The sequence below is a fragment of the Martes martes genome (assembly GCF_963455335.1).
Source record: "Martes martes genome assembly, chromosome: 14".
NCBI lineage: Eukaryota > Metazoa > Chordata > Mammalia > Carnivora > Mustelidae > Martes > Martes martes.
In genome coordinates, this window is record NC_137902.1 from 34270109 (window position 1) to 34414287 (window position 144179).

The 144179-nt window shown below is 40.6% G+C and overlaps 1 protein-coding gene and 1 pseudogene across 4 annotated transcripts; one reads left to right on the forward strand and one right to left on the reverse strand.

Annotated features, from left to right (window-relative positions):
* The first annotated feature begins 11964 nt into the window (after positions 1-11964).
* IDE (insulin degrading enzyme) lies at positions 11965-121133 on the forward strand. Of its 3 annotated transcripts, XM_080823311.1 has the most exons (26): positions 11965-12152; positions 42791-42975; positions 43976-44183; positions 49304-49473; positions 67776-67898; positions 72069-72181; positions 72896-73058; positions 73705-73797; positions 74204-74295; positions 76182-76262; positions 78056-78159; positions 86224-86326; positions 88701-88823; positions 96306-96388; positions 99606-99746; positions 100253-100397; positions 102274-102384; positions 103724-103844; positions 106642-106733; positions 108363-108474; positions 111497-111664; positions 113068-113340; positions 114367-114428; positions 117229-117301; positions 117979-118046; positions 118808-121133. In XM_080823311.1, exons 1-26 carry the CDS (start codon positions 12055-12057, stop codon positions 118901-118903), a joined length of 3201 nt encoding a protein of 1066 aa, XP_080679437.1. In that variant the 5' UTR covers positions 11965-12054; the 3' UTR covers positions 118904-121133. The 3 variants fall into 3 exon arrangements, with proteins under 3 accessions (XP_080679437.1, XP_080679438.1, XP_080679439.1); XM_080823312.1 differs by lacking the exon at positions 100253-100397 and having other exon boundaries at positions 99606-99750; XM_080823313.1 differs by lacking the exon at positions 99606-99746.
* On the reverse strand, positions 22241-22397 carry LOC308355229 (large ribosomal subunit protein eL39-like; annotated as a pseudogene). The gene has a single exon. The product of its transcript is annotated as a large ribosomal subunit protein eL39-like (transcript).
* Positions 121134-144179: the final 23046 nt, after the last annotated feature.

Sequence of the window (144179 nt, forward strand, 5' to 3'; positions counted from 1 at the left end):
TGTTATCTTTTGATTATTCAACTTTAGACTTTATTTACTGACTTCCTGTTATGGAAGGTAAGGATTTAGTTATCAAATGTTATGATCCCCTCTGCTTTCCCTCCCCCATACATCCAATATTTACAATGCTTGTTAAATCAAAAATCTATATTTAGGTTATTATGCATGTTCATAGTTGAGCATTTCAGACTAGTAGGATTATGTTTTCTTTATTTTTGTCTATCCTAAAGTTAATAACTGCCTAATTTTGTTTGCTTACTTTTCTTTGTACATTTCCAGATTCTTCTTACAGCTCTCAATAGACTCTCACTAAAATTATCTGCCAATTCAACACATCCGAAATTTATTAGTTTCTTTTAAGATTTTACTTATTCCTTTGTCAGAGATAGATAGAGAAAGAGCATGAGCAGGGGGAGGGACAAAGGGAGAAGCAGACTTCCCGCCAAACAGGGAGCCTGACATGGGACTCGATCCCAGGACCCCAAGATCGTGACCTGAGCTGAAGGCAGACACTCAACCAATTGAGCCACCCAGCCCCATCAGGAGCCCTCAAGTTGTTTCTAATTGGATTGCTTACTCTCTAGAGTTGCAGTCCAGTTGCCATCCCTGGGTTTCCTTCTTTTTTTAATCACAAGAATTCCTTTTGCCTTTTTCCTGGGTTGGATATGTTTTCTGGATTTCATTTGTGTATTTTTTCTTAGTTTATTCCATTATTTAGGTGGAGCACATCCTGAAAAAGAGTGCCTAGGAGATAAATTGCTTGAGAACTTGCTTGTTTTTATTCTACCCTGATATTTGATTGCTAGGCAGATTATATGGAGAATTCTAGAATCTAAGTATTTTTACTTCACATTTTTTTCAGAGGGTGTGTGTATTGGTTTCCTATGGCTGCTATAATAAATCACCACAAACTTGGTGGTTTCAAACAACAAATTTATTTTTTCTTTCAGTTTATTCTTTCATAGTTCTAGAGGCCAGAAGTCTAAAATCGACTGCAAAACAGTCTGGCAGCTCCTAGACTTACCACATGACCCAGCAATTCCACTCCTAGATATACACACAGTAGAGATGAAAAAAATGTCACATAAAAGTCAGTATACAAATGTTCAATCACAGTATTATTCATAATAGGCAAAAAATAGATAAAACCCAAATATCAACTCTTTCACAGTTCTGGAGGCCAGAAGCCTGAAATCATATTCACAGGGTCAAAATCAAGATATCAGCAGGGCTGGGCTCCTCTGGAAGTTCTAGGGGAGAATCTGTTCCTCATGCCTTCCAGCTTCTGGTGACTGCTAGCATTCCTTGGCTTATGGCACATCACTGCAATCTCTGCCTCAATGCCTTTTAGTTCTGTGTCAAATCTCCCTCTGACTCTCTCTTATAAGGATACATGTGATTACATTTAGGGTTTACCTGTGTAATCAGGGATAATCTCCCCATATCAAGATTCTTTTTTTTTTAACGTTTTATATATTTATTTGAGAGAGAGACAGTGAGAGAGAGCATGAACGAGGAGAAGGTCAGAGGGAGAAGCAGACTCCCTGTGGAGCTGGGACCCCGATGTGGGACTCGATCCCAGGATTCCAGGATCATGACCTGAGCTGAAGGCAGTCACTTAACCAACTGAGTCACCCAGGTGCCCTCAAGATTCTTAATCATATCTTCAATGTCCTTTTCTGCTGTATAAAGTAACATTCACAAGGATTAGGAAGTTGATGTCTTTTTGGGGAGCCATTCAACCTACCATAGGAAAGAGGTCATAAAAATATTTGGTCATTTGCTGTGCTGTTAAATGCCTTAGTCTGTGCTGATTAAGGATCCTGGGTTTATATTCTAGTGGATTAAAAAAAGGGCTTTCATTAGTAATGAAAAAAGCTAAAGCAAAAACCCCAAGTAAGTCTAAATGTAGTTATATTCTGTTCTCTTATCAAAAGTGAAAATTTTTCTTTCCATATTGCTGTCATTCTGGATGTCTAGCTGTCGGTGGTTTTATTATAGATTCTGTTCTTACCCATCAGAAATATAATCTTCCGATGTTTGTATAATTGTCAGGGTTATAGAATTTTTAAAAAAGATTTTATTTGTTTATTTGACAGAGAGCTCCTGCGCACAAATGGGGAGTGGCAGGCAGAGGGAGAGGGAAAAGCAGGCTCCCCACTGAACAGGGAGCCCAGAGTGGATACCAATCCCAGGACCCTGGGATCATGACCTGAGCTGAAGCCAGATGCTTAACCAACTGAGACACCCAGGCACCCCAGGGTTATATAATTGATTTAGATACTTATGGGAAGTCATAAAACAAGGCTAGTGTCAGAGATAGTGATGCTCCATTAATTGCACTCATTAATCACTTCAGAAATAACTGAATTTTGAACTTTGAAAAGCTCTTTACTGATTAAAATAATCATAAAATAATTGTCCCCCAATTAATATTTATTCTATGACCTATAATTTATAATCAGTAATTGTTCCAAAAATACTTTTAAAATCTCAATGTGGAGATACTGCCTCACATTCACTAGTATATTAAAAGCAAAAACAAAAAACAACAGATAATAACAAGTGTTGTGAGGATGTAGAGAAATTGAAATCCTCCCACGTTGCTGGTAGGAATGCAAAATGGCATAGCCACTTTGCAAAACAGCCTGGCTGTTCCTAGACTTACCATATGACCTAGCAATTCCACTCCTAGGTAGTCACTCAGTAGAAATTAAAACAAATAACCATATAAAAATTTCTATGCAGGGGCACCTGGGTGGCTCTGTCAGTTAAGCATCCAGCTCTTGATTTTGGTTCATGTCATGTGCTCAGAGTTGTGAGATTGAGACCCGTGTGGCTCTGTGCTGGGCTCTGGGCTAGGTGTGGAGCCTGCTTAAAAGTCTCTCTCTCTTTCCTTCTGCCCCCCACCCCTTGCTCGTGGGTGCTCTCTCTCCCTCTCTCTCAAAAATCTTAAAATTGCAAATTTTGTAGTATATGAATTATATCTCAATAAGAAAAATTCAATATGATTTTTGTTATTTTTTTAGATTTTTAAAAAAGTCTTATCTATTTGAGAGAGAGAGAAAGAGAATACAAGCCTGAGTGGGGAAGGGCAGAGGGAGAGGGAGAAGCAGACTCTCCACTGAGCACAAAGCCTAACATGGGTCTCCACCCAAGATCATGACCTGAGGTGAAGTCAGATGCCTAACCAACTGGAGCCACCCAGGCACCCTAATTTTAAGATTTTATTTTTAAGTAATCTCTACATCCAGCAAGGGTTTGAACTCACAACCCTGAGATCAAGTGTCACATGCTCCATCTACTGAGCCAGCCCCAAGTGCTGCCACACTGGACACTTTAAATATAATTTGGTCAAATAACCTCAGCAAAGCTGGGGAGAGGGTTGGCAAACAGGCTAAAGACCTTAATGGAGACCTGAGCAAAGAAGATATACAGATGCCAAATAAGCATATGAAAATATGCTCCATGTCGTATTATCAAGGAAATGCACATTGAAACAATAACGAGATACCCTACATATATACTTATTAGCATGGCCAAAATCCCAAACACTGACAACACCAAATGCTGGTAAGAATATGGAGCAGAAGGAACTTTCATTCATTGTGGGTGGGAATACAAAATTGTATGACCACTGATCATTTCCTACAAAACTAAGCATATTCTTATCATACAGTCCAGCAGTCATGCTCCCTAGCATTTACCCAAAGGAGTTTTATGTTTACATAAACCCCTGCACACAGATGTTTAGCAGCTTTATTCATAATTGCCAAAATAATGGAAGCTACCAATATGTCCTTCAGTAGGTGAAGAGATAAACAATCTGTGGTACCTCCAGACAATAGAGTATTTATCAACAACAACAACAACAAAATCAATGAAAAATTAAGCCGTAAAAAGACATGGAAGAAACTGAAATGTGTATTATTCAATGAGTGAAGCCAGTTTGAAAGGGCTATATATTCTATGATTCCAACTACTTGACATTCTGGAAAAGGCAATATTATGGATACAGCGAAAAGATCAGTGGTTCCCAGGAGTTGGGGAGGAAGGAGGAATGAATAGGCAGAGCACAGAGGGATTTTTTTTTTTTTTTTTGATAGAGAAAGAGAGTGAGAGCAACTGGGGGGAGAAGGCAGAGGGAGAAGAAAGAGAATCTTAAGCAGGCTCCACACCTAGCACAGAGCCCAATGTGGGGCTAGATCTCACAACTCTGAGCCCAAATCAGGAGTTGGCCACTTAACTGACTGAGCCACCCAAGAACCCCTAGCATAGAGGATTTTTAGGGCAGTGAAAATGCTACGTACTGTACTATAATGGTGAATGTATGTCATTATACATTTGCCCAAACCCATAGACTGTACAATACTGGAGCCCTGTACAATCCTGGATCAGGCCTCTGATCAGCAGGAAGTCTGCTTGAGAGTCTCTTTCTCCCTCTCCTTCTGACCCTCCCCCCAACTCTCTCGCTCTCAAATAAATAAATAAATCTTAAAAAAAAGAAAAAAGAAAAAGAGAACGTACAATACCAAGAGTGAGCCCTAATGTCAACTAAGGACTTTGGGTAATAATGATGTGTCAATGTAGGTTCATCCATTGTAATAAATTGATGGTGGATGAATATTGATAATGGGGAGGCTATGCATGTGTGGGACCAGAAATATATGGGATATCTATATTCCTTCCCTCATCTTTTTGGTTAATCTGAAACTGCTCAAAAACAAACAAACAAACAAACAAACAAATAAATAAACCAGTGGTGCTTGGCTGGCTCAGCCTGTGGAGTATGTGACTCTTGGTTTTGGGGTTATGAGTCTGAGCTCCATGTTAGGTGGGGAGATTACTTAAAAATAAAATCTTGGGCGCCTGGGTGGCTCAGTGGGTTAAGCCTCTGCCTTTGGCTTGGGTCATGATCTCAGGGTCCTGGGATGGAGCCTCACATCCCTCTCTCTCCGCCTGCCTCTCTGCCTACTTGTGATTTCTCTCTCTGTCAAATAAAATCTTAAAAAAATAATAAAATAAAAATAAAATCTTTATAATTTTTTAAAAATAAAAATAAAGGCTTTGATCCCTTGGGGAAAAAAGATTCTAATCATTTCACAGAGCTTTATTCTTACCTTGACAACAAAGAAAAGCATTTTTAGTAGGCATCCTACTATCTTAGTACAGAACTGCATTTTATTGAAATATAAATTTGCGTTTTGTTCTCCCTGTATTTCCTTCTAAGTAAGTAGGTAGGCCTTTCTGAATAATTGAAGGATGACAAATGTTTGCTACTGTCTTGGACTTTCTATTTGCAACTTTTTGGAAATTACTAGTAATCTGGAGAAATGAGTGTTTTACATAACCCACCAATTCATTAGCATTTTTATCATCAAAGATACTAGTTTATACCTGTGATTATTACTGCAACTTTATGTTTTTAAAATTTACCCTATTAATTATTATAGTAGATATGATTTTACAAACATGGGTGGTTTGTATAAGAAATATCATATATTAAATATGACCCTGAAAAAAAAATATGACCCCGAGTTCTTCCACCTGGAAAAATCATTCTTGATTACCATTGCAAATCCCTCCCACATTCACACTCTGGGATATGAAGAGGTCCAGGGGTCTCACACAGGGAAAAATATGTGTGGAGAACCTTCCAGGCTTTAATTTATACAGGTTACTTCTGAGATGCTGATTTATACAACTGCAAGTAGTTCCTGAAGACTGGGAGCTCTGTGGCCTTTGTGCCACCATCAGTGCAAGGGCATTTTTGCCCCAGAATTTTGAAGACAGAGTTTTCTAGTTTCTGCTACTGCTAAGAAGTCCAAAGCCATTCCAATTCCTGATCATTTGTGTGTGGCCTCTTTTTTTTTTTTTTTTTTTTTTTTTTTCCCCCTCTCTCTCTGTGGAACTTTAAACAGTCTGCTCTTTCCCTTCAGTGTGTTGAAATTCTGTAATGACATGTCTTGGTGTGTGTCTTTTTTCACCTATTGGGCTGAGCATTTGGTGAATCTTTCAGACTGGTGACTCATTTCCTTCAGTTGTGGGAAATGTTTTTAAATTATTCATTGAGGGCACCTGAATGGCTCAGCGGGTTAAGGGTCTGATTTTGGCTCATATCATGATCGCCAGATCTGTGAATCAAACCCAAGTTGGGCTTCCCCCTCAGTAGGGAGTCTGCTTGTCCCTCCACTTCTCTCCCAGCTCATGCTCTCTGTCAAATAAATAAATAAAATCTTTAAAAAAATAAATAAATTATTTGTCAAACATTTCTACTTGTTTTCTCTGTTTTTCCTTTCTGGAACTCCTAGGTGTGGATAGTAGACTTCCACCACGTAGTGATTACCAATATTAATATTTTGATGTATTTCTTTCCAATTATCTATATGTATATTTTTCATAATTGAGATCATAATTAAATATGTAGTTTTGCACCCTGAATTTTTATTTATCATAAGCATTCTTCCAGGCCCTTGAAAGTTCTTCATAAATGTTTTTAGTTGTATGAGCTTTTTAAGGCTCTTGAGCAACATGTATGCAAATCTTTAGTAAACAGTCGAGGAGCACTTAACTTTAGCTATCTTTTTCCATAGTTGCCAGAGTCACGTTAGGTTCTATGGTTATGAATGCCAAAGAGAACAAACAGTGTGTCTGCATGTCCTTATAAACTGAGGAAAAGGGGCGCCTGGGTGGCTCAGTGGTTTAAAGCCTCTGCCTTCGGCTCAGGTCATGATCTCAGGGTCCTGGGATCGAGCCCCGCATCGGGCTCCCTGCTTGGTGGGGAGCCTGCTTCCTCCTCTCTCCCTCTCTGCCTGCCTCTCTGCCTACTTGTGATCTCTGTCAAATAAATAAATAAAATCTTTAAAAAAAAATAAAAAAAAAATAAACTGAGGAAAAAAACACAGTTTATGAACTGTTTATAAGCCTATTAAAAAAAATCCAAAATGCTTACATGTAGAGTTCCCCAAATCCAAATCTGGGTTGCTGTAGTGTCCTAATAGTAGAATCTCTGTAGCAAAGTTTAGCTGTGAGAGAACAGGAAAGAAGAGGTTTCTAGTTCTCTGGCCTTCTGGCAGATGCCAGATTATGCCAGACTCTTTCTTCTCCCAAACCATTGCAACTGATATTTCCCCACTGTCTGGAATCTTTCCCTTACCTGTTCCTGTAACTGGCTCCCTCTTACCTTTCAAGTTACAACTTAAAGTTTACTTCCTCAGAGGAAACGTCCCCTTCCCCAAACACTCTATCTGAAGTAGCCCCAGAACTCTTTCACGAAATGCAATTTCTTTTTCCACATAGGAAAAGATGTTGAAATTGTATTCTTCAGTTTTTTCTTTCTTTGTCATACCTCAGAACCCTTTCCTAGAGACCAAAGACGTCCAAGCGAATTAGGATTCTTACATCAGGAAAGCAAAGAGAAAAGGCGATATTCAGTGTTTGCAACTTTCAAACTAGGCTTTTAAGGGAAAGTCCTGAGAAGAGTCCTAAGTAAGACAATGACATAAGAAGAAGCAGATGACTGCCCCTCCACAACTTTCAAACTCGAGAAACTCCTGGCTGGAACATTAGATGGGATAAAAGGGATTTAGGAAAAAGATGATGGAGAATAGGAACTGGAGAGAGAGAGAGAAGAAATCCTAGGAGAGGTTCTGGTGGTGGTGGTGGGGCACGGGGGTTAACCCATAAGAAGGGCCACAGAAGCTGGCTCTCCATTGACAACTGCCTATGAAGTCCATTGAACCCTATGCTCTAGGTTTTTGCTGATCTCCCACCTAAACAGCTTCCTTAATACAGCTGGTGAGAACTTGCCACCTCCCCCTACCCATGGACAGTAGTGACAATAGAGGGAAAGTCCCAGAAGTGTTACTTGGGTGAAGTTAGACAGCATAAAAACCTCCTGGTTACCTTTATTATTATTTTAAAGATTTATTTATTTAATTATTTGAGAGAGAGAAAGAGGGAACGCACGAATGGGAGGGGTAGAGGGAGAGGGAGAATCTAAAGCAGACTCCAAGCTGAGCGGGGAGTCCATCACAGTCTTAATCCCAGGACCCTTGTATCATGACCTGAGCCAAAACCAAGAGTCAGATGCTTTAATCTATTGTGCCACCTAGATGCCCCACCCTAATATTATTTTAATTATATTATGTAATTATCTTATATAATTATTAGTTTACTTGTTTCTTTCTCTTGCCATAAAGTAAAACCCACAAAAATAGAAATGTGGTTGCTCTTTCTTCTGGTGTATCCTCAACATATAAAACAAGGGGTGGGCCCATATTTGTTGAGTGGATAAATCAAGAATAGTTGTAACTGTGGAAAATAAAAATTATAGATTTTTGCATTAATATTTCAAGTACTGTCCATAAAGTGACTCAAACTTACCTTCAAGGACTAGCAAGTAAGTCATTTAGAAAAAGTCTTAAAGAACAAAATTATAATTAATAAATCACTTATATAAACATCTTTAAAAATTCATGTTGCTTTTAGGTATTTTATTACCATAGTACTGTATTTAAAACTACCATACATTATAAAACTTTTAAGTAGATTCCATGCCGAGTGCTGGGCTTGAACTCATGACCCAGAGATTAAGAGCCACATGCTCTACTGACTGAGTCAGCCAGCCACCCCATAAAACTTTTTGTCATGGAAAACTTCAAACAGACACAAAGGCAAAGAAAATAGTATAATGCCCCCCACCCCAACATTCATTATCCAGCTTCAGTAATCATCAGTTCATGGCCAGTAATATTGTTTTATCTATATATTCCCCTCCTCCCTCATCCTCCACTGAATTATCTGAATTGAATCCCAGGCATTGCATTATTTATTATTATTTATTATAGTACTCATCTCAAAGAACTCTAAAATGAAAAATCCACAGCCATTAACACACCATCAGAAGTAACATGATTATTTAATATCATCAAATATCTACTCACTATTCTTACTTTTCTAAATCTCTCATAAATGTTCCTTTTTCATAACAGGTCTGCTCAAATTAGGATTCAAGTAAAAACCAAACATATAATTGAGTTAATGTATTTTTTTTTTATTTTTTAAATTTTGAGTAGCCTCCCCACCCAATGTGGGGCTTGAACTCACAACCTCTGAGATCCAGAGTCACATGCTCTACCAACTAAGCCAGCCAGATGTCCCCCTGTTTTGCATTTTTAAATATTATCTTTTGAAGGTGTTACTGAAATGCTCCAAACAGAAAAGCAAATAAATTATGTGTGCAGCTCAATTTATTTTCAAAAATGGAATACAACCACTTAAAACATAACGCCCCAAATCCCCTTTGTTCTCCTTAACCACTAATCTGACTCTACTGCAGATTAGTTTGGCCTGATTTTCAACTTTATATAAATGGACTTATAGAGTAAATACTCTTTTGGGTCTGGCTTCTTTCACCATGTTTGTGAAAGATGTCCATATTTTTAGGTGTAGTTTCCCCCCAACCTCTGTTCATTTTCATTGCTGTATAGTATTCCATTGTGTGAATATCCCCCGATTTATTTTCCCTGTGCATTTTACTGTTGATGTGCTTTAGATTGTTTCCAGTTTGGAAACAATTATTGATTGTGCTGCTGTGAACATTCTAGTACATGTATTTTTGTGGATGCATGTTTACATTTCTGTTAGCTATATACCTAGAAGTTGAATTGCTAGGTCATAGCTTATGCATATATGCAGCTTTAATAGATCTTACCAAATAGTTTTTCATGGCCCATTTGTCTGCCCTGATGCCATTATCATATGACCTCAAATACTATAGCTTAATAGTAACTCCTAATAGTTGGTACTATAAGTGTTCCAGATTCTTCTTCCAGACAGGCTTGGGTCTTCCTAACCTTTTGCATTTTCATATGAAAGTTTATGAACAACTTGTAATAACTTGTCTATTCTAAGTCTCCTTTAAGGCATAGATTTCTCCTTCTTTTCTTATTTTGCAGTTCAGGTCACTTTTCCTGTAGGGTTCCAAACATTCTAAATTTTGCTGATTTTATCATTATGGTGTGATTTAACATGCTTATACCCTGTATTTCCTATGAATGGTAGTTACATCTACAGGCTTAATCACATTCAGCAAACACGCAGTTGACAACTGTTAACACTGTGCTTGCTGCCAGGTGAGATACAAAAATGTCCAAGATATCATTCATAATCTACTGCTTCTTACAAGCATGGAAGGTTAAAAATCAAATAAATGTCTTTGGAGAGAGGCAAACTACTCTGGCAGCTCAGATCAGAAACCAGTTACTTCCAATAAGTTATGCGAGGAAAGAAGTGAGGGAAAGTTTTGTAAAGGCACCACTATTTCAACTGGGCTTGAAAGTTGCTAGAGATCTGACAAGTTACTATTGCTATAAGCATTAATTTGCTGTGACAGCTGTGTGAATTGCTTAGTAGAGGGTGGGGATAGAAGCTGGAAATGTGGGATACTGAGTTGAGTGGTGGCCCCCAAAGTACTGTCCATGTCCTAATCCCGGGAACCTGTGTTACATTGTTTGGAAAAAGTATCTTTGCAGATGCAGTTAAGAATGAGATGAGATAATCCTGGATTATGTGATTGTACCCTAAATCCAATGACAAATGTCCTTGCAAAAGACAGAAGAAAAGACACACAGAGGAGAAAGCAATGTGAAGATGGAGGCAGAGATTGGAGTGATGTGGCCATAAGCCAAGGAAACTGGCATCCAAAAGAAGCTGGAAGTAGCAAAGAACGGATTTTCCCCTAAGATCCTCCGTAGGGAGTGCCGCCCTGACAATACCTTGATTTTGGACATCTGGCCTCCAGACTGTGAGAGAATACATTTCTCTTGTTTAAGATACTAAATTTGTGATAATTTGTTATGGCAGCTACAGGACACTAGAGGTGGATTGAGGCTAGAATGCAATATTGCGTAACTTTACCCTACATTGCACTTGGAGTGGTTCCTCATTTTCAGCACCTCAGTTTCCACCCATGCAACGTTTGCCTTTAGCTGAAACTGTATTAAAAAAAAAAAATCCCTGTAGCTCTTTAATGAAGCATCCATTTAATTAAGGGAACCTCCTCCTGAATTCCTATTTGAAGCAATAAGGGGATTCAAAGCATTGGTTATGACTGCAGTCTTAGGTCCGCCACAACGGAAACCTAAAGGTACTCAAGTTAGGGAGTCGCTATCCCTAATTGCACTTTGCCCTAAAAACCCTCGTAAAATGCAAATGTAATCGAAAGTCAGATCCCTAACAACTATTAGGTTGTTTTTGGATGCACACCACCATAAAGCCATCAGGGAAAAGATTCTTGTGTTATAAATAATGATTAAAGTACACTGACAAAAGTAGAAGTACTATATATGTGTGGTGTTTTAATACGGCAGTAGTACGGAGTAGGAGTTTTTACTCTGGATTTGAAAGTCCACCGAAGCCTTTCTTCGCCGTGGCCAGTCCCGTCTCCCCCTGGCTCTGTGAGGGGCTGCTAAATTCCCCCAAGGTCTTCACCTCCCTCTGGTGTCCCCCCCCCCGCCCCATCTACGCCCCCCTCCCCGGGTCCCACGTCCCCATCGCGCTCTAGAGGGAGCCCGCGGGCCGCGCGCCCGCAGCGGACTCGTTCGCTGTGAGGCCGCCTAGTCCTCGGATTTCGTTCCAACACCTGCACCGCCCAGGGCGACAGCCAATGGGGGCGCCTCCGCAAACATGGCCCCTTGCGCTCTCACAGTATTCGTGAGACTCTGCCCGCCCCCAGCCCCCCCAAAATGCGCTTAGCCAGGTACACCTCGCCGCCCTCCCATGTGCGCCCCGCGTGACCCGGCCGGTAACCCCCAGCCTGGGAAAGCCGGGTTGCTGGGCTCCCGCCGCTCCCCCGCCAGACTCCGTCCAGCTCGCTGGCTGGGGCCCGGGACGCCTGCCGCCCCCACCCTGTCGGGTTCCCGGCAAAACCCGGATCGCCGGCTGCTCCCGGGAGGCGGCGCGGCACGGCGGACTGAGCATGCGCAGTGGGCAGGGCCGGCTCCCGGCGCAAGAAGGAAGCGTCCGCGGTGCTCCCGGCGGCTGCGCTGGGGTATGCGGTACGGGCTAGCGTGGCTGCTGCACTCGGCGCGGCCCAGCACCTTCCGCTCTGTCGTCGGCGCCCGCCTGCTGTCCCCGGAGCGCCTCTGTGGGTAAGCGGAATGGAGCACCCGGGCCCTCGGGGCCCGCGGGTCACGGTGGTTTGGAGCTCTGGTTGCAAAGTGGTGATTCAGCACTTAAAGCCGCCGCCGCCGCCCCTCACGCCGCCAGTCCCGCCGGCCTGGGGCCGGGACGCCCGCGCAGAGGCCGCCCTGGGGCCCGGAAGGGCGGCCGGCCGGGCGGGAGCGCAGGGGGCCTTGCCAGGAGAGGAGAGCGCCCCTCGGGCCGGTGAGGGCGGACGGGGACTGTGACCCAGGGTCACGGGGTGTGTGTCACAAGTGCGGGGGGCGCGGGCGCGGATGGACTGACTCCGGCCGGCTCCCGGGAGCCTTGCCGTGCCACTCTCCTGGGAGTCCGCCGGTGGGGGGCCGGGAACCCGAGTTCGACCACCCCTGGCCATGGGGTAAAGGAATCCGAGTCTAGGGAGACCGCTTCTCACCCTCCACTTAGCCCTGCTTTTTTCCATGGGGACGGAGTTTCCACTACTATATGGAAATGCCTGCGTTGGGAACCGTAAAAGTTTGCCTGCCTGCGCCTTAGTGAGTAGACTAGTGTTGGGTTTCCTGTCCCGGGGAATTCGGGAGCCGAAGAATACCTTGGGATCCATCAAAGCAGCTCCCTTGTTTTACACCTGAGACAACCGAGGCCCATAGAGATTGTGTGATTTACCAATTGCAGAGCTTGTGGCAAAAACCAGGATGGGGACGCGGGTTTTTTTTTTTTTTTTTTTTGCCATCCGGTGGCGTGCTCTCTCTACTCGCTGCTCAGTGTATACTAGAAATACAGAGGCTTGTAGCGAACGCTGAATGTCCTTTACTGTGAATAGAGAGGACTTGGCAGAGATGGGCAGTATGCTTTTGCCCTACTTAGATGTGTCATTTGAACCCCTCCTCTGATTTTAATAATATCTAGAAGGCGCAGGGCACCGTGATGGACCCTCTATGTAAGTATGTGGTCTGCCTTCCAAGAACTTTGACTTCATTTGAGCGGATTAGGATGCCAAGAGAGTATAGCCAGCTAAAAAGGATGTGTTTGACTAGGGTCGGAAGATGGGTAGTATGGGCAGTGCGTGCTTTGGGAGCACAATTTAGGGCAGAGATAGATAGAGGAGGGGGTCTGGGCTGGGCTGGGCTGGGCTGGCCTTTAAAGGAAAAGCAGAAAATGGGTGAGAGGATGAACAGTGGTGGGTGTAATCCAGCCCAGGCACGCAGGGTTTTCAGGTCGGGGACAGGCAGTGACCAGATTAGTCTAGTTGGAGCCTTAGAGAATTTGTGGGGGAATTAGGAGGAAACAAATCGTGTACTATAAAAGTAGGATAATGCTAGCCTGGGCTTTGAATGCTAGTTGGGTTTTTCCAGTGCATATTATTGGGAGCTGTTAAGAGTTTTTGAGGTGGGGAGTGATCTAATGAAACTGGTAACTTAGGAAATGAGTTTGATGGCTGTGCACAGGTTTTAAGGGAGTGGAGAGACCTGAAGCAGAGAAATTGGTTGGGACTTAGTCTTTCCTGACTGAACTAGGATGGTAGTAATAATGGTGCTAAAAAGGCCAAATGCAAATGAAAAAAATTAGTTTCCCTTTTTCCCACTCTATGCAAAATCCACTACAACATGGATAAAGATCCCTGAGTTTAGATAAAGAAGTGGGAGTGGTGAGCATGGGCAGGGTCTCCTTCAGGTCAGAATTTTTTTTTGTACTGGGGGGTCCTTGGTGGTTCTGGGTTAAAGCCTCTGCCTTCGGCTCAAGTCATGATTCCAGGGTCGTGGGATGGAGTCCCACATCCGGCTCTCTGCTCAGTAGGGAGCCTGCCTCCCCCTGTCTTTCTGCTTGCCTCTCTGCCTACTTGTGATCTCTGTCTGTCAAATAAATAAAATCTTTAAAAAAAAGGTTTTTTTGATACTTAATTTGTTGCTAATAGGCTGTGCTTAGCTTCATATTGTCTCCAGTGTGCAGAATTTGGAATTTTATTTTTATTTATTTTTTATTAAAGATTTTATTTTTAAGTAATCGCTGCACCTGTTGTGGGGCTCAGACTCACAGCCTTGATATCAAGAGTCGAATGCTCTACTAACTGAGCTAGTCAGGTGTCCCAGAATTTGGGATTTTTCTTTTTAAGATTTTGTTGATTTGACAGAGGGAGAGAGAGCACAAGTAGGTAGAGCACCAGGCAGAGGGAGAGGGAGAAGTTGGCTCTCTACTGAGCAGGGAGCTGGATGTGGGGCTTGATCCATCATGACCTGAGCCGAAGGCAGCTGCTTAATCAGCTGAGCCACCCAGGCATCTCAGAATTTGGGATTTTACAGAAAGTACCAGTTTTATACAACAGAGAGGTTTGTATGTTCTACCTACAATCCAGGTTTCTCTGCTTTTGTCCCACTGCTCTTTACTTTCACTGATAAAGTTCAGGGCATGGGTTGTTGAACTGTTAGCGCTTCAAGATACTGTTGTTCTCAAAGAAGGAAATTCAGAAGATTCAAAGAGAATGAATGAGATTAACCAACTAGAAAGCTTTACATTAAAAATTAGTGGTTGAGGCTATTAGGGAAAATACAGTTCCTATCAAAGGGATCAGGGTATAGTTATAGGAAGGCAGGCTACCATCTGAAGCTACCCCATAGTCAAATCTTAAGGAAGGTAATACTACTGTACAAAGTATGTGTGTGTGTGTGTATACATACATACATGTATATATATTTTAAGATTTTATTTATTAGAGAGCGAGAGTGAGCGGGGGAAGCTGCAGGCAGCCTGATGTGGGACTCAGTTCCAGGACTCTGGGATCATGACCTGAGCCAAAGGCAGATGCTTAACTGACTGAGCCACCCAGGCATCCCAAAGTAGGGAGACGTAGTAACAGAGGTGGTTACAGGGCTGTTTACTGGTAGAGTTGAGATTTAACCCATGTCTGTCTGGAGCCAGAGCCTGAGCTCTTAACTGTAATACTACTTTGGCCAGTGTTGAGGCATTCACTCCTGTTCTAACTTTTTGAGAAAGAGATGTTCTTAAAGCATTTTCATAAGATTTATTCTTTTAAAAATCAGCTTCATTGTCCTCTGTTTAGCTATATTGGATAAGTTGGGGCTGTGTGTAATTATCTGAACTGTTGGGGGAACCTAGAAGTAATAGCCCAGTTCCTGGCAACTACTTGGAACACCTGTGCATCGGTCTTCTCACTTTGCAGGCAGCTCTCTTTTGCATTTCTCTGTTCTCTGGGTATAGGTAACAGTGGTATGGCAAATGGAGTAACTATTAAGACCCAGGTTTTTAAATTACTTTTTTTAATGGTACAAGCACTATTTATGTATGTATATATGTTTATATGTAAGCAAGCTCTACACCCACTGTAGGGCTTGAACTACTGACCCTGAGATCAAGAGTCACATGCTCTACTGAGCCAGCCAGGTGCCTCCAGGCTTTTAAGTTACTTTTAACCAGAAAAATATCTTTTAATGATCTAAAAGGAAAGAATGCCCTTGAGTATCTTTAATTAGCATTAGCCCAAACCATACAAAGTAAAAAATTACATTCTGCCTTGCTGCCTCTAAGGTTAGGGTTGGGGATAATCTTACCAGGGAGTAGTGTGGGGAGCAGAATTTCAATGTATGTTTTCATAAGAATTGATTTCCTTTCTGTTTTTCCATTGGTATTTTAGATCTCCTAAAGAGGTACCCAGATAATCAGCCTGCCTTTCAGCCAGGGTGACAGGGGCAGATCCTCTAGGTATGCTGGGTGGAGGCTTGGGTAGGGCATTCCTACTTTGTTTTTCTTGAGTCAACCCTCACTCTTCTCTGTTCCTTTAGCCATCATTTGAGTATCTATTTTGTAGTGATCATTCACTACAGTGTGCTCAGCACTGTGGGTGGATGCAAAGACTCAATGATAAATTCTCTTCTCAAGGAGCTTTCAGTTAAAGAGTGATTCCACTCTTTTACTCAGGATCTTTTACTAAACAGCCTCACTTTTGCGTTGTTGCCTCTTTCAATTTATTTTGAAAAGCAGCTCAGTATTTTATTACAGTACTCTTTCTTTTAAAAGTGGGACTTAGAGGGGTGCCTGGGTGGCTCAGTCGGTTAAGCGTCTGCCTTCGGCTCAGGTCATGATCCCAGGGTCCTGGGATCGAGCCCCGCATCGGGCTCCCTGCTCAGCCGGGTGTCTGCTTCTCCCTCTCCCACTATCCCTGCTAGTGTTCCCTCTCTATCTCTCTCTCTCTGACAAATAAACAAAAATCTAAAAAAAAAAAAAAAAAAAGTGGGACTTAGAAATTCTTGTTGCATTAAAAGCTATAAAAGCTTTTATTTCCTGCAAAGAACTATGTAGTTTCTCTTTGCCTATTAAAAATGTGTAACTGTTTTAAAAAAAAAAGGTGGGACCCACAAGCTCTTCCCTGAGGGGAAGGTATCACACTCTGCCTGGCATATTTATTACATAAATTAATGAATGGTCTTTTTTCAAAACCGGTTTTCTCTGTGATTTCCCTAGTTTTGCAAATATTGCTGTTAATCATTTTCTCAGTTTAGCTTCAAAATTGGAGTAATCTTTGCATCTCTTTCTCTCGCTGTCTATTCTGAAGACCAAACTCTTGAGTCTTTCATCCTGAAGTTTTTTGGAGTAAACTTAATCTTCCATTATCCTTCTAGTTTAGGCTATGATTATCTTCCCTGACCTCTCACATCTATAAGTTCTGTATGTACATATATTTTAACTCTAGTATAATTAACATATAGTGTTATATTAGTTTCAAGTGTACATTATAGTGATTTAATAATTCTATACATTACTCAGTGCTCATAGTGATAAATGTACTTTTAAGCCCCTTCACCTATTTCACCCATTCTCCTCCCTCCTCCCCTCTGGCAACCACCAGTTCTTTACATTTAAGAGTCCGTTTCTTTGGTTGTCTCTTTTTTTCCTTCATTTGTTTTCTTAAATTCCACGAATGAGTGAAATTATATGGTATTTGCCTTTTGCTGGTTTATTTCACTTAGCATTATACTCTCTAGATACATCTATTATTGCTTATGGCAAAATTTCATTCTTTTTTATGGCTGAATAATATTCCATTATATGTATGTACATGTATGTATCTTCTTTATCCATTCATCTGTGGATGGACACTTGAGTTGCTTCCTTATCTTGGCTATTGGAAACAATGCTGCAATAAACATAATGGTACATATATCACTGTAACTGATTTTTCTAGGCTCCTGTCTAGTTGATCTAGTTGATCCTAGTTGGTCCTTATCATCTGATTAATTCTAATATATCACTTTCCCCATGCCATTGTCTTGGTTTCTGCACTATTTAAAGATCAGATCCAAACTTCTTGACCCAGCATTTAAGCATCTCATAAGCTGGCCCTAGCCTAACTTTTCAATCTAACTTTTCTCAGTCAGGTCCATCAATTTCCGGTCTCTTGTACATGAGCTGTTCATTCCCAATTCTCAAATGCCCTCTGTCTTTTCTTTTAAATGACTAAATCTGTCATTCTTTTTTAGACCTTATTTAGGTCATACAGTTGTATTTTCTTTTTCTAAACTTAAAGATTTGAGATTTTGAGACATCCATTTGATATTTAACCGGATACTACGTCATATATATATATATTTTTAAAGGTTTTATTTATTTGACAGAGAGAGAGCAGAAGCAGGGGGAGTGGGAGAGGGAGGAGCAGAAGCAGGCTCCCAGGGAGCCGAGTGCAGGACTTGATCCCAGGACCCTGGGATCATGACCTGAGCTGATGGCAGACACTCAACCAACTGAGCCGCCCAGATGGCCCCTCATATTTTTTTTTACTCTTAATATCATACATGGCAGAGTATATAGGATAAAGAAGAATAGCAAACACCTAGTTTAAGAAATAAACTTTTTATTAATTTCTTTTTAAAAATTTTTTTCATTTTTAAGTAGGGGGCTTGAACTCACAACCCTAAGATCAAGACCTGAATTGAGGTCAAAATTCAGACACTTAACCAACTGAGGCCACCCGGGTGCCCAGGAAATAGAACATTTCCAGTAACTTTGAAGCTCTCTCTGTGTTCACCTCCCCAATTGCAACCTTCTCCCTCTTCCGGAGAGGTGGTGTTATCCTGTATTTGGATAATAATTCCCTTGATGTTCTTTATACTTTATCAATCTCAGTATATTTTTTTCTTTCATGAAGGTGAAAGTGTTTTTTAAATTTTTAATTTAAATTCAATTAAGTTAGCATATACTGTATTATTAGTATAAGGGGTAGGATTTAGTGATTCATCAGTTGCATATAACACCCAGTGCTCATTACCTCAGGTGCCCTCCTTATTGCTCATCACCCAGTTACCCCATCCTCCTACCCACCTCCCCTCTAGTAAACCTCAGTTTGTTTCCTAGAGTTAAGTGTCTCTTATGGTTTGCTTCCCTCTGTTTCCATCTTATTTTATTTTTCCTTCCATTTCCTTATGTTCATCTGTTTTATTTCTTAAATTGCACATACGAGTAAAATCCTATGATATTTGTCTTTCTCTTATTGACTTATTTTGCTTAGCGTAATACCCACTAGTTCTATCCATGTCTTTGCGTGGCAAGATTTCATTCTTTTTGATAGCTGAGTAATTTTCCATTGTATAAATATGCCACATCTTCTATATCCATTCTTCTGTCGATGGACATCTGGGCTCTCTCCATATTTTGGCTATTGTGGACATTGCTATAAACATTGGGGGTGCATATGCCCCTTGGAATCAGTATGTTTGTATCCTTTGGGTGGATATCTAGTAGTGCAATTGTTGGATTGTAGGGTAGTTCTTTTTTTTTTTTTTTAAAGATTTTAATTATTTATTTGACAGAGATCACAAGTATGCAGAGAGGCAGGCAGATAGAGAGGGAGAAGCAGGCTCCCCACCCAGCAGAGAGTCCGATGTGGGACTTGATCCCAGGACCCTGAGATCATGACCTGAGCCGAAGGCAGAGGCTTAACCCACTAAGCCACCCAGGCATCCCTCTTTTTTAACTTTGAGGAACCGCCATACTGTTTTCCACAAGGGCTGCACCAGTTTGCATTCCCACCAATAGTGTTGAGAGGGTTCCCCTCTCTCTGCATCCTCACCAACACCTGTCATTTCCTGCCTTATTAATTTTAGCCTTTCTGACAGGTGTGAGGTGGTACCTCATTGTGGTTTTGAGTTGTATTTCCCTGATGGCGAGTGATGTTGAGCATATTTCCATCTGTCTGTTGGCCATTTGTATGTTGTCTTTGGAGAAATGTCTGCTTATGTCTTCTTCCCATTTCTTGACTGGATTTTTGCTTTTTGAGTGTTAAGTTTGATAAGTTCTTTATAGATTCCGGATGCTAGCCCTTTATCTGATAAGTCATTTGCAAATACCTTCTCCCATTCCATAGGTTGCCTTTTAGTTTTGTTGACTGTTTCCTTTGCTGTGCTGAAGCTTTTTATCCTGATGAGGTCCCAATAGTTCATTTTTATTTTTGTTTCCCTTGCCTTTGGAGATGTGTCTAGAAAGAAGGTGCTGCAGCCAAGGTCAGAGAGGTTGCTGCCTGTGTTCTCCTCCAGGATTTTGATGGTTTCCTGTCTCATGTTTAGGTCTTTCATCCATTTTGAATTTATTTTTGTGTATGATTTAAGAAAGTGGTCCAGCTTCATTCTTTTGCGTGTTGCTGTTCAGTTTTCCCAGCACCATTTGTTGAAGAAACTGTCTTTTCTCCATTGGATATTCTTTCCTGCTTTGTCAAAGATCAGTTGACCATAGAGTTGACGTCCATTTCTGGATTTTCTGTTCTGTTCCATTGACCTATGTGTCTGTTTTGTGCCAATACCCTACTGTCTTGTTGATTCCAGCTTTGTAATACAGCTTGAAGCCTGGAATTGTGATGCCTCCAGCTTTGGGTTTTTTTGGTCAACATTACTTAGGCTATTTGGTATCTTTTGTGGTTCCATACAAATTTTAGGATTATTTGTTCCAGTTCTGTGAAAAATGCTGATAGTATTTTGATAGGGATTGCATTGAATATGTATTGCATATTGCATTGAATATGTAGATTGCTTTGGGTAGCATAGACATTTTAGCAATATTTCTTCTTCTTCCAATCCATGAGTATGGAATGTTTTTCTATTTCTTTGTGTCTTCCTCCATTTCTTTCATAGGTGTTCTATAGTTTTCAGGGTATAGATCCTTTACCTCTCTGCTTAGATTTATTCCTAGGTATCTTATAGTTTTTGGTGTAATTGTAAATGGGATTGATTCCTTGATTTCTCTTCTGCTTCAGTGTTAGTGTATAGAAATGCATGAAATAGTGAAAGTTTGACTTCTTTGCCAATTTGGATGCCTTTTATTTCTTTTTGTTGTCTGGTTGTGGAGGCTAGGACTTCCAGTACCATGATGAACAACAGTAGTGAGAGTGGGCATCCTTGTCGTGTTCCTGACTTTTGGGGAAAGCTTTGTTTCTCCTCATTGAGGATGAGACTCGCTGTGGGTCTTTCGTATATGGCTTTTATGATATTGAGGCCCGTTTCCTCTATCCCTGCATGGCAAAGAGTTATTATCAAGAAAGGATGCTGTAGGTGGCGCCTGGGTGGCTCAGTGGGTTTAGCCTCTGCCTTCCGCTCAGGTCATGATCTCAGGGTCCTGGGATCGAGCCCTGCGTCGGGCTTTTTGTGCTCAGCGGGGAGTTTGCTTTCTCCTTTCTCTCTGCCTACTTGTGATCTCCCTCCCTCTGTCAAATAAATAAATAAAATACTAAAAAAAAAAAGGATGCTGTATTTTGTCATATGCTTTTTTCTGCATCTTTGAGAGGATCATATAGTTCTTGTCCTTTCTTTTATTAATGTGGTGTATCACACTGATTGATTTGCAGATATTGAACCACCCCTGCAGCCCAGGAATAAATCCCGCTTGCTTGTGGTGAATAATCCTTTAATGTACTGTTGGATCCATTAGCTGATATCTTGGTGAGAATTTTTGCGTCCATATTCAATAGGGATATTGGTCTGTAATTCTCCTTTTTAATGGGGTCTTTGGTTTGGGATCAAGGTAATGCTGGCTTCATAGAATGAGCTTGGAAATTTTCCTTCCATTGATATTTTTGGGAACAGTTTCAGAAGAGTAGTTGTTAATTCTTCTTTAAATGTGTAGTAGAATTCCCCTGGGAAACCATCTGACTCTGGACTTTTGTTTGTTGGGAGATTTTTGATTACTGTTTCAATTTCTTTGCTGGTTATGGGTCTGTTCAGGTTTTCTATTTTTTCCTGTTTCAGTTTTGATCATTGATATGTTCCTAGGAATTTATGCATTTCTTCCAGATTACCTAATTTGTTGGCATATGCTTGCTCATAATAATCTCATATAATTTTATTTCTTCGGTGTTAGTTGTGATGTCTCCTTTTTCATTCATGATTTTATTTGTTTGGGTCCTTTCTCTTTTCTTTTTCTAAGTCTGGCTAGGGATTTATCAATTTTTTTTTTTAAAGATTTTATTTATTTATTTGACAGTCAGATCACAAGCAGGCAGAGAGAGAAGGGAGGAAGCAGGCTCCCTGCCGAGCAGAGAGCCCGATGTGGGGCTCGATCCTAGGACGCCAGGATCATGACCCAAGCTGAAGGCAGCGGCTTTAACCCACTGAGCCACCCAGGCGCCCCGGGATTTATCAATCTTATTAATACTTTCAAAGAACCGGTTCCTAGTTCTGTTGATCTGTTTTATTGCATTTATGATTTCTGTGTTGTTGATTTCTGCTCTTATCTTTATTATTCTCTTTTGCTGCTGGATTTAGGTTTTATTTGCTGTTCTTTTTCCAGCTCCTCTAGGTCTTTAGGTGTAAGATTAGCTTGTCTGTTTGAGACTTTTCTTGTTTCTTGAGGAAGTGATTAAGTCCCCCCCCACCCCTCTCCCAGCTGAAAGTTCTTATGTTTATTACTTAACCAACCTCCTGGTATAGAGGTGTAGTGACAGAAAAATCATTTCCCTGATAAAACATGTCTGTTGGCCAGGTAGGAAGGATGTTTACAGGAGTAATAGGATAGGAACACACGACCTTCATGCCCCTTAAATATGTGTGCCAATTACATGTGTTGTCTCATGATGTGTGTTACCTTATGGATCCAACTTGGTTCTTCTCCACCACCTCCTCTTGGCAGTGTACCTGATTTTATTACCAGTTTTTATCTGAATCCGCTGGGGAAATGGGATGATTCTGCTTTTGTTTCTTGGCCAGAAATCGCTTGATTCTGAAAGTCTTGTGAGAGGACATGGTGAAGAACGGTCAGCCACACACACCAGGATGGTGGCAAAAATAGAAGTGAATATATTCTTTTTTTTTTTTTTTTTAGAAGTGAATATATTCTTAAACAGTGTACTTTTTAGTTTTTTCTGCTTTTGATCTTCATGGAAATTTTCTTCTCTGAGTTACTTTTTTTTTTTTTTTTCCACTTAGCCGTGTTTTGGGACTCACATAGATATATGCGTTCACTGCTGAATGGCAGTCTTATGTGAATATGCCAGTAATTATTTTTCTGTTCTGTTGATGGAGATTTGGATTGTTTCACTTTTTTTTTTTCCTCCTATCACAAATAATCCATGGTGTTGGCATGCCCCAGTACCCACTCTTAGGACATCTTCTCTGCCTACACTCAATTAGGGTTCTCATTCAATCACATTGCTTTAAATATTATTTATATATGCTTTGTCCATTCTGTAGCCTTGAGGCACAGGTGCTTATTTAAATGTAAATTAATGAAAATTAAAAATTCAGTTTTTCAGTCACCCTAGCTGCATTTCAAGTCACATGTAGCTCATGGCTATCATATGAGGCAGAGCAATTACAGAGCAATTATCATCACTAACGTTTTGTGAAACCCACCTGATCCGTATTCCAGTAGTTCCCAAATGTACCTCTCTCCCCTGAATTTCAGATTTAGGTAATAAACTTCCTACTTACCATTTCCTTTGGATGACCAATATATATCTTAAACTTACCATGTTCAAAACCTGCTCCTCCCACCATCTTCTCCCCCATCTCAGTGATTAACATCTCTATTCTTACACTTGTTTAGGTTAAAAACTTGGAGTCATCCTTAACTCCTTTTTTGTTTTCATATCCCTCATCAGTCAGCATATGCATTCAGATTTGGACCACTTCTGCCTGCCACCACCCTGGTTCTTTTTTTTTTTTTTTTTTTTAAAGATTTTATTTATTTACTTGACAGACAGATTACAAGTAGGCAGAGAGGCAGGTAGAGAGAGAAGGGAGGAAGCAGGCTCCCTGCTGAGCAGAGAGCCCGATGCGGGACTCGATCCCAGGACGCTGGGATCATGACCTGAGCCGAAGGCAGCGGCTTTAACCCACTGAGCCACCCAGGCGCCCCACCACCCTGGTTCTGATCACACTCTTTTACCAAAATACTGTAATAGCCTCTTAATCAGTTTCCTTGCTCTGCACTTGCCTCTGTCTGTGTACCTTTCTTTTGTCACCATAGGTAGCATGATCTTTTTGAAATCCAAATCCTATATGTTTGCTAGTGAATGCTTAAAACCTTGTGGTTGATCCCCATTTTGCTCATATTTAAAGACAAAATCCTTATAATAGCCAGGAAGGCCCCGTGGGACCTGGCCTCACATCACCTCTCTGATCTTGATTCCAAAATAATCACTCTCACCCCATTCTAGTCACACTGGTCTATTTACTTGACTCAGTCTTAGATTATTTACACTGGTTTCCCTCTGCTCAGAATGCTCTTCTACCATTGATTGATAGGGAGGGCTTCACAGAGAGCATAGGGTTTGAGTAAATGTCTTTGAAGGAAATAAAAAATTTGGATGAGCAGAGAAGGGGAAGAGAGGATATTTTAGAAGGAATATAATCAAGGGACAGTAGATCTTATCCTATAGGAAGTAGAGAATCTCTGATGCCTTTTGAGCAGTACAGTCACATATGAAAACTGTGTTTTTTTTATGATAAATCTAGCTGTTTTTTGGAGGCACAGTTAAAATGCAGGCAGAGACAAAGAATAAAGAAGAAGTGTATATAACAAGAAGAGTGTCTGCAGAGGGTGTGTGTGAAAGAAGATTTCAGCAGCTTTGATTGAGTATGGGGGGAGATGGAAGAATCCAAGAGGCCTAAGGTGTTGGTCCTGAGTGACTTTCAGATGAGTGCCAAGATGAGACGTGACTAGGAGGGCCACCAGGGTAGGGAAGGCTCTTGTGGGGAGATTCACCTCCAGGCAGAGGGAAGAAGTCCAGTTACGTGAGATGTTGGCCCTGGCTGGTGGGGGGCTGGTGTTCTAAAGTCATACCAAGAACAGGTTGGTCAGGTGCAGTGGTGGGGCAGTCTTGTAGACACTCTTAACCATCTTGTAGTTAGCTGTTAACTATCAGGAAGGTAGGTGACCCAGGGTCCCTCAGGGCAGTGGACAAGACTGAGCAGTCCTTAAATACTCAGAACCAAAATGGTGATTCAGCTTGCAGATTGTAGTTAAGGAAAGAATTTAGTTTAAAGTTCAGAACCTGGTTGATGAGTCTTGAACAGGAGTGTCTAAAATTTCCACTGTTTAAGGATAGGAAATGGGTCCAGAGCCTAGAACAAGACTAAGCTGCAGTGAAGGCTAAGTGGACTCAGCTGTGAGGCTCTTGGTGTTGCTGTTAATGTGAACCATAAAAGATGTAGTAGCTCACATTTATTGAATGCCTGTTGTGTGTTTTGCCTTATATTTGGAGCTTCCCCTATGTTTTTACCTCTGAGAGAGGTATTGTGGTTCTTTTCTTTTTTTCAGATAAGGAGAATGAGTCTCAAAAAGGTCAGCTTGCTCAGGGATGCACTAGTGAGTGGCTTAGCCAGAAGTGAATCCAAATGGGCTCACTCAAGAACTTTATATTTTTTACCTCCTTAGAGATAGTTTGGCATCTGTAGCGGAGATGGGGAAGTCAGAACAAGAAGGCTTTGGAAGGGATATACATGGTATGTGGTGAGTTGGTGATAGTGAATCTGGAGCTATTGCTGAGTAGTTAATGGAAGGTTTGAAGCATTTGAAATACGGCTGGACCTTGATAAAAAGGTCTGAGCTGATTTCCTACATCAGATAGTTGTGTGTAGAGATGATCGTCGAAGACACTGAGATGGATGGGTATCTGGGAAATACCTATGTAGAGATACAGAGGGCCCAAGTTACACCCTGAGGAATACTGACATTTAGGGATGAGGAAACAGAGTCGGAGAGGTTGGGGGTTAGAGAGGCAGAAGATAATATCAAAAGCAGAATGATTAGAAGTGTCCATCCATAGAGGGTTTTTTTTTTTTTTAAGATTTTATTTATTTATGGGGTGCCTGGGTGGCTCAGTCAGTTGAGTGTCTGCCTTTGGCTCAGGTCATGATCCCAGGGTCCTCCTTGCTCAGTGGGGAGCTTCCTTGTCTCTCTGCCTGCTGCTCCCCCTGCTTGTATTCCCTCTCTCTCATAAATAAAATCTTAAAAAAAAAAGATTTGAGAGAGAAATAGAAGCAGGAGCAGGACGGTGGTGGGATGGGGAGGAGGAGGAGGAGAAGGAGAAGCAGACTCCCCACTGGGTGAGGAGCCTGACTTGGGGCTTGATCCCAGAACCTGGAGATCATGACCTGAACCTGGGGATCATGAGCTGAAGGCAGATGCCCAACTACTGAGACACCTAGGTGTCCCCAGCCAGAGAGGTTTTAAGCAGACTGGGGCCTTGGAAAAGACCAGAGACCATTTCATTGGTAACCTGCAAATAAAGGGGAAGGAATAGAAGCCAAGTTTCATGGGGCCCTAGAGAGTGACTTTGAAAAAAATGTTGGTATTGAGTTGGAGAAAATAGGTAGTACCTGGAAAGAGCAGGGTTGAGCAGAAGTATGGAAGCCACCTTAGTACTGGTGGCTAAGAGGAAGAAGCTAGTGGAGGAGAATAACTCTGAAGGGAAGGCCTGGAGAAAGTGGATGTGAAGATATAGATGAAGAGGGTAACGTTGAAAGAATAAAGATTTATTTAAGATAGGTATTGATTTAAAAGGGCAGTTGCTTATAAAGATTTTAAAAAAGGTAAATGATCCTAAAAACTCTGGGCCTCAGTTTCCTCATTTGAAGAAGGGATCCTTCTAGCTCTAAGTTCTCACATTTTTCTCTATGCTGTTAATACCAGCAGCTGGAAAAAAAAAAAAAGTTTGGATTTTTAAGAAATGCTCCCAGGGTCTAGTATGGAGAATGGGTTCCAGTTCATTTAACATGGTGATTCTTTGCCCAACTCCACAGGCTATTTTAGGATCTCTAGAGTTCTATTTGTAGCCAGAACCTCTGAAGAAGGAAGGGTCTCCTATCATGGTATTGCTGGCACCTAGCACAGTGTCTGGCACATAGTAAGAGTTTACTGTTTGTTGGACGAATTTGTCCAGAGACATGGACTCCTGGAAGTAGTGAGAGCCCTAGTCATAAACTCGATTTAGTTTTTGTTCACAGTTTGTCAGTGTAGCTAGTAAGTAGTATTGTGTGTCTGTTCCTATTATAAGGCTATTAGAGGTAAGAGTGTGTTTTAAAGATTTCTTGTGTTTCTGAGTTATTCATAAGAGCTAAGGCGGTTTGAAAAGGGATCAGACATAAGGGAAAGGACAGTGTGGTGGAAAAGAGCTCTACATTACAAAGGCTTACTTCCACTGGATTCTAGTCTTGTCTTTGTTTTCACAGAAAATTGTTTTTATTTAACATTTTGGAAATCCCACTGTGATTAGTTTTATTACTATTCACTTAGCATTAGTTTTCATTTTATTTGTGTTTAATTAGGAATGGATTTTTTTTTTAAGCTTTTATTTATTTGACAGAGAGAGAGCAGCAGAGGGAGAAGTACATTCCCCACTGGGCAGAGATCCCAATGTGGGACTCGATCCCAGGACCCTGGGATCATGACCTGAGCCAAAGGCAGACTCCTAACTGACTGAGCCACCCAGGCATCCCAAGATCTACTTTTACATGAATTATAAATCAAAAGTAAAAATTACTGTTCAACTAGTATGTGTCAGCATTAATTTAAGTGCTGTGGATATAAGAATAAACAAGAGACAAAAATCCCCATCCTTCTATTGGGGAAGACAGATGATCAGATAAGTAAAGCAAATGTTTATTTGTTTTAAAGTAACATGGAATTGAGTGCATTTAAAATCCTGATAGTTAATTTTATAGAATTGAAGAGCTTTAGATTTAGTAAACTCTGGAGTAAAGCAGTAGCTTACTCCTAGCATTATAAAGAAATAAAGCATTTCACATAAGTGAAACCTTGTCCTGTAAGAGTCATTTGCTGTATATTCTACATTTTTTAAATGAGGTAAAGTTTTTAAATTTATTATGGATATTTTTATAGACTTTGAAACAGAGTGTAATAGTATGCTAGAGTATAATGTTATAATTTAACATTTTATTATTCACATCTATTTTTTAGGTATAGTTCACCCACAATGTTACATTAGTTTCAGTTGTACAACACAGTGATTGGACAAGTCTATACCTTATACTCTGCTAACCACAGTGTAGCTACTGTCTGTCACTGTACAACACAGTGCTATACCATTGACTATATTCCCTGTGCCGTACCTTTCATCTCCGTGACTTGTTCATTCCATAGCTGGAAGTCTGTTTCCCCCACTCTCCTTCACCTATTTTGCGCATCACCTGACATGCCTCCCCTCTGGCAATCATCAGTTCTCTGTATTTATGGGTCTGTTTCTGCTGGCTGTTTGTTTTTAGATACCACATATAAATGAAATTATATGATATTTGTTTTTCTCAGACTTATTTTCACTTAGCATAATACCTTCAGGGTCTATCCGTGTTGTTGCAAATGGCAAAATCTCATTCTTTTTTATGGTTGAGTAATATTCCATTAAATTCCACATATATATACACACATCATCTCTTTATCCATTCATCTATCGGTGGACATTTTGATTGTTTCCATAACTTGGCTATTGTAAATAATGCTGCAGTGAACATGGGAGTGTTTATATCTTCTTTGGTGTGGGGTGTGTATGTGTGTATATCTTTTTATTATTCTCTTTGGGTAACTAACCAGTACTGGAATTACTGAATCATATGGTATTTCTATTTTTTTTTTAAGATTTTATTTATTTATTTGACAGAGAGAGATCACAAGTCGGCAGAGAGAGAGCAAGGGCAGCAGGCTCCCTGCTGAGCAGAGAGCCCAATGCGGGGCTTGATCCCAGGAACCTGAGATCATGACCTGAGCCAAAGGCAGAGACTTAACCCACTGAGCCACCCAGGCGCCCCAGTATTTCTATTTTTAATTTTTTGAGGAAACTTACGTACTGTTTTCCACAGTGGCTACACCAATTTACATTCCTAACAACAGTGCATGAGGGTTCCTTTTTCTGTACATCCTCACCAACACTTAATTCATTTTTTTGAACACTTAATTCTTTTTGATTTTAGACATTCTGACAGATGTGAGGTGCTGTCCCATTGTGGGTTTTTTATTTTATTTTATTTATTTTTATTTTTATTTTTTAAAAGATTTTTATTTATTTATTTGACAGAAAGACAGATCACAAGTAGGCAGAGAGGCAGGCAGAGAGAGAGAGGGAAGCAGGCTCCCCGCTGAGCAGAGAGCCCAATGCAGGACTCAGTCCTGCAGGACCTGAGCTGAAGGTAGAGGCTTTAACCCATTGAGACACCCAGGCGCCCACATTGTGGGTTTTTTAAAATTTAATTTAACTTAAGATTTTATTTATTTAGGGGCACCTGGGTGGCTCAGTGTGTTAAGCTTCTACCTTCGGCTCAGGTCATGATCCTGGGGTCCTGGGATCGAGCCCCGCATTGGGCTCTCTGCTTGGCGAGGAGCCTGCTTCCCTTCCTCTCTCTCTGCCTGCCTCTCTGCCTACTTGGGAACCTCTGTCCGTCAAATAAATAAATAAAAATCTTAAAAAAAAAGATTTTATTTATTTATTTGACAGAGAGAGACAGCGAGAGAAGGAACACAAGGAGGGGGAGTGGGAGAGGGAGAAGCAGACTTACCACTGAGTAGGCAGCCAGATGCAGGGCTTGATCCCAGGACCCTGGGATCATGACCTGAGCTGAAGGCAGATGCTTAACGACTGAGCCACCCAGGCCCCCCTCCCCTTTCTTTTTTTATTTTAGAGAGAAGGAGAGACAGCAGGGAAAGGGGCAGAGGAAGAGAGAATCTCCTGCAGACTCCCTCCTGAGCACATAGTCAATGTGGGGGTTGATCATGACATGAGCTGAAATCAAAAGCCAGATGCTTAACTGACTGTGCCCCCCAGGCACCCCTCATTGTGGATTTTTTAAAGATTATATATTTATTTGAGAGAGAGAGAACATGCACAAGAGGGAAAAGCAGACTCTCCGTTGAGCAGGGAGCCTGATGCAGGGCTCGATCCCAGTACTCTGGGATCATGACCTGAGCCAAAGGCAGATACTTACCAACTGAGCCACTGAGGCACCCCCTAATTGTGGTTTTTGATTTTCATTTCTTTGCTGGTTAGTAATGTTGAGACTCTTTTCATCTGTTATGTCTCCTTTGGAAAAATGTCTGTTTAGTTCTCTGCTCATCTTTAAATTTTGTATTTGGTTTTTTGGTGTTGAGTTGTATAACTTCATATTTTGTATATATATATATATTTTTAAGTTTTTGTTTATTTGTGAGAGAGAGAGCACAAGCAAGGGGAGTGGCAGCCAGGAGAAGTAGGCTCCCCACTGAGCAAGGAGCCCGATGTGGGACTCCATTCCAGGACCCTGGGATAATGACCTGAACCAAAGGCAAGGGCTTAACCGACTGAGCTACCCAGGCATCCCTATATTTTGTATATTAACTCTTTATTGGACATATCATCTGTGAATATCTTCTCTACAGTAGGTTGCCTTATATTTTATTTATAGCTTCCTTTGCTCTGCAAAGGTTTTTATTTCGGGGTAGTTCTGATAGTTTATTTTTGCTTTTATTGCCTTTGCTTGAGGAGACATAGCTAGAAAAACATTGCTAAGGCCAATGTTCATGAGATTATTCCCTATATTTTCTTCTAGGAGTTTCATGGTTTCAGGTCACACATATAGGTTTTTAACTCATTTTGAGTTTATTTTTGTGTGTGGTGTAAGACAGTGGTCCACTTTCATTCCTTTGCATGTAGCTGTCCAGTTTTCCCAACACCATTTGAAGAGACTGTCTTTTTCCTGTTGTATATTCTTGCCTCCTTTGTCGTAGATTAATTGACCATTGTAAGTAAGCATAGGTTTACTTCCAGGCTCTCTCTTCTGTCCCATTGATCTGTGTGTCTTTTATTGTGCCAGTACTATACTGTTTTGATTGCTACAACTTTGTAGTATATCTTGAGTTCTGGAATTGTGATACCACCAGCTTTTTCTTTCTCAAGATTGCTTTGGCTGTTTTGGGTCTTTTGTGGTTCCATACGAATTTTAATATTATTTGTTCTGGTTCTGTGAAAAATACTATTGGTATTTTCATGGGTTTACATTGAATTTGTGGACTGTTTCTCTTTCTGTCATTTTATTATTAGTGTTGCTGTGTCTAGGACTTCCAGTGCTAATTGAATAAAAGAGGCAAGAGTGGACGTTCTAGTCTTATTCCTGATCTTAGAGGAAAAGCTCAGTTTTTCACCATTGTAAATGATGTTAGCTGAGGGTTTTTCATATATGGCCTTTATTATGTTGAGGTATCTTCCTACTAAGTCCACTTTGTTAAGAGTTTTTATTATAAACATGCTGAATTTTTGTCAAGTGCTTTTTCTGCATCCATTGATTGAGATGATCATATGGTTTTTATTCTTTGTTTTGTTGGTGTGGTATATATCATGTTGAGTGATTTGCAAATATTGAACCACCTTAAAATTTGTAAAGACCCTGAATAGCCAAAGCAACCCTGAAAAAGAAAAGCAAATCTAAAAGCATCATGATTCCGGACTTCTATTACAAAGCTGTAATTACCAAGACAATATGGTGCTGGCACAAAAACACATAGGTCAGTGAACAGAATAGAAAATCCAGAAATGGGCTGTCAACTCTGTGGTCAACTAATTTTCCACAAAACAGGAATGAATATCCAGAGTTGGACGCTTAACCAACTGAGCCATCCAGGTACCCTGGGAGAGTATCAGTGAGCTAGACTTCTGGTTCTCTCTCTATTTTTTTAAAAGATTTTAATTATTTATTTGACAGAGAGAGACACAGCAAGAGAGGGAACACAAGAGGGAGAAGCAGGCTTCCCACCAAGCAGGGAGCCTGATGTGGGGCTTGATCCCAGGACCTTGGGATCATAACCTGAACCTAAGGCAGACACTTAAGGACTGAGCCACCCAGGCACCCCTAGATTTCTGGTTCTGAGTTTGTACTCCAGACTGCCATCTGGTGACAGAATGTCTTATTTGCTCTGTAATTCTGTTCTGGGGGTGGGGGGCAGTGTAGTATAGTGGAATAGTCATTCTGTCTAGCGGTCATAAGATCTGAGGTAAAGCCCTCTTTGGCACAGATTGGTTTTGTTAGCTTGAATGGGTTACTTTGCATGGGACTCTTTACTGGACATCAAACTAAGTAGCTTCAAAATCCCCATTAGTGCTAATAAATTTTGATTTCTGAGCAACATTGTCTTCTACTGGTGTGTGGTTCCTTTTCTTTCCTTATGCTAAAATGTCAATACCTTCTCAACTTTGTGTAGTTTTTTAAAAGATTTTACTTATTTATTTGAGAGGATGAGAGCACCTGTGAGCATGAGCAATGGGGAGGGGAGCATAGGGAGAGGGAGAGAGAATCTTCAAGCAGACTCCCCACTGAGCACAGAGCCTGAGGCAGGCTCGATTCCAGGACTCTGAGAGCATGACCTGAGACAAAATCAAGAGTTGGACCCCTAAGTGCTGAGCCCCCCAGGAGCCCCAGCTTTCTTTGTTTTGATGAGGCTATCTCCTGGTTTTATTTTAAGTGGATTGAATTGGTTGCAGTGGTTCTCATCCATTATTTTTGGATGGTAAATTCAGAACTATAAACTAGTGTCTTCCACCCTTGGCCCTGTTGACATTTGGGGCTGGATAATTCTTTGTTGTGGAGACTGTGCTGTGCACTGCAGCATCTCTGGCCTCTGCTCACTGGTGACCAGTTTCACCCTTCAGTTGTGATAATTCATTTGTGACACATTGCCACATGTCCCACAAAATTGTCACCTGTTGAGAACCACAGCCATAAACAGTGGATTGCCTATAGCAATTATAAAGGGATAATTATTTACCTGTTTTTCTGATAGTCTTATAAAGTACCATGCTATTACCAGCCTGTCCAGTGAATGTTTTGACCTCTAGAGATGACACCATACCACTGGAATTTGCATGAGTGTATAATAAGAACGCTGGTAATAACATGGTGGTTACTGAGGTGGGTCTGTTTGCATATCACCCCTGTGGGACCATAATAATGATGATTATACCATTTGTGAATGCCTCATATGTACCAGACACTGTGCCTTGATGAAGTTTGTTTCATTTTGTTTTATACCTATTTTACAGGAGAAATGCTATGAAAGCTGCTCGAGTCTGATGGAATTTTAGTTATCTCTGTCAAGTTTAACAGACTCATATGAACACTTCACATTACTTTTTTTTTTTAAAGATTATTTGAGAGAGAGGGAGGGAGGGCACAGGGAGAGGGATAGAGAGAGAGGGAGAGAGAGAATCTCAAGCAGACTCTCTGCTGGGTACAGAGTCCAATGTGGGGCTTGATTTCATGACCCTGAGATCATGACCCAAGCCAAAACCAAGAGTCGTACACCCAACTGGGCACTCCACATCACATAACATTTTTTTTTTTTTTTAAGATTTATTTATTCATTTGAGAGAGAGAGATTGAGTGGGGGGAGGGGCAGAGGGAGAGTATCCAAGTAGGCTCCCCTTTGAGCAGGGAGCCTTACTTGGGGCTTGATCTCATGACCTGTGAGATCATGACCTGAGCTGAAACCAAGAGTCCAACATTTAACCCACTGAGCCACCCATCTGCCCAAGAAATTTTAACTTTATATAGTATTCTTTTTGTTTTGTTTTAAAATAAAGAACATGTCTAATTCTCCTGAGTTAGAAGTTGTTTGATTGTAAATGTTGAAAATTGTTGAGGGGAACATTTATTTAAAGTTTGATCATTTTTAAAATTTGGATTATATTCATTGCTTGTCACTCTTGGTTGCTGGGAGTATCAAGTTTTATTTTTAAATCTTAACTGAGATCTTAAATAAGTAATTACTCCAAAGCTAGTTTTCATATCATACTTAGTGACTAAAGACTTGAGTTAAAATATTTAACATTATACTTTATTATTGATTTAGTTAAATTGACTCATGCTGTACTTATACAGGCCTCCTATTTCTTCTGGCCAAGATGACATCAACACAAATAGTTGTCTCAAGACACACCTGAGAAGGGTTAGATAATTATCATATTAATTGGACTATTGTTTCTTAGTGAGCCTTCTTAGCTTAGCACTTGTTTGATCTGGAGAGCTACTTCTCAGTTTCCATGTGGCACCATTTCCAAGATGACTTTTTGTGCATGATGATATTAGCCTTGAGTAATTCGTGTATCTGCTTCCTCCTTTATTTTATTATGTTTGATGTTTTTATTATTTTATTTTTATTTTTGTTTATTTTTTATTTACTTGACAGAGAGAGACACAGCAAGAGAGGGAATACAAACAGGGGGAGTGGGAAAGGGAGACGCAGGCTTCCTGTGGAGCAGGGAGCCCAATGTGGGGCTTGATCCTAGTACCCTGGGATCATGACCTGAGCTGAAGGCAGACGCTTAATGACTGAGCCACCCAGGTGCCCCATGTTTGGTATTTTTAAAAGCTCTATTGTAGGGGTGCCTGGGTGGCACAGTGGGTTAAGCCTCTGCCTTCAGCTCGGGTCGTGATCTCAGGGTCCTGGGATTGAGCCCCGCATCGGGCTCTCTGCTCGGCGGGAGCCTGCTCACCCACCGCCCCCCACCCCACCTGACTCTCTGCCTACATGTGATCTCTCTCTCCCTCTGTCAAATAAATAAATAAAACCTTTTAAAAAAATTTAAAAGCTCTATTTTAAAAAACTGAAAGATTTTTCTTTATTTGACAGATCGCAAGTAGGCAGAGAGGCAGGCAGAGAGAGAAGGGGAAGCAGGCTTCCCGCTGAGCAGAGAACCCGATGCGGGGCTGGATCCCAGGACCCCGGGATCATGACCTGAGCCGAAGGCAGAGGCTTTAACCCACTGAGCCACCCAGGCACCCCGATTTTAAAAAACCTTTAATTGAAATATAAGTGTTCAGGTTGATGAATTTTCACAAACTGAACATACCTGTATAACCTGACATGTGAGCAGTGTCCCAGAAGCTTCCCTCATGCTTACTTCTAATCACTGCTCCCTGACCCCAAGGGAAACCACTATCTTGACAAAAGGCTTAGCTTGATATTACTTGTTCTTGCACTTTATATAAGTGGGAGGATACAGCGTTTGCATAAAGCTTCTTTCACTCAACCTTATGTTAATGAGATTCATCCTTATTGAGCCTTGTTCTAGGCTTTTCATTTTGTATATTTCATGTTGTATATTACTTCATTGTGTGAATATATCACAGCATGTCTTTTCACTATTAATGGACATTTGATCATTTCTAGTTTTGGCTATTGTACATCGTATTGCTGTAACATATAAATGCACTTATTTCAGGTATATATCTCATTTGTGAATTTTTATGTCATATTGTCAGTTTTAGTATAGACTGCCATCTTTTAAAGATTTTATTTATTTGTTGAAGAGAGAGAGCACCCATGTGGGAGGAGGGGTAAAGGGGAAAGGAGGGGGAAATCCAAGTGGACTTGTGCTAAATGTGGAATCTGATGCCAGGCTCGATCTTACGAGCCTGAGATCAGACCTGAGCCAAACCCAAGAGTTGGATGCTTAACTGATGGCACCACTCAGGTGCCCCTAGACTGCCAGTTTTAAGAAAATGGATGTACCAATTTCCATTCTCACCAGCAGTATATGAGAATTTGGGTTACCCTATAAGTTCTGTAGCACTTGGTATTTTCCATCTTTTTCATTTTAGCCATTCTGGTGGATATGTAGTGATAGCTCAGAAAATCTGTGACAAAAATCAGCTGTGGATTTGGGGCATCTTGAGCCTTTAATCTGTCACACTTAACTCATGCACCCACCAAAGCCTTGATTATCTTCCCTGAGTAGAGTTCTTCTTCTTAGGCCAAGTGTGATCTTCAGTCTGCATTCAAAATTAGCAAATGCACCCAGAGAAGAAGGCTGGAGATGGTCGTCAAGCCCACCCCAGAGGACTTGACTATCTCTGGATTTGCGTTCATCCAATCCTCCTTTCTTCTATAACTCTCTAGTATCTTTGAAAATGTGATTTTCTAATTCATCATGGCCTTTTCTGTTTATTGAAGCTGAATGTGGTTGCCATGACCTATTATTAACCATCCAGAAATGGAGGTTGTCAGAGATTCTTGGGGTTTTCTGTGTACATGTTAGGGAGGAAAAATTTTCTTCTATCCTTCAGAGGTTCTTCTAGCTGGTCTAAGAATTGACATGAGACAGAGTAACAGAAAATAAAATTTAATTTTGTATATATAGGAACCATACACAGATGAGAGAGAGGTTCAAAGACAGAAAGGTGAAATTGCCATCCGGAGCTAGGGAGTGGCATGAGGCCTGGGGCCTCAAAGAGGAGGAGGGCAGTTCACAGGGCGGTAAGAACAACAGATGTTTGATAACTAAGTGTTTGGCCCCCATACATATGAGTCACTCAGATAAAATTTATCTCTGGTAATAACTCTACTTCTGGGGAAGACCCCCAATTTAGATTCTTCTAGGTAGTTACAGGAGGGACCATAATTTCTCTAGAGCCTGCAGGGTCTTTTTTTTTTTTTTTTTAAGATTTTATTTATTTATTTGACAGACAGAGATCACAAGTGGGCAGAGAGGCAGGCAGAGACAGAGAGAGGGAGAAGTAGGCTCCCCGCTGAGCAGAGAGCCTGATGTGGGGCTCCACCCCAGGATCTTGGGATCATGACCTGAGCTGAAGGCAGAGGCTTTAACCCACTGAGCCACCCAGGCACCCTGAGCCTGCAGGGTCTTAATTGCCTTCAGCTCAAAATAGTCCACATGCCAAAGTGACACAATTTGGGGACACTTGCCCAGAACCCCTTCATACACAGTCATGTCTCACGTCACCTATGAATAATGTTAGTTGCTTTTCCCCTTTCTTTCTCATGTTTTTGTGTTTTCTTTTTCTTGCATTATTGGACTGGTCAGAATCATCAGCTCATTGTTGAATAGAAGAGAGGATAGTGATATCCAGTTTGTGGGGAAGGGGGTTGTGGGTGTCTGCATTATTTTACCATTGCGTATGATGATTGCTGTAGTTTTTGTGGATATTTTTTCAGATGAAGGAATTTTTTCTATTTCTAGTTTGCAGACTTAAAAAAAATTGTTGAGTTTAGTTACTTTTATTGCATGTATTAAGATGATTGTTATTTTTCTCCTTTTTATTTGTTCATGTGGCTTACTCGATGCTTCTGAAAAATAAATTAACCATAGCCCTACCGTATCTACTGTAGTCATTATTATTGTATTCCCTTTCATGCATGAAACGATTGTATACTCTTCTCTCTCTTTGAACTGGCCATACATTTAATACTGCCATATGTTTTCCTTTTTATTTTTTTATTATCAAAGTATCATGAGATAGTATGGTTCTCCTCCCAGGAGTCTGGCAGATTAGAAGCATTCTTCCAGGCTCCTTCCACTACCTATTTCTATTTTCTATGGGGAGAAAGGAGTAAAAGAACTGGAGCATTTATTTTGACCTATTTTAATTTTTGTTTCCTTGTTTTTGTTATTTGGGATTGTAAAGCAGGGGAATTGGGTCAAGGAAGGGCTGTGGGAGCTGAGGAAGAAAGCCATATATGATTTTCTTAAGTACCACCTTCTGCTCCTCCCCTTCCCACGCTTCCTCTTTCTCTATAGTTCCAGCTCTGCCACGAATCAATTGTGTAAATGCCGTTGGGCAAGTCACTTAATCACTGAGCTTTTGTTTCCTCTTCTGGGGTTGAGGAGAATGACCATCAACAGCTGCTGTGACCTGTCACTTAGGGAGAATGGGAAAATTAAATGAGCAGTTTATAAAGCATAGGACACTTTAAAAATGAGAGTAATTGTTAGTCTTGGTTTTGTACTGTGACATCTTAAATTTTCTAGTAGCCTGAAGGCTACCTATAGGAGAAGGAAGATGGTGTGAAACACCTTCAGTCCCCAAACTACAACTGTAAGAAAACTGTAGTTAAGTAACTGTGTGGCAAGAGGTTAAAATGAAGGTTTTTCTCATTTGCTTCAACCTCCATAAGGCCCCTATAAAGTGTTCCATGTTAAGCTTGTCACTTTTGAAATGAATAGCCAGTGATATGTAGTCACCAAAACTAAAAATTTGCAAAAGCACTTATCTCTAAAATGCTGCTATAGGATTCCTTTATTTATTTTTCAAAATTTTATTTATTTCAGAGAGAGAGAGAGAGAGAGCGCGAGCGAGCATGCACACCACCACAGGGGGAGAGGCAGAGGGAGAGAGAATCTCGAGCAGACAGGGCCCTGAGTGGGGAGCTGCTGCCACAGGGCTCCATCTCACAACTTTGAGATCATGACCTGAGCTGAAATCAAGAGTCAGATGCTTAACCAACTGAGCCACCCAGGTGCCGCTGTTGGAGCCCTTTAACTTGCAACCACCCTTATTCATTTAAAGTTCATTTTTTCATGGTAAACTTCTTTCCATAGGCTGCAAAGTTAGAACAGCTGACATTCTGCTTGGAACAAAGAAAGGCAAACATCTCATCACAGGAAAATAAGATTTAATTGACAAGATTTTAGTTTATACCCACCTTTATGAGCTAGCTGGTGTATAAAGTGAGGTATACTGGTCGGTATAACTGAAGAGCCATGGGTATTTGCTTCCCTGAGAGACGTTGTGATTTCTTAGGTCAAATAACATGAATAGTATTTGAGAATATGTGATCTTATACTGAAGCATCCTAGAGCTCATACCACCACTACCTTGATATTCTCTCTTACCTCTCTCTTCCTCAGGGAAGAACGGACGTTTATTGTGTGGTTCTGATTTCAGGCATTTTTCTCTCTGGGTGCCTCCCCCACATTTAGGAGCGCAGTAGGCAAGCTCAGCTTCTGCCCATGGTTTTAGGAGTGGGTGGATGGATTCCACTGAAGGGAGGTTTTGATTTATAAATTTGCTATTAGCATGGTCATTCACCTGTTCATGTTTATAGGTCATGCATTTAGAAATTAGAAATAGATGAGGTCTACCTTTAAATATGTCTGGGGCTATGGGGGTGGGTAAGGAGCAAACGCAAAGTAAAATTTCTCAATCTCCTGTTACATAGGCTGGGAGATACCTTTTAAGGAGATAGGAGAGGGGCACCTGGGTGGCTCAGTGGGTTAAGCCTCTGCCTTGGGCTCAGGTCATGATCTCAGGGTCCTGGGATGAGCCCTGCATTGGGCTCTCTGCTCGATGGGGAGCCTGCTTTCCCCTTTCTCTCTGTCTGCCTCTCTGCCTACTTGTGATCTCTCTCTCTCTGTCAAATAAATAAATAAAATCTTAAAAAAAAAGGGGGGAAAAAGACTGCAGAAGGTCATTTGAATAAAATATTTGCATAAAAAATTTCCTCTTGGTATGGGAATTTGGAAATGACCTGTGTGGGAATTTGATTTTGCACACCTGCAGTTTAGGTCTTTACTTGTCTAGATAAAAATTAATGATCTTTCAGAGAGTGTTCTGGTTTTAGTTCTATTAACTCCAAGCTCTTGTTTTTCTCCTTTATGCCTCCTTTTTTTTTCTCACCACCAGTCCTTTGCTTAGGTATGTCCTTCCTTTTATTTGGCATGCTTCCACTTACTTCCTCTTTCCCCTCTCTCCCCTCTTAAGAGTTTTGCCCCCATGTCATTATTCCCCCTCCCCCATTTCATTATTCTCATAGTGCCCCGGGAACAACTTTGTCACCACACTTAAAAGATAATGACCTGTTTTCCCTTCACTAGTCCTGGTTCCTTCAGAGCAAGGGCTCTGGGGCACGCATCTTTATAGCTAACATATGTGATGTAGTGTCTGCACCTTAATAGGCCTCTTTAAATGTTCCTTTGGCTCTGGGGGAACTGGGGTGGACACAGGACTGGAAATTAAGAGTTGAGTTCTAATTGTAACCTTTTGCTGTATGATCCTGGACAAGCAATTTAAATTCCCTGACCTTCAGTTTCCATATAAGTAAGATGAGACTAGCCCACTTAGGGATCTTGTTCAAATGCAGATTCTGCCTCAGTGGGACTCTCAGTGGTTTCTGATATTTTGCATTATTAACCAGCTCTCTGGAAGGACCAGTGCTGCCAGTCCCTGTACTGCAAAAGACTAGATAATCTGTAATGACTCTTCCAGCTTTTACCTAATGTGATTTTAGGCGTTGTTTTAAATTCTGAACAGAACTACAAAATACGCTGTAATTACTCGATCTCTCTCCAGTTTATCAGAATGCTGAACACTGACAATGTTGTGCTTTACGAAGTTTCCGATGTATGATAAGGTTGCTAAAATGGAAAGTAGTTTTATTGCTCCTAAGATTTTGACTTAGGTTAAAAATATCAAGTAAGTGTCTGGGAAAGCATTTGAGTTAGCATCAGCCTGTCATCTGAAAGTCAGAATTACTCCTGAAGGCTTTATGCTAATGAGAGAGCTGGGATATGATCTCATGAGTATAAATACAGAGACAGACAAGCTGTTGATGAATTCATCATCAGAGGAGTTCCCGATCATTTCCTTCAGTTCTCCAGAAGGTGAGAATCGAATTGTTGTTGGATGTGCTGATATAGCTAGGCTGCAGGGATCCAGACTATGCCTACTGAATATAGATTGCTGGGGATGGATCTTGTTTGAAGATGTTGCTACTGTGTCTTTTGGCTTTTACTTCCTCAAGAAGTCATGATATTTGATTTGGTAGCATTGCCAGCATAGAAATTTATAGTTGATCTCTTGTACAAATGTCTAAAAGTAGTTGGACTAATTTTTATATTTGACTTAGAGAATAAATCCATCTCCTTGTGCTCAGCCACACCAAGGATATCAATCAGGCATGCCTTCACTATCTCAATGAGTTCTGTACATGCCTGTGATGAACTGTGATGGCACATATTTTTTTTTCCTTTGAAAAAATGGAAATCTTGGGTAAGGGGAATGTAGCCTGTAGTGGAGGGTGGTTATCTTCTGATGAATTTTTCACCTCCCACAGAATAATACCATTCATCCTAGGAAAGTAAGCTGTATTTCATTTCCCCACCACAGCTGGGGGTTGGACAGACTTTTTAGAGCTCCATTATCATTGTCATTACATTTTAGTCATTTGTAGCCCTTGGTTCTCCTAGGCCAGACTAAAAAGCAATGACATATTGAAATGAAAGCATTGACATATTGAAATCAAAAATAGTCTTTGGTTTTTGCTCCCACTTGGTGAAACCCATTACAAGAATCCCCCCCGCCCACCCAGTAGAGCCTTATAGGAAGGAGCATAGGCTCTTCTTTGTGGTACACACTGAGCTTTCCTATTTTCTTTTATTGCTGCCCTTCTTCTTGGGGGTCTTAATGGAGGCTGCCTCATAGTTTATTTAATCTTAACCCAGATTAAAGTCCTTGAAATCAGCTACGTACTGAAGGCATTTGTTGTAGTGGAAACAGATTGTCCTTTGGGAAATGTCTTAGCCAGGATTGTTATCCTTGTGCCCCTCTTTGGGGGCTCAGGTAGATCATTTTCTGTTACCCTGAGATTTTTTTTTTTTAACTGCAAAACACCTTTTCTAAGACTTTGCACTCAAGATAGTTTCATCTGTCTTGAGCATCGAACTTCAGTGGCTTGTGACTAATGAAATAGAAAGGAGTTGTTAATAATACCATATAACTTCCAAATTGCTTTTGAATTTTCTAGTGGTGATCTTATATTCCAAAACTGTTAGCATTATATTTTATGCTTTATTTTTCAAGAAATAGTTTTACTATAAATAGGGCATGACTATTAGCACTATCTGTATAAAGTACTATGTGATTTTAAAAAAACAGTATTATATTTTTAGTATGACTTACACTATTTTAAAATTCTGAAGAGTCTTCCCAAAAGGAGATCTAGACGACAGTCTTTTTTTTTTTTTTTAAGATTTTATTTATCTGAGAGAGAGATAGTGAGACAGAGAGAGAGAGAGATCACGAGCAGGGAGAGGAGCAGAGGGAGAAACAGACTCCCTGCAGAGAAGGGAGCCCTATCCCTGGATCCTGAGATCAAGACCTGAGCCAAAGGCAGACACTTAACTAATGAGCCACCCAGGTGCCTAGATGACAATCTTAATAGGAGCAGACCTATTTGTTTTATCAGTTGTTACTCAGAATAGTTAGACAATTTCAGAGAGGAAGGTATTGTGATAAAAGCAAGCCAGATTTTTTTCCCTCCCTCAATTTCCAGGTATTTTAATGCAAAAAATAAAGGTTTTATTGATGATAATAATAATGCCTATTTATGCCCCATCTGATTTATCTTTAAATCTGAACGTCTGTCAGTCTTTAAGGAGCAGACCTACTTCTTTTGTCTTTCAAGTAAGAAGAAAATATGCTAGCATAGGGTCATTTTTCCTCTCTAGTGTCAGATGTTTTGGGCTTTACCTGATTATTAGCCTATTGATAATAACAGGCTCATTTTTGTCTCTTAGATGATTCCCAACATAGACCGAAAAAGCATCTACTCTTTGTTTCAAAAACATGCATAATCCCAGACTCTGGAACATCCCTTCCCTGCACTAATACCAGACAATACTCCTACAGAATTCTGTGTGTTAACAGCCTCTTCCCATCTTAGTAATTCAGCTTTCCTAGAGAGGACAGGAGAGGACTACTTCACCAGATTATAAAAATTACTTGGGATCCTTCCCACTTTTTGTTTGTATGTCCTTTCTTCTTTCCTTCCTTCCTCCCTTTCTTACCTTTCTTTCCTTTTTTTTTGCTTTCATAGTGTAACCCAGGTCTCTTATTTGTATCAGGACTTAACAGGTTTTCTTTCTCGTAGGGGGTTGAACCCTATGTTATGAGCATGTGCGTATCAGACCTGTGAGTTCTAGCTGTGTCCTGTCTTTGAATATCATCAGGTTGAGCAATGTTTTGGTTGGTCCAATAATAATCTTTACACAATCTCTCATCTTACTTTAGTAAATATTTCTGAAATATGTGGAAAGCAGTTATTGGTAATTAAGAATCTATTCTAGGTCAGCACACTGACCAGCTCATCACCCAACCTATCCTGTCTCAAATCCCCATCCCAGGTGCTCTCCTAGATTAAATAGGGCTCCACAAAACCAATATTGTTAGCATTTCTCTAACAAAAGAATGAGGGGTAAGAGGGAAGAGAGGAATGATTATACTCTGTTGATGAGCTATAAAAAAATTCCTCCAGTTATTTTTTTATCTGATGATTTATTATGTGGGTTTGCTTGATACTATTCTTTATTCATTAAAAAAAATTAAGCCACAATGCAACAATTAAAACTTTTTTTTCTTTTCAGTTTCCAAGAGAAGACTTACAGCAAGATGAATAATCCAGCTATCAAGAGACTAGGAAATCACATTATCAAATCTCCCGAAGACAAGCGAGAATACCGTGGGCTAGAGCTGGCCAATGGTATCAAAGTACTTCTCATCAGTGATCCGACCACGGATAAGTCATCAGCAGCACTTGATGTGCACATAGGTACAGTTTAAAATTGTGAATTAAGCATGGTTCTGTTTTCTTCATCTAATGTTGACATTTATTAGAGCTCTCCGTAAGTGTGCAAATGAAGACCTCCTAGTTACCGGTTTGATGTACCTTACTTCGTGCAGTAGCCCTGTACAGCTATTGGCAATCTACATTCGTCAAAATCAAATAATCTGACATTTATTTACCAAGACATTTTGTCAGGTTCTCAGTTAAGGTGACCTAGTGGTAAGGAAATCAATTCCCATCCTTTACAGTAGCAATGATAATACTTTCACTTTTGTATACTTTTGGTACACTAGGAAATGCCATGTTTTCTAGATTCTCGTGTGCACATTTCCTTTTAATTTAATGTAGCTTTCATCAGGTTGTTTCTCACCTACATGTACATTGGTATGTTTCTTTTTTTCCTCTCTGAAAAGCTTTTATTTAACTCAATAGCATTTTAAAATTGAGGAAATAAGGTAATAACCATCATGTATTGAACAAATAATTATTGCCAAGTACAACATACTGCACTTTGCAGCTCTCATTTGATTTGCATTCGCACAGCTCTCTAGATTAGGTATGTATAGAAAAAGCGACTGAGGCCAGATAAAGTATTGTGCTCACAATTTCGTAGTCAGCAGAGCTGGAAACCCTCAACCTATGCTCTTACCACTACACTGTATTATATCCTGCAATAAAATGCCAGAACTAGAAAGTTCTAGCTCTTATAAAACAGTCAGTTCAACTCTTCCTTTCCCTCCAGTGTGATGTGTGAGGAAACTAATGTCCAGAGAGGCTGAGTAATCTGTCCCAAGTTACCGGCTAATTACTATCAGAAGCTGAGGCTAGAATCTACACAATACCATTTTAGAGGAGACTGTGCCTAACTTTCTCTGGCTATATGGTTGGAGTTGTCATGTTAACGGAAGTTCCAGATCATTTGCAATCCATCTGTATTTTATAACTTTCAACATAAAAAAAGATGTGTTTTTTTCTTCTCTTTCAGGTTCATTGTCAGATCCTCCAAATATTGCTGGCTTAAGTCATTTTTGTGAACATATGCTATTTTTGGGAACAAAGAAATACCCTAAAGAAAATGAATACAGCCAGTTTCTCAGTGAGCATGCAGGAAGTTCAAATGCCTTTACTAGTGGAGAACATACCAATTACTATTTTGATGTTTCACACGAACACCTGGAGGGTGCCTTGGACAGGTAATGCCAAATACCCTATGAATTATCCAGTTATGTGTACTTTATTACATTAATAGTAGTAACAGTTACTGTTTTTACAAAGATGTCTCTACAGCTTTATAGCTTAACAAAAAGTATTTTAACCAGTATTTTCCCCTATGTTTTATAAAAAAGAAGAAAAATAATGGGTGATATTACATATTTACCTTGTGGTAGAGGGAAAATAATGGCATGACTTAGCCCTACATAATATTTTACTGACTTACAGAATTCTCACCAGCTCTTCCCGTTCTAACTGGTATTCCATATGAAGCATGTCATGAAGAATAAACTGTAACAGTGTCATGGATTTCTTTTCAAACGTGCTCCTATTCCAGAATGCTAGAACTTAAACATTCTGTTCTCCTTTAGTTACTCTAGTCTCAGGGATACTTAGTGCATATGGAATTTTTTTTTTTTATTGGAGTGTAGTTGACATTGTAGCAGTTTCAGGTATACAACATAATGATTCAATATTTGTGTACATTACAAAATGATCACCATTGTAGGTCTAGTTACCATCTGTCATCATATAAAGTTACAAAAAATATTTTTTCTTATGATGAGAACTTTTAGGATTTATCCTTCTGCAACGTTCAAGTTTGCAATGCTGTATTATTGACTATAGTTACCATGCTGGACGTTATATCCCCATGACTTTTACAACTGGAAGTTTGTATCTCTTGACTCCTTTTACTCACTTCCTAAATCCCCTTTCTTCTGACAACTGCCAGTCTGTTCTCTGTATTTATGAGTTTTGTTTTTCACATTCTACAAAACATGAGATTGTATTTGTCTTTCTCTGTCTGACCTATTTCACTTAGCGTAATACCCCTAGGTCCATCTGTGTTGTTGCAAATGGTTAAGATTGCATTCTTTTTTTTTTAACAGCTGAGTAGTATTCCATTGTGCATATACACTACATTTTCTTTATCCGTTTGTCCATCCATGGATACTTAGGTTGTTTCCATATCTTGGCTGTTGTAAATAATGCTGCAGTGAACATCAGGATGCTTCTGTCTTTTCAAATTAGTGTTTTTTTCCCTTTGGATATACACCCAGAAGTGGAATTGCTGGATCATATGATTGTTCTATTTTTAATTTTTTAAAGGTTTTTGTCCACAGTGGCAGTGGCAGTTTACATTCCTACCAACATAGGGTTCCTTTTTCTCCACATTCTTGCCAACACTTGTTGTTTCTTGTCTTTTTGCTAATAACCATTCTGGCTGCTGTGAGGTGATATCTCATTGTGTGACACAGAATGTTTCAACCAGCTGTTTGAACCCTGGGGACATTTTCTGAAGGTATTTTCTGGACCAAGCTCCATTAGGCCAGTTTAATTTCTTTTTTTCTTTCTTTCTTTCTTTTTTTTTTTTTTAAGATTTTATTTATTTGACAGAGATCACAAGTAGGCAGAGAGGCAGGCAGAGAGAGGAGGAAGCAGGCCTCCCGCTGAGCAGAGAGTCTGATGCGGGGCTCGATACCAGGACCCTGAGATTATCACCTGAGCTGAAGGCAGAGGCTTTAACCCACTGAGCCACCCAGGTGCCCCTAGGCCAGTTTAATTTCTTGGTCAGTTTTCTACACCGCTAACAATTTCTTTTTTTTTTTTTTTTTTTTTTACAGATTTTATTTATTTATTTGACAGAGAGAGATCACAAGTAGGCAGAGAGGCAGGCAGAGAGAGTGAGAGGGAAGCAGGCTCTCTGCCGAGCAGAGAGCCCCATGCGGGACTCGATCCCAGGACCCTGAGATCATGACCCGAGCCGAAGGCAGCGGCTTAAACCACTGAGCCACCCAGGCGTCCCTACACCGCTAACAATTTCTAATTATTTTTGTCATACTAGTGATTTGATTCATTATCCAAAGTGTAATTTTTTCTTGGTAACTTCTTATAGTTTTCTATATTGCTAAGGAAGTGTAATTCTGCAACTTTTTGATGGGTCTATAATGAATTTTGACTTAGCAGTTTTAGTACTAGCTTTATATGCTTACTTATATTAAAAATAGTCATCATATTTTTTAAAAACTTAGTAGTTTGAATTTATTCTTTAGTGGAAAGAACATAAACAGGGAAGAGACATGGGTTTGGAATATGTGTCTGGGTCATAGTAGCCTGTTTCTTACTCATTCTAGATTATGTTTCAGTCTTTAGGCAGCAGCTTTGAGGTGTAATCATTTTTGTATGTATTCCCAGAAGACTTCCATTAATGAGTTCCCTGGGATCATACACTGAATTTAATTTCCTGCTTTATGAATGCTACAGCAGATGTTCATATAATCTCTGTATGATGGAGGATGTCTGTTACTTGACTCAGAGGATTAAAAAAAAAGCAAAAACACTTGTATCAGAGTTTTTGTTTTTTTTTTTTAGGATTTATTTTAGAGAGAGAACATGTGTGTGGGGGGAGGGTAGGGGCAGAGGGAAAGGAAGAGAGAATCTTAAGCAGACTCTGCACTCAGCACAGAGACAGTCACAGGGCTCCATCTCACCACCCTGAGATCATGACCTGAGCCGAAACCACGAGTCTGACACTCAGTGGACTGTGCTACCTAGGCACCTCATGAGAGGATTTTTTAAAAATATTGATTATGTTGTGTCTTTTTTTTTTTAAATTTTGTTTATTTATTTACAGACAGAGATCACAAGTAGGCAAAGAGGCAGGCAGAAAGAGAGGGGGGGAAGCAGGCTCCCCTGAGAGCTGAGCAGAGAGCCCGATATGGGGCTCAGTCCCAGGATCCTGAGACCATGACCCGAGCCGAAGGCAGAGGCCTTAACCCACTGAGCCACCCAGGAGCCCCATTATGTTGTGTCTTTATCATGACCCTTTTCATGGACCTACCCAGCTATGGTATGTGCTTTTAGGCACTTTAATAGCTTAAATATATTGAGACAAGTAAAAGAGGTTATGTGTCCAGAAATATCTGTTTCCATGTATCTTTGATTATAGATTCCAGATAGATGGAGTTTTCCTTTGGATTGGTATGTGTAAAGTACTTAGCACAGTATCATATTTACTGTGTGCATAAAATAAGTATCAAATAGTGATAACAGTCTCTTTGACAACTGTACTGTGAAGTGCAGTTGCTGAGATATCTATAGATCTGGGAGTCTGTTAGGCCCTATTCAGACAGCCTCTGCTTTGTGGCTTCATCTAATTTCTGGATCTTGTTTCTATAAGATGGGGTCTAAAGTTTAAGATTTACTTTGTGAAATCATGCTTTAAATTGCAACCTGATGTAGGAGAATTAACTTATAACTAAAGTTACTTTATTTTTTAAAAAGGATTTTATTTATTTGATAGAGAGAGTGAGTAGGGGGTGTTGGTGTGGAGGGAGAAGCAGACTCCCTGCCGATCAGGGTCCTGACCAGGACCCTGGGATCATGACCTGAACTGAGCCACCCAGGTCTCCCACTTGTTATTTTAGTTTAAACTTTGGTACTACTACTAAAGGAGAGCCTCGAGAGAAGCATTTGGTTACTTATGTTAGAGTTAAATGCCATGTGATTTGTTGAATCACTGGTTATTAAAATTTTTAAATTCTTTTAGTATTTTATAAAAGCCCATAATTGTGTCTTCGTCAAACTACTGTGTTGTAGGATTTTCATTCCATTATTTTTTCCCCACTAGTTAAAGGTGGTTTGTTTTTCTCCATAAGAAGAAAAGATATTCAAATAGAGCCTTTAAAAAAGTGGGTCACTGGGGCGCCTGGGTGGCTCAGTGGGTTTATGCCTCTGCATTCGGCTCAGGCTTGATACCAGGGTCCTGGGATCAAGCCCCGCATTGGGCTCTCTGCTCGGCAGGGAGCCTGCTTCCCTTCCTCTCTCTCTGCCTGCCTCTCTGCCTACTTATGATCTCTGTCTGTCAAATAAATAAATTAAAAAAAAAAAAAAGTGGGTTACTTGAAGTGCCTGGGTGGCTCAGTCGGTTAAATGTTCAACTCTTGATCTCGGCTCGGGTCTTGATCTCACGGTCGTGAGTTTGAGCCCCATGTTGGACTCCATGCCCAGTGTGGAGACTACTTAAAAAGAAATTTAAAAAAAAAAGTAGGTCACTTAGTTTGTCCTGAAATGTCTGAGTCTTAGTGCATTTGCACCTAAAACTGTAAATTTAAGATTGATTTGCCCAAGAACTGTCACCTGCATTTTCCTTTTTTGGAGAACTAGCCGTACATAACAAGGATTTTCATGACTTGTCAAATTGCATATTTTAAATAGATCGCTACTGTCTTCTAAGTCTGCCTGACTTTTTGCTGTTGTTGATTTATAATAAGAAATATATATTTGGTCTTTCTCCCTATTCCTGGCCCAAACCTCCTAAAACCCTTAGAATTTCCTAAGTGATTGAGAGTGTTAAAGGTGTCTTTTGGTATGTTATTCAGGCGACTTTGGGAAGCCCTTAGGTAACCTGATGGGGGGCTGGTTTCCAGTGCAACTAGCCCTATGATTGGAAGGTTGGAACTTTCACTCCTATCCCTAGACCTTCCAGGAGGGGGAGGAGGGGCTGGAGTTCAGTCACCAATGGCCTGTGATTTAATCAGTCATGCTTATGTAACGAAGCCTCCATAAAAAACCAAGAGGGCAGGGTTTGCAGAACTTCCTAGTTGGTGAAAACCTGGAGCTTGGGGAGAGTGGCCTCCATGCCTTTTTCTGTGTACCTTGCCCTGTGCATCGTTTCCATCTGGCTATTCCTGAATTATATGCTTTTATCATAAACTGGTAATCTAGTAACTAAAAGGTTTCTCTGAGTGCTGCTGTAGCAAATTAATTGAACCAGAGGAGGTGGTGGGAACCTCTGACCTGTAGGCAGTTAGTTAGAAGCCCAGGTACAAGGTGAACTTGGGATTGGCATCTGAAGTGTGTCCATCGCGTATATTTTCACTAATATCTGGGGTAGATTGGTTCCTCTGAATTTACACATGTCCAGTATTTTTCTTCTGTTACTTGGAACTTATTTTGCATTTCTTTTTTCTTGGTAGCAATGGCAGTTTTTTGGTTCTGTAGAATTCATATTTATCTGTTAAGTTTCAAACTTATTTTTTAAAGGCCACTCTTTTAAAATAACAGCTTTCAAATTGTTAATTGTGTTTCACACCCTTAGGTTTGCACAATTTTTCTTGTGCCCCTTATTTGATGAAAGTTGCAAAGACAGAGAGGTGAATGCGGTTGATTCAGAACATGAGAAGAATGTGATGAACGATGCCTGGAGACTCTTCCAGTTGGAAAAAGCTACGGGGAATCCCAAACACCCCTTCAGCAAATTTGGGACAGGTTTGTCAAACAGCGGCTTTCATGCATTAGTTCTCTCTGACCTCATTTAAACTCATGGCCTCTTTTCACGGTATTGTATTTTACAGTTCAGGTTAGAGGATTTTAGAACTCCCCACTCCTAGTACCCTGTTCTTTATAAACTGGCAGTTCTGAGAAAATGTTGTTATATTGTTGCTACTCCCTGTTATTGCTTACCATACCCCTATGCTTTGTTATCTGTCTGGTCCCTGTGTAGGCACTCATATTTGTGACTTGTGACCTGAAATGAAGCTGAAGCTTAGTTGTAAGAGACGCATGGAGAAAGTGATGGGTTATTAAGAACAGTGATCAAATATGAAGCAAGTTTGTTGGATAAGAAGATATAGAATGTATTCAGAGTTTAGCAACAGTAAGAATGAAGTCACTCTAACAGGTGACTAGCATTTTAGCTGGTAGTTCAAAAAGATGTCAGATGGGCTCTTGGCAGTGGACTTCATACATAAAACTTGGGATGATATACTCAAAGTGATGGTAATAATGACATAAGCAATTATTTCGCCCTCTAGGAAATGTGCTCTGGCCATCATTCAAACAGGGAGGGTCTGAATGTTTAAGGAGCACAGCAGTTAGAGGTGTGAATAGACATTAAGTAGCATTTCAAAGAGAAAATAGATCCTTGTATTCTGAAGTCTACCTTCCAAGTAGGGGTGCTTTTTTTAATGCTCACTTCAAGGCTTGTTGAATTGTCTTGCTCCCATCGCCTCTACCTCTACTCCCTGTGCAGGCCTAGCATCCCTCATAGGGATGGCTCTGGGAGCTTGAACACTGTGGAGGACACACCAGGCCCTTGCTGCAGGGTGCTGTCAGGTCATGGAAAGAGATTAGAGGTGGGGATGACAGGGAGTAGCATACAATAAATGTGGAGATTCTTGATTTCATAATTGTACTGTTTTTCTTTATTCAATTTTTCATTAAAAAGTGTGTGTTTAATTTAAATATTTAAACAGTGCAAAAGTATTTTTTAAAAAAGCAAAAACAAAAACTCTCTTTTCCTCATCTACTTCTGCCAATCCCACTCACCAGATGTAATCGTTAACAGGTTGCTATGATTAAAATACTGCTTTGGGGATTATAAAATGGCATAAAAATAATAGATTGTTCAGTACACTTACAAATTTATGCATCTTATATAACTTAATTTGGGAACATTTTTTAAGACTATAAAGACAGCTTTCTTTCAGTTTGGATACCATTCCAGTATATCCCAACAGCAGCCAGGGAGTTAGCATAGCTTTGCAGAATTAGAAGGAGTTTTTTTTAAGTTTATTTATTTATTTTTATTTTTGGTAATTGCTACACTCAGTGCGCTCAAACTCATGACCCCAAGATTAAGAGTCACATGATCTCCTGACCGAGCCCACCAGGTGCCCTGAATTAGGAGTTTTTATTTGTTTAGTTAATTTATTTTTCAAAAAAGATTTATTACTTTTTTTTTTAAGATTATATTTATTTATTTGACAGGGAGAGATACAGCGAGAGAGGGAACACAAGCAGGGGGAGTGGGAGAGGGAAAAGCAGGCTTCCCGCTGAGCAGGGATCCTGATGTGTGGGTTGATCCCAGGACTCTGGGATCATGACCTGAGCTGAAGACAGGTGCTTAATGACTGAGCCACCGAGGTGCCCCAAAAAGATTTATTATTTTAGAGAGAGAAGGAGGGAACAAGCAGGGGGAGGGGCAGAGAGAGAAAAGAGAATTATAGGAGTTTTTAAACATTGCGATTAGAAGCAATGATATTATATTCTTTAGATTTTTATCTCTAGTACTTGGCAGTCAGTGTCAGCATCATGGCTAAGATGAATACTGTGGTCCCTAAAATGTCTGTGTAGCTCTGAGTTGTTTGAAAAGTGGCTTTTGGGTACGCCTAGGTGGCTTAGTCGGTTTAGTGTCCGACTCTTGATTTTGGCTGAGGTCATGATCTCAGGGTTATGAGAGATTGAGCCCTGTGTCGGGCTCTGTGCTAGGTGTAGAGCCCACGTAAGTTTCTCTCTGTCCCTCTTCCTCTGCTTCTCCCCCCATAAGAAAAAAAAAAAAAAAGAAAGGTGGCTTTGGCAGAGAACATGAGCATGTGTGGTATATCAAGAAGGGGATATGAGTTGTAAAAACAGTAACAAAAACAACAAATTTCAAGATCATTCCATCCAAACTGTTGTAGTACTTTAAGTCGTCTCTCTGGTAGGTTACTTACACCAACAATGCTGCTTTTGTGCAGAACATGTTGGAGCTCCTCTTTGAGAGTTGCTTTCTTTTAAATAGCCTCACTGGTGACAAATCATAATTAGCATAATCAGGAAGCAGCCCTAAATCTTCTAGAAATAAATCCGGTGAATAAGGCCGGTGATATTACTTCTGGTCACAAGCAAGGAACAGTCTTAAAATATTCTGGAGGAAGGTTTTAGGAGTGATGGGCGAAGAGAAACATTGAATGGTCATTTATGTATGGATGGATTCTGAGGGCATGCTTGTTTTTAATAAACCCCTGACAAGGCTCGACAGTTAATCAGTGAAGTATGAGGTAAGAGGAACAGTTAAGAGATGACTGAGCCGGACTCAGCACAGAAGTACAGAAAATGTGATAGATGTAATGCAAATGTCCAGGTACATTCTGATTTTAGAAGTATAAACTAGGGGCGCTTGGGTGGTTCAGTCAGTTAAGTGTCCGACTCTGTTTGGGCTCGGGTCCTGATCTCAGGGTTGTGGATCGAGCCCTGCACTGGGCTCGGAGTTCAGCAAGGAGTTTATATGAGATATTCTGCCTCTGCCCCTCTTCCCTATTCATGCAGGCACGCACGCTTGTGTGCGTGCTCTCTCTCTTTAAAATAATCTTTTCAAAAAATTGTTTTTAAAAGAAGTATAACCTAACATTGAACTTTTTGGAGTAGAAGTTTTGTCCATTTTTAAGGTCACAGATATGTTTGAAAACATGATGGAAGCTGTATACCCTTACTCTAGAAATTACACATATAACATTTTACAGAAGTGATCCTTGAAAAAGAATCCTTTTCAGAAATTTATACTTAGTTTACTTCTTTTACTTTTATTGACTTCAGATGTTTCTGTGAATGTAGGTCATTTTCTCCATCAAGGGATTAGGACTTATATGTTAATATAATAATAATACTTAAAATATTAAAATATATTTAAAACTTTTTAAAAGATTTTATTTATTTGACAGAGTGAGAGGGAACACAAGCAGGGAGAGTGAGGGAGGGAGAAGCAGGCTTCCCACTGAGCAGGGAGCCTGATGAAGGGCTCGATCCCAGGACTCTGGGATAACGACCTGAGCCGAGGGCAGACGCTTAACAACTGAGCCACCCATGTGCCCCTAAAACATTGTTATTTAGATAAAGATAACAGGAAAAGCTGAGTATTTTTAAATGACAAAAGCCAAGCGTTGTGTTATTTATTTATTTATTTATTTATTTTTATTTTAAAAAGATTTTATTTATTTATTTGGGAGAGAGACAGTGAGAGAGAGCATGAGCGAGGAGAAGGTCAGAGGGAGAAGCAGACTCCCCGTGGAGCTGGGAGCCCGATGCGGGACTTGATCCTGAGACTCCAGGATCATGACCTGAGCCAAAGGCAGTTGTCCAACCAACTGAGCCACCCAGGAGTCCCTGTGTTATTTATTTTTAAGAAAACCTTACAGTAAGATGTTTGTCCTTCATAGTGGTTTTTCATGCTTCAAAATAGTATAGATCAGTTGCTTTCAAACTTTTTTGTATACAGCCCACTGTAGAAGCATGTTTTACTTAATAATTCAGAGCATATAGATGTGTGATTGTATAAGCAGCCAAAATGAAAGTTTTACTAAACATTATCTATCTAATATCTTGATCCCTCTGTTATATTCTTTCTTTAAAAAAAAAATTCTGGTCTGCCAGTACATTAAATTTATTTCATCATGGGGCGCCTGGGTGGCTCAGTGGATTAAGTTCTGCCTTCGGCTCAGGTCATGATCTCAGGGTCCTGAGATCAAGCCCCACATTGAGTTCTCTGCAGCGGGGAGCCTGCTTCCCTCCCCGCCCTCCGCCCCCCCCCCCACCTGCCTACTTGTGATCTCTGTCAAATAAATTAATAAAATCTTTTAAAAAAATTTTATTTCATCATAATAGGTCCCAAACCAAGCGTTACTAGGCATTTTGGTAGACTCAGAAAAAGCATTTGTTAAAGCTTAGCACTTGTTCATAGATAAGAACAGCAAGAGGGTGCATGAGTGGCTCAGTTGATAAAGTATTCCTACTCTTGATTTTTGAATCAGGTCGTGATCTCAGGGTCATGAGATCAAGACCCACCTTGGGCTCTGCACTGGGCATGGAGCCTGCTTAAGATTCTCTTCCTCTCCCTCTGCCCTCCCTCCCCAGCTTGCGCACATACACGTGTGTGTACATGTGCACACATGTGTTCTCTCCAAAACAACAATAATAAACTTTTGAGCTGATAAAAACCTGTGTCGGGGCGCCTGGGTGGCTCAGTGGGTTAAAGCCTCTGCCTTGGGCTCAGGTCATGATCCCAGCGTCCTGGGATCAAGCCCCGCATCTGGCTCTCCGCTCAGCGGGGAGCCTGATTCCTCCTCTCTCTCTGCCTGCCTCTCTGCCTACTTGTGATCTCTGCCTGTCAAATAAATAAATAAAAATCTTAAAAAAAAAAAAAAACCTGTGTCAAACATAATTAATGATAGGGTTTCAGAAGAATTTCCATTGAAAGGCAAAAACAAAACAGGAATACTGTGTGCTTACTTTTTTGTTTTTTGTTCAGCTACCATACTATAGTACTAATTGTTGAAATAAGGGAAGGCAGTGTGATATGTAAGAGGTAGAAAGGAAGCAAAAGAAAACTTATTTCATGATTGTCTGCATAAAAGTATTCAAGAAAATCTTTATTTTATTTTTTTTTAAAGATTTTATTATTTATTTGACAGAGAGGTCACAAGTGGGTAGAGAGGGGGAAGTAGGCTCCCCGCTGAGCGGAGAGCCAGATGCAGGTCTCGATCCCAGGACCCTGAGACCATGACCTGAGATGAAGGCAGAGGCTTAACCCAGTGAGCCACCCAGGCACCCCCAAGAAAATCTTTACATCAACCATTAAAAATAACATAATTCGTCAAGGTTGCCAAAAGACAAGAAACACTAAAATTGCTTTCTTGTATTATTAGTAATCAATTAGAAGAATGTTACAGGAAAAGTGATTTTACTTAGTATAAAAATATCTATAAGGTATTTAGAAATAAATCTAACAAGAGGTGCAAGAAATATATAGTGCATATGAAAGAATACCTTAGTAAATGGGAAAATAAACCATGTTCATGAATGGGTAAACTCAGTACTACACAGATGTGAGTTCATCACAGATTTATCTTAATCCAATGCAGTGCCAGTTGAAAGCCCTAGTTTTGTCTTGTTTTGTTTATCTGTTTGTTTGAGGAACCTGATAATCTGATTATAAAATTAGAAAGAGGGGTGCCTGGGTGACTCGGTTGAGCATCCAACTTTTGGTTTCAGCTCAGGTCATCATCTTAGGGTCGTGAGATTGAGCCCAATGTCAGGTTCCCCATTTAGTGGGGAATCTGAGATTCTTTCTCTCCCTCTCTCTCTGCCCCTTTTGCGGGTGCACATACTCTCTCTCTAAAATAAATAAATCTTAAAAAAAAATTAGAGTAAAGGGCCAAGAATAGCAAAGATGCTTTTGAAGAACAACAAAGAAAATACTAATTCTATCAGATACCAACACTTATTATAAAGCTCTAGTTGTTACAGTACTGGAATTGGTGCAAGAATACAGAAAGATAACAGATTATAGACCCTAGAAATATACCTAAACATAAATGGAAATTTGACCCAAGACAGAGGTACATTACAAAAAGATGAAGAAAAGGGAAATTACTTGTGTAGAAATAAGTAAAATTAGGTGCTTGTCTCATACCATACACAAAGATAAATTGCAGGTCAATTAGACCTAATTATAGAAAGAAAACTTTACAACTTGTAGAGAAAAATACAGATTTTTTTTTTCCTCTTAAGAAAAGTGTTCTTAAAGGGGGAGAAAAAGAGAGACAAATCAAAAAACAGACTCTTAAACTATAGAGAACAAACTGAAACTGATGGTTATCAGGGGGGAGGTGGGTGAGGATAGGTGAAATAGGTGAAAGGGATTAAGTATACACTTATGAAGAACACTGACTAGTGTACAGAATTATCAAACTACTATACTGTACACCTGAAACTAACACCCTTTATCTTAACAATGCTGGAATTAAAATTTTTTGAAATGTTATTAAACACACAAAGCACAAATCATATCTTCTAAAGATAAAGATAAATTACATGTTTAAAGATAAATTTGACTTCATTAAAATTTTAAATTTCTGTTCAATAGACCTAAAAGCAAAAGATAATCCACATATCCAGTGGAGATATTTGCAAAGCATATAACAGAAAAACTTCTGTAAGTAAATAAGTAAAAGATAAAAGGGCTCATTAGAGAAATAGCCATGGAATATGAATATGGAGTTAAAAGAAGAGGGTAGTCAAGTAAACATTAAAAAGATGTCCAAATCATTAAAATCAGGGAAAAATAAAATAAAAAAATAAAAAATGAAATAATGAGGGGCACCTGGGCTCTTGATCTCAGCTCAGGTCTTGACCTCAGGGTTGAGAGTTCAAGCCCTGAGTTGGGCTCCATGCTGGGCATGGAGCCTACTTAAAAAATTAAATTAAAAATAAATAGTGAGATACCATTTCACATCTATCGGGTTGGCAACAATCAAAAGTCAGGCAAAACTGAGAATTGTGTTGGTTAGGATGTAGAAAAACAGAAACTCATATGCTGTTTTTGGGGAGATAAATTGGTTCATCCACGTCATAAAGCAGTTTAGCAATATCTAATGAAGTGGTGCCCATGCCCTTTGACCCAAGGAACCCATTTCTTGACATATACCCTAGAGAGAAACAAGTTTAGTTGTTGTGCACAGGGGAACGTACACAAGAATGGTCAAGAAGCATTATTTTTAACTAATAAAAAGTAGGAAATGACTTAAAATGACTGTTAACAGTTGAATACATTAATACATTTTTGTCTGTTCATACAGTGGAATATTCTAGAAAAGTTAAAATGAGTGAACTAGAGCTCATGTATAGAAACCAAGTAAAGAACAAAATATTTTGAGCAAAATTCAACTTGCAGATTGTGCTTTGTGGGATAGCTTTCTATAAAATCTGAAAACAGGCAGAACAGTACTGCATCTTGTTAATGTCCTTATGTTTATATAATATAGTATAAAATATGCATGTGAGTGATTAAACACCAAATTCTTTTTAGAATTTAGTATCTCTGGGAGTGGGGAGAGAGAGACAGGAGGAGAGGGGAGGCAAGACTTTATCTCTGGGAGGAAATAATTTTGTGACAAAATACAGCAAAATGTGAAGAGTGATAAAACTGGGTAGTAAGTACATAGGTATAAATGGTGTAATTCTGGATGCTTAAATATTTATAAATATTTCACAATTTTAAGATTAAAAGAGAAATGAAGTATTTCTTTTACCCACTTAGCTAATGAAAAGGGGAAAATGAAAGGCTGAGAGGGTAGCACTTCTCAAGATGAGCGGGAGAAAGCCTACTTTTGTGTGTGAGGACTGTTTGTATGTTTACTACTTAAGCTTGTCTGTGTCGAAAGAAATCTGCAGATTACCTGTCTTGTTCTACTAAGCATTTGGTCTTGTAAACCTTTGTCTAACCAAGTGGGACAAGCCCTTAAACTGTTGTCCTTTTTCCTGTGTCTTGGGTTCCCATGCTCAGTTCTCACATTCTCAAGCTGACATCTGGCAAGTATTTTTCTGTTTGAAGTCAGTTAATCTGTTTGAAAGTTGTTTTCATAGCTACTGTGTGTTAAATCTGTCTCCACACATATGTCTTCATTGAATCCCTGTGTGACTTTCCTAGCCTCAGATTTCAGCCAAGAATCCCACCTCCAACTATCATATTCCTAGGTGATTTTAAGTTTGGCTTCCAAAGTTGGGCAGTACTCAAGGTGAATATTTCCTCTACCACTGGGCAGCTCAGAGACTCTGGGCAAGTTTCTTACCTTCTGTAAGCCTCAGTTTCCTCCCATATTGGGTTGACATGAGAATTAAATGAAGCTGTACATGTGAAGTGGCTAGCAAAATGTCTGGGAACTATAATAATTTTAAATAAATAACAGTAGCCTTCACAATAATCATATCATAGCTGTGAGAGAGGTCCAAAGTTTGAAAACGACCTTGCCAAGAAAGGTAAGTTGGTCAGCCAAGAGCAACTCCAGAGTAGGTTTGGTGAACTGACTTTCAGGCATTGTGTTCTTAGAGGAATGTTGTTCTCTTGGTGTCCACATGAGCTTTTTACTTCATGTATCGTTACCTGTGCCTTTAGTTTGAGTTCCATGGTTCCTGATAAATTGGATGCCATTTATGGATTTATTCATTCATTTTGCCTCTCCCTGGAATAAAAGCAGGAGCAATTGGATTTTTTAAAGTAGTTTAGAAAAGGAAAGGGAAAACTTTAGTTCTGTTTTTTTTTTTTTTAAAGATTTATCTATTTATTTATTTGACAGACAGAGATTACAAATAGGCAGAGAGGCAGGCAGAGAGGGAGAAGCAGGCTCCCCGCTGAGCAGAGAGCCCGATGTGGGGCTCGATCCCAGGACCCTGGGATCATGACCTGAGCTGAAGGCAGAGGCTTAACCCACTGAGCCACCCACGAGCCCCTAGTTCTCGTTATTTTTCAGTGATCTCTTTCTCTGAACGTAACACCTCAGACACTGTGTGAACAACTGGATTTAGTCAGCTGGGAAGGAAATAAAAGAAGGAAATCAAGGAGTGGATGAGGGAAACAAAGCAGGCCCTCCTTGTTGTACAGGTGGAGTGAAAGATAAAGTAGGAGGGCACGTGGAAAAAGAGGGTGGGTAGCGCTGTATTTTAGGGATAGGTGCTAATTTTCTTACTTAATTGTTATTTACTTGAGTACGCTTTGTAGTATGTGCCACAGGATTATAACACCACAGGGTGTTATAAGTTAGTCCAGATGATGTCTGTTTCCCTTAGTTGACAAGTAATTCTTCTCTAATCCCCCTACATGTAAAGTACATTAGAATATGCAAAGAAATGTAGCCAATATCTTTGCACTCAAGGTGCTTATAGTTGAGTTGGAAACTTATGGCAAATCCAGGATTTCACTGGAGAATAATGTCGGGTTTGATTTTCCAGGATCATCATCTCTTTTTTCTCTTCCTCTGCACTAAATTTTATTGAGCGCTGTGCAAAGTATTTTAAATGGATTATTTAACTTAATTCTTAAAATATCCTTTGTAGATACATGCTTATTATTTTCACTTTATAGATGAGTAAACTAACACTTGAGAGGTCATTAAATTGCTTGGTGTCACTCAGCTTTTAAGTGCTGGAGCTGTGATATGAACCCAGTGATTAAAAACCCAGCTTTTAGGGGCGCCTGGGTGGCTCAGTGGGTTAAAGCCTCTGCCTTCGGCTCAGGTCATGATCTCGGGGTCCTGGGATCGAGCCCCGCATCGGGCTCTCCGCTCCGCGGGGAGCCTGCTTCCTCCTCTCTCTCTCTGCCTGCCTCTCTGTCTACTTGTGATCTCTCCCTGTCAAATAAATAAATAAAATCTTTAAAAAAAAAAAACAACCCAGCTTTTAATCACTGTTCTATTCTACCTGCTTAGGGTTCCCTGGAATTAAATTTTCCAGGACTTTAGAGGAAATGCAAACTGAATTCTTCTGAAGAGTAGGTAGGATTTTCTTAAGCAGAAGGAAGAGCCATTCAAGAGGAAAAAGAACTAATATTTATTGTATGAGTATTAAATGCCACATACTGGGTAGGCGTTCTGCCTAATATGATTTCACTTAACCTTCACCACCAATACTGAAATTTCCTCATGCCCTTTGACAGATGCTGAACCGAACTGAAGACAGGGCATGCCGGGAGAGGGAGGTAGGGTGACAATAGAAGTTTCCGTGTAGGTTAGAAGTTTCCATACCAACTCAGTCTTAACTCAAAGCCTGTGTACTCTACCATAATGTTAGCTTGGCCCCCAAAACTGTGACAAGAAGAAACAACTGGGACCGAGGAATGAACCCAGTATCTTTTAGAGCACATGATTTAGAGTCATTTAGTTAGAACAAAAGACACTTTTCCATAGAAAGAGGAAGGAACAGAGCAAGAAAATAGATTAGAACTGAAAAGTATGAAATATAAACTAGAAGGTTATTGACTTCTGATCTTGGGATGATGATAATGACACAGAATGGGACCCCGATAACAGTTAATTATTTACCATTTCTCCCGTCCCTCCATCCCTTTCTCCTTTTTATTTTATTTATTATTTTTTTAAAAGATTTTATTTATTTATTTGTCAGAGAGAGAGAGAGAGAGAGCACTGGCAGACGGAGGCAGAGGGAGAAGCAGGCTCCCTGCCGAGCAAGGGGCCCGATGTGGGACTTGATCCCAGGATGCTGGGATCATGACCTGAGCCGAAGACAGCTGCTCAACCAACTGAGCCACCCAGGCATCCCCCCTTCCTCCTTTTTAAACGAAGACTTAAAAACCTACAATAGTAGACAGATACTGTAATAAACCCTATGTATGCATCATTCTGCCCCTGGCCAGTCCTGGCTAATCCACATTCCCATTTACCCTCTTGTATTATTTTGAAGAGATTCTAAACATCATACTCACAAATATTTCACTATATGTCTCTAAAAGATAATGACTCTTTTAACAATGACAAAAATAACACTATCACTAATCTCCAATATCTAGTTTTCAAATTTCTAGTTGTCTCATAAAAATCTAATTTTTAAAAGTTTGTTTGGATTAGGGTCCACATAATGTTGAAATGTTAGTAATTGATAGGTCTTTAAATATCTTTTGGTCTGTAGGTATAGGTTCATCCTTCATCTCCCTCCTCTTACCCCCCTAGAATTTAGTTATTGAAGGATTAGGTTGGTTGCTGTATAGAACTTTTCATAGCCCAGATTTTCCTGCGTGCATCCCAGCAATGTAGTTTAACATATTCCTCTGACCTCTGTCACAATTTCCACAAATTGGTATTTGGGGTGTTTTTAGACAAGAGTTTATAGGTGGTGTTGTGTTCTTCCATCAGGGGCATATAAAGTCTAGTTGTCTCTCTATTTGTAGTGTTGCAACCATTGATTCTCAGTGCTTCGCCTCCCTAATTCTAATTCGGTTATTTCTCCTCCTATTTGAATAGTAGTTGCTATAGGAAAGGCACCCCGACAAATGCTTGATTCATTCCCTTCATTTACAGTTTTCAAAATAATGAGTTGGTTCCCTAGCATCCTTGAATGATGACTCATTTGTTTGGACATTACAAATATTTGATATGTTTCAGCCCACTTAGTCATTTAATATTCCCTAAGTTTTTCCAGGATGTTTTTACTGTCTTGTTTTTTTTCCTTGCTGGGATATGTGTCTATGGAAAACTAGAAATTTACGGGAATCCAGAACTGGATTAATCAAGTGTACAGGTGCTTTATTAGGGCACTTGTGAGGTTTTTACTTCTAGTCCCATCTCATAATTTGCATCTTGTACTTGTATGTACTAACCCAGGTGCAGGAGAATTGCCCTTTTTAATTTTATAGGAAAATTCATATGTGTCTCAAAAGGCGCCAATCTCTTCCAGGATTTTAGAAGATTGGTATAGCAGGAAGAAAGAGCTTTTTTAGAAAAAAAGATTTATAATACATTCAGTCCTTGAACAGTGTGGGAGTTGCACAGTCCTCTGTCTGAGCCAGCCGGGTGCCCCTCTTGTGTAACTTTTGACTTCCCAAAAACTTAACTACTAATAGCCTGTGTGGACCGGAAGCCATACCAATAACATAAACAATCAGTTAACATGGATTTTATATATTCTATGTGTTGTATACTGTATTCTTAAAGTAAGCCAGAGAAAAGAGAATGTTAAAATCATAAGAGAAAGTACATTTATAGTATTTATTTAATTGTATTCATTTACACATGTACTGTATTTATTGAAAAAAGTCTGCATAGGTGTGGATCTACGAAGTTCAAACTCATGTTGTTCAAGGGTCAAATGTAATTTCAAGTAACTAGCTGTAGATAATACTAACTTTTAGAATCTTGGGTTATCAGAGAACATTTAAGATTTTCATGGTTATTACTATCAACTTGACCTTTCCTTGAACACCTTATCAGACACGGTTGAAGACAGCTTTAGATTCTAAAACAGATTTCTAAAACTTCAAACTCAGTCTTTCCTACAATGTAAGGAATATATTCCTGGCTCCAGAATTTTCTAGGAAAATAAATTCAGTATTTGTATCTATTAGTACTGAGTTTGTAAGTTTTTCTCTTTTTAATAGTGTTTAAAGTAGTTGTAGCAGTGAAAGTAGAAGATCGTATTTACTGAGCTTTATAGTTTGCAAAACCTTTTTCATCTCCATTATCACTTTTCATCATCTTCATGACAATTCAGGTTAATATTAAATAGTTATTGTCTGACAGAGGCTATTCATTCAATCCTTGCATTCCCGTAAGTTTGGTTCTCTTATTATTCTTAGTTACAAATAAGGAAACTGGGGTCTAGTGAAGTTAAGAGACTTGCCTGTGTCTCGCGGCTGTGAGATGGAGGAGTCAGGGATTGAGCCCCAGCTCTTAACAACTGGGCATGTATCCATATTGCCCCTATTTTGCAGATCAAATAAATGACCCCTTGGAGATATTGAGAGACTTTTCCAAGGTTGCTTAATTGATACATGATGGAGTCAGGACAAGAAACCCTGAGTCTTCCATCTGCCAAGCCAGTGCTCTCTTCAGCCCAGAGTGGAAGTGTCCCAGTCAGCAATCCTGATGTCCTCAGTCCATTGCTGGAGCTCCCTGGATTGGTAACAGAGCCAGAAAGGTAGGAGTCAGGATTTTGGTAGCAGCATTTAAGTTTGATAGGAATGACCTCACTGAGTTAGCACCAAATTAGGACAGTATGTGTCTAGAGATTGAACTGCTTAGTATTTGGTATCCCAGCCATATTCACATTGTTCTCCATGAATGGATTCTTAGGTAGAGGAAAGTCATCTAGACCATTTCCTGAGCTTTCTTCTCTACTTCAGTGCCATGGTTTCTGTGATATTCTCAGAAGCCAGTAGTCCTTCCTACAGTTCACAGCATAACAGCAGTAGCTGCTGTTTATTGTGTGTTTATTTTGTTATACATCAAGTATTCTCTTGAATATGTTAACGTTTTTACAGATTCATTATGTCATAAAAGAGATAAGTTCAAAAGCACTTGGCAGGTCATTCTCTACATAGTACTTAAAGATGCAGAGCATTACAAATACAGTTTGAGCATCTGATGTTTTTTTCTCCATTTGCATTTTCCTCCCTGCTTCTGGGACATAACCACTATCTTAAGTTTGGTGACTGTCAGGTCTCATGTTTAAAAAAAAAAAAAAAAATCGCTAGTCATGTATTTACCTCTAAACATTATGTTTAGAGGTAAACTAAACTAATATAGTCTTTAATTTTACAAAAATGGTATTTTATTCTGAATAATCTCTGCCAGTTGTATTTTTCATTCACTGTTATATTTGTAAGTTGGTGGATGTACCTCTGGTGAGTTTTTAAATTTTCATTGCTGCTATTTGACAAATTGATTGTGTCACTGTTTATGTTTTCCTGTTAATGGAATAGTGCTGCTGTGAGCATTCTTGTACATGTGTCCTTGTGCACAGAGTTCTTTGGGGAATTACTGTGTCGTAGGGTGTGTACGTCCTCACATTCAGTACATCTGCCAAATTGGTGCTTATAGCAGTTGATTCAGTTCATACTTTCTCTTGTGGTGGCTGAGTTCTCGTTTCTGTTACACCTAAACCACAGTTGCTGTCATCAGACTTTCATATTTTTGCTGTTTATTGAATGTAAATATTATTCTTAAGCTTTTTTACACGAATTTTTTTTTTCTAATTTGGTATAAACCTACCAATGTCAGAATGGAGACTGAGCCTAAGAGGAGTAAAGTAATTTGCTTAAGGTCATGCAACAGAAGCCGGCTGAGGCTGGATGAGATGAGAGCTCTGTGACCACCATAGCCGGTGCCTGTTCCTCTGCACTTCTCTGCTTAAGGGTCTTGCCACCAACACTAGCAGAGCCCAGTTGATTTAAGGACTAATTACAGAGTTCTGTGCTTTATGTCCTGCTTGTCTTTTCATTTCCTCCTCTCACTGTTTCTTGAGAAATTCCATCAACTAGCCTTCCTGTTTTTAGTAAACTCTTTTAAAGGATTTTTTTTTTTTTTTAAGGATTTGTTATAGAAGGATTAATAAACTTAACAGCGAGCCTGACTCTTTGGCCCGTTTTTTTTTTTTTTTTTAATTCAAATTATTACAGGCACACCTAGGTGACTCAGTCTGTTAAGCATCTGCCTTCAGCTCAGGTAGTGATCTCAGGGTCCTGGAATCGAGCCTGTGTTGTGCTCCCTGCTCAGTGGGGTGTCTGCTTCTCCCTCTCCCTCTTTGCACACTCTCTCTCTCTCTCAAGTAAATAAATAAAAATTTTAAAAAAATTATTATTATAAAACAGTACCCATTTATTAGCTCCTAGTTTTATAGGTCTGAAGTCTGGCTTTGCATGGCATGGAATTCTCTGCTCAGGGTATTACAAGGCTGAAACCAAGATACTGACTACATAAAATGCCCATCTGGGAAAAACATCTTCCAAGGTTATTCTTAACCATGGGCAAAATTCAGTTCCTTTTAGCCATAAGACTGAGATCACCATTTCCATGCTGGCTGTCAACCAGGGGCTGCTCTGAGCTCCTAAATGTCACCTGTATTCCTTGCTACATGGTCCTGTAGCCATGATGGTATGCTGGTCAGTTCTTTCTTATTCTTTGGATCTTTGACTTCTTCCTCTGCCACTTGCCAAGAAAAATGCTTTGTATGTATGTATTGATTTATTATTTAAAAGTTTTTTTTGGTTGGCTCATTGTACCTAGTATCCGTGTTTCTTATCAATGGATTGAGAGCTGACTATCCTGATCCCAAGATAGTTATAGTGGAGAACCTCTTCCTCTTTCTGATTCAGGTACCTCGGAGGACATGGAGCTGCCATGCTGGGCTGTGTTCCCAAGTGGACTGTAATTTCCTTCTGTCATCATGTATTAGAAAAGATGAAAACATCTAAGCAGCAAAGAATATGTAGATTGATGGAATAGTTATCTATTTATAGCTAAAAGCCACTTTTCAGAGCAAATATGACTGAGCTTCTCTTTAGCAGTTTGGCCAGAGGTCCCATATTAGATATAGGACCTCAGGTGAGCTAGATTGTTGTTGACAATGACTTCTTTGGCTCTTTGTTCCTTTTAACTTTGTGTTGTAAAGTATAGCAAGTATGCATAAGCCTATGTGTGGTTCTGATCAATTATTCTTGTTATTCTTACTTTTGTTGCTATTTGAAGAATCAAGTAAATGAATGTTCTGCTGTTATTTATATATGAATCACTGAATTTTCAAAAACTGAGCACACCATGGAACGAGTGAAGAAACAGAGCATTACCTGCACCTCCCTAGCCCTCTTTGTGTGCCCCTTTGTAGTCACTGTCCATCCCCTAAGGGTAACTTCTGTCTGACTTCTATTAACCCAGGTTAGTTTTGCCTGTTTTTATGCTTTATATAAGTGAAATGAAAACTGTATTCTTTTGTGTTTGACTTCTGCCACTCTACCTTGAGGTTGTGAACTTTGTTCATACTGTTGCATAGAAACAGTGGATTATTCATTCTCTTTGCTAGTCTAGTATTCTGTCTCAGTTCTTTTGCTCATTTTAATACAGCATCGTCAGTGTTTTGCCATGATCTGTGGTCTAGTGTGTTTGGCGTATGTTCCTACTTTATCTCTATTTTCATTTTTATTTATTTATTTATTTTTTGAGATTTATTTATTTTAGAAAGAGAGTATGAGCATGTGAGCAGGCACATGTAGGCACAGGAGGAGGGGCAGAGGTAGAGGGAGAGAAGCAAATTCCCTACTGAGCACAGAGCCACAACCCCAAGATTGTGACCTGAGCTGAAACCAAGAGTCAGATGCTCAGTTGACTGACCCACCCAGGTGCCCCATCTCTTATTTTTAAAATGGGCCTAAAGATAAAAGAATAGGGACTAGAATGGTAGGATATTCAGGTGCATTGAAGTTAAAGTAGGATGTTCTAGAGCTGGCTAACCTGATGGAACTTTTATGTTCTAGATGGAGGCCATGATCTCGGTCTTCATAAGCTTTGATCTGAGGGCTGTTTTTTTTAAACCGAGAATATTGACCTGATTGTGAGTAGGCAAATCAGATCATATTTAGACTAAAAATCTGGTTTTGATCTCACACTATGATATTTGTAGTCTATTGAAATAAAACTTAATTTCTCCAAACTTGAGTGTCCCGGTGTCATTTAGTTCACATATTACAGAAATCTGAGCTTCACAGTCTAAATGACTAGTACCTCTGGAATTGAGGCTTTTAGAATCTTCGGTTAGTAGAAAAGGAAGACACCATCAGTATGCAAGTTTTACCTTAATGTGAGAGAACTTCAAATCATTACCCAGCAAAAAGTGCTTTTTCTTCTAGATACTTTTTTTTAGAGATTATATTTATTTATTTGTGAGAGAGAGTGAGCACAAGAAGGGAGCAGAGGTATAGAGAGAGGGAGAAGCCGACTCTCCACAGAGCAGGGAGCCCAGTGTGGGACTGGGTCCCAGGACCCTGGGATTATGACCTGAGCTGAAGGCAGATGCTTAACTGACGGAGCCACCCAGGCGCCCCTCTTCTGGATACTTTTAAGAGCACTTGAATCCCTCGGATAGAGTGACGGGATGTCTCAGGACCCCAAGTAGAGCAAATCTGGAACTGAATTTAAGTAATTTCTTAAGTAAGAAATTGAGAGGACTAGTTAAGAACCTGAAAACTTGACTGAAAAGCTACTGCTAGTGAATATTGAGTACATTTGATTGCTTTGTGACTAGAAAAAGTTTAATAAGCACATTGTTAGGCTGTTGCTTGCACACACTCTCCACTAGATCTGTTGATTCAAACATTGAGGCATGGCACCTTGGCTCAGGACTATGCAGCTGTACAGGGCTAAAGCCTGGATCTAAGAGCGCCATCTGGTGGTTCTCTGTAGATACTCAAGTTAATGAAAGGGACTCTTCCAATGCCATTTCAGCACAGCCATTGTAATGGCCCAAGGAAAGAAAATATATAAAGAATGTTTTTTTAAAAGGATTTTATTTATTTATTTGACAAAGAGATAGCACAAGTAGGCAGAGTGACAAGTAGAGGGAGAAGCAGGCTCTCTGCTGAGCAGGGAGCCAATCCCAGGACCCTGGATGACCTGAGCTGAAGACAGACGCTTAGCTGACTGAGCCACCCAGGCACCCCAAGAATGTGTTCTGCTGTAGTTTCATCTCTGCAGATGAAAGCAACCCATTTAGTAGTGTAAGAAGGAACAAAAATTAAAGTTGTTATACAAGGATTTTAGGATATTTCTAGTCAAGATGCTATTTTGGGGGAGACTCTAAGCACTAGAATTCTCTGAATCCCTAAATGGCAGGATTTTTATTAGAAAGGTAGTACTTAGAGATTGTGACCATTTGCTTTTGACTTGCCTAGTTTACTGTAATTGAGTTATTACATTTTGTAAGAGATCTCCGTGGTTCATATATATGTATGCACATTGCTTGAGACTTATAAAAATAGCATTGCATCCTATTTTTACCAGTCTAGATCAAATCCGTGAGAATTCACATCACAAATTTAATGTTACAGCCAAGAATAGTACATTTCTTTCCACAAGTAACTTGGCAAGTTCCAAAAAGATCCCTCAGTGACTTTCTTCAATTAATTATGGAGCACATAGGGAATTGAAAATTAAAGTAAGTGTGAATGGAGGCCATGTAGATCTTATTTTGTCCTATAAGTGCTCATAATACCTACTATCTCATAGGGATTTTAAGGTGTATACTTTTCATAAAGCCCTTTAAGTTCCTAAGGGGACACTCTCTTTGGTTTAAAATGTTATTAATTTGTATTCTTCTTTCCTGTGTATCCAGCTTACATTCAGACATATTAACTAATCATTATGTGTGTTAGCTAGAACTCTGTTTTTTAAGTTTACTTTATAGCAATGTCCGTAACAATTCCATAACTTTAAAGTTCACATATTTTTCTTTTTCTAAAAAATGTTTTTCTTCCTTTTCAGGTAACAAATATACTTTAGAGACTAGACCAAACCAAGAAGGCATTGATGTAAGACAGGAGCTACTGAAATTCCATTCTACTTATTATTCATCCAACTTAATGGCTATTTGTGTGTTAGGTCGAGGTAAGAATCCTTAAAATTTTTCATGGAATTGGATAATCTTAGTTTTCCATTTGACTCTTTCAAAGTATTGGGAGAAGAATATACGGCCTTTTATCTACAGAGAGGCTTTTGAAAATGATCTCCTTGTTGGAGAATATGTGGAGAGGAATTTTGTTTTTAACTCTGTGTTCTAAAAAGGAGTATAGATGCTTTAAAATGGAGACCTGAGAAAAATATATAGTAGGCACTATATATAAAAAAAAAATAGTAGGCCCTATAAACATATAAAAGCAAAGAAAGGAAGTATAAACAGATGAATAGATTTGACCTTGTAATAATTCAGAAAACTAGGAATAGGATTAAAAGGCAGGTGAAGAGTGGGGTGAATCAGATGATGGTACACTGGAAAAATGATTTGGAATATAAATAAAGGTTTAAAGGTTTGACTATTTATTTTCTTATTTTTTAATTTTATTTTTTAAAGTTTTTATTTTGATTCCAGTTGGTTAGTATACAGTGTTATATTAGTTTCAGGTGTACAATATACTGATTCAGCAATTCTGTACATTACCCAGTGCTCATCACGACAAAAGTGTGTTCCTTAATCCCCATCACCTACTCCACCCATCCCCCTCAACTTGCCTTCTGGTAACCATCAGTTTGTTCTCTGTCATTACGAGTCTTTTTCTTGATTTGTCTCTCTCCTTCCCCACCCCCTTGTTTTGTTTCTTAAATTCCACATAAGAATGAAATCATATAGTATTGGTCTTTCTCTGACTGACTTATTTCTCTTAGCATTATGCTGTCTAACTCTGTCAGTATTGTTGCAGCTGGTAGGATTTCATTCTTTTTTATGGATGAGTAATATAATCCATTCTCTCTCTCTCTGTCTCTCTATATATCACATCTTTATTCATCCATTTATTTGTGGACACTTGGGTACTTCCACATAAAGGTTTGACTTTTTAAATGCAAATTAAGTAAGACAATGTACTGTTTCCTCCTGTTAAATTACCATAATTTTGTTTTTGTTTTAAGTAATACTCATTATGGAGGAGCAGTGCCCTTTTTGTATTGGTGATGGTGTATACAATTTATGCAGTTGTTCTAGACTTTCTGGAGAACAGGTTAATAAAGTGTATCACCCTTAAAAAGTTTGTTTTTACTTCTAGAAATGCAGTCTAAGGAAATAACCAGAGTTGTTCAAAAAGTGGATGTACTAGGATGTTTCTGTCAGTATAGTATTAGTGAAAAGTTAGAAATGATCTGATTGTTCAACTAATGGAAGATAGGTTAAATAATGATGTTATAGCTATGTAATATGGCATCTTATAGAAAACCGCATGTCTTTTCTCACTTTCTGTTCTCCTTCCTGCTTTATTTTTCTTTACAACATTTATTACCACCTGAAATATTAAATATTTATTTACTAATAAATATTTAATAACAATAATAATAAAATTTATTTAGAAAGTAAAGTACTTGAGAATAGAAGCTATTCTGTTCACTGCTTTGTCCCCAGTGCCTGAGTTCTTGACACATCATAGGCACATGGTAAATATATATTGAATGAATAAATAATTTTATGACAGTGTTTCAATAACATGGGAAAATATTCTTAATATATCCAATAGAAAGCAAAAGCACTCTGTAAAAACAATGTGCTATATGGTCTCTTCGGGGATTTATAAAAACTTATAATAGACATATATAGTATAGACATAAGACAAAATAGAAAAACATATACTAGAAAAATAATGTGATATAGTAGTTGGGAATTGTGCTCTAGACTCTTAGAACTTGAGTTTGAATTCCAGATATATATATAATATATATAAATAAATAAATTTATAAATAAATATATTTATATATAAATAAATAATATATATATATATATATATATATATATATATATATATATAAATAATATATATAATTCCAGATATATCACCTGCTTAGCTGTGTGGCCTTGAGCTAACAGACTTTTCAGATCTCTGAACTCTAGTTTTTACATTTTTGGAGGTGTGCTACCTCACAGGCTGTTATGAGGTTTAATCAAGATAATGCGGAAGTGTTTAGCATGGTGCCTGGCACATAGCAAACACTCCATAAACGGTAGCTGCTTTTAGCATCCCGTAATCCTGAGATTATGAGCAACTTTTGTTTCCTTCTTTTTGCATTTGTTGTTCCTTTTCTACTTTTGGCAAATGTTACATTTGTAAGTAGAAAATAAACAACAATATATATTTTAAGTTGGTAATAGGAACCAGGATATAAAATGGGTCCAAGGAGTGAAGGCAATAAAATAAAAGGAGTCTCTGTAACTCTGTGTGCTTGCTAACAGTAGCTAGTTCTAAAGTGTTAAGTAACCCTGGGTATTTAGAGCCTAGTCCTGGGAATATTTTTATCTGTGTTGTGTTGAAATAAAAAACACTTGATTTCAGTAAGCACTTACTGGGCAAGTGATAATGACAACAGATGAATCATCCAGGAGGCCTGCCTTCCTTTTTCCCTGTTTATTGGAAGTGACAGAGCAAGTGTCTAAAAGAAACAGATGTTTCAGTTTCCTGATTGCATACACATCACTCTCCTAGTGGGGCTGACCTGTGCTCAGTTCAGTGGACTTGATGAGGGCCTGGGAGAGGTGTCCTTGCAGCACAAGAGGTGTGAGGAGGAAACAGGATCTCTCAGGTTTAATAGAAAATCTGCTCCTTCTTCTAGGATGAGGGGGAGAGAAAGAGTAACCATGGGGAAGGATCTCTATCACAAAGGGACAAAAAGGTTTTTCTCTGTTCTCCCACGGGACCATCCCTCTAGTTGTGGCAGCACTAATTACCTGGAAACTTGGCAAATAAGTAACTATCAAGTACAGACCCTGGGATTGCCAAGTCCTCATGATGTCACAATGAAAGAGACTTGCTTCCGTGATGTCCCGTAGCGCACTGCAGAGGGGAAAAGACAGACTGCACTATCACAGAGCTGCTTTACCTTTAAAAAACTACACTGTGAACTTAACGCTTTCAGGGTAGAAATACTCGAAAGGCTCACCAGGGAGAACTAAAGAGCTCTAAAGAGCCTCGCTCTTGCCAGCCCCTCAGGCTGGTAAAGCTTTGTGTACTGCCCACCTTGTTTCAAGTCACATGTTCCATCTGTGCATAAAGATAAGCCTGCCATCTCTTGCTCCAGATACACTTACTCCATTCCTGAGCTTCCCTGTCATATAATGAGCAGCCGCTGGTCCGCCTTGTATTTGGTTCTGGACATATTGAGGTCCTGTGTACATGTCAGAACAAATTGAAGTAAAAATATGTACGTTTAATACGTGAAGTACAAATGCTCATATTCATAGGCCTAAAGAATTTCATACTATATAAAGGCAAATCTCAAGTAGTGATTAAGTGCTCTCTTAAAAAGTTCATGAAAAATTCAAAATGGGTTACAGAATACTGAGGGAAATTTCTTACTTGATCCAAATGCTTCCTGACAGTAACAGGTGATTTGAATGTTTATACCATATATAAATACCCTATTCTTGAGGAGACAGAGTCAAGGTGAGTGGTTATCTTGTTTATTAAAAGATAACCTTTTGGACACTTGGCTGGCTCTGTCAGAGCATGTCACTATTTTGTACTCTTTTCTCACAGAATCACTCACAAGCTCTAATATTTAACTTTTAACAATGGGCTTAGACTGTGTCTGTTTATAAAGTATATGTTATCATCTATCAGTTGATGATTTAGTATGTGCCTGTTGGCAGTTGGAGATCAAATAGTTTTCCAAATGCAGCCAACTCTTCTATTACTGTTTTAATACACGTTTTAAATTTATTGCAAGACAATATTTGTAAAACAGTTTTTAAACCGTAAAGAGCTAGACATGTGTGAGGTATAGTTATCGGTATGGCTCAGCTTTAGAAGTTGCACAGGCACTGACAGGATTGAGCAGAGTGCTTCAATTTCATCAGATGCAGCTTTAAAAAAATCATAGGTTTTCTTTTTAATAGTCTGGAGGTTTTTCAGGAGATCCTAAGGTTTTGTTTAGCTTTACTGAGATATGATTGACATGTAACTTTGGATAAGTTTAAGGTATACAATATAGTGATTTTATATATGTATAAAAGATCCTAAGGTTTTAAATACTGCCTGTAATGTTACGATTAGTTTAAGTTCTATTTTCATTATTTTCTTACAGAATCTTTAGACGACCTGACTGATCTGGTGGTAAAGTTATTTTCTGAAGTTGAGAACAAAAATGTCCCACTGCCAGAATTCCCTGAACACCCTTTCCAAGAAGAACATCTTAAAGTAAGTGCATGTATTTCTATTATTTTTTCTTTTTTAATTCATGGTCATAATACATGCCAGTTTACCAAAGAGTAGATGAAAAATTTTGGAAGTTTTATTTATACAGGTTTTTTTCATCCTTTTTTTTAAAAAAGATTTAATTAATCTATTTTGAGAGAGAGAGAAAATGAGTGGTGGGGAGAGCAGACAGGGAGAGAGAGAGAGAGAGAAGCAGACTCCCCACTGAGCAGAAAGACCAATGTGGGGCTCGATCCCAGGACCCAGAGATCATGACCCAAGTTGAAGGCAGATACCCAACTGACTGAACCACCCAGGAGCCCCGGTTTATACAGTTTTTAATATTTGTTTGGATAGTTGAATCAGTTTCACATTTATTAGGGATATGTATCACCGAGGAGATATCGATATATATTTGATCTTTGCATACTAAAAGTAGTTTTGGTAGTTAGAGCCTTGCTAAACTGTAGAAGCTGTTCTCCAGTGCCAGAAGGCAAGCATATTGAGCTGCATGGCCAAGGGGACCAGACATGGACTGTACACCAACTGTAATGAAAGCCCAAGCCAATTACTGTTTGTGGTCAGTGCAGTTTTCTCTGGGGCAATTGATTCTCTTGAATTTGGGATTTTTCCAAGAAAATCTGTATTCTTCATAGTTCATAAATATTTTATTCAGTAGGAGTTGATATAGCTAATCTTTCTTGATTTTTTTTCCAGCAACTTTACAAAATAGTACCCATTAAGGACATTAGGAATCTTTACGTGACATTTCCCATACCTGACCTTCAGAAATACTACAAATCAAATCCTGGCCATTATCTCGGTCATCTCATTGGTCATGAAGGTCCTGGAAGTCTGTTATCAGAACTTAAATCAAAAGGTAAGTCTTTTGGGTACCAGCTTCTGAGGGTAGTACCCCACATCCTTTTATTCTGGCTCTCGTTTTCTCCTAGATTTTTTTGTGTGAAGGTACATATTTGGATGAGACAGTTTTGGGTTTATGGGAGAGTGAGGTGGTGGTGGTTAGTGTGCTTTTGATTTTTTACTCTGGGCTCTCCCCCCCGCCATAATTTGTTTTACTCTTCAGTATTGTGCAGCGAGGTTTAGATTTTTCAAGAGATTGTCCTACATGTTTTAAGTAACAGAAAGGTTCAAGAGTAAAAGTTCACGTTGGATATTCTTTATCATCTCGTGGAATAACAGTACACATTATTTACTTGCCTGCTGTTATCCATCAGACCAGAGGGTGTACAAGGATCTAGTTAGTAGGTGATTTCCAAGGCCCCTCTCAGCTCAGGCTCTTCTTTTATGACTTGAAGAGTCCTGAGGAAACCTCCCAACCCAAAAAATCCCTTTAGTCTTCCACAGTGTCTGAAACAGTTTTTCTGAACCAATTTTTTCTGCTCTTTGTGCAAGTGGTCCATTCTAATATCTTGGGAACATATAGTATAAATTTTTAAAAAAATTCTTTATCTTAAAAGAAGCCACGCATACAAGCCTGTTTTGATTTTCTTTGAATGTTACAGGCTGGGTAAATACTCTTGTTGGTGGACAGAAGGAAGGAGCCCGAGGTTTTATGTTTTTTATCATTAATGTGGACCTGACTGAGGAAGGATTATGTAAGTATTGACGTGTTTGTTTTTTAATGAAAATTGACTTCTTATGATAAATTTTTAAAAATTTCTTAATGCTGTGGATCTAAAGCCTTTAATTCATACAATTCGTCCATTGTATTTTTCATGTGCAGCTTGGCCTTCGTTTCATGGATGATTTTTTCCTCCTTAATAACCTGTCATTATGTTGCATTTATGAAATGTGTCCTTGGCCTTTTGTTGGCTCATTAACTTCCCCAAAGTCCCTTCTGTCCCATGTCTGGCCTGGAGGGCCATGTGTGTGGAACCCTAAAACCAGTGTCAGGGAGGTGAGGACTCCATTTCTACCTACCTGACTTTACCTTAGGAGTGAGCTCACTGCTTTGAAGGATTCAAGGACTGAATGGTTTTTAAGTGTGCCCCTTTTTTCCAGTACACGTTGAAGATATAATTTTGCACATGTTTCAGTACATTCAGAAGTTACGTGCAGAAGGACCTCAAGAATGGGTTTTCCAAGAGTGCAAGGTAATTTTGTTTCACCAAAATTTTTCTTAAGGAAATTTTTTCAGGAAACATATATGTGTGAATTAATTTAAATTTAAGGCCCAATGAAACTTTTAAAGTTTTTGGGTTTTTTGTTGTTGTTATTTAAACTCTAAAATCTTGCAATGCGTAATATAGCTTTAGTTAAAGCTTAGTTGTGCTACTCTGATTGGCTACCTGGGGCACAATTAGGGCTAAGGCATCGGTAACTTCTTTTCGGAGGGAAAAAGTAATTGCTTTTCTGTCCCTCAGAACAAAGCCAGCAGTTTCTTGAGCTTGTATCTATCAGGGCATACCTTAGTGTTTGCCAAAAGCTTTGTGAGCCTCTGTCATTTTCAGATCTGACAAAAATCTACAGTGAACTTTCAAAGAAATTGTGAATTGTTTTAATTAGCAATAATCACGCCTCGGATAAACCTCATTGGCTACAATACTGCCACTGTGCAAAGCTTGTGAATTGTTTTATATATGATGATGTTCTTAAAAGTGCTTTTATTGTTGTATGTTTGGAAAAGCCTGGCTATCTCTTACTATGTTTTAATAAAACAAATATCCTCTTTCAGAATTTTACTATTATTACTTTATTTTTAAAGTTCGATTTATTTGAGAGAGAGTGCGCACAGGAGAGAGGGACAGCGGGAAGGGCAGTGTTTAAGCAGACACAGGGGCTCGATCCCACAACCCTGAGACATGACCTGAGCCAAAACCAGGAGTTGGATACTCAACCACCTGCGCCACCCAGGCATCCCTGCCAGAATTTTAAAGCCTTCTTTTAAATGTTTTTTAGAAATATGTGCTTTATATTTAAGGCTTATTGAGATTCTGAAATGTATTTTTAAGATGAGAGAAATCCGGGCACCTAGGTGGCTCGGTGGGTTAAACCTCTGCCTTCGACTCAGGTCATGATCTTGAGGTCCTGGGATCGAGTCCTGCATTAGGCTCTCTGCTCGGCGAGGAGCCTGCTTCCCCCTCTCCCTCTGCCTGCCTCTCTGCTTACTTGTGATCTCTCTCTCTCTCTGTCAAATTGAAAAAAATAATAAAAAGAGAGAAATCCTCTGTTTTTTTGTGTGTTTTTTTTTTCAAGATTTTCTTTATTTGAGAGAGAGAGTGAGTGAAGGATAGCCCAAGTGGGGGAGCAGCAGGCAGAGGGAGAAGCAGGATCCACACTGAGCAGGGAGCCTGTATGTGGGACTCGATCCCAGGACCCTGGGATCATAACCTGAGCCGAAGGCAGCCGCTTAACCAACTGAGCCACCCAGGTGCCCAGGAGAAATCCATTTTACTTAGGTTAAAATTTAAAGAGATACTCTGCTTGTGGAACTTAGGATAGGAGCTTCTAATCTGGGTGCAATTCTCTGAATGGATCAACGAAATGATCATCTGTGTAACTGTTGATCTTGCGAAGTTCTTCCACAGTTTTCCTAATTCTTTGACTAATAGTTTCAATATTTTAGGCTAAACAATAATATTCTGTTTTGGTTATTTTCTTTTTTTTTATTTTAAAAGATTTTATTTATTTATTTGACACAAAGAGATCACAAGTAGGCAGAGAGGCAGGCAGAGAGAGAGGGGGAAGCAGGCTCCCTGCTGAGCAGAGAGCCTGATGTGGGGCTCGATCCCAGGACCCTGGGATCATGACCTGAGCTGAAGGCAGAGGCTTTAACCCACTGAGCCACCCAGGCGCCCCTGTTTTGGTTATTTTCATTCGTGTTCTGTACATTTCTAAATCAAGCATAGCTGATTTTTCCTGATAAAGTTAAATATGGAGTAGAAAGTCTGTAGTACAAGCTAGACACTAAAGAAAGAACTTTTAAGTATTTCTAAGTAGTAGTTGACTTACGTGTAATTGGATTAATTTTCCATTTTAGGACTTGAATGCTGTTGCATTTAGGTTTAAAGATAAAGAGAGGCCACGGGGGTATACCTCTAAGATTGCAGGAATATTGCATGTAAGTTTGTTATTTTATGTATACATTAGTATATAGAGTATTTTTGTGATTCTGCGTATATTACCTTCAGTACCACATGAATGATAAAAATGGAAACTGTAGTATAAAACTTAAGACATTGTAGCAACCTGGCAAACTTTGATGTCAAACCATGCTTAAAATCTTAATTTTCATCACCCTAAAAATTATCATCTATAATATTTTTCATTACAGAGGCATTTTGTTTCTTGGATTTAAATATTTTAAATATTTTTCAATTCTACAATGTATCAGTTGCTGATTGTGTGAAAGCTATATACCATCTACTGTTCTCCATTTCTGTTGCTACTACCCTAGTCTGAGCTACCATCATTTCTTGCCTTGACTACCATTATAATCTCTTACCTGGGATCTCTGTTTTCCCTCTTGTTTCACACTATAGTTTATTTTTCCAGCCTCAGTAATATTTTGAAAACCAAAATCAGATTGTTTGTCCTCTCTGTGTAATCCTTCAGTAGTTTCCTATCAGAATAAAATCCAAAATGTCATGTTGGATTACAAAGTGATCTGCCTGACTCTCTAACCATGTTCTATATGACTCCCCAAACCATCTCCCTGTTCTCTTTCCCCTCCAGCTGTACTGGCTGCCTGCCTGCCTAATCTTCAAGTGTTAACTTTATTCTCCCTCGTGGGACCTTTTACATTAGCTGTTTTCTCTACCTACAACTCTTCTCTCTCTTGTCTTTGCATGGCTTGGTTCTTATTTGGGTTTCCACTGAAGTGTGTCTTCCTCACAGAGACCTTCCCTGACCTCTCAGTCATGCCCTGCCCCTTTTATTTTATAGCACCTATCACTATAATGACGCAATTTGTTTATTGTCTGCCTCCCTCCCAATTAGAATATAAGCTCCTTGGGTCCAGTAAGTGAAGGGGATTAAGAGTGCACTTACCTTGATTAACACTGAGCAAAAATATAGAATTGTTGAATCACTGTATTTGTACATCCAAAACTAATATAACACTCTATGTTAACCAAACTGGAATAAAAAAACCCAAAACCTTAAAACTCTGGTCACTCCCTCTCCTAACTTACATGTTCATTGTTGTTCTGTATTTTAGTTCAGCCTTGAGTCTTAATCCCCAAATAAATTATTGTTATTATTAACCGCATTATTGTATACCAAAAAAAAAAAAAAAGGAATATAAGCTCTATTAGGGAGCAGGGACATCCTCTGTCTTGCCTGGCACAGAGTAGATGTTTGTTAAATGTTGAACGAGTGACTCGATTTGTCTCAGTATATTAGAAGTTGCTCTTACTAATAAAAAACATCTTCGACGTTATTTTTCTTCACTAGCCAAACGTATAAGCCACTCCTCCCCCGGGAACTTTCTAAATGCTTTTCTAATTTCATTCATAGAAATTTGAGAGGAAATTCTGTTTATAAAAATGTATGTACTTTATAGTAAGAATCCTATAGGTGTCAGCATTTCACTATCAAATTTTCTTCATTAACAAGGATTCAGTTTTTAGCCAGAAATATTACACTTTTCCCTGAAAAAATTGTGATTTTGCTCTCAATAATGTAAATGTATTTGGGGATTAACTGCAAAATCATCTTGTAATAGGAAACTGCTTCAAGTGTGGTAAGAAAGAATAAGGAGATTTTTCCAGCTGAGTAAAATTTAGTTGAAGGAGGATGGGGGGGATGTAAAATAATGGGTTTAATGTGTTAGAGATTTGTTTGCTTTTAATAAGTTAGACTCTGTAGTAGCCTTGCACATTTCGTTTATCTATTTATTTTCCTTTTAATAAGTATTATCCCCTAGAAGAAGTGCTCACAGCTGAATATTTACTGGAAGAATTTAGACCTGACTTAATAGAGATGGTTCTCGACAAACTCAGACCAGAAAATGTCCGGTGAGTCACTCTATAGATTTTACTGCTATGTACTATATTTTCAATAATGGTTAGAAGCTGAAAATTTGGAACTGTGAATAAAATGCTTTTAAACTTGTTATGGAGCATGATTAAAATAGAAAGAATAGTATAGTGAAGCAATACCAAACATCAGCAGATCAAAACATGACCAGCCTTTGTTATCTTTTTTTTTTTTTTTTAAGATTTTATTTATTTATCTGACAGGCAGAGATCACAAGTAGGCGGAGAGGCAGGTAGAGAGAGAGGAGGAAGCAGGCTCTCCGCTGAGCAGAGGGCCCAGTGCGGGGCTCGATCCCAGGATCCTGGGATCATGACCCGAGCCGAAGGCAGAGGCTTTAACCCACTGAGCCACCCAGGCGCCCCAGCCTTTGTTATCTTTAACCACTGCTCCTCACTTATTTTCCCTCCACTCTAGATTATTTTGAGGAAGGACCTCTTAAACACGAAGACTTTTTATTTATTTATTTTAAAGATTTTATTTATTTATTTGACAGAGAGATCACAAGTAGGCAGGCGGGGGAGGGTAGGGAAGCAGGCTCCCCGCTGAGCAGAGAGCCAGATGCGGGGCTCCATCCCAGGACCCTGAGATCATGACCTGAGCTGAAGGCAGAGGCTTAACCCACTGAGCCACCCAGGTGCCCCCAAAACATGAAGACCTTTTTTTTAAAAAAATGAAGCAAGGGGTGCCTGGGTAGCTCAGTCGGTTGGGCTTCTGACTCCTGATTTTGGCTCAGGTCATGACCTCAGGGTCCTGGGATTGAGCCCACATCAGACTTCATGCTTAGAAGGGAGTCTGTTGAGGATTCTCCCCCTATCTCTCTCTCCTTCTCATTCTCCCACTCATTCTTTCTCTCTCAAATAAATAAATATTTGAAAAAAACCGTAATCCTAATTTCATTATCATGAATAAAATGTAGTAATAGATCATCTTAACCTGACTTCATCCTAACTCAAATCGCTGTACATATCTGGCTTCATAAACAAGTGAGGACACCCTCTTTTTTCTTAAGTGGAAGTAAGGATTACAGTCTCAAAAGCCTTCTCACTGACCAGTGATTAACAAGGAGATCAAAAGTTGGAGGAGCTCTCACAGTAACAAAGATGTTCTTAGTAGAGGAGGTTCAGCCCTACAGAGCTTATGAACTATCCCATGATATTTCTGCCTCAAAATTGAATTTCATCCATGTTTTCCAAAGTGAAATAATACCAGAAATATATTTAAGGGGCACATATTTTGCATTTTTTATTTTTCTCCTCTGTCAAGCACGTATTTCCAGAATTCTCCTGGGAACATGGAGATTGAGTAAATATGTTTTTTGGAACAGTCATTTTGTGAATAAAATCAACAGTCTGGTTGAAGATTTTGAAGAAGAAAAATCCTTCTGACCAAACTGTTCCATCAATGTCTTTTTCCTAGTTACCATTGTTTGCATTTTTCCAGACATGTACTGGCAACAGACAATGGGAAAATTAAAAGAAATATTATTGGTAGTTGTATAATGTGATAAATATGATAAAATGACATAGAACTCATTCTATGCACACATTCTATCAAATACAATTTTCTTAGTTTGGGTATTTTACTATAATTAATGTAAGATGTAACCATTGAGGGAATTGGGTGAAGAGTACATGGAACCTCCCTGTATTATTTTTGTAACTTCTGTGAATTTGTAATTATTTCAGACTTGAAAGAAAAAAATATTTACAATAGCAACAAAAATGTAAAATAACTAGGAATGAATTTAATCAAAGATAAGCAAGACTTCATCATACAAAACTATGAAACAGTGCTGAAAGAAGTTAAAGACCTTGTTAGGAGACTTGCTATTAAATTCTCTCCAGGCTGATTCATAGGCTCTGTGTAATTACAATCAAAATCCTAGTAGCCTTTTTTCCTTTCAGTAATTGGTAAATTGATTCCAAAATACCTATGGGCATACAAAGGACCTGGATTATCCATACACCTATTTTTATTTTTTTTAAGATTTATTTATTTAGGGGCACCTGGGTGGCTCAGTGGGTTAAAGCCTCTGCCTTTGGCTCAGGTCATGATCCCAGGGTCCTGGGATTGAGCACCGTGTCAGGCTCTCTGCTCAGCAGGGAGCCTTCTTCCTTCTCTCTCTCTGCCTGCCTCTCTGCCTACTTGTGATCTCTGTCTGTCAAATAAATAAAATCTTAAAAAAAAAAAAAAAGATTTATTTATTTATTTTAGAGTGAGAGCAGGTGTGGGGCAGGGGGAAGGGCATCAGGAGAGAGAGGGAGAATCTCGAGCAGACTCGGTGGTGAGCCTGGAGCCCGACGGGGGACTTGGACCTAGGATCCTGAGATAATGACTTGAGCTGAAACCAAAAGTCAGATGCTGAACCAGCTGAGCCACCCATGTGCCCAGCCATAACACCCTTGAACATAAAAACAAAAATTGGAGGACTCAAGCTACTGGATTTGAAGGCTAACTATAAAGCTATGTTAATTAAGACATTGTGCGTTGGCCTAAGGATCAAAAAGAAATCATTAGAATAGAACAGAGTCCAGAAATAGGCCCACACATACATGCTCAGAGGATTTTTGTTGTGGTAAAACACATGAAATTTACAGTTTTAATTATTTCTAGGTTTATAATTCAGTATTATGTTCATATTGTTAAATTTATTCATATTGTGAAGCAGATCTCCAGAACTTTTTCACCTTGTAAAACTGAAACTGTGTCCATTAAACAACAAGTCCTCTTTTCTCCCTCCTACCATCTCCTGGTAACCACCATTCTATTTTGTTTTCATGAATTTGACTACTTATTACGTAATATCAGTGAACTCATACAATGTATCTTTGTTTCACTTAACATAATGTCTGTTAGATTCATCTGTGTCGTACTATGTGACAGGATTTCTGTTTTGCCAAATTAAATCTGCAAATATGGCTATAGAGTCTTGGCCACATGCCCTGCTTAAATCATAAGTAAATCTTTGCTTAGGAGTTTTTGCTGAATCCATGAAGGTCCTAGGATGCTGTATTCTTGTCTAAATGTTTGGTAGTCTGATAGTTAACTAGAATTTTGTGAGAGGTCAGTGCCTATGGCTTATGCTTTTTTAGGCTCCACTCCTTTCCCTTTCTGAAAATTAGAACATTTGTCCATCTCCATCTTCTGCCTCTTCTCTCATCCTCTGGTATTTCTTTTCTTTTCTTTTTTTTAAGATTTTATTTATTTGGCAGAGAAAGACACAGCAAGAGAGGGAACACAAGCAGGGGAGTGGGAGAGGGAGTAGCAGGCTCCTTGCTGAGCAGGAAGCCGGATGCAGGGCTTGATCCCAGGACCGTGGGATCATGACCCGAGCCAAAGGCAGATGCCTAACGACTGAGTCACCCACGTGCCTCACCTCTGGTATTTCTAAAAGGTGGTGGGCAGTGGTCCTTCTGGGATTTGTTAGTTGCCTAAGTATCAGAGAATGTGAATGATCTGCACTGGAGATGTGAATTCATTTGAATTACTTGGCTGGCTCACTCATTAATCCTGGCCTGGGTTTTGACCACCTGTTTTTCTGTTGTTTGGTCCACCTTTGCAGTTTAAAGACCCGTGTTTTTTCTTTTTTTCTAAAAGATTTTATTTATGTATTTGAGGGAGAGTGTGCACAAGCAGCAGGAGGGGCAGAGAGAGAGGGTGAAGCAGGCTTCTCTCTGAGCAGAGAGCCCAATGTGGGCCTCAGTCCCAGTACCTGGGATCACGACCTGAGCTGAAGGCAGTTGCTTAATGGACTGAGCCACGCAGGCACCCCAGCCCATGTTTTTTCTAAAAACAGTATAAACAAGATGTTAGTAGTCCTGTCATCTGCCAGCCTAAGACCAGTGTATCACATTTTGCTTTAGGTCTTATGTCCTGTTGGATTATGAGGTCCTTCCAGGTAAGAACTATGTTTTTTTCAGATTCAAGTTACCAAGGACTCAAAAAAAGGGTGGTTGACTTCTCTAAGCCTTTAGCCTAACCTTTCTTGATTCCTTCTTTCTTTAAGAAACCCCTTTAAAAAGTGTTTTTTTTGCATGTTTCATGAACCTCAATTTCTTCAGCACTGTAGCCTTCGTATTACAATTCGTTAAGGCTTTGGGTCTCATCAATAAATTTTTTTTTTTGTACTTTTTTTCTTCTTAGAGGCATGTCTTTTGGAAATAGGATTTGATATCATGATATGGTAGAATTCTTCCGGTGGAAGGATAGAATTCATCTACTTAGAATCCTTATTTAAAAAGTAATGAAACTGAAGCTCAGAGGCTTGCCTAATTTAGATCTTAACTGTGATTTTGGCAAGATCTCAAAGAAAATGAGTCAGAGTATTGACCAGAATCCAAGTTTCTGATGGCCAGATCTGTACTCTCTGTACTAATTCTGTTTGAATTAATCACAATTACCTGTGAAGCTTCTCCTCATTCTTGGATGTCTTTCTTTGCTCTCTCAGGGATTATTTGCCAAAGTCTCACGAGAATTCATGTCTGGGGAGCCATATTCCCGATTGTCTATAGTCAGGATGCTTATTGTTTCTGAAAGAGTCCTGTCCAGCCATAACAGCTATTCATTTCCTCTGAACATTTCTAAATGGCTGACTTGAAGTTGGTAGTGGGCATTCATTCTAGCCCACTGCTGTAAGTTTCACTGTAATTTCACTGCTGTAAGTTTCAGTATGAAAAGAAAAGTTCTTTTCTCTCCTCTTTCTAAGGACCATATAGTACCATATCAGCAGCCAATTCTCTGTGGATAGAATTAAAGAATAGCCTGGGTGACTCAGTGGGTTAAGCCTCTGCCTTCTGCTCAGGTCATGATCTCGGGGTCCTGGGATTGAGCCCCGTGTTGGGCTCTCTGCTCAGCAGGGGGTCTGCTTCCCCCACCCCCTGCCTGCCTCTCTGCCCACTTGTGATCCCTCTCTCTCCCTGTCAAATAAATAAGTAAAATCTTAAAAAAAAAAAAAAAAAGAATAGCATTGTCACATACACACACTTAAAAGACTCGTCAAGACTATTTTTAAGCATAATTAGATTTCCAGAAGATAGTCTAAGGATGCAGCAGTCTCTGTGCTAGTTTCTCTTAGCTGCCTGCAGTTAAATATATTGCAGCTCTCCATGGCATACTTAGATTACTGTGCTTCTTTTTCTCCTAACTGAAGTCTCTTACACTTTCATACTCTGGTTTGTAGATTTTGGTGTAAGTTTGATGTATATATACTCTGTCTCTTCTGTTATTCCTCTTGCTTACCTTTACTTACTTACTTACTTTATTTATTTAAGATTTTTTATTTATTTGCTTGACAGAGAGAGAGAGGTCACAAGTAGGCAGAGAAGCAGGCATAGGGGAAGGGGGAAGCAGACTCCCTGCTGAGCAGAGAGCCTGATGCGGGGCTCGATCCCAGGACCCTGAGATCATGACCTGAGCCGAAGGCAGAGGCTTAACCCACTGAGCCACCCAGGCGCCCCTATAATTTATTTATTTATTTATTTATTTATTTATTTATTTATATTAACATATAATGTATCATTAGCCCCAGGGGTACAGGTCTGTGCCCTGTAATTTATTTTTAAATTGTCTTTCACTGTATGTTTCAGTTCTAAATTATTCAGTGGTACACTAATTCTTGTTTTGCAAACGTATCCCTCTTTGTTAGACCAGTAATTGATGTTTGCCTTGTTTGAGGGAACTGTATTCATCTATTTTGTACTACTTGCTTAGAATAACATTTCAAATGTTACCCATCCACTTTACTTTGGCATACAGCTGTCTAAATCCCTTAGGATTGTACCTGGCCAGTCCCCCCTATTTCCCCCTTCGTAACCTGAGCATTACTGCGCAGCCGCCAGTGTCTGTTGCATTTTGTATTGGAAGTCATCCTCCAAAGCCTCTGGCAGTTCTCCCCGAGCTTTATCACTTTCTCTCAAGACAGAGTTGAAAGTGCTCTTGTTGCAGAGGCCGTGTCCATTCCTAAAAGAATGCTTCATGAATGTTTATGAGTTGTCATCAATCTGTTGTACATTGTTGTGATGCGTGGGCTGTCATTCAGGGAGACCAAAGCCACCACTATAACAAATTTGTCCAAAATCGGCACCTTGTGGAAGAGAAGATGGTAATACCACGTCTACCAGGTTATTTTACTTCCTAACACAATTTTCAGAGTTCTCCTTGAGACGTAGTCCATTCATTTTTTTAGGAAGTCAGGAGGAGTAGAAACACTTTCTTGGACTGAGTCTTAGCAGGTTCTCTCATGTATTGAAAGAAAGTCCTTAACAAACATTACATGTCCTTCATGTGGCCATGTGAGTTCTATACACACCCTATGTATACCCCTCAAAAGGAATTCTCAAAATGCCAACATGGAACACTTCTTCTGGACACAGTAACAGAACTCTTCCATCCATTAAGCTCTATGATTCCTCCCTGTGTTTGTAAGGAAAATATTCTTATTCAGCATGTTTTTTTTTTTCAATTTTTAAAAAAATTTTTTTAAAGATTATTTACTTATTAATTTATTTATTTGACAGACAGAGAGAGATCCCAAGTAGGCAGAGAGGCAGGAAAAGAGAGAGAGGGAGAAGCAGGCTCCCTGCTGAGCCGAGAGCCTGATGTGGGGCTCGATTCCAGAACCTGGGATCATGACCTGAGCCAAAGGCAGAGGCTTTAACCCACTGAACCACCCAGGTGCCCCTCAGCATGTTTTTCAAACTGGTAGTGGTCAGAGGCAGCTAGGCCAGATCAGGAGTACCATCAGCTGGGAGATTAGTCAGCCATACTCACAGAGAGGTTAGTCAGATTGCTTTTATCTGCCCTACACCAGGCAGTAGGACTAAGTCCAGCTAGCCAGGTAGAGTATTTTGTCTAGAATAAATAAGAAATAGACAGTGGTTCTCATGGTCAGGCATTGAAGTTGCGAAGGTCTGATGAGGAGTAGGAACGCATTGAAAATGGATGGGTATTCAGTAAAGGGGAGTTTTCATTGCAAGTAGTGGGCTTTCAGCTGCGAGACAGACATTCAGAGGCTAGAACCAAATGTCTGAGAGGATGGGTAAGAACAAGTGGGAAAAGACATAGGCCTTGTTACTTGAATTGGGATGTAAGGGAGAAGTGGGATCAGTGACAGGACTGACCTCATGGCAAGCCATCAAAGCTATTGGCCTAGAGCTTCCTTACCCACAAGATTCAAATAAAATTGGTCCTAGGCTGGCACTGAGTCTGCTGAGAGGATGGCAGTGATTCCCACTTTGATAATTACAAAGCAGCAGAGGCAGAAATGTCCCTGATGATGCTGCAGGGGACAGGAGTTCTGCTCTGGTACAGAGCTGCTTTTGCTATGCTTGTCGTAATCTTCTGTTCACCTATCTTTTGACATCATCTTATATCTACCCTCCACCCCTGAACTTTTTTTTCCTTCTGACTTTTTTTCTGGGCTGTTTCTGCCTTGCCCTCAATGAAAGGTTTTAATAAACCAGAACATAAGTGTTTCTTAGTCTTGTTTTCTTTACCTCTAGAAGCATGAAGGCCAATGTACATGTACTAGATGTAGTTGATGGTAGTCTCTGGCCGGAAAAAAATCCACGGAGCACAAACTTTGCAAACAATAATAAAAGTATGTTTTTGTTTTTTGGATCTCTGGATGAGCCAGTAAGGGTGGGTTGGTTTTTTTTTTTTTCTCTTACCATTTTTGTTAACCCCGGGCCTTAGCTGTTCCTGGGAAGGAGTACTTTGTTTTGCTTTTTTAAAGACTATTTTTCAACTGACTTGGTTCCATTTTTTCCCTAGTTACTCTTCTTTTAAAATTTTAGTCAGTAGCATTACCCACAAGATTCCTGCATGCAGTTTTTCACATTAAAAATGAAGGGCTCTAGCCAAGGGGTAATAGAGACCGTGATCAGAAGCCTCTATACTTGATTGCCTGTTTTGATTAAGCGTTACTGGATTTACTGGGTCTTAGCATGCTCTTGGACATTATGTACGTTTTCATGACTCAGGTTTTATAGATGCATATATACAACATGAGTTTATAGTGTTTGTTTTTTTCCACTTACCTTTAGGGTTGCAATAGTTTCCAAGTCCTTTGAAGGAAAAACTGACCGCACAGAAGAGTGGTACGGAACCCAGTACAAGCAAGAAGCTATACCAGATGAAGTCATTAAGGTAGGGTTCGCTCATCTGTGAATAAACTTGATGTGTGAGGGACACACAAGAGCATGAGCTTTCCACATCAACCAACTCACAGCCCAGAGTATGGAGAGTGATGGCCCATGGCTGTCTATACTGTCCTGAGCAAAATGAACAAGGAGATGAAGAGCTAGAGCTGAGATTTGTGCATTAAGAAATGGCACTATGGCCACCTTCTCATGTGTCTGTTAGATCAGCAGGGCTGAAAGCAGACTCCCAGCTTCATGCACTCAGAGATCACTGAAGTCCAAAGTACACAAAGGAGCAAAACAGGCAAGAAGAGATGGAAGTAGAGAGCATGAAAGATAGATAACAAGGGCTCCAGAGGCCTCATGGTCGTTCTGTATATACAGGTGGGAACGGACTCTGGATTCACACTATCTTCACTTTAGGAGATGCTATATTGTATGCCTCATGTTGTCTTGTTGCTCTTTTTTCTATGTAAGGGAGTTAAAATTCGCTTCAAAACAGGCGTGTTTAGATAGTATGTTACCCCATTCATCAGTAGTCCAGATTTTGTTTTTGAGTCTTTTCTACTTGTCTAGTGTTTTTTCTTTTTTGGTTTTCATTGTCATTGTATCTTTGAGATTGTGTCCTTTATTCATGGGAAGACACCAGAAAGCCTTGCTCTGACTAGATTCTAGTTAAACTTGAGTAATGGACATTTCTTTTTCTTTTTTTAATGATTTTATTTATTTATTTGACAGAGAGATATCACAAGTAGGCAGAGAGGTAGGCAGAGGGGAAGGGGGAAGCAGGCTCCCTGCTGAGCAGGGAGCCTGATGTGGGGCTTGATCCCAGGACCCTGAGATCATGACCGGAGCTGAGGGCAGAGGCTCAACCCACTGAGCCACCCAGGCACCCAGTAATGGACATTTCTTAAGTGTACCTGTGTAATACAGAAAAAACAAGAAATAGTTTAAGAAAATCATTGCTAGTTCTTCTCTGACATGTTCACAACATAGGATGAGATCACTGCAGCCACTTTATGTGGAAAAATACTCATTTAGCTAAACGATGAGGAATGCTGATCTCCCATGAATTAATCCATAAAACAGAAGAGAACCTCTAGTCACCAAACTCTGATGATAACAAACCTACCTCGAATTTTTAAAAAAGATTTTATTTGTTTATTTGAGAGCGTGCAAGTGGAGGGAGGGGCAGGGGGAGGGGAGGGAAAGAATCTGACATGGGTTCGATCTCATGACCCTGAGATCATGACCTGAGTCTAAACCTAAGAGTTGGATGCTTAACTGACTAAGCCACCCAGGCACTGCCTGAATGGGAATTTTTTTTAAACACATTTACCTGGGGGAATGCCTGGCTGGCTCAGTTGGTAGATCCCAGGATTCTTTATCTCAGGGTCGTGAGTTCAAGCCCCATGCTGGGTATAGAGCTTACTTAATTTTAAAAACAAAACAACCCAAATTTATCTGGGAGTTTAGCAGTGAAACGATTTACTATGTGTTTCCCAGCCCCCACTATTCAGCCATTTGGGAGATTTAAGCTGCTACTCATAAACAATATGGCCAACATCCCCACCATCCTTGTGCCAAAAAACATAAACTCAGGGACCAAAATAGAACTGCAGAAGCTACAAGGCTGTGCTAGATCATCTGGAGAACAAATTACTGAACCCGGGATTATTGGCACTTGGTTGCTTTTTTTTTTTAAATAATGAAGTCTTATAATAAGAGTCCAACAATCACTGACCTGTGATCTGTCCCACTGAGCTTTCAGAACTAGCCCATCGAGCACATCCAACCTGCAGGTTGTATCAACCCTGTTGCACAATCCAGGCTTAAGACTCTGCTTTGTTCTTGACCTTGTGCTTGAATTACTGGTTCACTTGGAAGTTCACATGGTCATCTAGGACAGTTGTGGACCAGGCCTTAAGGAGCAGTACTGAAACTTAGTAGTTTTCAGGCTACACATACAAATAACCTAGTGCAGCTGGACGTTTTATTCTTCTGTAAATGACCTATTGTCTACCAGTTGCAGAAATATATCCCTATACAATTATTCTTCCTTCTTTAAAGAGCTAGAGCCAATGTGATCTTCATATGGACTAAGTAGTCTCTCATGTTTCTCTAGCCACAGATTGCCCCTTAACCTCAGCCAGTCATTTTGGAAGACTGTAAAGAAGAAAGATTACTAAGTACAAAATCTTGATTAGTAACAGAACAGCTCAAGTTTGATGGAAAGCCATCAGTGGATCTTGGGAGTGGAAAAGAAAAGCTGTGTGACATTAATCCCCTTAATACTTGGCTAGATATTAAGCAAATGGACTATTTTAAACTTCTGAATCCAACTTTAATTGCTTTTGTGTGTTTTTTCATTATTCATCCAGAAATGGCAAAATGCTGACTTGAATGGGAAATTTAAACTTCCAACGAAGAATGAATTTATTCCTACGAATTTTGAGATTTTATCATTAGAAAAAGAAGCAACACCATACCCATCTCTTATTAAGGTAACATGTTGGAATGGGTGATTTTTAAATTTAGGCGATATGGAAGAGACTGGAGAGATGATTTCTTGCGTTTGGGACTATGTTGGTTTTGGGAGCTCACATCCTAAGAGCTACCGAAAGTGGTAGAAAGAATAATTGCAAGGAATATTAAGGAGGCTAGAAATGTTAAAGCAAACAAACTACTAAACAATTTAGAATCTAGGGTATTGTTTTCTTTGCAGAAAAAAAGTTAAGTCTGGACTACAATCACAATTTTTGTTTCAAGATTTTATTTATTTATGACAGAGAGATAGCGAGAGGGAACACAAGCATGGGGTAGTTGGAGAGAGAGAAGCAATATTCCCACTGAGCAGGGAGACCTCTATGGGGCTCCATCTCAGGATGCTGGAATCATGACCTGAGCCGAAGTCAGATGCTTAACGACTGAGCCACCCAGGCACCTTGTACAACCACAAATCTACTGAAAGTTATTGGCCTACTTTCCATATTCACTGAAGACCGAGTGAGGAAGTTGATATGTGCTGCATCATGAAAGTTAGAGATAAAGAGAATTTCTAAACCCTGGACGAGAGCATATCCAAGGGAAGCTGTTAGATTTCCTGCCCTTAAAAATAACTCTCAATTTGTTAGAGTGGCTTTAGGAAGTTGATAAGAACAACGGACTTAGGAAATTAGTAAGTCAGTGAGAACAGTGATTGAGAAATGGGGCTTATTTTTCTTTTTCAGAATTTTCTCTTGTCATTATTTCTTTTTTTTTTTTTTTTAATTTTTACTTATTTATTTGACAGAGACCACAAGTAGGCAGAGAGGCAGGCAGAGGTGGGGGGAAAGCAGGCTCCCCACTCAGCAGAGAGCCCGATGTGGGGCTCGATCCTAGGACCCTGGGATCATGACCTGAGCCGAAGGCAGAGGCTTTAAACCCACTGAGCCACCCAGGCGCCCCGCTTGTCATTATTTCACACCTTGAGAAGATTGTGTAGAAAAATGGATCAAATTATTACTGCACATCCTCTTTCCTAAATTCTCTTTCTAAGCTCACCACCAAAGATATACATCTTTTTCTTTTCTTAAAAGTACCTAACATTCAGATCAACTCAATGAGATAAGAATTAGTGTTTAGAAACTTGAAATTTATCACAAGCAACTAGATCATTAACTAGACAATCATTTTTCCTTAAAAAAGGGAGGAATTCAGATGGCAGAGGAGTAGGGGAATCTAAGCTTGCCTTGTCCCTTGAACACATCTAGATAAATATCAAATCATTCTGATAACCCAAGAAATCAATCTGAGGACTACAAGAACAAAACTGCAAGTGTCCAAGTAGAATTGTGGAAGGTAGGGGCTCTGGAGAGTGGATTTGGGGGAGTTAAGAACTGTGGAAGCTGCGGAGGGGAGGGACCCCTGCTTACAGAGACTACTGCAGGGTATTATAAGCATTGGACCACAAAATCTGAAGTTTTAGAAGTCTCCCACCAGCAGGGTCATGCCTGCCTTAGTGGTGCTCCAGTGGGGGAAGAGGGCAGATTCCTAGGAGTGGACAGTGTAGTCTGAGGATCCCCTGGGTTGCAGGGGGGAACAGTTCCCCTCTTTGGAGTGCATTTCAGAGTGACAGCAAGGCCTCTCCATGGACAGAAGAAAGGGTGGCACCAATGTGCTGCACTGTTCCCAGGCACAGGAGCAGGGACACCAGCTGAGGGCAGGGAAACTTAGTGCCTGCTTTTGGCTCTGCTTTACTGTAAACTCTGAACTGCTTCTCAGTCCTGCAACTGCTTTCCCGGGACTGGCTGCAAACAGCAAAAGTGGGGAGACATCCTTCCCCAGAGGATCAGTATGGAGTGGTGCTGCGGGAGTCCCTAAAATTTGGAGTTTAGAAACCTAGCTGTGCCCTGAGATAAAACAGCTTGGACACAGATAGGGTGAAGGCAGGGATTTGACAGAAGCTAGGGCACAAGAGGGGTGATTGTTTGCTCTTCTGTGAGGGCTTCCTGAAGAGTGGTGGGCACGAGCTTTGCACTGCAGAGATGAGAGTAGAGCGGAGCCATATCCCCTGTTCTTCCCGTCCCCCACCCCATCAACACTGACTGACCTCAGTGAGCTAAACCGCACCATCAAGCAGAGATCAGAGCCACTTTTACCACCCGCCACACCCCCCACCATACAGGCGCATCTCTACAAGGGCAAATAGGCCTGAGAATCAGTGCAGCAGGCCTTCCCCCAGAAGTCCAGCACAAACCCCTTGCATGTACCAAGTCTACAGATCATCAAGTGCTACAGAGCTTCAGCTCTAGGGGCAATAGGATCTAGCTTCTTTTCATAGGCAGACCAAAACACACCTAGGATCTAGTTTGTTGTTGTTTTATTTTTGTTTTTGTTTTTCTGGACAAAATGACAAGATGGAATTCACCCCAAAAGAAAGAGCAGGAAGTAGAAGTAACAGCGAGGGATTTAACCGATACAGATATAAGTAAGATGTTTGAACTAGAATTTATTTATTTTATTTATTTTTAAATTTTCTTTATTTGAGAAGGAGAGAGAGAGCACATGAGCAGGGGGTAAGGGCAGAGAGAGAGCAAACTCCCTGCTGAGCAGGGACCTGGATGTAGGGCTCCTTCCTGGGACTCCAGGATTATGACCTGAGTCTAAGGCAGAAGCCCAACCAACTGAGCCACCCAGGCACCTCTGCACTAGAATTTAAAACAACAATTATAGGAATACTACTTGGGCTTGAAAAAAGCATAGAAGACACTAGAGAATTCCTTACTGTAGAGATAAAAGAACTAGAATCTAGTCAGACTGAAATTAAAATGGTATAACTGAGATGCAAACCCGAATGGATGCTATAACAACAAGAATGAATGAAGCAGAGGAATGAATCAGTGATATAGAAGATAGAATTATGGAAAATAATGAAGCTGAAAGAAGAGGGAAAGGTATTGGATTATGAAGGTAGACTTAGGGAACTCAGCAGCTTCTTTTTTTTTTTTTTTTAATTTTTTATTTGACAGAGAGAGAAATCACAAGTAGGCAGAGAGGCAGGCAGATAGGAAGGAAGAAGCAGGCTCCCTGCTGAGCAGAGAGCCCGACGTGGGGCTCGATCCCAGGACCTTGGGATCATGACCTGAGCCGAAGGCAGAGGCTTAACCCACTGAGCCACCCAGGTGCCCCTCAGCAGCTTCTTAAAATGTAATAACATTCCTATCATAGGAGCCCCAGGAGATGATGAGAGAGAAAAAGGGGCAGAAAGTTTACTTGAACAAATTAACTAAAAACTTTCCTAATCTAGGGAAGGATACAGATATTAAAATCCAAGAAGCCCAGAGAACTCCCATTAAATTCAACAAAGGCCAGGCATCACCTATATATATCATAGTCAAATTCACAAAATACACAGACAAGGAAAGAATTCTAAAAACAGCAAGGGAAAAAAAGTCCTTAACCTACAAGGGAAGACAAATCAGGTTTGCAACAGATCTGTCCACAGAAACTTGGCAGACCAGAAGAGAATGGCAGGATATATTCAATGTACTGAATGGGAAAAATATGCAGCTAAGAATACTTTATCCAGCAAGGCTGTCATTCAGAACAGAAGGAGAGATAAAGAGTTTCCTAGATACACAAAAACTAAAGGAGTTCCAGCCCTGCAAGGAATATTAAAGGGACTCTTTGAGAAGGAAAGAGAGATCAAAAGTAACAAAGACTAGAAAGGAACAGAAAATCTAGAGGAACAATGACCTTACAGGTAATACAGTGGCATTAAATTCATAGCTTTTAATAATTACTCTGAATGTAAACAGACTAAATGCTCCAATCACAAGACATAGGGTATCAGAATGGATTTAAAAAAAAAAAAAGATAAGATGCATCCAAATGCTGCCTACAAGAGACTCATTTTATTTATTATTACTATTTTTTAAAGATTTTACTTATTTATTTGACAGAGAGACAGCAAGAGAGGGAACACAAGCAGAGGGAGTGGGAGAGGGAGAATCAGTCTTTCCACTGATCAGGGAGCCCAATGTGGGGCTTGATCCCAGGACCCTGAGATCATGAACTGAGCCACCCAGGCGCCCCACAAGAGACTCATTTTATACGTAAAGACACCTGCAGATTGAAAGTGAGGGGATGGAGAACCATCTCTCAGGTTAATGTATGTCAGAAGAAAGCCAGAGTATCCATGCTTATGTCAGACAAACTAGATTTTAAAACAAAGACTTAACAGGAGATGAAGGGCATTATATCATAATGAATCTATCCATCAATAAGATTTAACAGTTGTAAATACTTATGCCCCCAGTTTAGGGGCATCCAAATATATAAATCAATTAATAACAAATATAAAGTCATTGATAATGAAACAGTGATAGTAGGGTACTTTAACACCCCACTTACAGAGCAATGGACATCATTTAAGCAGAAAATCAAGGAAATAATGGCTTTGAATGACACATTGGACCTGACAGACTTAATAAATATTCAGAACATTTCATCCTCAAACATAGAATACACATTCTTTTCGAGTGTATGCAGAACTTCTTTAGAATAGATCATATACTGGGTCACACACAAATTGGCCCTCAAGAAGTGTAAAATGATCAAGATCATTCCATGCATATTTTCAGAGCATAATGCTTTGAAACTTGAAGTCAACCACGCAAACATTTGGAAAGACCACAAATACATGGAGGTTAAAGAACATCCTGCTAAAAGAATGAATGGGTTAACCAGAAAATTAAAGAAGAAATTAAAAAGTACATGGAAGCAACTGAAAATGAAAATACTCTAGTCTGAAGGAAAAAATGAAACAAGATGGGATCGGGAGGGAGACAAACCATAAGAGACTCTTAATCTCACAAAACAAACTGAGGGCTACTGGGGGGAGTGAGGGTATGGAGAGGGTAGTTGGGTTATGGACATTGGGGAGGGTATGTGATATGGTGAGTGCTGTGAAATGTGTAAGCCTGACAATTCACAGACTTGTACCCCTAGGGCAAATAATACATTATATATCAATAAAAATAATCAAAAAGAAAAAAAAATACCATAGTCCAAGATTTTTAGGATGCAGCAAAGGCAGTCCTAAGAGGGAAACATATTGCAATACAGACCTTCCTCAAGAAGCGGGAGAAGTCTCAAAAAAAAAAAAAGGCAGGAAGAGTCTCAAATACACAAGCTAACCTTACACCTGCAGGAGCTAGAAAAGGAGCAGCAAACAAAGCCTGAAGCCAATAGAAGAAGGGAAATAGTAAAGATTAGAGCAGAAATAAATGATATAGAAACAAACAAAAAAACCAGAATGGATCAACAAAACTAAGAGCTTGTTCTTTGAAAGAATCAATAAAGTTGATAAACCCATAGTCAGACTTATGAAAAAGAAAAGAGAAAGTGCCCAAATAAATTTAAACGATGAAGAAAGAGATGATAACCAACACCACAGAAACACAGATAATCAGAATATTATGAAAAGTTATATGCCAACAAACTGAACAATCTGGACAGAATGGATAAATTCTCAGAAATATACAAACTACCAAAACTGAAACAGGAAGAAATTAGAAAATCTGAACAGACCCATAATCGGCAAAGAAATTAAATAAGTAATCAAAAATCTCCCAACAAACAAAAGTCCAGGGCCAGATGGCTTTCTAGGGGAATTCTACCAGATATTTAAAGAAGAGTTCATACCTATTCTCAAACTGTTCCAAAAAATAGAATGGAAGGAAAACTTCCAAACTCCTTCTACAAAGCTAGTCCTTGATCCCAAAACCAAAGAAAAGAATTATATGCTATTAAAAAGGAGAATTATATGCCATTATCCCTGATGAATACGAATGCAAAAATTCTCAAGATACTAGCAAATTGAATCCAACAGTACATTTAAAGAATCGTTCGCTGCCATCCAGCAATTGCACTACTAGGTATTTACCCAAAGGTTGCAAAAATATAGGTTCAAAAAGATACATGCACCATGCTATTTATAGCAGCATTATCAGCACTAGCCAAACTATGGAGAGAGCCCAAATGCCCATTGAATGATGAATGGATAAAGAGGTGGCATATATATACAGTGAAACATTATTTGGCCATCAAAAAGAATGAAATCTTGTCATTTGTAATGCTGTGGATGAAGCCAGAGTATATTATGCTAAGAGAAAGAAGTTAGACAAATACCATATGATATCAGTCACATGTAGAATTTAAGAAGCAAAATAGATGAACATATGGGGGGAGGGAGAAGAAAAAAAGAAAAAAGAGAGAGGGAAACAAACCATAAGAGACTCTTAGAGAACAAACAGGGTTAACAGAGGGAGGTGGGTATTAAGGAGGGCACTTGTTATGATGAGCACTGACTGGGTGTTATATGTAAGTGATGAATCTCTGAATTTTCCTGAAACTAATATTGCACTATACGTTAACTCACTAGAATTTAAATTAAAAGCTTGAAAAGAAAAAAAAATGACCTTTTAATGAGTCATAAGTTAGGTTATTCAAGGAGAAATCTTGTTTACCTCTCCTATTATTTGTTGTTTTAAATAGGTCTTCTCAAACTAAACTAAGGAGAACATTTCTAACTCTTGTAAGAGTTTCAAGAGTTTTTAATACAATATGAGTGAAGTGGAGAATTAAAGTAATGGCTTAGTTGTTCATCTTTGGTTGTGTTATGTATTACTGCATAACAAATTCCTCCAAAAGTTAGGAACTTAAAACATTTATCTCCATGCGGTTTTTGAGTGTCAGGAATCTGGAAGTGACTTAGTTGGGTAATTTTGGCCCAGGGTGTCTTATTAGGTTTTTGTCAAACTGTTGGCTGGGCCTTCAGCCTCTTAAAGCTCAATAAAGGCTGAAGGATTTTCTTCTAAATTCAGTTGTGTGGTTGTTGGCAGGCCTTTAGTTCTTCACCACATAGGCCTCTCAGTAGAGTTGCTTGACCTGGAAGCTGGCTTCCTCCAAAGTGAGTGATTCAAGAGAGAAAAGTGGGTGATCAAGATGGAAGCCACGACGTCTTTTAGAACCTAATCTCAGAGGTACCATGCCATTGCTTCTGTCCTAGTCTGTTGCTCACATAGACCAATCCTGGTTCATTGTGGGAGAGATGACTCTACAGGGAGGTAAATGCCCATAGGCAGGGGTTGCTGTAGCCTACCTTGGAGGCTGGCAGCTGCACCCTGCAAAGGACTCCTGCATCTGCCTCCCAGTGTTCAGAAAGACAAGAATAGGACAGTTGGTATTGGCTTCTCCAGTCTGTCTCTTCCTCTGCTATGTCCCCCTTTTCCTCACCAGGGGAGACAGAAGGGTGATTTCTCTCTGCTGCTAGAATCGGCAGTTTTCTCTCTACACCTTCCCACCTGGTGACCCTCTGAGTATGCTTCAAGGCCATGAAACTCTCAACATTGCCTCTGTCCTGCTCCTCTTGAAGAGTAGTTTGAGCTTTTTGCCGGATGTGCCCATATTTTTTTATTAACTGAATTTTTTCTCCATCACAGGATACAGCTATGAGCAAACTCTGGTTCAAACAAGATGATAAGTTTTTCTTGCCAAAGGCTTGCCTCAACTTTGAGTTTTTCAGGTATGTTAAATGAATCTAGTTACACAGTTTCTTATAAAAATCAACAATCTCATTCCTAAAAGTTTTCTTTGCTTCCGGGAGGACCCATGTGTAGAAATGGAAGGAACTAGAATTACATAGCCTGGACCAGGGAGGGCTGCTGCTGGTAAGGGATATTGTAAAAGTCAAGGTTGTCAAGTCTTCCTTTGCACTGGTGAGCACACCCTTTAACTGACATGATTTATGTTAGCCATCTTGAGGACCTTCCTAGCCTTCAAAACTTTGGGTCCTGGGGAGGTTGTAGACTCACCCAGAAATTTCATTCAGGAAAGGTTAAATAATTGAGGTTGTTTTCTGTTGTAGCTTCAGTTTTGTATTTCTGAAACTTGCCCAGAGGAGGAGGTGGTAGTTACTAAACCGTTTGGAGTCCTTTCCAGCCTTTACATGTCTGAAGCCCTTAGATATTGTTTTCTCTGTTCTTGGCATGGCCACTTAAAAATGATTTAATTAAAAAGGAAGAACATGTTTAGTAACATTTATGAATACTACTGTTGGGATGATTTCGCAATATAAATCTGCAGCTCATCTCTGTCTCCTTTTATTTATTTGTATAGTACAGTGTACCATCCAGTTCAAATTTTACTTTGTGAGTTTATACTGATTTTTTATTTAAAATTCAATGATGTGTGTTTACGAAATCTGTCATCACATAATAATGTTCACTAATTTTTATTTGATCTACTTGACATGAAATTAAAACTAAATGCATTTTTAAATGTTTTGGAATAGGGAAAAAGAAACTCTAAATAGAAAATTAGTATTTCACCAACATGTACAGCTGAGCTTGCAGGCGGATGTAAACACTGTATTTTATAGCAGGAGATTCATGGACTTAGCCTGGAACTTCCTGAGATACTTCTCACACTAAACATGAGCTGTCTGGCTATGGCTTGGTGTTGGTAGAGAGCATTACAAAGCTGGTTTTATTTTTTGATATTCAGAGTGATATTTGTAACATTCCAAGCAGCTTGTCACCACATTCCCATTTGACTTATATGATTATGAATTTTTTTACCTTTTGAGAGACCATTTGATAGTTTTGCTTCCCGAAATTTCCTCTCTCCATGTTCTGCTCTTCCTAGAGTTCACACTGTTAGGTTCTTATGTATTCTTCAAGACATTTTCTGTGTGTGTTTACCTTTTAGTATTTTCAGAAACCGGGTTATATTCATTCTTAGATACAGTTTTAAAAACTCTGAGCATATAGCACCTGAATACAAAATAATATTATTTTTTAATTAACAAATGAACCAGAGTTTAAACATTGCAGTTGAATCATGTTCTCTCTTAGAGCTCACCAGTGCAGCTGCTGTGCATGCAGCATTTTAGGACACTTTTTGCAATTGCGTTTTAAGCTTGAGCCATATGGCTCTGAGCTCCCAGACTTGGCTTTTTCTGGCTTTTCACTTCCACCTGAGATGGGCACATAGGTGCCAGTGGGTCTAAGTCCTTCCTAGATTCTCTTTTATTTGGTAATTTTGCTTTTGTGAATTGTGCTCTGAGTTTCTGAGCTGTTGTTTTCCTAAAGAAGGAAGTGTGTCGTGTATATAATACAGTACTTTAATTGTACTATATACAGTACTATAATTGTCATGTATATAATACAGTACTTTAAAAACAGTGACAGAGCATCCATTTAGATTTTCCAGATGGAGAATGTTTATGTAGTTACAGTATTTTCTCTTTGATTTTAGTTCTTAGTGGCTAAGCTTCTTCTATTTTTGCTTCATTATCTGGTTTGACAAAATTGTTGCCTTTTCCATCAGTATATTGGTTATATTTACTGTGCTACAGATAGAGTGAAAGTTTAATTTGCTGCCAAACAAGCCAAGCAGGCACCTTGGGCTCAGGTCCTTTGCATTGGCTGTTTCCTCAACCAGCCCCACCCACATATACGCAGAGCCTGTTCCTTTGCTTCCTTCAGGTCTAGGCCCGGGTGTCACCTTATGAGAGAGGCATTGATTATCTTATGTAAATTAGCAATCATCCCACCTTACTACCACCGCCCTTCAATCCGATTCCTCTTACCCTGCTTAATTTTTTTCATAGCACTATCCCCACTTGATATATTAAGATTTATTCTCTCCTCCAACTAGACTATTAAAACTCTGTCAGGTCAGTGGCTTTGCCTGATTTTATTCCCAGTACCTAGAGAAGGGCCTAGCAGTAGGCTCTTCTGAGTCATACCTGCTTCCATGTATTGCAGTAGTAAGCATGTGATACACATTTGTTGAGTGAATGACTTTTATTTGTCATAAAGGTAAGCAGTGTCATAAAATCAAATGACTTTGTCACTTGACTTGCATTTGAATCCTAATTCTGCCACTACTAGCCCAGGCGACATGCAGAAAGCTGTGTTTCTTATTTGGGAAATGATTCGAGTTAGGGGATCGCTGTGGTCCTGTTTAGCTTTTGCACTCTCTGATTGTTTCCTCATGTTGGTTGGTCTTCTTCACTTGTTTTTTTTTTTTTTTTTAATTTTAATATTTTTTCCTAGCTCTGTCTGCAGTAATATGGTGGGAATTATCAATTATTTTACTGACAGCTTTATTGGTTTGGGGGGAACTCAGATATGAGCTAACATCTCACAGGTATCCATTTTTCCTGTTTAAGTTCAAAAATCACAGCACACAAACTTCTCAGTCTCATACTCATGTCCACCCAGAGTATGGCTTGCTTTAAGGGAGGAGGACATTAAATGCCAGATGACCTCTGTCGGCCATGCCTCCTTTTTTTTTTTTTTTTAATTTATTTTTTCATTTTAAGTAGCCAGTGTGGGACTGGAGCTCACGACCCCAAGATCAGGAGTCATGTGACTTCTAACCAAGCCAGCCAGGCACCCCAGCTTGCCTTGTCCTTTCATCCTCAACGCAGGCATGCCTTTTGGCCTATCCCCACTCCTTACCTGCATTTCTGATTTGTCAGTCTGACTGCACACCATCTGGGGCAAATAGTCGCTTCTCCCTCCTCGGCACCACCAGAACACAAGGCATACTTCAGGCTTCTTTTTCAGACATCTTGTATTTTTTTGCCTCCCGAGAAGAACAGACTCAAGAATTCAAACCATATCTTCAGGAAATGATATTAACCGATGTTCAGTTTCTTGATCCATCTCGAAAGGCCCCATCACATTGGGAAGTAATAAATCAGCTATTTTACTGTCAACATTTTCTTCCAGCCCATTTGCTTATGTGGACCCCTTGCACTGTAACATGGCCTATTTGTACCTTGAGCTCCTCAAAGACTCACTCAACGAGTATGCATATGCAGCAGAGCTAGCAGGCTTGAGCTATGACCTCCAAAATACCATCTATGGGATGTATGTAAGTACCCACGTCTTAGAGCCTTCCACTCATCAACATTTTTTTATATTGATTTGATGGAAGCGTTTTTGATTGAGGGTATGAGTTTAATTTCTTTTTAAAAAAATATTTATGGCTAATCATATTTTCTCATCATTTAATTTTTCAGTTAGCTCTTATTCTAAGTATTCAGTGATTACATTCACATTATGCAAATTTTCCTTGATTTCTGTTTTTGTTTTTGTTTTTTTTAACATCTTTCATCAGATTGTCATATTTTTTCTCCTCAAACAAAATGGGACCCTGATTGAGGTTTAGATCTCACCCATTCTCTATGTGAAATCTCAGTCTTTCACAACAGAATAATGTCTTCCTGCCATTGTAAAACATAAGGTTGGCTAATTCTGTTTCCCTAGACATTCAGATCATGAGGCTGCATATCCATACTCTTCGGTCATGTTTCTTCATTACCATGCCACTGCCTGAGGTATCAAAGCATTTCTTTTGTTTTTCTTTTTGTTAGTCGCTACATTTATGCTGATCCTCTCCATTGCAACATGACATACCTGTTTATCAGGTTATTGAAGGATGATTTAAAAGAGTATACATATGCAGCACGCCTCTCAGGTTTGAGCTATGGCATTGCATCAGGGATGAATGCAATACTTGTAAGTAAAATGAAAACCAAAGAAAAGACGCCACACCGTTTAAGCGTTATGTTGAGCTTGGGAAAACTATTAACTTCTGCATTTTTAAACGAGAAGGTTGATGGTTTTTTCCTTGCACCTTTTTAATGACTGAAGAACTCAAATTAGTAGTAGTTCCACTAATGAATGATTCAGTAGAGTTTAGTGCAATTTGTGAACATGTATGTGTGCTACATTTATTTGCATGTTCCTCTGCTTGAAATGTTTAACATATTAATTCTGAAAGCATGTTGTTCTTCCCATGTGCTTGCGTGTATTAACATCCATAAGTGAAAGATATCTGTAGTTACTGTTGTGGTGCTTGAATTTTACTCCTATATAAGCTTCTTTTATTTTTGCTGACAGCAATAGAAAGCTCCCGTGTTCAAATACATTTGATGTTTTCATTTAATTTATTTTGTACCGTGCACCATTAACTACTTTTAAGTGTGTTTTAAAATAGTCATTATTAAAAACATCCCAAAAAATAACTGGATTTTTTTCCCTGAAACTATTTCTGATGTGTTTCAACTTCTCTCTCATTTCCAAATTAACATCCCTTCCATGGCACACATTCATCTTCACTTTTCTTGAAAAAATATTGTACGTTTTAGTAACAACTAAAATGAGAGCATGTGCTGTGTACTCTGTACTCTTCTTTATCAATTCTTATACAAAAGGTTTTAGGGTTTTAAAATTTTATTTTGCAGTGCTCCCCCCACCACAAGTAAAATTTCTGGTAGCTTTTATTTAATGTGTAAGTATGTACATAACTAACCATTTTCAGAGTCTAGGGAAATTTGAAGCTCAGAGACCAAAATAAATTCCAAATAGAAAAGTAATAATCTATTGTTTATTTTTTGCTCTTGAGTTTTAGTAGCATATTACCATTAAAATGGATCATTTTTAATTCATGACAAAATGAGCTTTCTCCTCATTGTAAATCTAGTTCCCATGGTACATGATGTGGCCTCCATAGTCAATAATGGCCTTCACTCCTGAGATTCTTGCCTATCATTTTGTATAAGGTAGAGGCTTTCATAGTTCTTCATTTGCAGTAGGTCCTCTATTACTGTGGGTGCCACTGTGTGGAAGTACAGGCAGGCAGCCCCTGCTTTTCCAGTGTTAGCTTTTGGAAACTATTAAAATAAATTGTCCCAAGGCAAAAATCCTGATGGTACAGACAGTGTGTCTTCATAGTACATCTGTTTTGCCATTGGCTTTTGATACATCAGGAGAGCTCATCAAGCAAGTGGTGAGACATACGGATCCTTTTTAGGCAACACTGAATGACAAAAATGGCAAAATGCCACAAAAATATACACGCCCACACACAAAATTGGGGCTGTCTGATTTCGCCAAAGATGATTTTTTAAAAATATTTAAATACAAACAATTTTGAGACATTCCTAACAGTTCGCTAGATGATAACTACTGATGATTTTTACCTTCTTACCACGTCTCTAAAAACCACCTTAAGCCTGGCATTCCTTAGAAGTTATTTTTGAAAATTAAACTTAAAACACATTCTACAGTTAATTTTGATTTAATGAGAACTTGAATTTTGATGATGTGGTGTGTTCTGCTGTAATCTTGCATCAGGTGAGTTTTCTGATTATTGCCTTTGTTTAAGAATAACAAAATTAGGCTTTTGGGTTATTGGTAAATAAAGATGTTCTCTTGCTAAGTTAAATTATATTTATGAGAAGATAAATTAGTTGAATTTCTTCTTCACTTTTACTTTAATATACCTGGCTTTGGATTTTCTCAGTGTTTAAAAATCAAGCTTAAAGTGTTTATTTGGAAGGTTTTTTTGTGATATTTTTAGACTTCTAATACTCTGAATTCTTTTTTGTAGCTCTCCGTGAAAGGTTACAATGACAAGCAGCCGATTTTGCTAAAGAAGATTATTGAGAAAATGGCTACTTTTGAGATTGATGAAAAAAGATTTGAAATTATCAAAGAGGCAGTAAGTTTTCTGAACTCACTTTTGTAATCTTGTTGTTGTTCATAAGGTGGTAATTTTGCCTTATTTCGAACACTTTTTTTTTTTTTAAATTTATTTATTTGTTAGAGATAGAGAGCAAGCACAGGCAGACAGAGTGGTACTCAGAGGCAGGAGAAGCAGGCTCCCTGCTGAGCAAGGAGCCCGATGTGGGACTTGATCCCAGTACGCTGGGATCATGACCTGAGCCGAAGGCAGCCACTTAACCAACTGAGCCACCCAGGCGTCCCTATTTCGAACATTTTTAAGAGGAGAGGAGGGAAAGCACTGCTAACCCTATGGCAGTCCTCTCACTCTGTCTTTGCTAAGTCCTTTCCTCTACCCAGAAATGACCCTGGGTGACTCGGGGACACCTGACCCTTAAGAGCTGGGGATGTTGCGGCACTGACTTGCAGAGAGAAGCCTGAGGTAGACCTAGTAGCTGCAAGGGACCCCTTGAAACTTTCATCCCCCCTCCACTTCAGAAGGACACATGATTCTTCAGACTGAGGTCTGCCTGCCATGAGAACCTTGTCACATGAGTGCAGACTATTTAGGCTTGAGGTGTCTTCCAGTTAAACTCAACTCGTAGTTGGCCTGATAATGGAAATATGGGATAGATAACAGTTTTAAAAGCCAAACTGTGACCTTAATTGTACCCCAAAAGAAAAATCACCATTAGGGCGCCTGGGTGGCTCAGTGGGTTAACCGTCTGCCTTCGACTCAGGTCGTGATCCCAGGGTCCTGGGATCGAGCCCCACATCAGGCTCTCTGCTTGGTGGGAAGCCTGCTTCCCCCTCTCTCTCTGCCTGCCTCTCTGCCTACTTGTGATCTCTCTCTGTCAAATAAATAAATTAAAAAAAAAGAAAAGAAAAGAAAAATCACCATTTTCAAATGTAGTTTTTGGATGAAGATCCAGTATTTTGCATATGTAAGTGGACTTGCTGCTTGCTTATACAGACTTTTGGAATGTCCTTATGGTACAGAATCCAAGGACACCAAGAGATGCAGGCCCTGAAAACTGGGGATGACTTTCTTAGGATTGAAAGATGTCCCACAGGGAGGACACTTAGAATACATGTCAGATGCTGTGGATAAAGCAGCAGCCCAGATAAAGAAAAAGCATGCCCTTTAATTAAAGGTTCAGAGAATATTTGAGTAAGCCCCATTCTAAATTACCTCACTTCAAAAAGGAGAAAGAAGGAAATATTCCTGTATCCCAGTAACACAGGATTTATGCAGAATAAAGTTTGATTATAGTTGATCTTTTCAAATGGTTTTAAAAGGACTTAGAAAATAATGAACCTGTGTCTTCCTTCACTAGTATATGCGATCGCTTAACAATTTCCGAGCTGAGCAGCCTCACCAGCATGCCATGTACTACCTCCGCCTGCTGATGACTGAAGTGGCCTGGACTAAAGATGAATTAAAGGAAGCCCTGGATGGTGAGACTTTTTCTGCTTATAAGCCTCTTCATTTTTTTCTAAAATCATTTTGATTTATCCTGATATCTAGTGTTTATGTTTCTAATAACTTCTAGTTTTATTAAAGCCAGCTGTGCATGCCTTTTTATTTATTTATTTATTTTTTTTAAATAAAAACAGTGGTGCCCTTCAAAGTGGCTTGCATATTCAGGCTGTGTCGCCACATTTGCTGCTTCCAACCTGGACCCATAACAGCTAGTTATTGCTGTTCATAGATTTCTGCAGGTGACTAAAGGTTTTGACCAAAACCCTTAACCTTATTAATATTGAAGTTTTCAGAAGAGGGTAAAAGGGCTGAGGTTGAAAGTCTTGTCACGTAGGAATGGTGCTCAGGCATCTGTAGATCTGTTAGTTAATCACAGAAAAATGTGTAAAGCCTAAAGAGTCATCCTCTGTTGCTTTTTTTCTAAAATCTCAAATCTAGTTTTCAGAGGTTTCGTTTGAAAGTCTTAAATTCCTTGAGGGCAGTGATTATGCCTTCTTGTTACCCTCTTTATTTGGTATCCAGTGCAGAGTATGTCCTCAGTATGCATGTAATGAATGCCTACTGAATGGAATGAGATTACTTCAGGATTGTTTCATTGGGAAGAATGAAGACTGCCCTTTATTGTTTTATCTGTCTCGCTTCTCAGTATTACTTTGCCAACTCATCTTTTCCCCCACATGCTCAGCAGTAAAAGAATACTGTTGAATTTTTAATGCCCTTTTATGACAAGTCCTTACTTATACTTATTATGTAAGTATAATGCTTTTGATGTCTTCAGTGACAAATCAAGAGCAGAGTATTGACAGTCATTTTAGTGGTTGCCTCAGTCATTGGGTAGGCATATAGATTATAAAATTCATTAACTAGAACTAATGCATTTTTAATTTGGACAGTTAATATACTTCACAAAATGTTTGAGTCATGTCTAGTTAATAGCAAGAGTTTTACCTTAAAAAAAAAAAGCCACATAATTGATTTTAAAACTGTTTTGAAAGTCGAACCTGTACTCAGTATAATCAGAAAGCAAAAGTGTTGGGTTTTTTCCTCCCTCTGTTAGATTCTGGGTCAGATGGTATATTAATTTTAAGCAGAATAAGCTCTAAAATATATCATAGGCATATGAAACCTAAAATGTGTTTTTTATAGAGAAAGCGCTTTTTTGGTTGACATTCTCTGCTCAAAAAATAATCCTTCTGTTGCAGCGTATGTATATACTCATACAGTCATCCAGGAATGTTGACGTGGCTTAATGTGGAGACATTTTAATGTGAGAGGCTGGCTCCTTCATGACTGTCAGTCAGTTAGCCGTCCAGGTGCTGGGGTAGCAGGAACCTTAGAGTTCAGTTTGGTCCCACAACACTTACCGACTGCCTGCTGTGCACCAGGCTCTAGACTTCAGGTGCTTGAGATGAACAATGATCAGTTATAGTTGGGGTTTCTTGGTTCAGGGACCTCCAGTCTAGTGGCCAAGCCTGAACGTAAACAGATCATTTCAATGTAGGTGGAGAGAGTAGGTGTTGTGGATAGTATAGTGATCTGCAGAGAGTGCTCACGGGTTCTGGAGAATAAGTGTGCGTTTCAAGATTAGTGAAACCGGGGGTTACATGCCAGCTCTACAACTTACTAGCTTGATGCCTTTGGAAAGAAACTTAAGTTATCGTCTCTTTGGTTCTCTCACCTTTAAAACAGGAGTAGTAATGCATACTTTGAGGTTTATGAGATAACACATATAAAATGACCCATAGTAAGCACTGGTTAATTCCCTTCCCACAGCTCTGAATTTTAGTCACTGTTTTTAGCATCCACTGCAGCAGTTACTAGTATGATGTCCTAATGGAGAAGGGACGACTCTTTCTTTTCTTTTTTTTTTTTTTTTTGACTCTTTCTTATTGAAGAAATAAATCAATGCATGGAAAAGGAATGAGGGGAAAATCACTGTTATGATGCCATGGCAGTAATTGACACAGGCAGCGTGCACCAGTGGATGCTAAAATTAGTGAGTAAGCGGAAACAGGGTGTTATTTGTATAGTCTCAAAGTACATTTCCCCCCAAATAAATATTTATTAATCACAATGGGAAAAGTTAGCGTTGATGGGCACATGGCTTGACCTAATTGCTTGTAGAACATGCATGAGTTACTCTGTTTTAACTGAAAGATGAAAGAGTGCACTTACAGTAAAGACATCTGGCAGACAGCACTGCAAGCAAGTGGTTAGTGTTAACATCACCAGGATGACAGCATACCAACATCCTGTTCCCCTGTTCTGATACATCGGTAAGGACGCATTACCTCTGTGGTACTCTTCCTAGTAGTTGAGTGTTTAAGCTCAGTTTAATCATGGGAAAACACTGGACAGATTCAAAGGACATTCTATAAAAAGTAACTGAACAGTACTTTCAAAAATCTTAAGGATCATAAATGTCAAGGAAAGATAGTAACTGTCCTAGATTAGAGGAGAGACCTACAGCACTAAGGACATGTAACTAAAATGCAAGGTGGAATCATGGGTTATATCACGGAACAGAAAAGGAATATTAGGAAAAACTGAAATCAAATATAGACTCTATTGGTGACTAGTATTGGAGCAGGGTTAATTTCTTAGTTTTGACCATTGTGCTATGGAAAGCTCCTAATATTCTGGGAAACTGGGTAAAGCACATATGGAACTCTGCACTGTTTTTGTAGCTCTTCTGTAAGTCTTCAGTTAGCTCAGGATGGTTTCTTTTGAAACCTCATAGGTAGAGCTCACTATTTTTTTACACCTTTACAGATGTCACCCTTCCTCGCCTTAAGGCCTTCATACCTCAACTCCTGTCACGGCTGCACATCGAAGCCCTTCTCCATGGAAACATAACAAAGCAAGTGAGTGGTTGAGGTTCTAGCAGACTTGTATGGATCAGTGTTAAGAGATTTTCTTTACCCTGGCCTAAGACTGTTCACCACCACAGTGTGATTATAAGCACATTAGTGTTGACTTCTCTGCTCTATGGAGGAAGATAGAACAGCATATGAGAGGGTAGAATGATGGTGGTCAACTGTGGACCTACATTCATGGCTGCCTCCTCTACTCCTGCCGCCTTGTGCAGTCACAGGAGGCAATGGAAATAATTATCCTTACTCTGTGTAGGACAGCAGGACTGTGCAGTGCATAAGAGCACATGGTGTGCAATCAGCCTGCATTCAAAGCCTGACTCTGCCACATACTAGATACTTATTCTTCCAAAATGTGTTAACCCCTTAGTACTGTTTTTGTCATCTGTAAATTTGAGTTTAAAGATTAAATTAGGGGCGCCTGGGTGGCTCAGTGGGTTAAAGCCTCTGCCTTCAGCTCAGGTCATGATCTCAGAGTCCTGGGATCGAGCCCCACATCAGGCTCTCTGCTCCGCAGGGAGCCTGCTTCCTCCTCTCTCTATGCCTGCCTCTCTGCCTACTTGTGATCTCTGTCTGTCAAATAAATAAATAAAATCTTTAAAAAAAAAATATAAAGATTAAATTAAATGGTACATGCCAGAGGTTTAGCACATGGAAGCTTTCTGGAATTCCCATTCTGAAATTCTGGCAGCCTCTCTCAAGACCCCACACTTTCGGGATGCCTGAGTGGCTCAGTCAGTTAAGCGTCTGCCTTTGGCTCAGATCGTGATCCCAGGGTCCTGGGATCAAGTCCTGTATCAGGCTCCTTGCTCAGCGGGGAGCCTGCTTGTCCCTCTCTCTGCCACTCTCCCTGCTTGTGCTTGCTTGCTTTCTCTCTCTGTCTCTGACAAATAAAGAAATAAAATCTTAAAAAAAAAAAAAGACCCCACACTTTCCCTACCACTCTGCTGTACTGCCTCCAAAACAGTGTGCCCGAGGTCAGATGCTAATAAGTGGCAGAGACAGGATTTTTTACTAAAGTCAGATTTATTTATTAAAGATTTTATTTATTTGTTAGAGAGAGTGCACACGATTGGGGGTGGGGCATAGGTAGAGGGAGGGAGAGAATCTCAAACAGAATCCCCACTGAACACCGAGCCCAACGCAGGGTGGGGTTCGATCTCATAACCCTGAGATCATGACCTGACCTGAAACCAAGAGTCAGGCACTCAATCGACTGAGCCACCTAGGCACCCCAGCTGTATTTCTTAAAAAGCCTTATGCTCACTCACTTCCTTTGCTGTGTGTCTGTGGTCAGGGTCATTCACTTGGGACCAACTTTTCATCACCAGTACTTCTCCAGCTTTGGCAGTACCTTTTCCCACAGCACTGAGATCATTGTCGATGCTGGTCTGGGTCTGTTTTTCTTCACCTCTGTCACACTGACTGTATTACCAATTGACAAATTCAGTTTTTACCCATTTGAGTAGGATCAAATATATTTAAGGTTTAAAAATCCATTTTTATGATAAAGTAGTTTATGTTGTTTTCATATTGCATGGGCCACCACCCAGTATGCTGTTTTTATTCTCACAGATAACATTTGTGGTTTTGTAATGTGCTATGCTCTTTTTCCCACAGGCTGCACTAGGAATTATGCAGATGGTCGAAGACACCCTCATTGAACATGCTCATACAAAACCTCTCCTTCCAAGTCAGCTGGTTCGGTATAGAGAAGTTCAGCTCCCTGACGGTAAGTTGGATGTCTTAATTTTGGTACCAGACTGCTTTGACATAATGTTGGGGGTGATTACAGGTGGGTTGAAATCACTTGGATGATAACATAAGTTTTATGGTGAAGATCTACTGGATCCTCTACTATTCATAGAAATATGGTTAAAGAGAATTAATTCTGCCAGAAAATTCTCTGCAGAAAGGCTAAAGAGGTGGAATTGGAGATAGGCAGTAATTTTGAAGAGAATGACATCAGAATTGACTGGCAGTTGAATGTAGAAGAGTTAGGAAGTAAGAAAGGTACAAAGCTGAAGAAATGTTGACTGTGAAGCATGAAATAAAATCTCTTTATGAAAAGTGGAAACTAGAATCATAATACTGAATTGGAGGCCCATTGGAGTCTTTGGCAGAAATAGTTTTAGGAAACTCACAGGTGCAGACAACAGCATGTATTCATTACATGCATATTTCATAAGGAATTAGCATAAAAGAATGGGTAATAATTAATACACTGGAGTTTGCAGTGTTGGATTACTTTTGTATTAACAATGGTTTCTTTTCATGGAAAAACTCATTAAGCATTATTTTCACTTATTGTTCAAAATTTTGTAATAGGTAATAATTAGACCAAGGATGAGAAGCATTGATTTTTTGTGTGTGTTCTATTTGTTGTCGTTTTTAGCTAAATGTGATGTTGGCTATTCCCCATGCATGTGTGGTCTGTGCTCCAAGCCAGGCACCCTCCCCCCCCCCCCACATACACTATTTTATCTGCCTGAAATAGTGCTCCCTTTCCTTCTCTCTTCCTTATAGACATCTATACCCTATTCTTCCTTCCAGGCCCCATCTTACAAGCCACCCATTCCACTAAAATTTTCCTAAAACTCCCAGTTGGAAGTAGTCCTCCTCTTCCGACCTCCCAGCACAGGTTTTCTGAAGCTTTCCTTGTTGAAGATGCTGAGCCCTTCTTCTCTTGCATTGGGATTGAGGTGCATCTCCATCTCCGTTGTTGGACTGTACAGTCCTTAAGGTCGGGCGCTGTGTCTGACTCCTCTGAGAAGCTGCTAAAGCTAGTCCAGCACGGTGTTACCTCACCGTGTTACCTCACGGTGTTCCTGTTGTTGAATGCTCACAGACACCTTAACACAGCTCTTCCTCTTCTGCATCATCACAGGCCTGGCAGTGGTTCATGTCAAACTGGTGCTGTCTCTCACCACCACGGGCCAGAGAGGAGGAATCAGGATATGCCAGTCAGACACCACAGCATTTGGGTGTCAGGCAAAGGGAGGCCAGTCCAGAAGCAGATTTTCAAAGTGAAATCAGTCTTTCAAACCTCTTTTCTCATATCTCCTGCTTTCTCTCTCCTCTCCTAGGGCCTTCTCTCTCTCCAAGTGCACTGGCCAGATGTTCTATGCTCAGAAGCAGCTCACTTCACATCCCAGTCTCCAAATGCTGGGAGTTAGGGAGTCATTCTGACTTAATGTCTTACACATTCTGACTGAATGTCTTGCACATTCTGACTGAATGTCTTACACAGTCCTTCAGTTAACTCTCCCGAAGACAATATTAACAGTTTAAACAGGAAATGTTCAGGCCTTGTGAAGGAAACAGTTTGGGATATATGTGAAAAGGCTAGAAGTTGGGAGAGGGGAAGTCATAGTAGCTACAGACCATGTTCCCCTTCCTCTTGTGATAAGAGGAAACTGTGCCTCCAGTACACAATCAGAAAGTGACTGTTGGTCAAACTTGGATCTGGTCAGAAAAATGAAGTAGGTGAAATACAACTCCAGCTTGTGTGCCTCCCTTCACCGTTGTTATCTAAATCACCATCTGTAAGTGAACACAACGCATCATTGCTACTCTGAGAAATCTTCTTGGAGAGTCTTATACTAAGCACTAAACACTATACTCAGTCACATAGATGACTCATGAAGTAAAGTTATTAAATCATGAAGTGTGATCATCTCTGGATAACTCCGATGAGGTATTTGTCCACCATCTCAATGTGGTGTCCTTAGAAAAAGTCCCCCCACTTCTCAGGGCCCTAGCTTCCTCATCTCTACAGTGAAGAGTTAGGCTAAGTTATCTCCCGGCATTGTACACATTTCTGTAAATTTGTGAAATGATCTTTGCTGTGGGTGTTGATATTAAAAATAAAATGCTATGGAGTGCCTGAGTGGCTCAGTGGGTTAAAGCCTCTGCCTTCAGCTCAGGTCATGATCCCGGGGTCCTGGGATTGAGCCCCACATCGGGCTCTCTGCTCCGCAGGGAGCCTGCTTCCTCCTCTCTCTCTGCCCTCCTCTCTGCCTACTTGTGATCTTTGTCTGTCAAATAAATAAATAAAATCTTTAAAAAAAAATAAAAATAAAAAATAAATAAAATGCTAAATAGAAATCCAAGATAATAAAGTCAAAACTAGTAATTTTTTTTAAAGATTTTATTTATTTATTTGGCAGAGAGAGAGAGAGAAAGAGGGAACACAAGCAGGGGGAGTGGGAGAGGGAGAAGCAGGCTTCCCCCTAAGCAGGGTGCCTGATGCGGGGCTCGATCCCAGGACTCTGGGATCATGACCTAAGCCAAAGGCAGATGTTTAACCGATTAAGCCGCCCAGATGCCCCAACAACTAGTAATTTTAAAAGAATTGTTTTGTATGTTTATTAAAACATAAGTGGTATTTCTGTTGAGAGTCTTATCTGTATTAGCTAGTTCTAAGCTAGTACATGCACTAACTTGTACACTGTATTAACTGTGGGTTTTACTTAGCATTAATACTTAGCCATAAAATGGGTCTTTTATAAGTTCTTTGCCCTTTAAACTTGATGAATGTTTATTGAGGGCCTGCCAAGTTCAAATCACTATATTCAACAAAGGCTTCCCTTAGGTAAGTTAGTTGAGTTTCACATTCTTAATAAATTAATTGCAGTTTGGAATTGCCGAAAAACACCAACCAAATAAAACAACTTTAAAAAGCCAGACAAAACATTGGCTTTATTAAATCCTAAATAAGATTTTGAACCTGTTCTCTTTTTGAAACTTCCTAGGGGGATGGTTTGTGTATCAGCAGAGGAATGAAGTTCACAATAACTGTGGCATCGAGATATACTACCAGACAGACATGCAGAGCACCTCAGAGAATATGTTTCTAGAGCTCTTCTGTCAAATCATCTCCGAACCTTGCTTCAACACCCTGCGCACCAAGGAGCAGCTGGGTGAGAGGGAAGTGGGGAGCAGCGGGATACCATAGACTTAGAGCAACCACTGTCCTTAGGAAGCATACTCCGCATGTAGCATCCACTTGCATGGTGCTACGGCCTTGCTGCATTGAGAAAGTCTGTGAAAACTTCACCCATAGGCAAAGTTAATGGGAATCCACTTTAAAAAATAAGCAGTTAACATCTTGTGGACATTAAAGCACTTCTTAGGAGAAGACTGTGTGTTTACAGTACATACCTGTCAATAAGGGACATTTTAGGTAGGGGGAGAGGGTGCAAACAGAAGATTATTTATTATGGAAGGCAAGATGGAAAGCAAGCCATGCAGAGAAGTTTAGATTCATGAAACTTTGGGTTCCCTGAGGGCAGGTATTATTTCTTACCCATCTTTGCATCCCAGGCCTGGGGCATATAGAAAGTGTTGAGAAAATGTTTCAGGCAGCGTTTTAGGCACTATTTAAGGTCCTGGAGTGAATTTGGGTGAATCTTTCCAAGTATTTTCATTTTTTAAACCACTGCTATGCCAAATGCAGTGGGATAAAGGGAAAAGGAAATAATCACGGAAAAGGGATAAGCTATGGATGGCCCATCCCGTCAGGGTGCTCACTGTCTGATCAGCAGTGAACAGAAGAGAAGTCCCTGCCCTCTCTGAGCTGACATTATGGTGGGGGAGACAGACCATAAAAAAACTGTAAGGGAATAGTTATCGTGCAACATGGTAAATGTTGCTGAGAGACTCCACTGCAACTAAAGGTCACGCTGAAGATAGTGACTTCCTCAGAAGTGGGACCCAAAGACACCATAGCTGTCAGAGATGTGGTTCAGGGAAGAGCAGCTGAAGGACACAAGCCACAGCTCAGTTTGAACAAGATGTGGAAGGATGGTTGTGCATGAGTTCACAAGGTGACAGCAGAAGTGTGACCTTCTGTTACTTGGTCTCCCAAGATTTTTAGTCTGAATAGAGTTGGTCTGGGAATGGATTCACATAGGGAACTTGGATGTGAAAGGAAACAGAGGTGGAATCATGGTTAGGGGATGAAAATGAGTTCAGTCTATCCTAGGGATGGGAATGACTTTAACATAGACAGAGGATGATTAGCTCGCGGACAGAGAGCAGTTGTGGGATATGCGACTGAATAATGAAGAGGGTTTTCTCCTTTTTTTTTTTTTTTTTTTTTAAGAAAAAGAATTATCTCCCAACTTTCTAACTGTTCTTCAGAGAGCTCTTTTGCTCTATCTTTAGGGACTTAGGATATCCTAGTTATTCATATTTCTTCAGAGGTGAATAATACAAAGCCTATAAGTAGATTTTATTGCTCTGATAGGATAGGTTTTGAAGGATTAAAAGTGACCCAAGGCTCAGATGCCCGAGTCCTGACTGGCTAATGTTCATGTTTCAGGCTATATCGTCTTCAGCGGGCCGCGTCGCGCCAACGGCATACAGGGCTTACGATTCATCATCCAGTCAGAAAAGCCACCTCACTACCTAGAGAGCAGAGTGGAAGCTTTTCTAATCACCATGGAGAAGTCCATAGAGGACATGACAGAAGAAGCTTTTCAAAAACACATTCAAGCATTAGCGATTCGTCGATTAGACAAACCAAAGAAACTATCTGCAGAGTGTGCTAAATATTGGGGGGAAATCATCTCTCAGCAATACAATTTTGACAGAGGTAAGGCAAAATGAGGGCCCCGACATTTACGACACGTGAGTGTAATGTTTGAGGACACAGAGGCCATTCTACAAAATGGTACTCGTCTTGTAGGTGATGTTCTGGTGCTAATTTGGTGGGGGTGTGAAGCGTAGCACTTCTGAAGAGCCATTTTTTAACATCATAACAGTTTTTATTAAAAAACTTTATCTTTCTTTCTTCTCTAAAACTAGAGCTGGATCTCCCTGTATCTCATAATAATGCAGTAATAGTAAATCTAATTTCACTTTTTTGTGTTCAGTTAGCGTGCCCCTGAGGCGCTGAGCACAGATGATGTACTTATCTATGGCTCATAGCACCAAAAAAAGAAAAAGGAAAATGTGCAGATTGAACTCTCCTGAGATAAGGCTGCCCTGAGGCACAGGGGTTTAAACTTTTGCCTGCAGGGATCTCCAGAAATGTGTCGGTGCCATTACATTTGGGACAGTTGTGCTCCCTGAAGTTGCCTGCTCAGCGGCTTCCTTCTTCTACAGCGGAGAGTCACAGGGCAGGGCACCACGCTGCACTGGAAGTCAGGGGCTTGTGTTCTCATTCTGACACCAACAAGCTGAAGATCTTAGCCAAGACGCCTTTGTCTGGGGCTCCTGTTTCCTTACCTGTCATTTTTTTAGCCATTGGCAGTGGTGCCTACCATTTCTTGAGCATTTGCCACGTGGGTAGTAGCGTGTGATTGTCACTCATCATTTTCCTTAGTTCTCACAGCAGCCCCTTTAAGTAGTTATTACCCCCAATTTCCAGACGAGGAAGCTGAGGCTCAGAAAAGCTGACGTGACTGGACTGCAGATCCAGTAGCTCCTAAGTAGGGAGCCAGGATGTCTTTGGGCGCTTTACTTGATATTTATCCCCTGACTACTTGCAGGAGCAGAAGATCACTTAAAAATAGGGATACCTAAGAGCACTGGAGCGAAGTATATGGTCATTTACTGTAGTATTCTGGACTACTTAAGATGGAAATATTAGTAAATTATTGTTTGATTGCTGTTTCAGACAACACAGAAGTTGCATATTTAAAGACACTTACCAAGGAAGATATCATCAAATTCTACAAGGTAAGTTGAACTTACATGTTGAGATTTTGACTCATAAGCAGATATTATTTGTGCTGTGTTGTATGTTACTGCTTTGAACCTGCTGCAGCCTCGGTCAGCTGACCTGCTCTGAAGGGTCTTTTACCTGTGAAGCAGGAGCAGGACTGTGCATGGCTTCTGAATGAAGACCCTGGGAACTAGAGCTTCTGAACCTCAGTTTTCTTATTTATGCAATAGAGATTAATAGGAGTATGAATTGAAGTGAGATGTACAAAGTCATTGGCACTTAGCATTTAATAAATGGTATCTGTTGCTGTTACCTCTTCAGTAGTAATTCTCAGCCTCAAAGTTTTTTAAATGTTTTAATCAGAATGCTTTGAATCAGAATATGTTTTCCTTGTTGATATTACAAAATAAGTTTTAGTTGTTCAGACTATTTGCTTTGTGAGGTTAGGTCTTTGTTCCCAGGGCTTACAAGAAAGGGTGATCATGTTCAGCTCTTTCTGGCTTCTAAGGCATTATTAGTTGTGGGTGTTTAAGAGGAGTGATGTCACAATATAACTTACTCTTGTGTTTCCACAAGCAGTGAGGATTTTTTTTCTTCCCCTCCACAAATTCTGTTATTCATTTGAAATTGCAAGTAGTACCTAATTACTGAATTTGTTAGAATAGCAGTTTATAAGACTGAGGCTTTCTTGTCTTAAAAAATAAGAGTTTTATTACCAAGCCTAAGCTAAGTCTAGAGCATCTTTTTCCTAGCTGTGTTCCATGGTACACTAGTGTTCTACAAGATATTAGTAGGGGCACCTACAAAAAAGGGTTTCATGACCATGCAAGTTTGGGAAAGACTACACTCTTCATTCTTGTTTTTGGAGAATCAACAGTGTGTTAGCATTTTAGAAGTTCTGAGAAACCCCACAATAAAGATTTCTTTAGCCTAGCATTTAATTTTGACTAATAAAACTTCATTTTTTTAAAAGATATTATTTATTTATTGGAGAGAGAGAGAGAGAGCATGAGCAGGGAGGGGGCAGACGGAGAGAAAGAGAATCCTTAGCAGACTGAGTGAGCACAGTGCCCAGAGCCCAACGTGGGCTCGATCTCATAACTCTTAGATCATGACCTGAGCCCAAACCCAAGAATCAGACACTTAACCAACTTAGCCACCCAGGCGCCCGGACTAACGAAACTTCCTAAAGGGATTCAGCATGCATCCTTTTTTCTTTTTTCCTCCCCACAAAATAAAGTATCTCCTGGGACTTCAGTGTTCCTTAGAATACGGTTTGCAAGAAAACACAGTTTTTTTATTGGTTCGTTTGTGTTTAGAAAGATGGAGATTGGGGCACCTGGGTGGCTCAGTCAGTTAAGCGTCTGCCTTCTCTTCAGGTCAGGGTCCCAGGGTTCTGGGATTGAGTCCCACATCAAGCTCCCTGCTCAGTGGGGAGTCTGCTTCTCCCTCTGCCTTTTCCCCCTAGTGGTGCTCTCTCTCAACTAAATAAATAAATAAAATCTTAAAAAAAAGGGGGGGGGAGGAAAGGAAGAAAGGGGAGAAGAGGAAGAAAAAAGAAAAGAAGGAAAGAAAGGGGAGGAAAGGAGGGAAGGAGGGAAGGCGATTGTCCAAAGTTGGTCAGGAAATTGAGACTAGTCTGAAACTGAAGAGGGTGTTACACTCTACTGATAAAGATTGGTAAGAGGACAATGAAGATTTGGGTAAAAAGCAATAGTGAATAGATCTTTGAAAGCAAACTTTTTACTCAGTAAGTGAGACAGTCTCAAGTGAGGTACTTTGTGTTACTGGAGGCAAACCTGGGCCGAGCTCCTGAAAGAGGCTGGGGGGCCTGGGGAGGCCTGTGGGCGAACCTGGGCTTTCCTGGCAGCTGGTGGGAGCTGTGGTCGCATTAGTGGTGCAGCATCAGTGGGGCTCACATTGCAGTTGCACAAGACCCGCCTTATCATAACTGCTTGGTAAATACTTAGTGAGCTGATGTGGCTTTGGCAGCGATCTCTCTCTCTCAGGGTATAATCAGGGGCAGCTTCCACACAACTTGTGTTTTCCCCTTGGAAAAGACAGATAGTGGTCCAGCATTAAGGAAAAGGTCAAGAGTCACTTTCCCACAGGATCTATCAACTCACCGGTCCTGGTGTTCGTGGTATGACCTAGGGAAGTCCTTCAAAGGAGCCTGGTAGTGTGGAAAGAACCAGCTTGCTTCTTTCATACCATCACTGTAAGCTGTGTGACTTCAGCAAGTCATCATACCTCTCTGTGTCTCTAAAATCAGACCGTCATGACACTTAGCTTACAGAGACTCAAGTGTGCTGATGCAGGAGAGTCCCTGATATAAGGGGACACTCGAGAAATGTTAGTTTCCTTTCTCTTTCGGTAGATGAAGAACCATGGTAGTGCCCTGGTGCAGAAGCTAAGAAGGTTCTTAGAGGAGCAGGTTGTGTTCATCCCTTGACTAAGCTCCGGCCATTGCCTCTGGAGTCATTAAATGTTACTAGGTGTAGTTCTGCGTCACACCCCAGTGAGTCCTAGGCTAGGTTTTCAGTCCCAGCCCAGGTACTTATTAACTGTAGGAGTTTGAGTACATCACTTCATTTCTGTGGACTCCATTTTCTCAATTGTAAAATGGGGTTAATAATAATTCTTGGCTACCTTACCTAATCTTTGTGGAGTTTAAAGGAAATACTCTTAAGTGAGGGGAAACCACTTTTTTGTTTCTGGCTATGTGAGAGCTAATTCTTCACATTCATAAAAGAGTACTTCATTTTAAGTTCCTAAGTGGCGCAGAAGGGTGACCCTGCTGTTCTTTCTCCCTAGGAAATGTTGGCAGTAGATGCCCCAAGGAGACATAAGGTATCCGTCCATGTTCTTGCCAGAGAAATGGATTCTTGTAAGTATTAAATATTCACTTTTTTAAAAGTGTATTTTTAGGCACCTGATGGTTGTCCCTTGCCCTAGGAGCATCCCTTCATTGGGCACCAGAGAGTAAAGAGGAGGGGGACGAACTGGAGGCAGGGTCTGCTCAATCAAAGCAAAAATAAGGAGCAAAGGGAAATGAGGCAGGGGAGGAGAGCGCCAGCATTAACTACCACAGTGCCAAGCTAGTCACAGCTTTTCAAAGAGACACAGCTAGTTAGTCGTAGGACATCTTTGGAGAAGCTGTGTGAGGGACCACTGCATCCAGTTCATCTGCTCAGTCCTTCTCATCTTCTGTCTCTGAGTGGCCAAGGTTTACCTCCCAACCATTAGCTCCCCTGGCCTTCTGGGTTGTTTTACTGGATCCTTCCTGGTGGTCAGAGCCTCAGGGTCCAGTGAGGCCAGGCATGGGCATCAAAGTTGCTGTGGGCCAGGCTTTATAGCCACAGTAACGTTGTGAACCATCACTGGCAACATTCCGGATAGGAGGCAGAACCAGCAGTCGAGGTGTTGGGGAGCAGGCAGCCTGGGGGTACATAGGCCTGGTACAATTTCCGAATGGGCCAAGTCTGGTTTCAGTTTCTATTTTTTAAGTTGCTCTTATAGGCCAGTATTTATTATGTCAGTAGTAAACCTTTTATTTTCTTCTAGGTCCTGTGGTTGGAGAGTTCCCATGTCAAAATGACATAAATTTGTCACAAGCACCAGCCTTGCCACAAGTAAGAAATGCAAATGTCATGTTAGAGCGCATGGTTAGAGGACTTCCTGCGTGGAAGGAGCTTGTTCATCAGGACACAGAAGGCTAGAGGTTTCAGGTCACCAGGTGTTTGAGCCTCTACTTTACGTTCCCCTTAAACGTAAATGGCGACCCCTGGTTCGCCATTCTGACAGCTCCCAGGGGTCATGCCTTTTTCAGCAGCAGAAAGACTTGGCCTCTGACCTTGTTTGCCTTTGCTTCTAGTTTGAAGAATTATGTTGCTCTGCAGTGAGTTACCTCCAGCCATGTCTTTTTACCTAGTTCCTTTCATGGTGCAAGCATGTTTTAATCATCTGGAAAGGTTGGCCTTTACTGGCAGGAGGAAGGAACTGGCAGTGTGCCCAGGCCCCTGCCGAGTGCCTCTGCATATCCTGCTGGAGACTTGTGTGCCCACTCTTGTGTCCTCACCCTTGTACACCCAGAGGAAAGCCAAGCGTCTTCTTTCTGGCTCCGGGTCCCACTCACACTCACCATAGGTTTGCATAGACAATCCAGCCCTACTGAGCCAGGAAGATTAGATCATAATATGTGGGGTAGAAACTAGTGTGTGCGGGAGGGAGGGAGGAAGAAAAGAAAAAGAAAGAAAAAGAAAAGGAAGGAAGGGGGGGAGAAGAAGGGAGGGAGGGAAAGAAAAGTAAAGAAAGAAAGAAGGGAAAGAAAAGGCAACGTTCTCATCAGTCTGGTTTTTTAGACTGTAAACACTAAGAACTTTTTTCTTTGCAGCCTGAAGTGATTCAGAACATGACTGAGTTCAAGCGTGGTTTGCCGCTGTTTCCCCTTGTGAAACCACATATTAACTTCATGGCTGCAAAACTCTGAAGATTCCCTCAGGGTGGGAGAGTGCAGGTGGACGCGTCCCGGAGTCTTCCAGGGGCTGGGAAAACAACCTCGGCCACTTTAGTAGTTTCTGGTTCACCGTTAGAGAGACAAACAGAAAAAAGAGGGGTTTGTCAAATGTCATTATGTAGAAATATTAAAAATCCAAAGTAATTAAATTACAAAATCTTATAGATGTAGAATATTTTTTAAATACATGCCTCTTAAATATTTTAAAATTTTTCTTTCATTACTAAGAGAAATTGCCCTTCTATAACAGTACTTAAAATGATGAATAATATTCCTATAGAATCTTACCTTCCCTGTTCTGTAAAATAGTCACTTGTCAGAAGATAATAATATGTTAGTCATTTTTTTTTTTCTAAAAGCCTCCTAGGTTGACAGAAAAGGCTTTAAAACCTTTAGAAAGGTAATACCTTTTTAAAAACTGATTCTCAAATTTGCTTTCTATTTGGTGGTTTCATGTAAATCAATGGAGAACATTAATATTTGGCAGATAATGAACAAAGCAAAATAATTTTCTTTTATTAGTGAAATTGCTGATTATATAAAGCATGGTTTTAATCTTTTTATAAAATTTGAACATGTTTTTTATTCAAACTAGCAAAATGCTGGAAAACCCTAGAACACCCTACTTATTTACGATGCTAGAAGTACAGACTTACCTTACATCAATTTTGTCCCAAACTGAATTTCTCAGGATTACTGTGATTTGTTTCTTTCCGATTGAATTATATTGACGTTTTTGTTCATAGTTGGTTTGCGGTGTTCCATCAGTAATTTTACCTTTTCCCATCAATAACATTTATTGTATTTATTTGATGAGTACAAATAGGGTCAACTTCAGATCCCACTGAGTGTGTGACATGCTTTTCCAACATCAGCTATTACAAATACTTGTAACTTTTTGCTGCCATGATATTGCAGTCAGTATATGAACCAAAATATTTGCCCCATTATGAATTTAAAAGACAGCAAGTACAAAGCCACCTTTTTGAAGGTATAAAAAATAAAGCCTTGATTCTTAAGTAGTGTGATCTCCAGAAGACTCTAAAATCCCTTTTTGCTACCAGTCTAATATTGCCTTAAGTGTTAAGTTATTTTTTGAATATATAAATATAAACATAGAAACACAGATGAAGACTGGAGTGGACTTTTAAAAAACTATTTTTTTCATGAGATACTATTTTAGATGAAATTGTTACTGTAGATTTAACAGCTGTTTTGAAATATTTACTGTTATTAAAACTTGCTTTAGGAGAAATTGTGAATATCCTTCCACACACAGGCCCTAGTAACAGTATGTGGCCCCGTTGTCCACTAACTCAGGCAAAGTATAGGATGACATTCTCTGATGACATCTTACCTCTACGTGAGTGACTGGCCAGGACTTCTTTCTGTAGAGTCATGTCTCTTCACACCTTCGGTTTTCACATTTGCCATTTCCCAGATAATCTACATTTGGGGCAAGAGTGATATTATCACAACTGTGGAGGCTGCTTTCAAAAGCGGGCCTCCAGTCTACTGTCAGATAAATGTGGTGCTGTACCCGTCTTTTTACCCCTACCTGCAGGAGCTTCCTCGTGGGAAGCCTGTCTTTGTCCCTCAGAAGGTGGGTGAGTCATCACTTCCTTCTGGTTTTATGCATTTGTAGACTATGCAGCTTTTCATCAAACTGCAGATATACACAAGAGTGATCTAAAATTAGCCCTGAGTGTTTAAATCCACCGCTGGAAGAGTAAATACTCCACCTACCTTTTCTGTGGAAAATTATGTGCTATTGAGTAATTTTTAGCTCTTTTAAAAAAAAATGGGTGAAATTTAACAGTGTCATTTTTGTGAGAAAGTCACATGAAATCTGAAGGGAGTCTCGTGTAGTCTTCCAGGAAGCTGGGGTTGCGCACAGGGTGTGCCAGCACTGTCTGGTTTCCAGACTGGATCTCCGGCTGCTGTTGGATCGCCCGGGCATTCTAATGGATTCATTGAAATTGGTCCAAGTCGCAGTCCATGAGCAATAACAGACCACCCTGGATACTGCTGTTTACTCAGCGCATAGTAAATGAGATTTGTGGGAAACAGACTAAGTTATTAGTTACGACTTTTTAAAAAAGTCTTCTTTTCGCCTAGTTGATGTGGAAGGGAGAGCATGTGACACAGCCAGTATGGTGGAGTGCTAGGGTAATCCTGTTTACAATAAATTGCCTGAATTTAACCTCTGGCGTTTGCATTTGTATTATTTTTACAGTTTTAGTGGGCAGCCTACCTCTTAACATCCCGATTTGACATTATTTCTTGCGTTCATTATTCCTAATGCAGAAAGCAGTGAATTGGTTTTATGGGGAAAAAAAATTTTTTGAGTGTATCTGGGTGACAGTGATTTAGTCAAATAAATGGGTCAATTTCACACTCAAAGAGTAGATCGCTTTTGTGAAAGGAATTTTGGTGGGGGGCTGAGCTCCTTGCTGTGCGTATTGTCACTCACCCCAAACCCAGCAAGATTAGTCCTTGGCATTACAGGGAGAAAAATAAAAAGGGTAGAAAAGCCAAATATTTCCTCAGCAGCTAGTTTTGCTTCTTGTTGCCACATCTCCAGCAGCAAGTTAGGCAGATATCGTGTCCAATCCCTGGCTTCTGACGCCCTGCCAAGGTAATCTTCCTACTAGTGTGGTTGCCAGCTGGCTCACATGGGCACTTCAGGAGGAAATGTGCTCATTCCTGTGTTTGCAGCCTAGACCGTGGTGCAGCCCACACAGTCAGCACCGTGCTCAGGGATGCTGCAGCAGCCCTCTCCGGGGGCCCAACGCAGCCCCGGGTTTTATGGCTCGGGGCAGTTTTCCCCTCTCATGGTGCATTGGGGGGATCACGTGAGCTCCTTAGCCATATTCTCTAATACAGCTTCACAGGATGTTTAAGTCTGTGGTGAAAACCAAGAATTCTCACATACTCACCTCCCCTTTCTAGGGGTGTTTCCTGCCCTCCTAATCCTTCCCTGGCAGGGCCTCTGACCAGTCGGCTCCCGGATCCCAGGTATTTTGTGCTGCCTGTCAAATGAAGTTGATTGTCCTTGTCAACCTGGACATTGTCCACCCCAAGATTTCTTGTGGCAGTGCCCATTGGTGCACTGAAATGCTGCTGTTCTCACCCAAGACCAGATCTTCACGGATAAGACAGCATTTTGGACCACTCACTCCCTAAAAGAACAGTAACTTCACAAAGTACTTTATAGATTATAGACCACTCTCACAGACCTCTTCCGCAATAATCTTTGACACAGAAGGACAGGGATTAAAATTATCTTCATCATACCTGTTTTTCAGAGGTGGGAATAGGCTCAGAAAGGCTAAACGGGTAGCCCAGGACCATGCAGGAAGCACATACTGAAATCTCCACTCTGATCTTTAAACTTGAGACCTCATTGTCCCGTGTGGTTTTCCTATAATAAGAGCTACCAAGCCCATGAATGTACCTGTGGAACAAATTAGAAAAGCATTTGCTTTTGCGTTTGTATGAAATGTCACCATTTTTACATGTACCGTTTTAGTCTCCCAACCTTTGCCTGTCTTGGAGGGAGTGAGACCAGATCTCACAGTGGAGGCATCTGTCCAGTCCACGGTGGTGTCCACTCCACTGTGCTTGTGGCCTGCCATATCTCCGTGTTCAGCTTAACTCAGACCCACGCCTCTTGGCCTGCTACACCTTTAAATCAATGCAGGCTCTCCTTTCTGGTGCCCTTGGAGTGATGAGAGTCTCTGGGATCCTTCAAGAAACTGAGAAAAGGAGTGCGAGGAAGACTCCAGTTCTCCTGTGACCCAGCACTCAGAGACAACCACATTTAGATCACAGGGTTTTTTTGCAGTCTTTTTCCTATGCATATAAGATGGGGTCATATATTCAGTGTTGCAACTTTTTCCTTCAGTGGTCTATACTGAAATTTTCCCACATAGATATGCTTGAGGAAAAATAATGTAATTTTGTTTTTGTTGTTGGGTGTTTGGTGTCATGTACTATCATTTGTTTATCGAATCCTCTTTGTAGGATGTTTAGGTTGTTTTCGGACTTTGATGTGTGATAAAGCTCCTTGTGTTGAATATGTGTGTGATTTTCTGGTTATTTCTTTAAATTGCTGGGTTATAGAATATGAATAGATCATTTAATCTTTCTCAAAAATTTTACATCTATAGAGAAGCTGTAAAAATAGTATAATAAATTCCCATATGTCTTCACCGGTTTTATGTCTGCTACATATTGCTCTCTCTTTTAAGTAGGTCGCAGACATCATGACTCCTTACTCGTAAGTTCATCATCAAGTCTCTCCTGATGGCAAAGGCAATGTAAGGAATTTGGCCTCACCCAAAGGAAGGACCAGCCTTTGTCCCCTTTGTCTTTGTTTAGATACAATGTACTGCTTACTTTGACAAATGAGATAGATAAATTTCTTGAAAGACACAAATTACCAAAACAGACATGAAATAGAGAGTTTGAATATTCTGTATCTGTTTAAGAAATTGAATTACTATTCTTCCCACAAAGAAGATTCTACACCCAGTTGGCTTCACTGGTAAATTCTATCATACATTTAAATATGAAATTATACCATCTTATGTAATATTTTAGGAAACAGGAGGGAACTCTGTTAACAAAATGTTAGCAATTTGAATCTAGTGATGTATAAAAAGGAATTTTTGTACAGTTGACTTTCAAATACTACACAAACCTTGATGACAAAGTGGGGTTTTCTCAGGAATGCAAGGTTGGTATAATATTTGAAAATCAATTAGTATTATTTACCATAATAACAATTGAGAAGTCATGTGATCACTTTACAAAGTTCAGTAAAAACATTTTATAAGGTTCATAAAAGCTCTTAGCAAATGAATAGAAGGGAACTTTTTCAACATAGTAAAGGGAATTTATAAAGTACCTAGTGGTAACATATTTAAGGATATACTGTTGAACACTTCGCCTCCAAGATCTGCACTGAGATGAGGATGTATACCTTTACCACTATTCAGACTTGTATTTGAGGTCCTAGTTGGTGCAGTTGATTAGAAAAGGTGAAGTACAACTGTCTATTCACAAATGACATGAGCACATACAAAAAATCCTAAAGACTAAAAATAAAAAAGAAAAGAATTAAGGAGGGATACATCTTTTTAAACGTGAAAACCTGTACACTGAAAACACCAAAACATTACTGCAAGTTTTAAAAACACCTAAATGAAAGGATATTTGTGTCATACCCAAGGATTGGAAGACAGTATTTTTAAGGTATCTGTTCTCCCCCATTGATTCTTCTTCTTCTTTTTTTTTTTTTTAAAATACATTATTTGACAGAGCACAAGCAGAGGGCGAAGCAGACTCCCACCAAGCAAGGGAGCCCGATGCAGGGCTCAATCCCAGGACCCCAGGACCATGACCCAAGCTGAAGGCAGATGCTTAACGGCTGAGCTACTCAGGTGCCCCTCTCCCCCATTGATTCTCAGCAATGCATACCAAAATCCCTGCAGGGTTTTTTGGCAGATATTTATGAATTGATTTTGAAATTTACATGGGCATTCAAAGAATCTTGAATAGCTAAAATAGTGGGGTTCCATAACGTAATGGTTAGCACTCTGGACTCTGGGTAGCTAAAATAATTCTGGAAAAGAAGAACAAAGTTACTGTGATAGCAAATCTTACATAAAACTAGATAGTAATCAAGGGGCGCTTGGGTGGCTCAGTTAAGTGTCCGACTCTTGGTTTTGGCTCAGGTTATGGTCTCAGGGCCGTGGATTGAAAATGAGCATCAGGCTCTGCTCTCAGTGGAAAGTCTGCTTGAGATTCTCTCCTTTTCCTTCTGCCCCTCGCCCCCCACCAAAATAAAAAAATCTTAAGAAACAAAAACAAAAACCAAGCACTATAGTAATCAAGATAGGGTGGTATTGGCCTAAGGATATATGTAGATCAATGGAAGAGAATAGAGAGTCCACAAGTAGATCCCCAGGTTGGTTTTAATAGACTTTTGGCAAAAAATGGCATGGTAATTCAATTGGGCGGGGGGACAGTCTTTTCAACAAATAGTTCAAAAACAACTAGATAGCCTTATGGGGGGAAAAAATTGAACCTCAACTGTAACCCCCGCAATATATACAGAACTCAAAAAGATTTAAACAAAAACTAAACCTATAAAATTTCTAGGGGGAAATATAGAAGAAAATATTTTTGAAGTTTGGTAGACAATTTCTTAGAGTGTAAAAGGCTCTAACCATCAAAGAAATTTTTCAAGTTTAAAAATGTCTGTTCTTTAAAAGATACCCATTGGGGCGCCTGGAAGGCTCATTCTGTTAAGCTGTCTTCCTTCAACTCAGGTCATGATCTCACAGTCCTGGGACTGAGCCCCGCATCAGGCTCCCTGCTCAGTGCGGAGTCTGTTTCTCCCTCTCCCTCTGCTGCTTCCCCTGCTTGTGTTCTCTCTCTCTCTGTCTAAATAAATAAAATCTTTAAAAAATTAAAAGATACCCATGAAGAAGAAAAGCTGCTGACTTGGAGAAAATATCTGCAACACTTAAATCAGAATACACAAGAGGGGCGCCACCCTGGCTCTAACACTACTTTGGAACAAGATAAAAAGCAGCTTAGCTATTTGATCTCTGCCTACTGCAATCGCCATAATTGGCAGTTTTAATCAAGATGGCCATTTCCCAGGGCGCCTGGGTGGCTCGGTCGGTTTAGCATCAGACTCTTGATTTCTGTTCGGGTCATGATCTCCGGGTTGTGAGATCAAGCCCCCGTGGAGCTCTGTGCAGGGCATGGAGCCTGCTCAAGATTCTCTACCTTCCTCTCCCTGTCCACCCCTCCCCCAAACAAGATGGTCATTTCCCTTCCTCTCTGTGTATTTTTTTTTAGTATGGGAGGGAAGGAGAAAGAAAATACCAAGCAGGATCCATGCCCAGTGTGGAGCCCCAGGCGGGGCTTGATCTCACAACCTGGAGATCATGACCTGAGCCAAAAATCAGGACTCAGCTGCTTAATCAGCTGAGCCTCTGTGTATTTTGTAAGGCACAGAGGCTGTCAGTATATCACCTTTGGCCAGATCCCCAAAAGTGACCAGAATGGTGACTGGATGAATTTTACTGGCTAATCTGATTCTTCAAAGCCTTTAATTTATTGTGGGTGACTAGCACCAGTTTTGAACTGGTATCTGAACTCTGTTTCACACACACGCAGTAAAGTCCCTAATTTCCCAAAACATGGAACTCATTAAGGAAATTAAGGGTTTGCTTAGACTTGTTTCATGGCCAAAAAGGCTAAACTTCCATAAATGTGAGCCTTCATTATGGCTTTCTGAACCTAAGACTTGAGCTAGCATAGCCTAACCTAATTAATAGTTAAAAGCTTAGTCAGTTTGGTTGTTTCTAAAAATCTTTTTATTTTATATGTAGGCGGGGTCTCTGGCTGACTCAGAACGCCTGACTCTTGATCTCATCGTTGTGAGTTCAATACCACATTGTTTGGAGAGATTAGACTACTTAAAAATAAAGTCTAAAAAAAATAATGATATGTAGGTACTTTCGATGAACAACTAAAGTTACGAGCAAGAGAAGCAATAAAAATTAAAGCTGCCGCACATGCACTTTGCGCACCGTTCAGAACGGCCCAGACTGAAAGACTAACAACACCAAGGGATGGTCAGCAGCTGCATCTCTCATAGGAAAGTGTAAGTTGGTGCAACCGCTTGGGAGAACAGTTTGGCAGTATCTCCCAAAGTGGTCTGTCCCTCCTGATGATTACACCTGTTAATTCAAAACATTACTATTTGTGGGAAATGTTTTGGGAAGCACTGCCCTAGGTCCTTGCTACTCAAAGTATGGGCATCACCTGGGAAATTGCTAAAAACGCAAGGATCTTGGGCTCTTCCCCAGAATCCTGGAGCAAGTCTGCCTCTTAACAAGAAGCCCAGGTGAGTCACACGTACAGTGAAGTCTGAGGCGCACTGCCAGTTACCTCTCACCAATTAAAACTCTCCTATGAAGGTGAAAAATACAAGGGAGACTTCATTTTTTACAAAACTGTTTTTGAGTATTGTTTTGTTTTGTTTTGTTTAGCTTTTTTATTAAATTGCACAAAATGGTATATAGTTCAATGAGTTATCACATAGTGAACACAGACCTGTGTAATGACAAAATCAGGGCCAGAAATAAATCATTATCCCTTCTTTCCCCTTTGCAGTCACAAACTCCCCTTTGCAGTTGTTACCTAAAGTAACAACTATCTTGACTTCTAACAGCATGAATTAGTTTTGCTTGCTTTGAGCCTTACATAAATAAAAGATTTTAAATATGCACTGTTTAAGCCTGACTTTGGACAACATTGCATTGGTCAGGTTTATGCATTTATTATGTGTAACCATCGTTCCCCCCCCACTTTAATTATTATACAGTATTCCATTGTATGAATATACCATAATTTACTTATCCATTCTCTTGAAGGACATTTAGGTTTCCAGTTTGGGATTACTTCTAAATAACATGGCTACAAACATTCTTAAACATGTCTTTGGGTACACACTTGTGTGCATTTCTATAGGTGTACCTAGGAGTGAAATTGCTTTATCATAGATGCACTCTAAATGATCAAATAGCTTGATCAAATAAAATCGAGAAGTGATTACTACAGGCTGGAAGATACCAAAAAAGCGTTTAGAGATTGGTTCCTTGTGTGCTAGAAACTTCTCTTAATTAGGGACCAAGAATCAGATAAGCCTTAGAAGCCACAACACATGGTGGGTAACTTGGGCCAAGTGTGCTCCCCTTGATCTCAGAGGGAGCAACTCTCCTCAAATAGGCTTGAGACCTTGAATGATGGGCTACAGACAATGGCCCTCAACTCTGGATCGTATTAGAATGGCCAGTTACATAAATCCCAGTCTCTACAAATGGGGTCCAGGGGATGGCATTTGTAAAGATCCCACAGTGATTCAGCAAAGCTGGGGATTAGACACATTGCGCCTTTAAGAAGAGAACTTGGGACCCATTTAGTCCAGGACTTCTCAAACTTGCCTGTTCCTAAGAATCACTGGGAAGAGTCTCATGCTCTTCTGACTGAGCCAGCCAAATGCCCCAGAACTTTGTCATTTTAATAACTGAATTTTAGATCAGTAATGCTTGTAGCATGATGAAGTCTGAGCCATTGTCAGCGGGGATTAGTTTCAGAAGCTTTTTAAAGATCGCAAGTTGAAAAGGAAGCTGATTCTGGCAATGTAAGATTTAAGCAAAAAGATGAAAGGAAAAGTAGGGTCTGAGGGGGCACCTAGGATCCTCTAGGGCTCTGTGTTCTCAGGGGGGTGTTATCACTTGTGGGAAGAAAAGTTACTCATCTCAACCAGTTATTGAGAGAATGAAATGAGGAAATATGTAAGAAAGTTTTCAGCAAATACATAACATCAAAATCAGATTGAAACTACCAGGGACCAGTCTGATCGTGTGTGTGTGTGTGTGTGTGTGTGTGTGTGTGTGTGTACACGCCTCAGGAAGATTACAGAATTTACCTGAATAGATTGTCTTCCTTTATGGGAATCTTACAGGAGGAATGATTATCCAAAATTCACCATTTAGGGTTTCTCTTGCTCTTTAGTTGCCCATTGAAAGTACCTACATATTGTTATTTGTTTTTTAAGGTTCTTTTAAAAGGATTTTATTTATTTGAAAGAGAGTGAGTGAGAGAGCATGAACAGGGGGAGGGAGAGAAGCAGACTCCCCTGCTGAGCAGGGAGCCTGACTTGGGCTTGATTCCAGGACCCTGAGATCATGACCCCAGCCAAAGGCAGTCATTAACCGACTGAGTCACCCAGGCGCCCCAGATTTTATTTTTAAGTATTCTAATCTACACCCAATGTGGAACTCATGACCCTGAGATCAAGAGTCCAATGCTCTATCTACTGAGCCAGCCAGAGCCACCACCTACATATCTTTAAAAGATACTGAAGTCCTGAGTCCTTTCCCAGACCTGATTGAAATGGTCTGGGGAGGGACCTGGGGATCCAGGTTATTTGCAAGCATCACTAGGGATCCTGAGGTGCCGCCAGGCCTGAGAACCACTGCTGACATTGCAAAGACGAGGTTGTCCACCAGATGGAGATAAAGCACTTCTCTGCGAAAAGGCTCCACACACAAAATCCATTCTCTGACTTTACATCTGTACCAACTCCAATTTATGTCATGTACCAAGCAAGGCAAACATGTGAGAAGATAGGTAAAATTATCCATGGTACTGTTGCTTGTCAACCAAGATATCCTTGCCACCACTGGGGATAATTCCAGGAACCAATTTAAAAAATAACATATGGCTAAAAATACATCTTATTCCCCCAACTACCTGAGCTAGCATCTAGAAATATTTTCTATCCTTTCTGAGTTCACTTTAATAAAATACACCACAGAACCGACATCAAGACTGAAAATAAAAAAGGATGGGAATATAATAGAGCGGACATTTTGGAAATATGATCACACCAAAAACTAAGTAAATAGAAATTGACATCAGTATGAGCAAATTAGCTTAAGATACGTGCACAGGGTTTTAGGAAATATGCAGGTATAATAATGTAACTTACATTTATTCCTAAGTCTGCAATACTTGATTGGCAGTTTTCAGGTTTCATCTCTCCCATCTGTAAGCTCTATCATAGCAGCTGTAAAAGCTACAGGCTTATCTCTGGCCTCTTGGAGCTGCAGATGGTCATTGAGATGAAGGTAAAAAAAATCACTGGGGAGGGCTTCCCATCCAGAATAAAATGGCAAAGATATTGTACAAGGAAGTTCTTTTCTCCTTGTTTCCCTTTCCTCCTGCCGCCCATTTTCATGGAGACACAAAACTTGGAGGTGAAATAACCATCACTGTCCATGAGATGAAAAGTATGAGGACAAAGCCAGTATAAGTAAGGAGGACAGGCAGGAGGAGCCTGGGTCCTTCCTTGAAGAACATTATCTGAGCTTCTAAATGCATAGTTTGACATATCACTGGTTATAGGGTGATTTCAACAGACTGATGCTGGAATGTCCAGGATGTCCTGTCACCCTGCTTGACACAGCCTGTGGTTTCCTCAGGGTACACCCTAGGTCACTGGTATGTTTCTGAGTTGGGTCATATGTCAGCTCTGAGAGCAGCAGCCCAGGGAGTGTGGACAATGCACTTCTAGAAGGCAAAGGTAATAGACTATGAAGTAGGAGTAAGTAAATCCCTTTATTATTTTTTTTTAAACTTTTTTTTAGAGAGAGAGAGAATGCACTTGGTGGGGGCAGTTAGGGGAGGGGAAGAGGGAGGGAGAGAGAATCTGAAGCAGGCTCCATGCCCAGTGTGGAGCCTGATGCAGGGCTCTATCTCATGAACCTGAGATCATGACCTGAGCCAAAAATCAAGAGTGGGACACTTAACTGACTGAGCTACCCAGGTGCTCCCTTAAATTCCTTTAAATGTTGAATTTCGTTAGGGTTTGCTCTGGATGCCCTTCTCGCTTTCATGCCTTTTTTTTTTTTTTTTAAGACTTTATTTGAGAGCAAGCAAGAATAAGCAGGGGGAGGAGCAGAGGGAGAGGGAGAAGCAGGCTCCCTGCTGAGCAGGAAGCCCAGCAAAGTCCACGCAGAGCTTGATCTCAGCACCCTGAGACCATGACCTGAGCCTAAGTCAGATGCTTAACTAACTAGCCACCCAGGAGCCCCCTCATTTCTATGCTTTTATCACTTGCTGGGGACTCCCACATATTTATTTCCAAACCTTTTCTGCCCCCCACGATTCCTGCTGGCTCCTTATTATCCACACCTGGGTTTTTGTGCAGTCATTTCAGACTCACCATGTGCAGAAGGGAACTCATTAAATTGTTATCTTTTTTCCTTCATGTTCCCTTTCTTATTCTCTCTCTATATTTTGACAACTATTTATGGCGCACTGACTGGGCACCAGGACCGGTGATGCGAGGGCCTGGGCACCTGACGTGGTTCTGCCCCTGCGTCCTCAGAGGGGCAGGCTGCCCTGGGACAAAGACTGCACACAACAAGGACATATTTCAATCCGTGAGGACAAAGGGATGGACACAGGGTGTTATCTGAGATTAGGGGAACTTTCTGTCTCCTTTGACAGAAATTTTACCCACCTGGTCACCCAGGCTAGAACACTGGGCTTTGTTCTGTCCTTTCCCTCTGACCATTCATTCACAACCAGCCACATCTCGCCTATTTGGCCTTGTAAGTATTTCTCAAGCCCAGATCCTCTCCCTTCCTTGTTAGCCTCGTGAGACTGTCTCCATCTTCTACATGGTCCGTGCATTACTCTTTGATGCCAGACTTCGTTCAGTGCCCCCCTTGCCCTGCACTCCACCCCCATCCCTTCCCAGCTGGCCTCCAGTCAGCTTCCTCCAAAACCTCTATCTGACTGTTCTGCTTTTCTGCCTCAAGCTTTTCTACAGGGTTCCCTATTTATGTCAAAAATCAACCTACTTCTTAAAAAAAATTAACTGATTTTATTTGGGGGAGTAGTTTTAGGTTCACAGAAAAACTGGGCAGCAAGTACGGATTCCAAAATATCCCATTTCCCACATGCCTACCCCCCAACACTATTTACTTTATTATTAACTTCTCACATGAGTGTGGTACATTTGTTATAATTGATACATCAATATTGATTCATTATTATTAACAAAAGTCTATGGTTAACATTAGAACTCACTCTTTTGTGTTGTATATCCTTTGTACAAAGGTGTTTTTGTACAAACACATGTGTCCATCCTTACAGAACCAATCAGAGTAGTTTTGCTACCCTAAAAATCCTATTCTACCTATTCATCTCTCCCTCCCCCCAAACCTCTGTCAACCACCGATCATTTTTATCTCTTACAGTTTTGCCTTTTCCAGAGTGTCATAGTAAGAATGCTACAGTACGTGGTCTTCAGAATGGCTTCTTCCACCTAACAACATACATTTATATTTCTTTCAAGTCTTTTTTTAGCTTGATAGGTCATTTCTTTCTATTGCTGGGTAATATTCCATTGTTGGATATACCAGAGTTTATCTATTCATCTACTGAAGGACATCTCTTGTTGTTTCGAAATGTGGGGAATTATGAGTAAGACTGATCTACCTGTGCACGTGCAAGTTTTTGTATGAAATGAGTTTTCACTGGGGGAACTACCAAGGAGTATGATAGCAGGACCATATGGTAAAACTATGCTCAGCTCTGTAAGCAACTACCAGTCTATCTTCCAAAGGGACTGTATGATTTTACATTCCCCCCAGCAACAAATGAGAGCTCCTTTGGCTCTAATTTCAGGCCAGCGTTTGGTATTGTCAGTGTTTGGATTTTAGTCATCCTAATAGATGCATAGTGGTATCTCATTGTTTTAATTTGCAATTCCCTAACGACATTTAACGTTGAGCACATTTTGATCTGCTATTTGCCATCTTTGGTATCTGTTCAAGTGTTTTGCCCACTTTTTAATAGGGTTGTCTTCCTATTATTGAATTTTAAGAGTTCTTTGTATAATTTGGTTACAAGTTCTTTACCAGATGAGTGTTTTGCAAATATATTCTTCCGGCCTATAGACTGTCATTTCATTCTCTTAATGATGTATTTCACAGAACAGAGGTCTTTAATTTTTTTTTTAAGATTTTATTTATTTGAGAGAGAGACAGAGAGCACATAGGTGAGAGAGCCCAAGCACAGAACAAGGGGGAAGGAGAGGGGGAGGGCAGAGGGAGAGAGAGAAGCAGGCTCCCTGCTGAGCAGGAAGCCCGACACAGGGCTTGATCCCAGGATCTTTGAGAATCATTCTGTTGATGTTCACAAAGTAACTTCTTAGGATTCTGATTGGGATTGTGATGAATCTATAGTTTAAGTTGGGAAGAACTGATATCTTAACAATGTGAGTCTTCTTGTCCATGAATATGGACTATCTTTCCATTTATTTAGAACTTCTTTGATTTCTTTCATAAAAGTGTTGTGGCTTTCCTCATGTAAATTTTGTACATATTTTTATAATATGTATAATCCAACCCTATATTTTCTACAAGAGACTTATTTTAGATTCAAAGACACAAAGAGGATGACAGTTTATGGATGAAAAATATATTCCATGCAAATAGTAACCAAAAAAGAGATGGGTTTACTATTTTATTATAAGACAAAATTGATTATAAGTTAAGTAAGATTATAAGAAACAAAAAAGAATATTATTTACTTACAAATATTTTAGTTCATTAAGGGTATATAACAATTTTAAACATATACACAGCTAATAGCATAGCCCCAAAATATGTGAAGTAAAAATTGACTGAACTGAAGGGGAATATCCAACTACAATGACAATTGGTTATTTTAATATCCCATTTCAATAATGGATAGAACAACCAGAAGAAGATCAATAAGGAAAGAGAGGACTATAAACCAATTAGACCTAAGGGACATATACAGAACATTTCACCCAACAATAGCAGAATATACATTTGTCTCAAATACAAATAGAACATTCTCCAGAATAGACCGTATATTAGTTCACAGATCAAATCTTAATAAATTTTAAAAGGTTGAGATCATACAGAATATCTTTTCTGATCACAATGGAATGAAATTGAAAATCAGTAACAGAAGAAGAAGTGGTAAACTCACAAATATGTGGAAATTGAACAACATATGCTTAAGCAACAAATGGGTTGAAAAAGAAATCACAGTGGGAAATCAGAAAATATAATGAGACAAGTGAAAATGAAAATACAATATACCCCAAATTATGGGACACAGCACAGTAATGCTGGGGGGGGGATTAATAGCTATAAATGCATATATTAACAAAGAAGAAAGATCTTAAATCAATCACCTAACTATACACCTTAAACAATTAGAAAAATAAGAACAAACTAAACCCAAAGATAACAGAAGGAAGGAAATAATAAAAGATTATAAAGGAGATAAATGAAATGGGAATAGAAAAATAGAAACAAATTAACAGATCCAAAATTTGGTCCTTTAAAAAGATCAACAAGATTTGTGGGCACAGAGTTGTTCGTAACATTCCTCTGTTATCATTTTAATGTCTGTGGGGTCAGTAGTAATGGCCTCTTTTTCATTTCTATTAGTCATTTCTGTCCTCTCTCTCTTTTTCTTGGAAAAGAGCCAGTAGCTAGGCTAGAGTTTATTGATTTTATGGATCATTTCAAAGAACCAGCTTTTGGTTTCTTTGATTTTCTGCCTTAATCTCCTGTCTTCAATTTCACTGAAGAAACAGAGAAATCTCTGGCTCCAATTTTTAAAAATTTATTTTCTTCCATTTACTTGGGATTTAATTTACTCTTTTCTAGTTTATTAAGATAGGACTTTGAGGATAGGTTCTAGATCTTTTTTTCTTTTCTAAAGTATGCGTTCGATGCTATAAATGTCCCTCCAAACACTGCTTTTGGGCATCCCACGGATTTTGATAAGTTTTATTTTCATTTTCATTTAGTTCAAAACATTTTTAAATTTCTTTTGAGACCTCATCTTTCGCCCATGTATTATTTAGAAGTATGTTGCTTAAGTTTTCACTCTTTGGGGATTTTCTAGCTATCTTTCAGTTACTGGTTTCCAGTTTTATTCCATTGTGTTCTGAGAGCACACTGTCTGGTTTCTCTTCTTGTAAATCTGCTGAGGTGTGTTTTATGCCCAAGAATGTGGTCTGTTTGGTGAATGTTCCACATGAACTTGAGAACAGTGTGTATTCTGCACTGGTTGGATGAAGTATTCTATAAATGTCCACAGATCCCTGTTGATTGATAGTGCTGTTTAGTTCAACTCTACCCTCACTGCTTTTCTGTCTGCTGGATCTGTCCATTCCTGATAGAGGTGTGTTGGAGTCTCCACTCCACAGTGAGTTGGTTTCTTTCTCCTCGCAGTTCTATCAAATCTTGGCTCATATATACTGGTGCTCTGTTGTTAGGGTCACTCACATTAAAAATGGTTACGTCTTCTTAGTGAATTGACTCCCTTTTCCTAATGTAATGCCCCTCTCTATATCCCTGATCATTTCCCTCGCCCTGCACTGGGCCACGGCAGACTCGGGCCTCCGAAGGCTCTCCAACCCTTTGTGAAGTAATGGATCGTCCCTCTTTCTCTGACGTTGTTTTAGATGACCTGCTGTCATCGACAGAGGAACAGCCAGGAACCAGCCACGAAATGTCAAGCATCAGTATCAGAACTCCGGGCCTTACTCGCGTCCACAACCACTCCCACAGTGGTCTTCGGCCTTGTCTTATACTCTCTACGTTCTGCAACGACCGCCTGCAGTTCTGCCCAGAGTCTACGGTCTTTTCACCCTCAGCGGCAACTTGGCGAATGAATTTTTCGTTGTGCGAAGTCTTTCCTGGCGCTTCAAGACCCCTTACAGCTCCGCCGCACTTGGCTGCCCTGCGTTCCCAGTCCCTGGAGCTGGGGCTCAGAGCTGCGACCGCGAGGTCATCCACATCCGGGCTCGGGGTGGGGGGCGGTGAAGACCCGGCCTCGCGCGAGTCCCGGCGGTTAAAGACATCATAGTACGTTACAAAGCCGCCATTTAGAAAGCCATTTACTCTGTGGATTTCCATCAGAAATCATTCAACTATTGCAGGACTGGATCTTATTTTGGGTACCTATCTTGCAATTTATTTAATATTGGGGAAAGAGGTTGAATTTTTAAAATGTATTCTTTTTACTAGAAAATTGAGAATAACTAATTACCATTAATTTGTCTGCTAGTCCAGATTTGTGGGTGGCACCTTGATGTGATTTGCGGAGGCACTGAGGTCTTAAGGTGCTGGATGTGGGCTTAGACTTTGGGATCCAGACAGATGGGTTTTAATTCTGGTCAGACATTTATTACTTGAGCTATCTTAATGCCAGTTTCTTCCTCTTTCAAGGACTGCTGTCTATGCAAAGGGCTGATAGATCTTGGTGAATAATAGTGATTATCAAGTTAATCAGATGGTCACTCCAATTTAGCTGTTGCTCCAGATGTCCTTTCATTGTTGAAACAAATGGACACATTCTTTGGTGCCTGGTATATCTAGGTTGGAAATAATTCACCTCCTGAATGTTTGCTAATATACATAAATAATACATGTCCTTGTGAAGAATTCAAAACATGAATATAATCAGAAAGAAGAAAGAAAAGGCAGTCTGAAGCAGTCTGAAAGCAGCGCCCTAAATTAGCCAGAGGGTTCAGGGAGCCCAGTGGACCAGGGAGCCAGGGGGTCCCACTGTCTAGTGGGCAGACACTCACTTGATCCCGTTTTTCAGTACAGCTTACTGCCTGCATGGGGGGCCTGGGGCCCTGAAATCCAGAGTTTCTGTGGATGAACATCTTCAGAGAGTAAAGTTCCAGTCTTCTGCCTGTGGGAGTGGAAAGGGGCTTCTAACCGCTCTTCAATCTCCCTTACTCCTTTCCTCTCATAAAATATAGTTAAGTCTATTTTTTCACACATTGACATAAAATCTACGTCAAAACTTGTTTCTTTCCAGGAACAAATAGAACCTGCCTTGCCTGGAACTTAAAATGTTTTCAGAAGAAAGTAGGACCTCTTCTTCTTTTGCTAAACATTGGTTTGTCCCACTTTAAGAAAAGCTAAACCTTGGGGCGCCTGGGTGGCTCAATGGGTTAAAGCCTCTGCCTTCGGCTCAGGTCGTGGTCCCAGGGTCCTGGGATCGAGTCTGCTTTCCACCTCTCTCTCTGCCTGCCTCTCTGCCTACCTGTGATCTCTGTCAAATAAATAAAATCTTAAAAAAAAAAAAAAACTAAACTAAACCTTAAAAACTAAGAAAAAATTGTAAAGAAAATAAAATTTACCAAAGCTCTCACAGATGGTTATAAAAATAAATCTATAATCATTTCTATTTTTATTCCCCATTTCCTTCTGATAGGACTTAAAAGTACTTAAGTCCATTTATGTCTATAGACCAAATAGAATCAACCGATGTTAAGTGCCAATTTTATTCAAATATAGTTGTTTATACCAGATTCTCTTGGGTATAAGTAACAGAAACTTATCTCAAACTAGCTGGAATTGAAAAGGTAATTTGCTTGAATATCTGTGAATTCTAAGGGTTAAGTCAGCTCTAGAGAGAGCTGGATCAAGGGGGGGGGCTGTCAAATGGTATCGTCAGGATTTGAGTGTTTGTCCTATCACCAATATTGTTTTATGAAATTTTATATGCTGTTGACAATAATAATTAAACAAATATCTGAACAAGTATTTTCATTTAAGGTGGTTCCCTCAGAGTAATTTTGCTCTTGGATTCTCCTTCTGGTAGTGTGGATTAGAGCCACAGAAGAAAATCAGTCTGGGAATTTTATAATCCTAGGACATTTGCTGGTCCCCATCTGATATCTTTTTTCTTATGGACATTTGTGTGTGTCTTCCTTGACGTCTGCTTAGCATCTGCAGTCCCTTGTATGTTTGGTATGTCCCCTGCCTTACTGGTCATAGTGGGATGCAGAGGCTGCCCCCCCCACAATGGGGAGATGACAGTGACAAACGCTTGCTTCCCCAGATTCCCTTGTAGCTATCCCATGGTCAGGTGATTCGCATGGACCTGGAAGCAGGAGCCCGTGACTCAGAGAAGTGGGGACTGGGAGCCTCCACTTGGATTGAGTTCCTAGAGCAGTGGTGACAGCAGGGCTAGGGTGGGATGGATGCAGAGTGCAGGGCTGGAGAGCTGGATGGGGCAAGCTGTAGAGCCTTTAGCTCGCTGATGGAGGTGGGGCTGCCCGCCCTCAAAGAGCTGGGTCAGCTGGTTGTGGGCACAGACCCTGGGCTCCATGGAACCTGGCTCTCCATGCACATTGGCAAGGTGGCAATCTACTCAAGATCATTATCATAAATTCCTTTCCTGTTGAGATCAATCTGAGTTGGTTTCTGTTGCTTACAATGGAGACCATGAACTGAGGGCCTTCTCTTCCTCTGTGTTAACCTCTCCTTTCACTCTGTACTTCTTACTTTGCATTTTAGATGACTTCTTTTGGCTTCTGCTACTTGGATCTTCCAATATTAGCTGGAAGAGGGGGTCTGAGAGAAGAAATAGAAGAGGACAGAAGGTCACACTGGGCCTGGGAGGCAGAGAGAGCCAGGCCGGAGGCCCGTCAGAAATCACGCCCTGCCGGCTAATCCCACAGGTACAAGTTGCCAGCCACAGGGATGCCCTCCTCCTCACCTTTCCCCACATGACCCTGATCCTGTCCACCGTCACCACTCCCCTTGATGATGGTAGTATTTCCTGGTGTTTCCTTACTTCCCTCCTGGTTCCCTAAACACTTTCCCAACACAGGGATCCTGTCAAAACATCAGTCAGTTTGGAGCACCTGGGTGGCTCCGTCGGTTAAGCGAATGACTCTTGATTTCAGCTCAGGTTATGATCTCAGGGTTGTGAGATCAAGCCCCACATCAGGCTCTGCACTGGGCCTGAAGCCTCCTTAAGATTCTCTCTCTTCCTCTGCCTCTCCCCTGCCTCCCTTTTAAAAACCCAACAACAAATCAGTCAGCTTATGTCAATTCTTTGTGAAAATTCCAATGTCTTCCATTCCTCTCAGATTCAAAGTCCTATGGAGGCCTAAAGTTTCCCTTCCCCTCACCCTAACATTCTTTTTACTATGTGTTTGATCCTGAGGAAAAATAAAGTGCAGGAGGGATGCTAGGGGTGGGGGTGGGGGGCTGGCTGAGGTGCCCCTTGCCCCACCTCCTTCAGGAGCCATGCCATGCCCTCCTGGACCCATTGGAGGATCTGGACAGTTCCACAGGGCAGGAATAGTCAGTAGAGGGAAGAGGAGCCCTAGATCTGAGCCTTATTTCTCAAGAACAGAAACCCAGAGAAATAAATTGAGGGATGCAGCAGCCAACACCAGCCAAGACCCATAACCAACCATTCCTACACCAGCAGTGAGGCCGGCGGACAGGGAGCCACTTTGCCCTGCTTGTCCCCCAGCCCAGGGATGGGCCATGTTGTCAGGAAGGGACAGCCAGGGAGATAGACTGATTAGGTAGGAGGGTGGGGTGAGATGAGGTCTGTGGTGGTACTAGAGAGCGTCCACATCAGTGCAAACCAAGGGAAAGAGGGTGATGGGCAGTGGATGCTTCCAGACAAACTCTCAGCGATTATGGAGAATGCTCAGTGTTCCTGTCAGGAGGGAGACAGCCCAGTGGACCCCAGCGGAGCCCTGCAATCAGTCCCCTCAGCACTCAAGCCCTGGAGGGCTGTGGGGGAGGTGATGGCTCAGGCTGGGGGAAGGGGACAAGTACCCCTCTCACAGCACCTTGTGGAGAAGTGTCCGGCTCTGGGGAAGGAGGGGGGGCAGAAGGCTGGGGGTGGAAGGTGGCCAGAGCTCCCAGCCACACCTCTGCTGCCCCAGAGCCGGACCAGCCCACCCGCCCAGGGGCCTGAGGTTGGGGCAGGACCGGTTTCTGGTTTGCCAGGAGGGAAGACGCGGAGAAAGGGTAGGAGTGGAAGTGGGTCTGCGGAGGCCCTGAGAGGGGTCAGCCCTGGCCACCGGCAGGAGCCCCGCAGCTCACGGTGGAGCAGGGAGGAAAGGTGGCCGCTGGCCCGACAGCCTCCAGCCCGCACCCGGGAGCCTTCCCTGCACACCGGGAAGCTTCCCCATCCCGCCTTGGCTGCTGCAGCCCCTGCCAAACGCGGTGAGGTTGGCGACGGGGCGGCCCAGCTGGGCTTGCGCCGCCTCGCGTGCTCTCCCTGGCACTGTGTCTCTCCCCCTACAGGACCGGCGGGAGCAGCGTCGCCGGCGGCGGTGTGGCCGTCCTCTCCCGTCCCGGGAAGGTCGCGGAGGCACGGGCCGCTGTTGGGTGGAGCGGCGGCCGCCTCCAGCAGCAGCGCGGGGACCCGCGGAGGGGTCACCTTCGTCCTCCACCTGCCGCGCTTCCGCGGGCAGTTCCTTCCCTCGGAGGCCCCGGAGCGCGGGTGCCGTCCCTCGGCCTTTGCCCTCAGGGTCATGCAGGCTCCTCCCGGCGACCGTGGGACAGAGATTCCGCCTGTGGCTGTGATCTGGAACTGCCCGAAGAACTGCCCTGCTCCTGGGGAAGCTGTGGGCCGCGCCCTCGCCTCAGGGAGTCCGGGTCTCGCCGAGCGCGGAATCGCCGGGTCTGGCAGTCGCCGGGATGCCGGCAGGGGGCGCTCCCGGTGGACACGCGGGGCTCGCCGCCCGCACAGGGTGGGTACAGGGGAGGCCCCAGGGCCCTGCCGGGGTCGGGGGCTGTGCCGGGCCGCCGTGGCTCCTCGCAAGGGTTCTACTGGGGCGCGGTCCAGAGGCCTGAGCGGCGTTGGGTTACTGGTTCACGGGCCCGGGGGCGCTGGCAGAAGCAGGGGCCGTGCGCCGGGGCCCCGGCTGGCTTAGGCTGCCTTTGCCCTTCTGCCTTGAGGCCTGGCCGAGGCTGGCTCTCCCCCACAGTGAGGGATTCCTTCCCGGATCTGTGCTGCTGGAGAGGCTGGTGATGGCAGCGGGGACAGCAGGGCCTTCCCCTCAGGCCTGCAGGGGCCTGGCGGGCACAGGCTCTGCGGTCCCCCGGGCGTCAAGCACGGCGTCCTCGGGAGCTGCGCGGCTCCTCGAGCGTCCCTGGAGCAGCAGTTCGGGTGGGAGGGGCTTGCGGTTGGCGGAGACCCGGTGCAGCCCAGGGGAGAGGGGTCGGCGAGGAGGGGAGCTGCGGGGGCTGGGTCAGCTAAAGGCCTAGGCTTCAGGGAGTGCGGTGCCCTCGGGTCTCTTAAACCCAGGAGCAGGTGTGTAGCCATGCCTCATCGCCTTTCCGGCCTGTGAGTCCTGGATCTCTCCTTCCACGTGTAACCAGCCCCCCTCCCGCCCCCCCTCCCCCGCACGCAGTCTGCCCAGGGTCCTTCTAGTCGCAGACTGGCTCCAGGATGGCCTTCGGGTCCTCAGGGTCATGACCCACAGCAATCCACGGAGTCTTCTCAGCATCCTCAACCTGCCTCTCTTCCTGGGATGGGAATGAGCAACTTCTCACACAGATTTCCACGTTCCATGGGCGAGAATGGAATTGGGCTATATTCTGCTTGGTACCCGGCCCCACAGCTCCTGGAAGTTCTGTCCCTCAAAAGGCAGTGTGTGGACTCCCCCCTTCGGTTCTCCCCTGGGAGAGCTGGGGGCAGCCCAGCGGCACCGCCACAGACGGTGTCGGGCTTGTTGGAAAAGGCGAATTTGTCACCGAAGCCAGAGTTTGCAATCGTGATGTTCTCGCCAGCTACCAAGAGCAGGTTTTCTGCCTTCAAGTCTCGATGGACAGCACGCCTCTGCTGACGATTTGCACAGAGGACACCATCTGATGGAACTTGCCTTAGCCTCTTCCCTTTCCTGCCGCCGGGAGCCACTAGGTACTCGGAGCCCCCCTCCGCCAGCGCCCTTCCTCATGAGGCCGGGAGCTTCCTCAGTCTCGGCTCCTCCAGTATTTCCCTGTGTTGGGATCATCCTTCAGCGCCTTCATGATTCCTGCTTTGTGGGAAGTCTCTGGAGGCGGGAGGAGCTCTGTGGCATCTCATCAGTGACCTTCATGGCCACCGCTTCCCCGGGCAGGAGGTGCTGGGCCAGCCTCCCCACAGCTGAGCCATGCTTGCCAGTGGCCTCCAGGAGACCATTGTCAGTACCAGTGAGTCTGTCCTCAGCAGAGGTGGCTGAGAGGCCCCACAGTCTCGTGGCCCCGCGGCTGTGCTTGGAGTCAAGGTGACCTAAGGTCGGCTTACATTTGGGAAAAGCTGGGGAGAGGCTTGGTCCAAATCACCTCAAAAGAAAATCAGTTCAAAGTTCACCTGAGGAACTGATCTTTGTAATGGAATCAAAATACAGTGCTAGAGAAAAAGCAAATATCAACAAACTAAAATATAATTGAGTGAAAAACAATAAAAAATGATAAAAGTAAAAATAAAAGAAAAATGAGAAAAAGAAAAAAGGAAAAACAACCCAACAACCAAAATAGACCAAAGTGCCAAGGAGGAAACAAGCTAACCTTGGTCAAAGTCCTTCAGGTCACTGAAAAGCAGCTTCCTGAGCTTCAAGGAATGGTAGCCTAGGCGCAGCCAGAGATTCCTTCGGTGGTTGGAGTTCTAGAACAATAGCTCCGTATGAGGTCATAGGAAGAAACAGACCTATCAACAGGTTGGGTGAGGATTTTCCACAGTGGTCTTATCACTTTCTGGTCCCAAGGGACACCCTTTACTCTCTCAAAATTGAGACCCCAAAGAGCTTTTTGTTTATATGGGTTATAGCTACCGATATTTATCTTATTAGAAATTAAAACCTGCAGGATGCTTCAGTGCCTTTTAATTTCTAGATTGAAAAACTGTACTCATTTTGGCTCTCAAAGAGCTTATAATGTCTATGTTGAAAATACTCAATCCTTTTTTCTTTAAATGATCTCAAAATGATGCCACAACTTACTGGCATCATGATCCTCTGTAAGAATGTTCTGTTGGATAAGATACAATAAGTCTCCTCATCAACATTCGTGATGCTGAGGGGAAGAGACTGTCCTCACATTTTCATTTCTCGTTTACAGTTTTGCCCTGTTTCTTTGTGGAGTAGATCCTCACCCAGGAGCCAGAGAACTCGCCATGCCAGTTTCAGCGTCTGGAACCCTAGAGGTTGCAGCTGTGAGCTGAGAAGGCATGTCTTCTCTTTTTTTCAGACAACAATCCCCATGCTTGGTGTTGCTCTCACTCAGTGTGGGATGGAGGAGAGGGGAGTCTGCGTGGAGGACCTATCATTGCTCACCACGGAGGAGGGAAGCAAGATGCCCCTGAGTGATTTTTAAAAATCATTTTACTGAAGCATAATACACAGAAAAGTGCACACATCATCAGTGTGCAGCCCGGTGGCTGTCCACACATCGAACACATGTACTTAACTAGCATCCAGGTCAGGAAACAGGATGTCACCAGTCCGTCCTTAACCCCCATCCTCCTTTCCAGTTCCTTTCTCTGCAGTCGTGACCCATGATCTGTCTTCTGACAGCATAGATTAGTTTTGCCTGTTTTTGAACTTTACATAAAGGGAATCACAGTATTCTTTGTGTCTGCTTCCTTTGCTCACTGTTTTTGTGTGATTCATCTACCTGGTTGACTTTGTCATTCTAAATGTGGTGGAATCGCCCCTGGTTTCTTTGTTTTGCTGTTCCTGGGCGTTTGGGTCATCCACAGTTGTCGGGTGTTAAGGATGGTGCTGCTCTGAACATTCTTGTTCCAGTCTTTGGTGAACATTTACATGGTTTTCTGTTGGATAATACCGAGAAATGGGACTGATTGCCTAAAAGGTATGCGTACCTTCAGTTTCAGTACACACTACGATTTGTACCAATTTACACTTGCATCAGTACTAACTCCTAGTGTTGCCTGCCTTTTAATTTTAACCTTTCTGTGGGTGTGTGGTGGTGTAGCATTGTGGTTTTAATTTGCATTTCCCTGATGATTAATGAAGTAGAGCACCTTTGCATATGCTCACTGGCCATTTTCTTTTCTGTGAAGTGCTAGTTCAAGTCCTCTACCCATTTTCCTATTGGGTTGCCTGCATTTTTCTTATTGGTTCCTAAGTATTTTTATATAGCTTGGGTATAGATTCTTTGTCAGATATGGTCTTTCCTCCCCACTCATCCCTGTTGCTCTCTGATGCCATCTCCTGCTGTTTTACCCATTGGTCATCCCTTTCCCGCCATTGACTTCTTGTTCTTTGAACATGCTCTGCCAAGCACACTCTCACTTTACACTAGTTTCCACTTCTGCCTGGAATGTTCTTTCCCAGAGATCCACATGGATCTCTTCCCCATCTCTTTCAAGTCTTTGCTCCACTGTCCCCTTCTTGGTGAAGCCTTCCCTGACTTACATATTTGGTCTCCACAATACCCTTCATACATTGTATCTGCCACCTTTATCCATCACTTTAAAAAACTTTCTACCAAAAAAACAAAACAAAACAACTTTCTACCAACAAACTTTTCAAACACACACAAAATTAGAATAGTATAAAGGCTTTTCCTCATGTATCTATTATTCAGCATCAATAATTAGCATCATTTTTACAATCTTATTTTGTCCATAAACACATCAGTCTGCATCTTTAATAAATAAGTACTTTTTGGGGGAACAGTCACCACACCATTATCAAATCCAACAAAATTAATAGTATCATACAATGTTAGCCCATAATCAAATTTCTCAGTTGTCTCAGAAATGTCTTATTCTAGTTGATATGTTTGAATTAAGGTCCCAAATATGTACATTGCTT

Bases quoted from the DNA above. Each gene is read 5' to 3' on its own strand.
- IDE (XM_080823311.1), top strand. From the start codon at position 12,055: ATGCGGTACGGGCTAGCGTGGCTGCTGCACTCGGCGCGGCCCAGCACC. The intron at 73,798-74,203 runs GTAAGTATTGAC...CCTTTTTTCCAG, and splicing joins CCTGACTGAGGAAGGATTAT to TACACGTTGAAGATATAATT. The intron at 86,327-88,700 runs GTAGGGTTCGCT...TTATTCATCCAG, and splicing joins TACCAGATGAAGTCATTAAG to AAATGGCAAAATGCTGACTT.